At 40.3% G+C, this 144179-nt stretch overlaps 2 protein-coding genes and 1 pseudogene across 3 annotated transcripts in view; 2 read left to right on the top strand and 1 right to left on the bottom strand.

The window, feature by feature from the left end:
* Nucleotides 1–33093: 33093 nt before the first annotated feature.
* Nucleotides 33094–125314, top strand: GNPTAB (N-acetylglucosamine-1-phosphate transferase subunits alpha and beta). Of its 2 annotated transcripts, XM_069095245.1 has the most exons (21): nucleotides 33094–33314; nucleotides 55170–55255; nucleotides 68096–68215; nucleotides 69495–69536; nucleotides 70342–70547; nucleotides 74001–74065; nucleotides 74311–74445; nucleotides 82309–82470; nucleotides 82874–83053; nucleotides 83566–83736; nucleotides 87659–87782; nucleotides 88969–89172; nucleotides 90105–91195; nucleotides 92553–92752; nucleotides 93468–93687; nucleotides 94924–95037; nucleotides 111011–111096; nucleotides 111304–111402; nucleotides 117892–118059; nucleotides 121361–121451; nucleotides 122305–125314. In XM_069095245.1, exons 1-21 carry the CDS (start codon nucleotides 33198–33200, stop codon nucleotides 122380–122382), a joined length of 3759 nt encoding a protein of 1252 aa, XP_068951346.1. In that variant the 5' UTR covers nucleotides 33094–33197; the 3' UTR covers nucleotides 122383–125314. The 2 variants fall into 2 exon arrangements, with proteins under 2 accessions (XP_068951346.1, XP_068951347.1); XM_069095246.1 differs by lacking the exons at nucleotides 111011–111096; nucleotides 111304–111402; nucleotides 121361–121451; nucleotides 122305–125314 and having other exon boundaries at nucleotides 117892–118052.
* LOC138166743 (calcineurin B homologous protein 1 pseudogene) lies at nucleotides 65577–68075 on the bottom strand (annotated as a pseudogene).
* Nucleotides 125315–138731: 13417 nt separating the features above from the next.
* Nucleotides 138732–144179, top strand: part of SYCP3 (synaptonemal complex protein 3) — a 25000-nt gene continuing 19552 nt past the window's right edge. The window contains exon 1 of the mRNA XM_069095243.1: nucleotides 138732–138928. The gene's annotated coding sequence lies outside the window, so the exon portion shown is untranslated. The remainder of the gene's footprint in view (nucleotides 138929–144179) is intronic.

Genomic DNA, 144179 nt, shown 5'->3' with positions numbered 1-144179 from the left:
CCTTAGATTCAAAGATTTCAATCTTGCCTTCAAGGTGAATAAGTAATACAGATTGGAGGCTTGATATAGTCAACATTGTTCTGGCAATTTTGAGTCAACTATCATGGATTCACTGTATATGTGAAACTCCAGAATGTGATTACTATTAATTTATGAAAGAAGTGTTCTTATATTTGCTCATTTTTATGTAACTTAATATATTTTAATATTTATTTTTTCTAATTACATTTAAAAATAATTTTAACATTTTTTCAAAATTTTGAGGTCCAAATTCTCTCCTTCACTCCCTTCCCTCCACCCTCATTGAGAAGGCAAGCAATTTGGCATAGATAATACAGGTGCAGTCACACAAAACATATTTCTGTATTAGTCATGTTCTGAAAGAAAACATAGACCAAGCAAACAAATAACACAACCAAAGAAAAATAAAGTTAAAAAAGTATACTTTGATCTGCATTCAGACTCCATCAGTTCTTTCTCTGGAAATGCATAGCTTTTTTCATCCTAAATCCTTTGAAATTCCCTTGGATCATTGTATTACTGAGAAGAGCTAAGTCACTCACAGCTCAGATCATCTTATTATCTTGCTGTTACGGTGTGCAGTGTTCTCCTGGTTCTGCTCATATCACTTTGCATCAGTTCATGTAGGTTTTTCCAGGTTTTTCTGAGAGCATCCTGCTTGTCATTTCTTATAGTACACTAGTATTCCATCACAATCATATACTGCAACTTTTTTGATCATTCCCCAATTGATGGGCATCCCTCAACTTCTGATTCTTTGCTACCACAAAAAGAGCTGCTATAAATATTTTTGTACATGAAGGCGGTTCTTCTTTTAGTTTTTTAATTTCTTTGGCATATAGATCTATTGTGGTATTGCTAGATCAAAGAGTATGCTCAGTTTTATAGCACTTTTGGCACGGTTCCAAATTCTCCAGTATAGTTGAATCAGTTCACAACTCTGACAACAGTGTATTAGTGTCTCAACTTTCCCACGTTGCCTTCAACATTTGTCATTTTCCTTTTCTGACATATTAGCCAATCTGATAGGTATGAGGTGGTTCCTCAAAATTGTTTTAATTTGTATTTCTTTAATCAATAATGATTTAGAGCATTTTATATAACTATAGATAGTTTTTATTTCTTTATCTGAAAATTGCCTGTTCATATCATTTGACCATTTATCAATTGGGAAATGGCCATTATTTTTATAAATTTGACTCAGTTTTCTACATATTGAGATGTATATTTCTATATGTTGAGATGTATATATACATTGATAACTAAAAAAAGTGAAATAATCTTCCTATTTTCAAGTATCTGTCTGATCATTTTAAGGGACAGAAAGACTCATTTCCCAGGTTAAATATTTATGGATCCTTTTAAAATTATTCCTTAAGCCTGTTGATGGCAGTGTCCATATCAAGTACAGGGTTTAGGGAAGGGCAGAAAGAATATATGATATGTAAAAACTGAAATTCTCTAAGTTTTGGTGAATTATGGGTTCCTAATTTTAGGTTCTTCTTATAGCTCTGTTAATAGGATCAGAACCATAAGGTTTGAACTGGTTTTCACCACATGAAGTAGTTATTGGAAAACCAAATTGAGGAGACTGTACTAAATTACAATGAGGCTTGTTCCTGGCAGATTTTAGGAGAATTACATAGGAATCTCTGCAAATGATCAGAGAAGCAGATCTACTAGGAGGAGCCCTTTTCAGAGGTGCCCTGAAAATAAGACCTATTCTAGAATATCCAAGGAAAGATGTTTCCAGGGACCAGACTATTACCTGGGACATCTGGGACTCAAGATGAAATGTGATGACCAAATGGACATTGGGAAAGTGTTACCAGGTTATGAAGAGACTCAGTATTCTTTGATATTTATGATTGTTATTGTAATGCTTTGGCTTTTTGATTCATAGTATTTATGTTTACTGAGTTTTCTTGGTTACCTTGGTGACATGTAAATATTCCCTCTCAAATTAGTCCATGGTGAATCCTCAAAGCAGTTTGATCTGCAGCCTGACTTAGTTTACCTATAGAGTCTGTTTAACAAGGTTTGTTTCCTTAGGGGATGTATGACATTATGACTCTGCTTGTACCCTTTTTTCTTTTACCCAAGCCTTTTGATGCTTCTTAAGGTAGACTATTATTCCATCCAGAAATCCCTACTAAAGTTTTTAAATAAGTGATCCTGGGGGCTTAGAATCCCAGGATCAAAAGGGAGGAGGGGCTACATTAAAAAATAGCACAAGTAGAAACTTCACTGAGGGGGTGGAGTCAAGAAGTCGAAGTAGAAGCACAACCTCAGCTTCCACCTTCTCCAATCAATGTAAAAAGGGGACTCTGGACAAACTTTGGAACTGCAGAACCCACAAAATGACACAGAGAAGCTAACCTCCTACTGAGGACAGCCCAGCAGGCCAGCAGGAATCGGCCAGCACAGCTCTCTGGGAGCAGAGCCCAGGCCCAGTGAGCAGCAGAGGTTTTAGCCCCAGGGCAGGCCTGATCAGCCCCCAGCTGGAGGGACTCCAGATCAGCAACAGCTGTGGCCATTTTTCAGAATCATCAACACATAGATGCGAAGGACAAAGTGAGAGGTCAGTGCAGTCTGAACTTTGGGACCCAGTAAGTGGGAGTGTGTTGGCTTTTGCCCCTGGGGCAAGAAGCCACTGAGGGGCTGGCACAGCCACCCAGTGCCACGTGGCAGCTTCAGCTCCTGGCCTACAGAGTGTAAGGGGACCAAGAGACCAGTCTGAGGGATAATAGCTCTTGCTTTAACCTGCTTGGATCTGGACTGCAGTCTAGGGTGGAGGTCCTGGGGCATGTGTCCAGCTTGCCAGAGTGTGTGGAGGCCTCAGAGAGGGCACCCATCTAATACCTCTGGCAGCTAAGAAAATCCCAATGTTTGGGACAAAAGTTCCCCTGTCTGGTGGCAGAGTCCTACTGTGGCAAAAAGCCCAGGGGTCAAGTGACTGAGGGGTGACATGACCAGGCAAAGGAAACAAAGCAGACAGAAGATTCCAACATTAGACTCCCATTTTGGGGACAAAAAGGAGCAAAGCATGGAACAGGAGGAAGACAATGAAGTCAGAACTCCTGCACCAAAAGCTTCAAAGGAGAATACAAGCTGGTTACAGACCATAGAGGACCTTAAGAAGCAGATAAGAGAAGTGGAGGAAAAATTGGGAATAGAAATGAGAACGATGCAAGAAAATTGTGAAATAAGAGTCAACAGCCTGACTGAGGCAAATAACACCTTAAAAAATAGACTAACAAATGGCAAAAAAGGCTCAAAAGGGCAATGAGGAGAAGAATGCCTTAAAAAGCCAAATTTGCCAGATGGAAAAAGAATCTCAAAAGCTCACTGAGGAGAATCATTGCTTCAGAATTAGATTGGAGCAAATGGAAGCTAATGACTTTATGAGAAATCAAGATGCTGTTAAACAGATACAAACAAATGAAAGAATAGAAGGCAATGTGAAATATCTCATGGGAAAAACCACTGACTTGGAAAATAGATCCAGGAGAGGGAATTTTAAAATTACTGGACTACCTGAAAGCCATGATCAAAGTAAGAACCTAGAAATCATCCTCCAGGAAGTTCTAAAAGAAAACTGCCCTGATGTTTTAGAACCAGAGGGCAAAACAGAGGTTGAAAGAATCCACCGATCACCTCCTGAAAAAGATACCCAAAAGAAAACTCCTAGGAATATTATAGCCAGGTTCCAGAATTCCCAGATTAAGGAGAGAATATTACAAGCAGCCAGGAAGAAACAATTTGAATATTGTGGAAACACAATCAGAATAACCCAGGATCTGGCAGCTTCTACACTGAGGGATCAAAGGACTTGGAATATGATATTCTGGAGATCAAAGGAGCTGAGATTAAAACCAAGAATCACTTACCCAGCAAAACTGAGTATCATCTTTCAGGGGAAAATATGGTCATTCAGTGGAATAAAGGACTTTCAAGCATTCTTGCTGAAAAAACCAGAGTTGAATAGAAAATTTCAAGGTACAAGAAGCAAGAGAAGCATGAGAAGGTTAACAGGCAAAAGAAATCATAAGGAACTTATCAAAGTTGAACTATTAACATTCCTACATGGAAAAACAATAATTGTAACTGATGAAACTTTTCTCAGTATGAAAATAGTTGGAGGGAATAGAAATATATATATATGTATATATGTCTACATATGAGGGTATATGGGCATATGAATACATATGTGAATGTGTGTATATATGTTTACGGGTATACATAGATAGAGGGCACAGGACCAATTTAACAGGAAGGGATGATACTTAAAAGGTGAAATTAAGAGGTGAGAGAGGAATATAATGAGAGGATATATGGGGAGAGACAGAATGGGGTAAATTATGTCATGAAGAGGCAAGGGAAAATGGTTACAATGGAGAGGAAGAATAGGAAGGCAAAAGAGAATGGTTCAACCTTATTCTCATTGAATTTGGCTTGGGGAGGGAATGAAATACACACTAAATAGAGTATCTCACCCTACAGGAGAGTAAGGGGGGAGGGGATCAGAGAGGGGATGATGGAAGGGAGGGCAGATTGGGGGGGAGGGAAGTTGGAAGCATCCACTTTTGAAAAGGGACGGGATCAAAGTAGAGAATAGAACAAATGGGAAGCGGGATAGGAGGGAGGGAAATATAGTCAGTCTTTTACAATATATCTACTATGTTATTGTTTTGCATTAGCTACACATGTACAACCTATACTGAACTGCTTATCTTCCCAGTAAGGGTGGGTGACAAGGGAGGAAGGGAATGAATCTTTAATTCAAAGTTTTAAAATCAAATGTTTAAATATATACATATATATATATATATATATATTATTAGTGCTATTTTACATGTAATTGGGAAATAAAATATACAGGCACTGGGGCATAGAGATTCACTATGCTCTACTGGAAAAGTCGAATTTTGGGACTTTTGGGAGAAAATATGGGAGAGAGCAGATTGGAGGAGAGGATATCCTGTGGGACTGCTATTTTGGGGTGGTGGGTAGGGGAAAAACAGAGAGAAAATTTGTAACTCAAAATCTGGTAGAAATGAATGATGTAAATCAGAAGTTAATAATGCATTTGAAAAATGGAAAAAAAAATTTTAAATAGCACAAATAATTCCATTTTACCTTTATCCACCATTTTGTGAAGTTAAGTTCCAACTTCTTGTAAGCCACTTATTCATGAGAAAGTAACAAGACTACCCCCTCCCTTACCTCAGTGTTTCCCAATCTCCTCCAACAATAAGAAACCAGGTGTCTCAATACCTATAATCATATTTTCCCACTCTTTTCAATTATATAATAACTGTAGAAACCAATGTCCTGAGTCCCTTGTGCTACTGAGAACATGGGATTTGTTTCTGAAACTACATGTATTGCTAAAAAGAAATTGTGGCCTGAATGTGACTACTCCACATGTGTCTTGATTGCACTGTTGTATTGCTGGATATATAATCTGTGAGTTATCTGCATAAAGATGAAATCATCAAACCAATGGAACCTCATTAAGTCATTGAGAAGGAGTATAGAAAGAAAAGAGAAGAGGGCCTAGGACAGAGCCTCAGAGTACCACAGTTAGGGACCATTATGTGGATGATGGAAACAGAGGAGTGATCAGACATATGGGAGGAGAACCAAGAAAGAGTAGTGGCAAAAAACTAACCAACTAAACAAAAGCTGTAGGAGATAGTATGGTGGTCAATAGTGTCAGATACAATGGAGAAGTCAGGAAGGATGAAGACTGAGGAAAAGACCACCAGTTCCAGCAAATAACATATAAAGCCAGTTTGTCTATAAAATCATGGGATTTAACCAGCACAGTGCTTGGCATGAAGGAAACAATAAATGCATGTTGTGTTCAGATTATTGATTGAGAATATTTCTGGACTCTATGCTTATGGTGTTTTGTTTTTCTTACTTTCTTGATGTATGGGTTGGGTTGGAGGAGAGGAAGAGATGGGATGGAGAAAAGTCACTTAAAAATAAAATAACATAGAAATTTTAAAATAGAATATCTATGGAATGATTTGTTTTCTGCAGTATCTAAATTTAGAGTTGGAAGGGACCTTCCAGCCTCCTCTAATTTTAAAGATTAGCTATCAGGAGACAAAGAGAGGTCAGCCCAAGGTCACACAGGGATTAAGTAACAGGGCTAATATCTGAACTGAGGTTCTGTAATGCTGAATCTAATAATGTGTCTCTCCCATTACTAAATTGTAAAATATATAATAATTATGTATTTATAATTTATAGAGTTCCATTAATCTTACACCTAATAACAAACAATATAGGAATAGCTTGCTTTACACAGAAAATGCATTTCTGAAAATTGTGTTTGAATTCAATTTTTGTAAATGAAATTGGTTTTATTTACCATAAAATAACTCAGATTTTTCTATGTCTTTGGAACATAGTATAAGGAACAAAGTGTTTATTAAGCACTTACTATGAGCTAAGTTCTGGAAATGCAAAAATAAGAAAATTAAGACAGTTCCTAACTTATACTCTAAAAGGGGGGTTAGTAACACAAATCAAGGGGTGTTTTGGAGATAGCTTAGAAGTGTCTATGGAGGTCTGGTTCTGAGCAGGATAAGGTCAAAGCTCAGCAATTAGAACTCAAGATGACTCTATAGGCAGAACTCAAGGTTCTGGTGGGAGGAAGATGAGGAAGATGAAGAAAATTGTGGAAGTGCAGGAGGCAATGGCCAGAATTTTAATAAAGGTTTTTCCAATCATTTTCAATCCTATAGCATTTCAGGCTTACAAAGCAACTCTTTCCAATTCTGGGAAGTAGGTTTAATAAGTATTATCATCCCAATAATAGTATTATCTATCATTTGCATAACACTGTAAGGTTTGCAAAGTGCTTTATATATATTATCTCATTTGATCCTTGAAGTCAGGACTATTATTTTTTTCCCATTTTAGAGATGGAGAAAAGTGAGGGTCAGGGAAGTAGTAGAAAGGATAGAGAGCTGGCCATAGAACCAGGAAGACCTGAGTTCTACTTCTGACATATACTGGCTGTGTGACCTTAGGCAAGTCATGTATCTGGTCTAAGTAACCCTCTAAGTTTATAAATTGCAGAGACAGTGCTGACCTAGAAGGGTAGCAGCTATAGCAATGAACTCACAGGTCCCTATTTTAGAGTTGGAGGAAATTGAGGATCAGAAGAGAAGTTAAGCAATTTGTCTGGGGGTCACACAGCTAGTAAGAGCAAAGAGATGATTCTGAACCCTGAGGCTACTGACTCCAGACAGTCACCATGATGCCCTCATACACTACTTCTTAGGAAATCAATGGCTCTCCATTGGGTTTATTTCAGTTGGAATCCAGCCAAATTGAGCTACTTGCTGTTCCCTTGAACTTGGTGTTCTTTTTCACTCATGCCTGGAATATACAACTTCCTCATTCCACTTCTCCTCCTCCTTGGAATTCTTAGCTTCCTTAAAATCTCAGAAGTCTTTCCTGATCCCCCAAATTATTAACACTTCTTCCTCCTTCCAGTTTGTTCTTCATTCCTATCTTTGCATTCCCTATAAATATCATAGTACTCAGTACACAGTAGGTACTTAATACATGTTTATAGAATTGAATCCATGTTCTCATGGACATAGGTGCTCCTTTTAATAAAAAAATTCTTAACCTGGGGTCTGTGAACTTCTAAAAATTTTTTTTTAATAATTATATTTCAACTAATTGGTCTCCATTGTAATCCCATTAACTTTGTTCTACATACCTAAAAACCCAATTCTGAGAAGGGAGTCCTTAGGCTTCCCAAGACTTCTCAACATGATCCAAATGTTGAGACCCTCTTCATTCCTTCTCATCTGGTGCCACTATTTTTGTAAATCCTCCATTCATAGAGGATCTACTCAGTATACTGAAGGACTTCCTCTAACTCTCCTACTATACCTTGGGTACCACTGACCCATTCCCACTAACCATCATCCTATGATGTCACAACATTGCCAGGCTACCTACATTTCAAATTTCCTGGATGATAATTTTTACATCATTTCTTATGTAAATTATTCAACAACAAATCATTTCAGTGAGCATTTGTTAAACTCCTGCCATATTCTGGATATTTTGGATTCAAAGATAAAAAGGGGGAAAAAATGCCTGTCCTCAAGATACTTATATTCTAGAGGGAAGGATGGTACAACATTTTTACATATAAATAAATAAATAGCCCTAATAAATGGAGGTGGAAAGGAGTCATCAAAGGATTCCTAGGAAATGACTTGAACCTAGAAGGAAGCTAAGGATTCTGGGAGGGAGGGATAGGGAATTCAGTGGAAGCATTGGAGATGACCTGGGCAAAAACAAGGAGGTAAGGGAAGCAATATGGTATAGGAGCAAAGTGCTGGACTTGAATTAGGCAAACCTGGTTTGAAATTCTGCTTCAGAGATTTACTACCTGTGTGACCCTGGATAAGTCACTTAATTCTCTAAGGCTCAGTTTCCTCATCTGAAAAATGAGAGAATTGGATCCAATGAGATCTGTAGTTCCTTCTAGCTCTAAATTTATAATCCTGTGATTTGTTGCTGTTCAATTATGTCTGATTCTTCAAGACCCCATTTGGGGTTTTCTTGGCAAAAATACTGGAGCAGCTTGCCATTTCCTTCTCCAGTTCATTTTACAGATGAGGAAACTGAGGCCAACAGGGTTAAGTGACTTACTCAGAGTCACACAGCTAGTACCTGTCTGAGGCTGAATTTGAACACAGGAAGTTGAACCTTCTGACTGGTGCTGTATGCATTATGGCACCATCTAGCTGCAACACAATTAATAAGAGATTATTGAAATTTTGGAGAGAGGTTTCACTTGAATGATGAGGTCAGAAGCCAAATTGCAAAGTGCCGAACACTGAGGGAAGGAGGAATAGAAAGTAGAAGACATTTGGCCAAGAAAAAGAAGAGAGACACTGGAGGAGGGCTTGAGAATGTTCATTATTGGTAAGATAACCTATTTGTGCCAACCATGGCCTGTCTTGTGGGTCACAGGAGTCTTCAGAAATTGTGGCCTTCTATGATTCACAACTATATTGCATCACAGAAAAAATATTTCTAATATTTTGATGTATCTGTGATCTCACCAAAGTGGGAGCTCCCTCCCATAGTACAAATCATATCACAACCCATCCACATTATCTCATACTGTGCAGTTGTTGTCCATGTTTTCCTGTAAATTTTCCACGAGGAAAATGCACCCAATGTATTGGAGGCCTTAGACTGTAGGTCTAGAGATGGAAGGGACCTCAGTGACCTTATACTACAACCCTCTATTTTACAGATGAGGAAAGCAAAACCAAGAATTAGACCAAGGTCACACAGATAGCAAGTGGGAGATCTGAGATTAGAACTCAGGTCCTGGAATTAATTCCAAATTCACTGATCTTTCCACTCCACCAGGATGTCTTCTTTTAGACCCCTTGGTTTGCATGTATACCAGTGGACAGCCCTACAATTCCAACCATAGTGACCTTTCTTTTTCCAGTGCAGTTGACCCTTATCCTAGTTTTTCCATCACTCTTTCATGACAGACATACCTAACGTACTGTAGACCTTCTTGTATCCATAGAATTATCTGTAGCTTAGAGATAGAAGTGACCCCAGAGGTCTTGAGATACAACCTCCTCATTTATAGATGAGGAAACTGAGGTTGAGGGACATAAATTCATTTGCCCAAGGTTACACAGGTAATAGACATTAGAGGCAGGATTTGAACTCAGGTCCTTTGCCTCTGAAACCACCAGACCATGCCTTGCATTTTGTCTTTGAAGTCTAGATCAGTTTCACATTTTGCACAGTTCTATAGAGTTGACCTTTGTTAACTCTGTATGTCATGGATGACTTATCTTACATTCCTTCCTTGAGTCCCATTATACCTTGAGATACATTATTCAGGGGCAGCTAGGTGGTGCAGTGAGTAAGAGCGCCAGCCCTGGAGTCAGGAGGACCCGGGATTGGTTCTGGCCTCAGATACTTATCACCCACACAGAAAAACTGGCCATATAACCTTGGGCAAGTTACTTAACCCCAATTGCTTTAAAAAAAATTTTTTTTAAAGAGATGCATTATTCAAAAAAATTTTTAAACTGCTATTTTTTTGTTTAAATTGTAGGCAAACATTACTGGAGAAGAAGCATGGTAATGAATAATACAGGAAGTTAATAAGGTAATTAATAAGGTAGGGGAACATGTTATAGGGCAGAAATCCAGAGACATCTAAAAAATAGATTCAGAGGTCTAGGGTTAGATTGGGGAAGATCCTTGTGTTGTCGAATTCAAAGACCCAATCTCTCTGCCTCTTTCCTATAATTCAAGAACTTGTTAAACTGGAAGGACCTATAAGTAAATAAACGTCATCTGGACTAACCTTGACTGGCATGCTTACTCAAACCACATTATGCCTGACTATAGACAATAAAAAGTTTATAGATGAAGGAAAACTTTCCTTGCATTAGAGAGAAGGTAGAGATGACATTTGAACTCTTAAGTTCTGGCTTCCATGAGGGAGCTATAGGGGAAAATATCAACAGAAGATAGATTGGTTTTTTTTTCACCCTTGAAGACTGCTGTGTCAAGATGCCAAGAAAAGAACACTGATCTGGGTTCAAATACCATTTCTTCTACTTAAAACCTGTATGATCACTTCACTGCCCTGAGCCCCAGGTTTCCTCATCTGCAAAATGAGTTTTTGAACTAGATGACCCTGTGTGTTTCCTCTAGTTCTAAGTATGACCTAGGCAGAAGTGTCAAACTCCAGGTCCCTAGTGACTAGCAAAATGCCCCAGTGGTTCACAAACCAGATTAAAATGCAATTGAGAAGTGTTTAACAAAGTAAATAAAAATACAGTATAACACAGATGATGTTAATTTGTGATTTACCAAGTCAACATGCTGGGCAACAATGTATTGGATAGAATACTGACCCTGAAGTCAGGAAAACCTGAGTTCAAATCTGACCTCAGACACGTACTAACTGTGTGACCCTGGGCAAGTCACTTAACTTTGTTTGATTCAGTTTCCTTATCTGTAAAATGACCTAGAGAAGAAAATGGGAAACCACTCTAGTATCTTTGCTAAGAAAACCTTAAATGAGAGTCACAAAGAGTTTGAAACAACTGAACAACAACAAAAATCAATATGTGACCTTCAGGGGATCAGTTTCTATTTGTTTGACACCACTGATCTAGGGCTTTGGTTCTTAACCTTGAGTCCCTGAACTTTTTTAAAAAATATTTTTGAAACATTTCAATATATCTGGTTTTCTTTATTATGCTACATATTTTATTTTATGTTTTTAAATCATGATTTTGAGAAGTGTATGAGCTTTCCCAGCTTGCCATTGGGGTCCATGAAACATAAAAAAAGATTAGTTAAGAACCCCTGACCTAGGAGATCTAAAAGCTATAGAGAAATTAACTCTAAAGGCTAGAAAGAGGGGAAGAGGGGGAGAGAAATAGTATTATTAGACTAAGAGAGAAACCTTTTTTGATCGTGTAAATGGTACCAAAAAAACAAAATGGAATTCTAAAAGAGAAATAGTTAAGATATTTTGTTCAATTCAGTAAACATTTTTAAGCTCCTGTCATGTGCCAGACACTGTGCTAAGTGTTAGGGACACAGAAAGAGGCAAAAGACGGTCCCTGCTCTCAAGGGGCTTATGGTCTAACAGGAGAGACAACATGAAAACAAATATGTAGAAAGCAAGCTATGTACAGAGATAAGTAACTGATGGAAGGCACTGGAATTAAAGGGAGTTGGGAAAGGTTTCCTGTTGGAGGTGGGATTTTAGTTCAGACTTAAAGGAAGTCAGGAGGAAGGTCAGTAGTTGAAGTAGTAGAAGGGGAGCATTCCAGACAGGGGACACAGTCAGAGAGAATCCCCAGAGCTGAGAGATGGAGTGTATTGTTAGTGGAACATAAGAATCAATGGACTCTTTTCTCTTTTTAAGTTTAATGATCAATTTCAGTATTCTTTGGTTTATTATACAAACCATTGGTCTATATATTAGATGATGAGTGTATGGTAGGGAAGTAATTAGGAATCAAGGATAATATTTTTTGGTGTTGTTATTTATTTTAAATATTAATTCTTAAAAATTTTGAGCTGCAAATTCTCTCCTTCCCTCCAGTCCCTTTCACATCTATTGAGAAGATAAGTCATGTTATCAGTTATACATGTGAAGTCATGTAAAACATATTTTCATGTTAGCCATGTTATTAAAAAATGGCAAGGAATTTTTTTAAAAATATGTTTCAGTCTGCACTCAGAGTTCATCAGGAGGTGAATGGCATTTTTTATCACCAGTCTTTTAGGATTGTCTAATCAAGAATTATCTTCACAAATTACCTAGTATTTTCACAGAGTAGTCTGTTATACATTGAACATTCCTACACTCCATCTTTCTTTTTCCATTTTTTTCTCACACCTATTTGGCCCATCTTCATTTCTACAACTAAGAAAGAAACAATATTTAGGAAATCAGGGAATTTCCAATTGGGTCATATAATGACTAGTAAAAAGAAGAATTTAAGAATTATGTTGTGGATATGTTTTATTTTTTCCTTTCCTGTAGGCTTAGAATTGATGATTAGTCTAAAAACAAGCTTGAGAATAAATGAATTCCAAACAAACTGGTTGATCTTGGAAATGAGGTGCTCTGATTTGCATTAATTAGCATTATCTGTTACTTCATGCTCAAATGGATTCTTCTAAAAGCCACCCACACTTCATGCTTCAAATGCCATAACTTATGGGAAAAGTACTTCCATTTTCCCCAATGATATGGTCAAAGGATATGAGTAGCTTTTAGAAAAATGTAAATGAGCAATAACCATATGAAACTCCACATGACTAATATATTATAAGAGAAATTAAAACAATTCTGAGGCTTTATCTCAGATCTAGAAAATTGTTGTTTGTTATTGTTCAGTCCTTTTAGCTGTGTTCAATTCTTCTTGACCCCATTTCTTAGCAAAGATCCTAGAGTGGTTTGCCATTTCCTTCTCCAGCTCATTTTACAGATGAGGAAACTGAGGCAAGCAGGGTTAAGTGACTTGCCAAGGGTCACATGTCTGAGGTAAAATTTGAACTCAGATCTTTCTGACTCCTGACTTCCTGCCTGACTCCAGGCTGGGCACTCTATCCACTGGGGCACCTAACTGCTTCACTAGAAAATTGGCAAAAGATGAAAAAAAACCAGAAATAGCCAATGTGGGCGGAACTTTGAGAAGACAGGAATACAATACTTAATACATCTTTGGTAAAGTTGTGCCTTCATGCTAGTCTCTTTCTTCTGTTTATTTTCTCCAATTTATCCTGTATCTTTGTTGTTTGCTGTTGTTATTGTTTTTGTTTGTCCTTGCTTGACTGCCATTACATGCAAGTGAATTGGATTTAAGTGAGAGAGGGCAACATGCTTGCATGTTATCTTCCCCTATTAAGATGTGGGCTTCCTGAGAATAAGGTCTTATTTTTGGCTTTATATCTCTAGCTCTTACTACAGAGGCTGGAATATTTATTGTTATTATCATTCAGTCATTTTCAGTTGGGTCCAGTTCTTCATAGGTGCTTAATAAATGCTAGTTGGCCGACTGATTGATTGTACCTGGTCTAAATGTTCTGGAAAGCAATTTGGAATCACATGAGAAAAGTCACCCTATTGTTTATATTCTTTCACCTAGTGATCCCCGCCATGGGGCATATTGCCTATGGAGATTAGTGACAGAAAACTCTCAGTTATAACACAATATTCATACCAACATTCTTTGTGGCAACAAAAACAAACAGACCAAAAAGGAAGCAAAGACAGTGTCCATCAGTTGGGAAATGAGAGGATAAATTGTGGTATATGAATGCAATGGAATAGTCTTTCATCTTTGTTTTTTAACTGGATTTCTTATTTCATCCAAACCCTTCTTTCTTTTTTTTTCCCTTTTAATTTATTTACTTACTTTTAGTTTACAGCATTCAGTTCCATAATCCCTTGAATTCCAAATTTCCCCCCTCTCCTTCCCCTATGGTGGCATGCAGTCCAATATAGGTTCTACAAATACCTTCATTAAGTCAAGTTGTAAAGAAGAATTATAACCAATGGAATGAATGAGGAAGAAGGAACAAAACAAAACCAAGCCAAAAAGAAAGAGAGCAAGTAATTTGCTTCAGTCTGCATTCAGACTCTGTAGTTCTTTCTCTGGATATGGATAGCCCTTTCCATTATGAATCTTTTGGAGTTCAAACCCTTCTTTCTACCTTCCTAAGCCACCATCTTAGTTTAGACCCTCCTCACTTCTCACCTAAATTATTCACTTTCCTGCCTCAAATATCTTCCCACTACAATTCATACTTGACAAAGCTGACGATGGGATTTTCCTTAAGCATAGTTTTGATCACATCACCCTTTTACTTATTGCCAATGACTCCTTATTGACTCTAGAGTCAAATAAAAACTCCTCTGTTGGTTCTTGAAGTCTCTCACAACCTGCCTCAATTTTTCTTTCCATCCTCTTTGGACATTACTCTTCTCTATTCTGGGTTTCAGCTAATCTAGCTGTCTCTCTTTTCCTTACACATGACTCTCTATCCACTACCTTTGTACTGGTGTCCATTTTTACTACTTCTTCACTTTTTTCTTTACAATACTGTTCTATTATTATCAACAAGCTCTCTGAATACTCTGGGATATATTTTAAGATAACATATGTAACGTGCTTCAGAAACCTTAACTACATAAATCCTAGCTATTGTTTTTATGCCAGGACCTGAATTCATTGTCAGCTTACCCAGTAAGCCCTCTTACTCCTCATGCGACCTAATAACCTTTCTGAATTTTTTACTTCATTACAACCTTCTATATGAAGCCTTTCCTAATCCCTTAATTGCCAGTACCCTCCCATCCTGTAAGGATTTTGATCTAGAATCAATAGGGAGTCACTGAAGTTAATAGAGTAGGGGAATGTCATGGTCAAGAACCACACTTAAGGAAAATCATTTTAGCAGCTATATTGAGGATGACTTGGAGTGGGGAAAATCTTGAAGTAGGGAACCTAATCTAGGTGAGAGGTGATAAGGTGATGATTTATGAAGGTAGAGAGAAGGGTTTAGAAAATACCTCGTGTTTATATTTATTCTCTCTACGTATATTCTATATATACTTAAGTAGCAAAGTAAACTCTGAGGATCTCCAACTCCCACTACCTCTGGTGGGCTTCAGGGCCCGAAGCAAGGCTACATTTCCCCCTCAAGGTCCTAAGGATATTCCTGAGTAGTCTGGAACGATCCTCTACTGCCATTGGTTTGAGCCCCAACCGATGTGCTTCTACTCACGATTATCAGTTAAGAATCAATTTAGTCAGCTACCCTTAAGAATGTTTTTGAAAACGGCGTTTACTACAGTGGTTCAATAAGAATAGTTAGTACAAATTATCTGTTCAAATGTCTGCACACATTTTCCCATAAGAACATAGAGTCTGGGGGAGTATGAACTTTAACTTAAGAGAACATATGTGGCAAAGGAGTAACTCAGTTCCTGGTTGCTGGTGGTCATTTTCTCCCATTCCTAGGAAGCTTAGTAATTTCCTGTTAGGCAAAGAGTGGTTTTTGTGCTAAGCTCTCTGTAGTACCATGAGTCTATTCTGTCCTGGGTTCCCAAATTAGCCACTGACACCAGCTAGTGCTGTCCTAGGGGGAAGAAGTTAGGATGTTAATAGGAAGGTGGGAAGTCCAAAATCCTAGGGACCTTAGGAAACTCACAAAGCCCTTCTCTAGCCAAAGTTGGGTATCTATGGTTCCCAGGATTGTTGTGAGAATCAGATGAGATATTTGCAAAGTGCCTATGCATATATATATATATATATATATATATATATATATATATAAAACACATGGTAGCTATGATGATCTTGAGGATGAAGATGATGATGATGAATGAAGACCTCTCAAAAATAAAATTCTGATGACACAAATGCACATTTTTTTCAATGGGGCAAAGAAGATAGATACTTGTCTAACAATACCAGCGTGAATTGAGCAACTTAGATTTTTTTTAAAGACACGTATAGAAGATGAAAGTCCTGACCAGCAAACTGATAGTGAATCCTGAAGAGCAGCATAAACCTGAGTGTTCTGTTCAGCAATAAAGACCAAGAATAACAAAAGGACCTTTTTTCAGCTATCTAAGAGGAAAAAGGAAAATTGGATGGACAGGACCCCTGCCACATTGTTGAGGAAGATAACATAATAGAAGGCATCACTGCTCAATCTTGTTTCAATTTTCTGTGTCAAGGGGCTTAGGATCATAGATTTAGAGCTGGAAGTGACCTTATAGGTCATTCAGTCCAACCCCATCATTTTACAGATGAGAAAACAGACCCAAAGAGTGCATGTGACTTACTTAGGGTCACAGGGTCATAGATTTAGAACTGGTTATAGATCTAGAATTAGAGATCTGGTCCAACTTCCTCATTTTTATAGCTGAGGAAACTGAGGCCCAGAAAGGTTATTAGGTCACATGAGGAGTAAGAGAGTTAACTGGGTAAATTGACAACGAATTTGGGTCCTGGCACAAAAATAATAGCTAGGCTTTATATAGCTAAAGTTTCCAAAGCACATTACACATGTTATCTCAAAATATATCCCAGAGTATTCAGAGAGCTTGCTGATAGTAAAAGAACAGTATTGTAAAGAAAAACAACTTAGAAAAACTCAAGAAATCTTATCTAGACAAAGATCCATAATGATTTGATAAAGTAAATAGTCCCCAGCCTGGAATGCTCTCCCTCCACTGTGCCTGTGGGCTTCTGAGTCAGGCTTCCTTCTAGTCCCAGCTGAAAGGGGGATTTTCTCCCTTAATTCTATTGCCCTTCCTCTGTTAATTATTTCTAATTTATCATGTATATTGCTTGTTTGTGAATAGTTGTTTACATGCTTTCTCCTCCATTAGACTGGGAGATCCTTGTGAGAAAGGATGGTCTCCAGTGCTTAGTACAGTAGCTGGCATGTAATAGAAGCTTAATTGACTGGTTGACTGACTTCTAGACCAAGAAGTGACATATTCAAGGTGCAGAATGAAGCATACATTTTCAGACAAGGTCAGTGGGGTGGGGTGGGGGGGGCTGTTTTTATTCTACTATGTATTGTTGTTATTCAATTGTTTCTGTCATGTCTAACTCTCTGTGACTCCATTTGGGATTTTTTTGGCAGAGATACTGGAGTGGTTTGCCACTTCCTTCTCTAGCTCATTTTACAGATGAGGAAACTGAGGCAAACAAGGTTAAGTGACTTGCCCAGGGTCACATGGCTAGTAAGTGTCTAAGACCAGATTTGAACTCAGAAAGATGAATCTTCCTGATTCTAGCACCAGCACTCTATCCACGGTGCCACCTAGCAGCCTGTCATATCTCATAATAAAGGGATTGATTTTTCTTTCAGTTTTAGAAGGAGAAGTTTGGAAAGCTGGAAGGACACCTGTGGATAAAGTTACCAAAAGTGAAAAAAAAATTAAGAAAAGAATGCTATTGAAGCAGTTTGAAAAAGAAATAGAAGAGAATCAGGTGGAGGGTCAGGTTTGTTTTCATTTATTTATAGTGATCAAGATTTGGTTTATATTTTGCACTATTTGCTGCTAGTAAATATTTCAAGAATTTTTGTAAAAAAAAATTGCATATAACCAACTGTAGCAGCAAGTACCCCAGCATTCCCAGGGTGGCTGCCAACACAGGTTCTTAGATCTGCTTTTCTAAAGGAAAGCAACTCAAAATGGGTTAACAAGCTTACTTTAATCAATCAAACATATATCATTTACCTAGTTCAGGGGAAAAAGGTCAGCACCCCAAACTTCAGAATATACAGACAGAAGTTACAAGACAGAGAAACAGATCAAGCAGACAGGCTTCCAAACTGTCCAACCATTACATCTGTACCAAATCACAGTTACCAGAGAAGGAAGCATCAACATCTGGGTTTTCAAAGCTGGGGGACTCTCAGCGGCTGCCCAGAGTCTCATCTGGTCAAATCACACAACACTTCTCAAAGCAAGCCCCAAAGCAAAGCCTCCCATCAGGGCTTATGTAGCCTTTCTCCTGGCTCAGAGAATGTAACAACCCTCTTGATCCACTGCTCAATCACAAAGCACCAAGGTGTGGGTGTTCCTGAAAAACAAGCCTCCTACCACAGGCTCCAAGTTTACAACAACTTTGTGGCAGCTAGGTGGTATGTACATGATTACATGTGGGTCTTGGGATCAGAAAACCTAAATTCAGATCTGGCCTAATATACTTATTATTTGTGTGATCCTGGGCAAGTCATTTAACTTCCATATGCTTCAGTTTCCTCAGCTGCAAAATAGAAATAATGACAGCCCCTACTTTTCTGAGTAGGTTTGGATCAAATGAGGTAGTATTTGTAAAAATAAAAAAGCACAGTATTTGGCACATAGTAAGTACTATATAAATGTTTATTCCATTTCTCCTTCTTCCCTTCCCTACCTGACTTCCTGGGCCTCAGTTTCCTCATCTATAAAGTGAAGGGGTTGGACCAGATGGCCTCTGAGGTCCCTTCTTTCTCCAGAATTCAATGCATTTCACAAGCTTTGGAGCTGGAAAGTTCTCCCTGATGTCTAACCTAAATCTCTCCAGCTGCTGTTAATAGCCTATTACCTTTCCCTTAAAGAATATGGAAAACAGCTGTCTCACTGCAGTCACCAGCACCTCCCAATTCCAACTCCAAACTGCTTGTTACAAGAATTGTTGATTCAAAACACATGCTACCATTGGGGACCCCTCCCATCCTGGGGCTCTCAGCTCTCCTTGGGTTCTCTTTCCCCCTCATCATGGACACCACAAAAAGATCAGGTCATTCTGTGGATTGTCATTTGGCTGGAGGGAAGGGTCCCCTCCATCACCTCTGCTGAGCTGACCACAGATCAGCTGCTCAGCTTCTTACTGAGTTTTCTGGGAGAATTATTTTTCATGGTAGGAAAAGTACCCTTGTTTATTGACCAGCCTTTTGTAGAGGAAGGAGCACTTGACTTGGGATCAGGAGAACCAGGTCCAAATTCATTCTCTAGTATTTCCAGCTGTGTGACCACAGGCAAGTGACTTAACCACTTTGAGCCTTAGTTTTCTCATCTGTAAAATGGGAACAATAGCATTTTCCTTCCTTCCTTTCTGCCTTTCTTTCCTTCCTTTCCTCCTTCCTTCCTTTCTTTCTTCCTCTCTTCCCTCCCTCCTTGCTTCTTTCCTTCATCCTTTTATCCCTTCTTTCCTCTTCCTCAAATGAGATAAGTGGCTAGTACATAGTAGGCATTTACTAAATATCTACTGAGTGTTTTGCAAGCTTTAAAGTACTATATAAATGCTAGTTATCATTATTATAGCTTTGAAAATTCCACATTGAATTGGTTTTATATTTAAAAACTAAAGCAAGCTTTTCATTAAACAGATTTGCAACTTTTTTTTTCTGTTCTACTTCCCACATGATAACACTTCTTTTATTTGGTGTTATTTAACTTCTGATTTTTTTTAAGGGTAGGGAAAGAGCAAAAGACATTAGGGTCTTAGAGGCAGCTAACTGGTGAAGTGTGTATAGAGCTCTGGATCTGGAGTCAAGAAGACCTGAGTTCAAAATTGGTCTCAGATACTTAGTAACTGTAAGACCCTGGACAAGTCACAACCTCAATTTGCCTCAGTTCCTCATCTGTAAAATGGAAACAATAACAGCTGGGTTGTTGTGAGGATTATATGAGATAATATTTGTAAAATTCTTAGCACAATGCCTGGCACATATCCTTTGTAAATGTTTATTCCATTCCTCCCTTTCCCATTAGTGGATTCCAAATTCAACATGAGTCAATGGTATGACATGGTAGCCAAAGAAGGTGACATGTTCTTGGACCACATTAAGAGCAATATGGTGTCCAGGGCTGATTATCCTATTGTAATACACCTTGGTCAGGTAACATCTCTAGCTCTGTGTTCTGGGTTCCCCATTTAATGAAGGATAATCACAAACTGTAGTTCATCCAGTAGAAGGTGACCAGAAGATGAAGGAAGGAAGGAATTTAGGTAATTAGAAGATACATTTTTTTCTCCAGAAATATTGGATTGACATACATATCTATGATTTTTCTCCCATCTTGTTACTCTGTCCTTTAAACCTTTATACAAAATATGAGCCCCAACATGTAAAAGATAGCATTGCATATGGTGCCACCTAGTTGTGAAATGTATAATTGTGTTATAGGACAAACATCACTGTTCAAGTTGTAAGGAACTCTAGCCTGTACCTGAAGCATGAAATCTCTTTACAAAAATCTACATAAAGGAATAGTTATTGACCTCTCTTGAAGGTAAGAAATTTGCTTTTATCTGGGGGCAGTTTATTTATTGCTCACAGTCTAAGATTATAGAACTGAGATTCAAAAAGATATTGTGGGCAAAGAGAAGCCAATGGCATTCTAAGACACCAAGAAATAATAAAACAAAATCAAGAGAATGAAAAAATAGAAGAGAATGTAAAACATGTCATCAGAAAAACAACTGATCTGGGAGAACTGATCAAGGAGAAATGATATAAGAATAGTCAGTAACAATAAATTTTTTAAAAGAATCTTGATACATTGTTACAAGAAATTGTTTTTTTTTAATTGCCCTGAAGAAGGCAAAGCAGAACTAGATAGAGTTTCCAGATTAAGGAGAAAATATTGGAAGCAACAAGAAAAAAACAATTTAAATGTCATGGAGCAACAATAAGGATTACATAAGACCCAGCAGCTACTATGTTGAATGACTGTAGGTCTTGGAATTTTGTATTTCATAGTCCAAAAGAGCTGGGTTTACAATAGTTAACTTGTAATCCTGAATGGAAAAATAAAAGGATATTTAATGAACTTCCAGGCATTTGTGACAAAGATAGCAAAAATTAAGGGAAAATTCAACATATAATATTGTAGCAGCAAGCACCCCAAGCGTCCTCAGGGTTTGCAGCTACCACAGGTTCTTGGATCTGCTTTGTTAAAGGAAAGCAACTCAAAATGGGTTAACAAGCTTACTTTAATCAGTCAGACATATATCGTTTACCTTGTTCAGGAGAAAAGGTCAGCACCCTGACCTCAAAGTATACAGGCATAATTATCAAGACAGAAACATCAAGTAGACAGATTTCCAAACTGTCCAACCATTACATCCATACCCAGTCAACATCTGGGTTTCCACATTCTGGGTTTTTCAAAGCCGGGGGACTCTCAACAACGGCTTCCCAGAATTCAGATCAAATCACAGAACACTTCTCAAAGTGAGTCCCAAAACAAAGCTACACATCAGGGCTTATATAGCCTTCTCCTGGCTCAGAGAATGTAACAACCTTATTGACCCACTGGCCAATCAAAAAGTATCTACTGAAAAACAAGCCTCCCTCCCCAGGCTTCTGCTGCACTTTAGCCTAGGGGCAGGGAAGATCTTTAAAATTTACATTCGCATTACAAATATCCACGAGGAATATAAGGCAAACATCAAAAATTAATTATAAGGGATTCAATAAAGTCAAATTGTTTACTTCTCATACATGAAAATATTATCAGTACTCTTATGACTGTGATCAGTATTTGGATAGTTTGAAAGAAAGACTTGGGTTGAGCTGAGTGTAATGGGGTACTTCTAAAAAAATTGCATAGGGAGAGATAAAAAAGAGTAATTATATCATAAAAATAAGGCATAAAAGGAAAAATTGATACAGAGGAAGCTAGTGGGGAGAGGGTGGATAATGTTGGAACCTTGCTCTCACTGGAAATGGATTAAAGAGGGAATGTGTGCGTATATATGTACATATACACACACACACATATATATATACATACATATATACCTATATATAATATATATGCATGTATATGTATGCATATATATATGTGTGTGTGTATAGATATGTATAAAAGCCTTCTAAATTCAGAAAGAAATAAGAAGGCAAGAGGATGGGGGTAGGGAGAGGATAAGGGAGGGACTCTTGGAGGAGTGGGTAGGTTAAAGAATAGCAAGGCAGGGGGGGCCAGGTGGCTCAGTGAGTAAGAACACTGGTTCCAGAGTCAGGATAACCTAGGATCGAATCTGGGCTCTGATACTTAGCACCACACCCAGAAATAACTGGCCGTGTAACCTTGAGCAAGTTACTTAACACCAATTGCTTTAAAAAAAAAAAAAAGAATAGCAAGGCAAGGTAGCAGGTAGAAGTAAGGCAGAAGAGTGAAGAGGGATAGGAACAGGGTGAGAAGGATAGTGAGGAAAAATAGGAAAGAAGAAAATAACTTGGAATGATAATGGGATGAAATTTACCCATAAAACAGAGACTGATAGTACGTTATTTTTTTTTTTTGGAGGGCAGTTGAGGTTGAGTGACTTGCCCAAAGTCACATGGCTAGTATTTGTATTAAGCGTCTGAGGCTGGATTTGAACTCAGGTCCAGGGCCAGTGCTCTATTCATTGCACCACCTAGCCGCCCCAACTGATTGTACATTAAAAATTTGAATTCAACAATCTGTTGCTTTCAGGAAATGCTATAAAAATGAGAGATACACACAAAGATAAAATGAAGGGCTGGCGTATAATTTTTATGTAAAAAAAGCAGAGATAGTAATCATAATTTCAGACAGTTAAAGCTAAAATAGATTTAATCAAAAGAGAAAAATAAACTACACTGTGTCAGCAATATTATTCAATATTGTTTTAGACCATTTAAAATAACTAGACAGTATAAAATACCAGAGAGTATACCTGCCAAAACAGACACCAGAACTATATGAACATAAACATAAAACACTTTTTTTTTTAAGCAATCGGGGTTAAGTAACTTGCTCAAGGTTACATGGCCAGTTATTTCTGGGTGTGGGGCTAAGTATCTGAGCCCGGATTTGATCCCAGGTCATCCCGACACTGGAGCCTGTGCTCTTACTCGCTGTGCTACCTGGCTGCCCCCCATAAAACACTTTTTATACAAATAAAGTCAGATCTAAATAATAGAATATTTATTGTTCATGGATAGATAAGGCCAATGTAATTTTTAAAAAATAAGAATTTTACCTAATATATCTATTCAATGTCATCCCAATTAAATTACTAAAAAATTACCTTGCTGGGTTATAAAAAATAATGAGTTTTTCATTTGGAAGAACAAAAGGTCAGGAATTTCAAAGAAACCAGGTGAAAAAGATGTAAAGGAAGCAGATTCAACAGTATTAGACCTTAAACAATATTATAAGGTGAGAGCATTGTTAAAGTGGAAAGTAGATATTTTCTATTATTTTAAATTGAAATTTTCTGGTATAAATAAAACTTATGCAGCCAAAAGAAGGCTGGGGGTGAGTTCTTATATTGAGGAGATTCCTACAGATATTAAAGAAAGAAGCTTGAGTTTTATTAGTCCTGTTGTTTACATTTCAATTTTTCCAATGACTGGAGGAGAGAGTGAGGTTGATGACTTTGCCTAGCTCTGCCCCACTCAAATCCAATTCATAAGCAAGTTAAGACATTACCCTGATGATGTCATTGGTCCTCTGAGAGAATGAAAGACAAACAATTTTTCCAATGGAGTATAAAGTATATTTTGATTAGAGAAATTTATATTGCAGTAGTTCTCAGCCAATCAACTTATAAATCCATGTATTAAATCCTTACTAGGTGCCAGGAATTCTAGCTAGACTCTGGGAGAACCATGACAACAATTGAACAACATTCCTACTTTTGAGGGGTTTATGTATTAATGGGGTGGGAGAAGACCATATATAACTATATATAAGATATATAGAGTAAATACAAAGTAACCTTAGCTGTGCATACAGTTAATAAATTGCAAGCTTAATATAATTTGAGACATTCTGTACCATTGTCAGTATAACATTAGGGACACACCTAGTAAGAATTCAGAGCAAATCCTTTGAGAACCATTTTTTACTACTACTATTACTACCACTACTACCACCACCACCACCACCACCACTACCACCACTATTCCTACTACTCCTACCACTACCACCACCACCACCATTACCATTACCACCACCATCACCACCACCACCACCACCACCACCACTACTATTACTACCACCCAGGTTAGAGTTTTCATGCTTGTAATAAAAAAAAAAAAGAATGGAAAGAAGGTGACATGAAGGGAGATGCTAGTCTGCATAGAGAAAGAGGACTCTTGAGTTGAGTTACCTCCATCCCAATGGGAAGATCTCCTTTATTCTGTATTGCTTTGTATATATTTTCCTATGTAAACTTTTTCTGATTTCTCTTTTGCTTCCAGGTTGTATAAATGGGTTTCTTGGCTAAGTATATTGTATTCAATATAAGTATATTGAATGTGGAACTAGTATTTAGTGGGAAGAGAGTTGAACCTTGGATATAAAACTTGGGATCTTCTTCCCCCCAATATGAAGCAGTGACCAGATGTCAAATTAAACCTGAAAATCACATCTTCTAGCCTAACCAGGTTTGGGGGAGCAGGTAGATATAATTCTAACCTGGTTCTCCCTCTGTCTCTGAGTAGTGGCCGTTAGCCCCCAGCTTCCTGCTTCCCCTCCTAGCAGGAATTAAAATCTCCCTCGGAGAAATTGGGGAGAAGCTAGACATGTCTGTTCTGTCTGTTCTCCATTTGAGACACAAGGACACCCTCAAGCTACATGGGGGAGACAGCCCTCACCATAGCAGGATCATAGATTTAGAGCTAGAAGAGACCAAATCCAACTCTCTCATTTTACAAATAGGGAAAGTAAGACACAATTTAAATGACTTGCCCAGCTAGTGAGTGTTTAAGGCAGGATTAGAGTGCAAGTTATTCTGGGGGGCAGCTATTAGATAGAGCACCGACCTTGGAATCAAGAGGACCTGAGTTCAAATCCAGCCTCAGACACTTACTAGCTGTGTGACCTGGGCAAGTCACTTCACCTCGATTATCTCTGAAAATAAAAAACAAGTTTTCCTGACTCCAAGGAAGTCCATATTGTTTTTGTCTCTGTTGTGTCTGACTCTGAATTTGGGATTTTCTTGGCAAGGATACTCAAAAATTTCAGGATGGAAATTTTCCCTATACAGTGGAAGCTTTGAGAAGATAGAAAGAGGAAGGGGTGAAGGAGAGAGAGGGAGAGGGATAGGGCAACAGCCAGGGACGGGGATAGAGAGACCAACACAGACAGACTGGAAGAGGGGCAGGTGGGCGGGGGGGGGGGGGAAGACGTAGGTGCCTGGGTTTGGTACCCATATGTGGATCAATGCAATGTGCCTACAGCAGCTGGTGGTATTGTGATGGAATCTCAGTCTTGTTGTTCATTTGTTCAGTTGTGTCTAACTCTTTGTGACCCTGGTGGGTTTCTATCCTCCACCATTTCCCGGGGTTTGTCCAAGCTCATGTTCATTGCTTCTATGACACTATCTATCCATTACTAAATAGACAAGTAGAGAGATCTATGTGACTATAGAAATTTTTTTTGCTTAAATCCCTACCTCTGCCCTAGCACTTAAAAAAAAATAACCTGGGGCAGTAAGGTGTCACAATGAATAGAGTGCTGGCCCTGGAGTCAGGATGACCTAAGTTCAAATCTGGCCTCGGACACTTAATAGTTACTAGCTGTGTGACCTTGGGCAAGTCACTTAACCCCAATTGCCCTGTCTTACCCCCTCCAAAAAAAAAAAGAAAAAAGAACCCAATATAATGACCAAGAGTTACATGTACAAAATAAATACAAACTCTTTTTTTCTCTTTTGGAAGGGGGAAGGCTTTGGTATCTGAGGGGTTGAGGAAAGGCCTTGTGTAAGAAGTGGTTTTAAAGGTAAACTTTAAAGAAAACCAGGAATTCTAGTCCTTCTATGCCTTAATAAATATTTTTACTGAGGTTTGGGGTTTTTTTTTTTGGTTGAAAATTTCATTAACCTACTGATGATGAGCCTTTTTGACTTAGGCTAGTCCTCAAATAAACCCACTGTAACAGGGTCCATGATCAAAGCCTTTCTAGCTTGGCATACTGCCCCACCTCCTACTCCCAGCCTTCCAGCTCATGATCCTCTTTGAGCCAGGATAACTTTCAAACCCAATGAGATATTAGAGTAGAACTTCAATTAAGAACCAAGTATTCAAGGAGAATTTTTTTCTTGATTTTCTTTCCTGAAAACATGTGTGGGAGTGTTATTAAATTTTTAAAAATATTATAGTAAATATGATGGAATGATATCTCATTTGTCAATTATCCTTAGGAAATAAGTTCCCCTAGAGTGAATTTTCCAAGTTTTTCTTCTATAGACCCCAAAGTTTTTCTTATTTTCATTTATTCAGTTTTAATATAGAACTCTGATATATTGGAGAATAAGCTTGGATTCTAGAGACAGAGGACCTTGGTAAAAATCCTAGCCTCGGTTTTCTCATCTGTAAAATGGAGATGTTAGACTACTTATGTATACAAATGACTTAGGACTAGCAATGATTTTGATGTCTCATTTTGTGACTGCAGTGGTCCTACAGGTCTGCTTCTATTGACAGTAGCAAAAAAGATTCAGGATTTCTGACCTCAACCAGATGAAATTCCATTGAGCTGGTTTCTCTATCTTTAGCTAGTTGAGTGCTGGATTGCTATAAAGAAATGGGCAAAAGTTTTAACTCTTAATCAACACACTTCATTGACAGTTAGAGGTATTGTAGTATCTGCGGGCAAGGTGACATCAAACATTCTAAGGATCATTTAAACCAGTCATTTCAGTCTTGTGTAACTCTTTATGACTCCTTATGGGGTTTTCTCAGCAAAAATACTGGAGTGGTTTGCCATTTCCTTCTCCAGCTCATTTTACAGATGAGGAAACTGAGGCAAACAGGCTTAAGTGACTTGCCAAGGGTCACACAGCTAGTAAGTGCCAGAGGCCAAATGTGAACTCAGGAAGATTTGTTTTCCCAACTCCAACTCTGGCATTTCAGGCCCAGTGTGCCACCTGGCTGCCCCAATGAAAATGAGATTAGTTACACTGAAGTAAAAAGGAAAAACTGATAGAAAACAAAAGTAAAAACTAACAAGCAAGAATTGACAAATCACTGATAGAAAACAGCTTAATAAGTCCTCAGAAAAAGAGTCAGAGCCTTCAGATAAACCTGGCAGTGGAAAAAGCTGACACAATTTTTTGAAGTTGGAGGAACAAGAAGACAACCAGTAAAACAAACAAATTAAACCAGCTACTAACTGTTGATATGAAGAAAAACATTTTTGTTATGAACAAGGCAGTACAAATGCTAGGGTACTAGTCACTGGAGAAAGGTAATTTTTATTAATAAAATTCACTTTTCAATTCAAGACTTCGTCAAACCTTTGTCAAATGAACTCTAGGTGTGTGTGTAAGATCTTCATTGTAAAATATTCACCTCCCAAATGCTTGGGGAATTTCTTCCCTCCCAGTTGGCCTGAAAGTTGTTTTCAGTGAGGGAGCAATGACTGTCTGATAAATAGATTGATATACTAAGAAGCAGCATTGTTCCAGATTTATAAAAATCCCCCAATGGGGATGGAATATTCCAAAGTGATCTTGCATGCCACACATCACAAAAAATTAAAGAACTTATTCAAGAGATGGAATTATTCCTACTTTGGTGGCCTGGAGGTCATGACCACAGTTTAAGAAATGCTGAAGGTGTTACGAGTGAAAAAAGATTAAGAAGCCCTGGCCTAGAACTCACCTGATTTGTACCCTGTTGAAAACAAATGGTCCATAGGTGTGATGTGCCTGTAATCCCTATGACTAGGGAGGCTGAGGCTGGTGAATCATCCTAACTGGAGGGTTCTATGCTGCAGTAGGCCCAAAGCCAATCATATATCTACACCAAGTCTGGCCCATTTTGATGAATACCCATAGAACTGAGAGCCACTAAAATGACTAAGGATGATGTAAAAGGAGATTGAACTTTCCATGTGGATCAATGGTGGGAACTTCGGATGAATGAATGACCACTGCACCTCCACTCTAAGTCAGAGGAAAATATCTAGTTTCAAACAAAGAAAACCTATGATCTATTTTTCGAAAAATGGACGGTTCACCAAAGACATGTTTAATATTTAATGTGGTTTGTGATTTCATGATGAAGAATTTTTTTTTAAGCAATCAGGGTTAAATAACTTGCTCAAGGTTACACGGCCAGCTATTTCTGGGTGTGGTGCTAAGTATCTGAGCCCAGATTTGATCCCCAGGTCATCCCGACACTGGAGCTGGTGCTCTTACTTGCTGAGCCACCTGGCCGCCCCAATGACGAAGAATTTTAAAATAGGTGGTGCAGTGGATAGAGGCTCTGGGCCTGGAGTGAGGAAGACTCATCTTCCAGAGTTCAAATCCAGCCTTGGACACTTCTTAGCTGTGTGACCCTGGGTAAATCACTTAACCCTGTTTGCCTCAGTTTCCTCATCTGTAAAAGGAACTGGAGAAGGAAATGGTAAACCATTCCAGTATCTTTGCCAAGAAAACTCCAAATAGGTTTGACAAAGAGTTGGACACAACTGAAATGACTGAACAATAACAACAACAATCAAAATCTTGGGAACTAAATGCCAACTTATGTAAAATAATAACAGCAACAGGAAGACACATCAAAGCATCTACTTTTTAAAAATTAAATTTACTAATTTATTTATTTTTAGTTTTCAGCTTTACTTTTATAAGACTTTGAGTTCTAAATTTCCCCCCTCCTTCCCAATCCCCCTGTCTTCCCCTCCCCCCAAATGGCATGCAATCTGATAAAGGCTATACATATACAATCACATTAAACATACTTCTATATTAGTCATGTTGTGAAAGAAGAATCAGAACAAAAGGGGAAAACTGTGAGAAAGAAAAAAAGAGAAAATAGTATGCTTCGTTATGCATTCAGACTCCATACTTCTTTCTCTGGATGTGGATAGTATTTTACATCATGAGTCTTTTGGAATTGTCTTAGATCATTTCATTGCTAAGAAGAGGTAAATCTGTCAAAGTTGGTCTTTGCACAATGTTGCTGTTACTGTGTACAATGTTCTGGTTCTACGCACTGCATTCTGAATCAGTTCATGCAAGTCTTTCCAAGTAAAACATCTACTTCTGCTTCATTGACTACACTAAAGTCTTTGTGTGGGATCACCACAAAATGTGGCAAGTCCTCAAAGACATGAGAATACCAGATCATCTTACTTGTCTACTGAGAAACCTGTATATGGGCCAAAGGGCAACAGAATTGAACATGGAACAACTGATTGATTTAAGATTTAAAAAGGAGAATAACAAGACTGTATGTTATCACTTTGCTTTTATTTAACTTATATGCAGAGTACATCATGTGAAATGCCAGGCTGGATGAATCAAAAGCTGGAATGAAGGTTTCTGGGAGAAATATCAACAATCTCAATACCACTCTGATGGCAGAAAGTGAGGAAGAATTGAGGGTGAAAGAGGAGAGAGGGAAAACTGAATTGAAGGTTAACATAAAAAAAAATTAAGATTGTGGCAATTGGTTCCATCACTTCCTTGGCAAATAGAAGGAGAAGAAATGGAAGCAATATCAGATTTTATATTCTTGGGCTCAAAGATCACTGAGAATGGCAACTACAGCCTTGAAATTAGAACATGCTTGCTCCTTAGAAGGAAAACTATGACAAATCTGGACAGCATAACTAAAAAGCAGAGACATCACCTTCTGGCAAAAGTCAAAGCTATGGTTTTTCCAGTAGTAATATATGGCTGTGAGAATTGGAATATAAGGAAATCTGAGCACCTCAGATGCTTTTGAATTGTGGTGCTGGAAAAGACTTTTGAGAATCCATTGGACATCAAGGAAGTCAAATCAGTCAATCCTTTAAAAAAATTAATTCAGACTCTTCACTGCCAGGTCAAATACTGAAGCCGAAGCTGAAACACTTAGGCCACATAATGACAAGACAGGACTCCTTGGAAAAGTCCCTGATGTTGGGGAGGATTTAAGGTAAAAGAAGGGGATGGAAGAGGATGAGATAGATAGTGTCATGGAACCAACAAACATGAGCTTGCCTAGACTTTGAGAGATACTGCAAGATAGAAGGGTCTGGCATGCCATGGTCCATGGAATCACAGAGTTGGGACGCTACTGAAGGAGTGAACTCACAGCAAGAAGTGTGGTTTATAAAAAACACTTTCAAGGTTGCAAAACTCTTTAAATACATTGTCTCATCAAATGTAGGGCACCTGGCAGGGGCAGCAGCTGCTCCTGGGACTACCAATCCACAGCCTAGAAATTTAAAAAGCCCCTATCTGGACGACAGAGTGAACCCTGGCTGCTCCAATCCCCTCCTCTGACCCTGAAAACATAGTAATTATTGCCCTAGGACAAAACCTCAAATAGTAAAGGCTTGGGAACCCTAGAGGAAGGGCATGGCTAGGACCCTGCCTCAAAATGGACTGCAAAAACAAAGACTTTGGAGTCCTACTATAGTAAGAGGAGAGGAACCAAATTCAGAGGGAGACTGTTGACTTTACATCCACTGCTGAAGCCTCAACAGAGGACTGGTCTTAAGCACAGAAAGCATTCTTAGATGAGCTCAAAAGGAACATTGAAAACAAAATTATTAAGGGTTACAAAGGGACTGCAATGGAAGAAGAGGAAAGAATGAAGCGGAAAAGGGTAAATTATGCTACACAAAGAGGCATTAAAACAATATAGCAGAGGGGAAAAAAGGGAGGGAGATGAGCATTATATGAGCTTTTCCCTCATTGGTTCTGGTGCAAGGAGGGAATAACACAACCAGTTAAGCATAGGACCCTTTCAAGAAGAGACACAAAACGTATCATAATAGAGGGAAAGAGGGGAGGGAGAGGAGCTTTGCATGAGAACTTTTCCTGTCAAGCTTGGTTCGAAGAAGAAATAACATACTACATTAAGTATAAAAATCTATTTTATCCTACAGGCAGTAGGAAGGGGGAAGGGCTAAGAAAGGGGGGAGGGGTTAGAAGGGAGGGAAGAAGTAAGGGGGAAGGGGAGGAAAAGGGAGGGGAGCTGATAAGAAGGGAATATTGAGGGAGGTGGTAGTCAAAAGGAAAACTCTTAAGGAGGGGAAGGGAGAAGGGGAAAAAATAAAAGCATAAACAGGGGAGGGAATAGGATGGAGGGAAAGAGAGAGTAATCATAACTGTGAACATGAATGGGATGAACTCTCCCATAAAACAGAGGCAGATAGCAGAATGGATTAATTAGAGAGCATTATAAAATGCAAAATGGATAACTGATTATATGAAATTGAAAAGCTTCTGTACAAACAAAGCCAATGTAACCAGGATCATCAAGAGGGACGTGGGAAATTGGGAAAGAATTTTTACAACCAATGTCTCTGATAAAGGCCTCATTTCTAAAATATACAGAAAATTGAGTCAAATCTATGAGAATACAAGTCATTCCCCAATTGATAAATGGTCAAAGGATATGAACAGGCAGTTCTCAGAGGAAGAAATTAAAGCTATCTACAAGCATATGAAAAAAGGCTCTAAATCACTATTGATTAGAGAAACACAAATCAAAACAACTCTGAGTTACCACATCTCACCCATCAGATTGGCTAAGATGACAAAACAGGAAAATGATAAATGCTGGAGAGGATGTGGGAAAATTGGAACACTAATACATTGCTGGTGGAGTTGTGAACTCATTCAACCATTCTGGAGAGCAATCTGGAACTATGCCCAAAGGGCTATAAGTAATTTCATACCTTTGACCCAGCAATACCATTTCTAGGGTTATATGCCAAAGAGATCATAGAAGCGGGAGGAAGACCCATATGTACAAAAATATTTATAGCAGCTCTTTTTGTGGTGACAAAGAATTGGAAATTAAGGGGATGCCCATCAATTGGGGAATGGCTAAACAAGTTATGGTATATGAATGTAATGGAATACTATTGTGCCATAAGAAACAAAAAGCAGATGGACTCCATATTTACCTGGGGAGGCTTATAGCAACTGATGCTGAGAGAGAAGAGTAGAGTCAGGGGAAATTTGTACACAATTACAGACACAATGTATATGTGACGACCAACTTTGATAGACCAAAATCTTCTCAGAAATGCAGGGCTATAAGTAAACTCCAAAAGACTCATGATGGAGAGAGATGTCTACATTCAGAGAAAGAACTAGAAAGAACAGAGTTTGAATGCAGATTGAAGCACATTACCTGCTGTCTTTCTTTTTCCTGTTTGGTTTTATTTCCCCTTTCCCATTGTTCATTCCATCTGATACAATCCTTCTTTATAACCTGACCAATGTCTAATGTGAAAGTATCTGCAGATCCTATATCTATGCCACAATGGGGTAGGGTAGGGGAGGGGAGGTAAGGGAAGAAAATTTGAAACTCAAAGAACTGGGGAACTGAATCTTGTCAACTCAAATTAAACGAACAAATTAATAAAGACCAAAAAAAAAAAATACATTGTCTCATATATGTTCTAATAGGTGAACATTGCACTAAGACTTTTGGGACACCCTGTATCTATAGAGCACTTTTCAAGTTTTAATGGTCTAAAACCCATTGTTATCGCAAGGTCCCAGTGAAACAATGTCCATAAAGTGCTTTGCAAACTTTAAAACATAAACCCCACCTTTTTAAACGGTTCAAATGAAACTATGTTTAAAATACTCTGCAACCTCGAAAATGTTTTTATAAGCCGGGGGAGCGGAGGGAAAACTCGAATGAGACAATGTATTTAAAGGTCTCTGCAACTTTTAAAGTGTTTATATAACTGCACTCCTGGAGGAGCGGGATACTCAAATGGGATAGTGTATTCAAAGGGCTCCGCAAGCTTTAAAGCACTTACAGAGCACAGTTTTCTCTGGGAAGGCTCTCTAGGGTTCGATCCTCCCGCAGGTGGTGGGCGGGGCTTGCGGCGGCCCCATGCACCTCGGAGGGCACTGCGCCCCTCCGCGCACAAGGGGGCGCTGGCGGCCGAGGGTGGGAGCCCGGGCTGCGTTGGGAGCCGGTGCCTCCGTAGGCCCCACCCCCAGCCTCGCTCTGGCCACGGAGCGGGGTGGGGGCGGGGCCAGGCCGGCAGCCTCTCCCGGAAGCGGTGGCGGCGGCGGCGTCTGGCGCGGAGCTGAGCCCGGGTACGGCCGTGGCCAGGGCGGCCATGAGCGGCGGCGGGGGCGGCGGCGATGCTGCTCAAGCTTCTGCAGAGGCAGACCTACACCTGCCTGTCGCACAGGTACGGCCTCTACCTGTGCTTCGGGGGCGTCGTCCTCATGATCGTCTCCGCCTTCCAGTTCGGAGAGGTGAGTCCCGGGGAGCCGCCGGCTCCTGGGGGGCTGCATGGGGGAGGGGGACTGTACCACTCTTCACTCACCACCACGCGGGTGCAGCCTCTTCGGGGGTCCCCGCTGTCCTTCCCCCGACGCCCAAGTGCTGCCTCGCGGGGGGTGGAATCCCCGCTATCCCCCTCACGTGCTACTTCTGCAGGCCGCACCTTCTGCTGGGGCGGGGGGCCTTGCTTTCCCTTCAAATGCCGCCTCTGCAGAGGGTGGTCCCAGCTTCCATCCACCCTCAGGTGCTGACCTCTGTTGCTATTTTCCATAGGATCCCGCTGTCCACCTTCGTGTATTATCTCTAGAGGGGTGTCCGCCAACCCCCTTCCCTTGTGCTCTCTTTTTTTATGGGGGTCTTTGCTACCCTCTAGTGTTTTTAATTTTCGGGGGAAAATCTCACTAACCACCACTTAGCGCCCCTTTTGTTGTATGGGGGGGAGCTCTCTGCTAATGCCCCTTCCCCCCCCCCCCACCTGCTTATTCATTTCTTCTCTGCTTTCCAAGGTGGAGACCCGTACCACTCTCCCTTCCAGCGTCTTTGTTTCTCCATCTCACCCCATCCCAGGAGCCTCCAGCTTCACCGCCCCAGCCCTGATCCTTTGGGGGAAGGCCCTGCTGGAGCCCTTGGGTTTGTAAATTCTCCCACGGACTCCATTCCACCTCCTCTGCCCCCATTGTTACCTATCATTTTAGGGAGGTGAGTTTGGAAAGGTGTGGCCCTTTCCATCTCTCCCTACTTGTTTCCTGAATTTCTCTTCACATCCTGAAAGGTTTGTGATCTCTGTCATCTTTCTTCTACCTTCCCTCTCATACTCTTTTTAGGGGGAGGGAGAAGTCGAAGTTTTAGTTCTAAGTTGCTAACTTAGTCTTTCATTTATGACCCACCCCCCTCCCATTGCCTGCATCTTCACCTTCCCAAGGCATCCCGAGATACTCCAACCCCCACTGCCTACTGTGATTCTCTCCTCCAAAACAAAAATATCTTCTTTTTTTTTTTTTTGAGGTGAAAGAAATATTTGCTCAACCTTTCCCTTAGGAGAAAGGGAATCCCCCCTTCCCTCCTTTGGCCCATGTTTCCTAAATTTATGTCTCCCTAATATACCCTGAAAGGTATATGTAAATATAGCTTTAGCTCTGGGAAGACTAGAACAGTTTGAAATGAATCTGCATTGGGACAGCTAGGTGGTGAAGTGGATAGAGCCACAGCCTTTGAGTCAGGAGCAAATGAGTTCAAATGCAGTCTCAGACACTAACTGTGTGACCCTGGGCAAGTCACTTAACCCTAATTGCCTCCCTAAATAAGTAAATTTGTTGATTAATCTGCATTATTAACATTTCTGCCATCACTTAAACCTGGTTACTATCAACAAAACAGTAGATAGCATTTGTTGAGTTCCAGAAATTAACTGCGCACACAAAAATTTAATAATCACCTCCAAGTGGATACAAGTTGGCTCTAGCACACTCCTTTCCTGAAATTCAAAAGTCCCACCATTCCCATTATTTACTCCCCCCACACTGCCTTGGGGGGAGAGTCCTTATCTAAGCCTTCTAGTGTGGAGAGATGAACCCTTTGTTTCAGGTAGCACCTCCTCATGGTGCCCTAAGTCCTCTGCCTTTCTTTTTATTCTTTATCCCTCTATCCCCCATTCACTTTTTCTTTTGTTGGAGGGAGGATATCATTACTTAGTCTTTTTGAAGAAATGATCCTTCACCTTTTTCCCAAGTTTTCATCTTCCAGAGGTATTCCAAACCAGTTTAAAGCTTGTCCCTGTAACTAACCCTGTGTTTGGCGGGTCTTGGCCCAGCTTTCCAGTTTGGAGAGGGGAGTCCCTTCCTGGGGCACTAAGAGACTCCAAAACCCATTAATCTTAATCCCTGCCCCTATATACATATTCTCTTTCCTTGGTGGGTAGAGGAAGGTGTCTCAGTTCAGTTTGCAGAGGTGAGTTCTTGGCCCCAGTGCCCATAGCATCATGGATGGCCAGCTAAAAGGGGCCTTTGAGATCATAATGTCTAATCTCACTTTGTAAATGAGGCAGCTGAGGCCCAGAGAACTGAAGGTCACACAGTAGTAGGTGGAAGAGCTGGGATTTGAACCCAGGTTCTCTGACTCCAGAGGCAGCTAGGTAGCACCACAGTGCTGGGATTGGATTCAGGAAGACTCATCTTCCTGAGTTCAAATCTAGCCTCAGACATTTACTAACTGTATGACCCTGGACAAGTCACTTAACCCTGTTTGCCTCAGTTTATCTTTGCCAAGCAAACCTCAAAAAAGGGCAACAGTTGAAATGACCGAACACCACTTCCTCTGATTCTAAATCCAGCACTCCATATTTCCCAAATCTCTACCTCCCTAAGGTGTCCTGAGGCCCTTAAATGCCCCCCTTCTGTTACCTGCCTCCCTAGTCCTTTTGGGGGAGGGGGTAAGGTGTGCTCATTTCAGCTTTCCATCTTGGAGAAGATGAGATCAGCATCTCACCTGACCCTTGTCTCTACTTCTTCCACCTGACTTCCCCCAGGGTCCTTTCCCTGTTCACTGACTGTACAGTAAATACATGTGTCTCCTTTTCTGAGTTCTGGCTCTCTAGTCTTAGCCTTTCTCTGTTCCTCCTTTTTTCATCTCCTCTGACTCAAGACATCTTGAATCCTGTTCCCTCCCTAGCCCTTTCAGCATCCAGGGTATTCATCTCTTAACTGCTTTTAACACCAAGGTTTTCAAGTCTTTTATGGAAAGCCCCTGCTTACTTCTAAAAGACCTTGTCCTTATCTCTGCTTTATTGCTAGAGTTTCTGCCAGTTTTTCCACTTCTCTTGGCCAACCTTGTTCCTTTGCCCTGCTCTCCTGCCCCCTCTTCCCCTTATTTGTCCCTTCCTAATCTCCCTCTTACCTAACTCCCATGTCTGGAAACTGTTGACCTTTAGGCTTTTAGAAGGGTGTTTGTGCTTGAATTTTGAGGGTTTCAACCCGCCTGATGGGTTAAATGATCCAGGGGACTTGGTACTTTCAAATCCCTTACCATCATTGGCAGGTTTTAGATTTTTATACATTTGTTTCAAACAGATTCCTCAGTGTGGGGCATCAGCTGGTCTATCTGTAGTTTTCCTTTTAGATTTGTATATCATCTCATGATCACAAGACCAGCTCAGGCTCTAGGACACATGACTTTATGAGAGTAGCTGCTTTGGACTTACAGCACAGGCAATCAAAGAGAAAATAAAGAAATATTCTAGATTAAACATGGAGATCAGTCGTCTAAAATTCCTTAGAGTCAGTATATGGCTAATACTGCCTTTAGTTGAATTAGAAATTGTTAAGAGGGTATGTTTGAGTAACAGTTGGGGCTGCCCTTAATGGTAGCTTGTAGCCTATTTAAAATGTCTTTGAGTTAAGAAATACATTAGTTGAGGCACTTTCTTGTAGTTTCACTTAAAACTGAGTCAGTATTTTTTTCCGCATGATTTTTATTGAGGTAATAAAGAATTGAATTACTAAGAGAATGTGTGTGTATCATATTTTTGAGGGGTTCATATCTAACTATGTGGTTGTAACATTTTTTAAGTACTTGTCAGGAATAAACCTTAAAGTGTAAGTTATTAATGAGCACATGGTGTAGATGGTACATTGGACCCTCTTTTCTGTATACCATTTTGTACATTTGGCCCTTAGAATCTATGTTTTGACCCATCTAAGGTGTTTTAAGTTGTAAAAACCCATTAAGTTTTAAGTTGATTACATCTAGGTTCATTAATAAATGTGCCTGACACATAGGCACTTAATAAATACCTGTTGACTGTGATTGACATGTGGGCTTTCTCCACTGATGCCAGTCTTACTGGTATAGTCCCTTTATGACTTGCATGGTTTCACAAGTTATTTGGGTCAGAAATGTCATCCCTGGAGGCTACCTTCAAAGATAAGCCTCTATGCATTTAGCTGTGCTGGCTTTAGTGACAGTCCATTGGGTATAGGACCAGAGAGAGGTTACATGGGACTGCTTACTGTCCATCTTGATGCCCACCTTTAAGGCCCACCTCCTCCCTAAAGCCTGCCTTAAGTATAGATAGAAGCTGCTGCTAAACTTAACTGGTTCACACTTACATGGTGAGTGTGTATCAGCAAGCACCCCAGTGTCCTCAGGGTGGCTGCCAACACAGGTTCTTAGATCTGCTTTGTTAAAGGAAAGCAACTCAAAATGGGTTAACAAGCTTACTTTAATCAGTCAAATATGTATCGTTTACCTAGTTCAGGGGAAAAAGGTCAGCACCCCGAACTTCAGAGTATACAGACAGAATTATCAAGACAAAACTGGGCATGTAACCTTGGGCAAGAACAGATCAAGTAGACAGGTTTCCAAACTGTCCAACCATTACATCCATACCAAATCAACATCTGGGTTTTTCAAAGGGGGGGGGGGGCCTCTCAACAACGGCTTTCCAGAGTCTCATCTGATCAAATCACAGAACACTTCTCAAAGTGAGCCCCAAAACAAAGCCTCAAATCAGGGTTTATATAGCCTTCTCCTGGCTCAGAGAATGTAACAACCTTCTGGACCCACTGACCAATCAAAAAGTATCTACTGAAAAACAAGCCTCCCACCCCAGGCTCCAGGTGCACTTTAGCCTAGGGACAGGGAAGATCTTAAAAATTTACATTCCCATTACAGAGTGCTTTAAGATTTGCTGTGTATTTTCCCAAGCATCAGTTGACCCTCACAGTAATCCTGTGAGGTAGGTGTTATCATTGTCCTTATTTTGCTGTCCAGGAAGCTCAGATCTGATGGCATGCCCAGGCTCATATGGCTAGTGTCCGAGGCGGCCTTCCAGTCCAAGTCCAGCCTCAGTCCAGCGCTCTCTCCCTGCTACTTCACAGGGCCTCCCTGGAGTAAACAGTAAACCAGTGGAAAAGGGGAGGTTCACTATACTATAAACAAGTCATACCTTGAGCTACTGGAGTTGGCCATTCTTGTTACACTACTTAAGTGTAGTTGAGAGAAACCCTGGTGATGATTCAAGACTATTAATGTATGCACTATGATCTGGAATCCTTGTTAACAAAAAGCAGGGGAGCGGCTAGGTGGTACAGTGAGTAGAGCACCGGCCCTGGAGTCAGCGATCTGAACCTGAGTTCAGATATGGCCTAAGACACTTAACAGAAAAACTAGCTGTATGACCTGGGCAAGTCACTTAACCTCAATTGCCCTCCAAAAAAGCCAAAAAAAAAATTATGGGGTAGCTAGGTGGCGCAGTGAGTAAGAGCCCGGGCCCTGGAATCCGGAGGACCCCAGGATCGGTTGGGGCCTCAGATACTTAACACCCACACAAAAAAACTGGGCATGTAACCTTGGGCAAGTTACTTAATCCCAATTGCTTTTTTAAAACGAGCATCTTACAGAACTGAGAAACAATGGAACCTAAACCATTATTCTCAGCCACTTCTGATTGCTGTTCTGTTCAGTCGTCTTCTCTTAGCCATCGTTCACCTCCTCTGTTGCATCAGCTCTACTTGGATAAATGGAGGGTGACTAATGCATCACTTTACCAACTTAACTAAAATTAAGATTGTTTTTTTCCTCTATTCTCTTTGCCTTCAAATGCTACTTTTTCTTTATTCCTCCATACTTCATTCCTCTTCACTTATTTCCTAGTGCCCCAGTGTAGGTCATCATCCCTTCATTTCACTTCTCAGAATTTGCTAAGATGCTCTTTTTTTCTTTAAAGTTTTTTTTTCTGATTTTGAAAAATGCCAACAAACATGAACATTTCCATTTACAAAGAACAGAAAAAAAGATTGCATATGAAACCACAAAATTTTTTAAATAGTATTTTATTTTTTCCAATTATATGTAAACACAATTTTAACTTTTTTTTTCTTTTTGGAGGGCAGTTGGAGTTAAGTAACTTGCCCAAGGTCACATGGCTAGTTTTTGTGTGTGTGTTAAAGTGTCTGAGGCCGGATCCTATCTCAGGTCCTCCTGACTCCAGGGCTGGCTCTCTACTCACTGAGCCACCTAGCCGCCCCTAGCATTCATTTTTAAATAGAATTTTGAGTTCCAGATTTTCTCCCTTCTTCCCCTCCTTCCTCCCTAAGACAGTAAGCAATTTGATATAGGTTATGTAAAACAGCAAATTTTTTATATACAGCTTGTATTTTTTTTTATTTTGGGGGGCAGTCAGGGTTAAGTGACTTGCCCAGGGTCATACAGCTATTAAGTGTCTGAGGTCAAATTTGAACTCGGGTCCTCCAGATTCCAGGGCTTGTGCTCTATCCACCGTGCCACCTAGCTGCCTGGTGTGTATTTTTTAGAAGCATATAATACTTTTGTTGTGATTTGAACTTAGGGAGATGAGTCTTCCTGAATCCAGGCCTGGCACTCTATGCACTGTAGCACCGTGTAGTTCCCTCATAATATGTTAGTTTCAAAACTGTCCTTGTGTCTGAGGCTCCCTCTGAACTTCTTCCTATCCTCTTCTGTTCATTTTTAAAAAGTGCTTCAAAGACATTCCCTTCTTTGTCTTTGTTTGTAGGGGTCACTGTATCATGACTCTCCTTCTATACCATTAGCCCACATTCCTCCCCAAAGCAAAGTAAAACCAAAAAGCCCAGTCCCTTATAATAATCATAGTGAAGTATAACCAATCTACATGTTGGCTGTGTTCAAGAATGTGTGCTTCGTTTAGCACTGAGTCCATCATCTCTCTGGCAGGAGGTGGCTAGCTAAATATTTACTTGAATGTAAATTATTTTTATTACCAAAACCTCATTCTCTCTTATCTTCAATTTATTTAGAAAGTAAGTGACTGAACCAGGATACCTAGAATAAAGACTATGCATTTTTCATTTGCAAATTAAGATTACGCAATCAGCCCAACCGCTGAATGTAGCAAAATTTGCTGTCTGTTGGTACATGTGTTGCTACATATATACATTTGCTGTCTGCCAGATGCCCTGCACACACACACACAACTGGAACGCTAACAGGAACCTTGGGAAGGCTTTCATTATGTTCATTGCCCCATGTGGTCTGCAGTTTTAAAAGTACTATAATCTGAACCCTGCACCTTAGTCAGGGTCAGCTGCTGAACCTGGATACCCTCGGGAAGTTGGTTTGAATCCATTTTTTCATTTTGAGACAGTTTTTAATATTATCCTTGGTATATGTTCCTCTTTCACATGAGCACATGTGTTTGCCAGCTTCCTTATTTCCAGTGCCTCTCCCTTATCTCACTCCCTACCCCAATTCAAGGTCTCTAGTCTTTTTGAAAGCTTTATCTAAAAGCATACCACTGCCCAGTTCCTCTTCTTCTTGCCCCCTCTCCCCCAGACTGCCTTGATTTACCTCACATTATCCTGATCTTAGGTACTGTATTTTAATTTGCTCTTATATGTTACATTGTAAGAGGCCTGGAGTAATACCATTTCTGTAAATTCTTTGCTTCTTACAGGAATGGGCAGAATTGTGAACCTCTTTGAGTCTCAGTTTCCTTATTCATAAAACAAATATAATGGGATAAGGAATCTCCAAGACCTTTCCAAACCCTATGATCTTGAAAACAAGTTGTCTTGGGTTTTTTTTTTTTTAGAGGAAGCCTTTTGCTGTTTCCTGTGGGAGGCATGTAAAACTATATAAGATACTTGTGGAAAATTCAAAATCTAGTTGTAGTTGTCATAACCTACAAGAGAGTTTTTCCTCCCATAGTGGAAAAAGTGGATAAAAGACTAGCCATTGACATTGACCATTGCCATTTCCTACGAATTGTAAATCAGTGTAAACTGAGGCCCACAAGAAGACCAAAACAACCTAGAAATTAGTTTAGACAGCAGACATTTGCCTCCTTCCCAAGTAGAGAAAGATAGCAACCATAGGCAATATCGATTTAGAATATAAACCGCTTTGTAAAGTTTATTGAATTGTAGAAGACTCTGAGTAGTATATCCTCATAAAATTATTTATTTTTAAAATGGAGAGATCAAATTTTCAGAAAGCTCACAAATAGACCCAGTTATGTCTGAACACTCCAAGAACATTTAGAATGACATTGTAAAGAATTTAAAGGAGCAGCCAAAAAAAAAAAAGATGGCAAAGATGTGCCTAGATACTGCTTCCAACTTTCCTCTGCCACTTTTATAGTCTAACTTGCCAGTCCATAGTGTGCTGCATGAAGGAGATTTGGAGCTAATGAAAACAAAGATGGAAATAAAGGGATGTGAAATAATTAGATAGATGCTCCAGATATCTGCAAGTGACCAAAATACTAAAAACATAGCAAAAACAGAGACCCTATTTAAAAAAAGTGATCTAGAGAAGAATAGCCATAACCACTTGTAGCAGCAAGCACCCCAAGCGTCCTCAGGGTTTGCAGCTGCCACAGGTTCTTGGATCTGCTTTGTTAAAGGAAAGCAACTCAAAATGGGTTAACAAGCTTACTTTAATCAGTCAGACATATATCTTTTACCTTGTTCAGGAGAAAAGGTCAGCACCCTGAACCTCAAAGTATACAGGCATAATTATCAATACAGAAACATCAAGTAGACAGATTTCCAAACTGTCCAACCATTACATCCATACCCAGTCAACATCTGGGTTTCCACATTCTGGGTTTTTCAAAGCCGGGGGACTCTCAACAACGGCTTCCCAGAATTCAGATCAAATCACAGAACACTTCTCAAAGTGAGTCCCAAAACAAAGCTACACATCAGGGCTTATATAGCCTTCTCCTGGCTCAGAGAATGTAACAACCTTATTGACCCACTGGCCAATCAAAAAGTATCTACTGAAAAACAAGCCTCCCACCCCAGACTCCAGGTGCACTTTAGCCTAGGGGCAGGGAAGATCTTTAAAATTTACATTCTTATTACACCACTGACCTCTGTGCCTGTTTCCCCATCTGTCCTTTGATGGAGGTATGAGAAGGGCACAGGGACTCTCCAGTGGAGCACATATTTGTAGTCGCATAGTCTACTGAAAGTCTGAGGGAATCCAGTGACCTTTGGGGCTTGTTGCTTTGGGAGAGTAAATGTCTTTTTATAGGCTCTCCTCCCTCCAGTAAAGTATCTCCCAAGTGTATCAAGAGCATAGAAGAATTCTTTAAAGTAGTAACCACACACAGAATTTTGTTTAACTCTCTGATGATTACCAGTATTTAGTGCAGAATAAAACAAGGAGACATGCTTGCCGGAGGCATTTGCCACTGTCCTGGAGGATGCTCAGGGTAGAACCCAAGAAAGCGGCTTCCTTCCAGGTGGTGAGGATCCAAAGGGTACTTCTGCCTCTGGGGACATTATGCAGATTGTAACTAGCCTAATGACACTGCAGAACCTCCAAAATGAGATCTGTAATTATTTGAGAGTTTGGCCTGATCATCCATGTAGGAAAAACCAAGTGGCCTGTTGTCCAGATTGAAGGATGCCAATAGATGGACAGCCTGTGCAGCTGGTTCATCTGTATTCATCTCTTAGACAACATAGATGAATAATGAGCAGGGAATCAGGAGGAGGGAAGTGGGGTCATTTTCTTCGGGGGACTTGCTCAGTGTTTTTAATGACCCTAAGCTTCTACTCACTTTTAGAAACTTTTCCCAGTGATATTGTTTGGCTGGGACTCATGGCATATCACTGCATCTGAACAATTCAAATTGTAGGTTGCCTTAAGGTCAAAGGAGGAGCTCATTTTATCAAGAAAGACAGAGTAAGTTTCATCCCTGTTAAATGATTTGAAGTAGAGCCTGCTTAGAAGGAAAAAGGGGCTAAATGGTGTTTTATAGTGGTATAATAGTGTTCCAGGAAAATAATTTCTTCTTTTCATAGCTTTTCTAATTTCTTTTTTCAGTTTTCTTTTCCTAGAAACTTGTCAAAAATTATCTTCATCAGCAATTGTAATGTTAATGGGATTTAAGATCTTTCCTGCCCATTAATAGGCCTCATGTGGAGCCCATTAAGGGAAACTTGCTTAGGGGAGGCTTGCTTGTAGGAAGGCTTTCACACCTTTTACTAATTCTTAATTAGGCACTGAGAAGTGTATATATACTCTTAGTTGGTATTTTGCTTTGGGGGCTCACTTATGGGAAGGATGTTGTGATTCCCTGGTTGGGATTCTGAATGACTTTATGTTCAGAGCTCCCCCACTGCTCAGATGTAAAGGCTCTCTCCATCCAGGGTTGTGTGTAAAGTGTGTTGTTGATTCAGGCAGTCAGAACCCTGTCTGTTGGTCTTTATTTCTCTGCTTATATTTTCTCTGAAGTTCAGACTTTTCCCCTGAACTAGTGAATGTAATTAAAAAGATTGTTGAGCCCTTAAACAACTATTTTTCCTAGTAAAGCAGCTGTAAGAATCTGTGCTAGCAGCCATCCTGGGTATGCCAGTGTGGTAACTGCTATACCATATTATTTATTACTGCACCTTTTGCTTAGGCCTTCACATGATCCCATGTTGGCTTTGAAGACTGTTGAACAGACATGCTTCCTACCTTCACAATTAAGAACAAAGTTCATTGTCAAAAATTCTTAAGCATATATGTACAACCTATACTTTCAGAGCAAACAAATTCAATAGTTTATGAGACTTGGGCTCACATGAAAGTAGAGAAGATTTACAATATAAGAGAATCTTAGAACTGGAAGAGATCCCTTGGGCATCTAATAACCAGTATCTGAATAGGAGTCTCCCCTCCAGACTGTCTTCACCCCAATAGTTAGTCATTCATCATGTTCTTTATTTCTTACGATAGTGCATTACAATCACAGGCCACATTCAGACATTTCCTAAGTGACTGGTGCCTATTTTGTTCCCAGTTTGTTGTCATCACAAAAAGCACTGTTCTAAATGTTTTCATATATGTGGGACTTTTTTTGCTTGGTTGGGTTTTTTTTTTTTTTTTGCTTTCAACAAATAGCTCAGTTTTCCTTTAAAGAGTGGGGAGCCTACCTCAGATGAAAATAGGGGTTCAAGTGCCCACTTGTGATATGTACTGTCTCTGTGACCCCGGACAAGTGACTTAAACTCTTGGTGCTTCTATTACTATTGTAGTATATTGCAGAGTAGATAGAATGAGTGTCTTCACTGAGAGTTCTGCATGCCAGTGAGATCATGGGTGGAGTCCAAAAAAAAGAAAGAAAAGAAACCTTTGTTTCTATTTCCCAATAATCCTGAGTAGTTGCATGATTCTCTCCACCTTTACTCAGCAACTTGTGTGTAGGGGTGAAGGTGGTAAAAGGTGGGATCTATCCAAGTCTGAGGCTTGGCTGAGCATAAGCAGCGATATGATAAGGGGGATTGGACTTCAGGAGAAGAGGACAGTGGGGAGTTGAATTGATTCACCAAGGGATCAGGGTGAGGAGATGAGGAGGTACAACTAGTACAGGGGAGGTGGTCTGGGAGAGAACTGAGGGATCAAGCCACCCTAGAAGGCAGCTTTCTGCAGAAATCACAAAATTTCTGAGTTGGAGGGTACTTCAGTGGGAATGTTGACCAGCCCCATATGCAAAATAGAATGCCCTCTACAATCTACCTGAAGTGGCCATCCAGCTTCTGCTTGGGGATGTCTAGGGAGAGGCAACCCCTTCTTCTTTTGCATAGCTCCACTGATGAGAAGGGGGGCAGCTAGGTGGCACTGCAGTGGATAGACTCTAGGCCTGGAGTCAGGAAGACTCATCTTCCTGAGTTCAAATGTAGTCTCAGACACTTATTAACTGTGTCACCCTGGGCAAGTCACTTAACCGCTGTTTGCTCCTCAACTGTAAAATGAGGATAATAACAGCACCTATTTCCAAGAGTTGTTGCTGAAGGCTCTAACAAACTTCCCAGATGTTCCTCTGAACATAGAGGTATGGTTATGTATAAGGGTAGGGTTATGTAAAGGAAGGCACAGAGAGGGGTAAAAAGCTTCGAGGTTCTGGTGAGATAAGGGGATTTCACAATTCTCTAACACAGAGATGGTACTTATGAGTCATGGCAAGATCAATGATATAATTGGCTTTGTGTGTATCTGAGGTAGGGTGGGGGAGTAACTCAAGAGAATAAGTTGAGGAACCAAGTAGTTAAGGGATTTGAAATAGAATCATTGTGAGTGTTGAATTCCCCTGGTATGGGGAGGAGAGAAGAATTCTAATCCTTCCAGAGAGTAACTCTTGGAACACTTGAAGACTCTTCTTATGCCCCTTCTAAGAAGTCTTCTCTTTCCCAGTTAAACATTCCCAGATCCTTTAACTGATTCTCATCTTCCCCCCTTTCCGGAGTTATAGACACTCTCTTTTGGAACAGTGTGAGACTCAAAGCTGAGCACATGCCTGTGCTTGTGGTCTGACCACAAGATTGCTCTAAAGGCAATTTGAAATCACCTTAGCTCTTTTAGTTGCATTGTTGACTCAGAAGTTGTATTTCACTGATACCACAAGGTCTTTGTCTCCTGAGCTAATGTCTAGCCAAACCTTCCCTATCATGTACTTCATACTAATATGCTTGGACTTCTTAAAAAATGTATTTAACCTAAGTGTAGGACTTGACATTTCTTTCTCTTACATTCCATCATATTAGATTAAGGGCATCATCTTCACCTGTTGAAATCAAGGAATAAGCATTTATTGAGCACTTAACTATGTTCTGTTATGGGGGAGGGGAAAGAAAAGAAGGGCAGGGTAGGAGGTGCTAAGAATGAAACAAAGCCTACTCACAAGAAGCTTATTTAGGGTCTATTTTTTTTTGGATCCTGACTTTTCATACATTATTTTACTTATCCCTTCCAGGTTTGTGTCATTTGCAAATTTGATTACCACATTTTCTTCATCTTAGTTCTTGATAGAAATGTGAAATAGCACTCTAAGGACAGATTCTTGGGCAACTGGCCCACTAGAGTTCTGTTTCCAAGTTGACATTGATTTTTTTTTTTTAAAGCAATTGGGGTTAAGTAACTTGCTCAAGGTTACACGGCCAGTTATTATCTTTGGGTGTGGTGCTGAGTATCTGAGCCCAGATTTGATCCAGGTCATCCCGACACTGGAGCCGGTGCTCTTACTCACTGAGCCACCTGGCTGCCCCTAAGCAATTGGGGTTAAGTAATTTGCTCAAGGTTACACGGCCAGGTGTTACTGGGTGGGTGCTAAGTGTCTGAGCCCGGGATTCGATCTCCAGGTGTTCTCAACACTGGAGCCGGTGCTCTTACTCGCTGTGCTACCTGGCCGCCCCGACATTGATTCTTAAAGGACTTTATTTTGGGCTGTGATCATTCCTCCATCTTAGAATCCACCTGTCTTGTTTACACCAATCTAGTCATCTTGCCCACAAAAATTGGGTAAGAAAGTTTGTCCAGTGCTTTGATGAAATCAAAGTTTGTCAGGACTGGAACATTCTCCTTATCTCATAGCTTGTAACTTAAAAAAAAAAAAGTGGGGGAAGTGAGGGTGAGAAATGAGGTTAGTCTGAAAGTGAAGCAGCTTTGGGTAGGGTAGGGGAAAGAGTGTTAGACATGGAGTCTGGAGACCTGAGTTAGAATCCAACCTCATACAGGGAAGTGGCCCTGGGAAAGGTATTTAACCTCATCTGTAAAAGGGAGGAGATTACGGAGTTATGAGAAAAGCATTTTGGCGGTCTTGAAATGCTCTAGAAAGGTGAGTTGTGGTTATTGTTATTTTGACTTGTTATTGATGATGCTTTTTAGTGATCACTGCTTTCTTCTCTAAATAGTCACAGACCATCCCTGGATCTTTTAAGTCCCAACTAAAATTCCACCTTCAACCTAACTCTTCTAAATCCCAAAGTTTTCCTTTCTTCAGTTATTCCCTCTTTGTCCTGTGTATTGCTTTTTATCTCTCTTTTTGCATGTTGTCTCCATGCAGATTGTGAGCTCCTTGAGCTCAGGAACTGTCATTTGCCTCTTTTTATATCCCCAGCATTTAGTGTGGTGCCTGGTATGTAGGAGGTGTCCAGTAAACCTTGACTGATTGATTATTTAATCATACGCTTCAGAATTTTTCCAGCTGTGAAAATCGGGCCCAGAGAGAAGGAGCACATTTTACCTCTGCTAGTCTTGAAGTATCTCCAGTTACCCTGATTGTTCATTCCAGTCGATCAGGAGTTCCATCTAACTGTTGTCTTAGTGCCCTTGGATCTAGTTCATCTGACCTTGGTGCAGCTCTGCTGTCTCACTGTCTATTTATTTTGGTTTTCAGTTCCTTGTTAATTACTTTGGTTCTTTACTTTTTTGCCCCCAAATCTTTCTCAGCAAAGAAAACAGAAGTAAGATTAAAGACTGGAAGTTCTGCCTTCTCCTCTCCAGTCATTTTTTCTTATCTTCTTCCTGGGCAGTTCTTCCACCTTTCCTTTGATTCTCTTTCCACTTAAGTAACTAAAAAAAGCTTTTTGTTGTCTCTAGTATTCCTTGCCAGCCTAACTTTTATGCTGTTGACAGTGTCTTTCATGGGACTGCCCCCTGGAAAGGTGTACAGTGTGTATAAGGAGACATGAGACATGCTATATAGCATAATATTAGAACAAAGCCATTAAGTCTAGTTGTATGAACATATTTTTGTTGTGTAAGTTCTAAGTCTGGCCCTGGGGTTGGCAATCCTTTGTATTCTCTAAAATGGAAAGGGAAAAAATGATGTTGGGTGAAAATCATTGCCTCATCAATTTAGAGGTGGAAGGCTGTACAGGCAGTAATGAAGATGCCCAAATTTGTGCCCACATCCTGTGACCCCAAGTATTTCTGTAATTTAGTAGTTATAAAAAACTAAGGCATGAAACAGAGAGATATGTGCTCATCAAAGTATGTTAAATGTTCTGGGGAATGTTCTGTACAAAATTTTAAAAGTGAAGGAATGAAATGCAGGTCTTTAGCAGGCCTGACCCCGTATCCACTGTGCTGCCTTTAATATGCTCTGGTCACTTGGAAGAGACATCAACCTATGAAACACAGAATGGATGGAAGAATTCATATTGTACAAGTTACGATGTGAAGTTGGATAGGCAAGCTAGCCCATCAGTGTGTATACCTTGGGACATGCACAACAGCAGTGAGCTGGGGACCCAAATCATCTAGAATAGCCCTGAAGGGGTCTCAAGTGGAAAAACTTTAAGAAACCCTGAGAAGATTGGAAAACATCTTATTTGGAACATTGTAGTCTCTTCAGGTACCTTGTGTCTTTTCCTACTGCTGAAGGTCATCTTTTTTAATACCAATAATTCAGGACCCTATCATATCAGAAAAATGTTAACTGCAGGTATTCTGAAGGCCCCTGGAAAGGTGTATGTAAGTAGACAGTCCTGAATGACCAGTGGTGATTTATCTGTAAGAATTGGCTTAAAAGGCAGAAAGCAAGGGGTAACAGATAGATACCCCGAGAATGAAATTGATAGCCACAAAAAATAGTACAAGAAGCAGAAGAAGGAGTAAAGAATTTATGGAGGGCAGTAATCACTAGGTATGGATGTATGTATGCTGGGTAGCAGTCAGCAATGGTAAGGGAATAGCCACACTTCTGTGTCCAGAGGTCCAGAGAAGGTTATGCTGCATAAAAGGTGCTATACTGCATTTTTAGGATGTGTTTGCCAAGAATGGTAAGGTTTGGTCTCAGCCTTCAAATAGCTTCTGATACAGGTGAGCAGATAGGGAGCTCCACAGCGAAAGGATGCAAGTCAGCACCATCTTTAGAAATAGTGTTATGGAGTTGTTTAGAGAGCATTGAGTTTTAGTGACTTGCTCAAGGTCCTACAGCCAAGTGTGAGTCAGAAGCAGAGCTTGGACCCAGGGCTTCCTGGGTTTAAGATCGAGTCTTTTGTTCACTGGGACAAAATTTCCTTTCTGGGAAGACAGATAAGATACAAAAATGTGAAAATAACAGCCAAATCATAAGATATAAAGGGTAGAACAGTATAGGAAATGTCACAAGGAGTCATTGAGTGAAACAGACAAGAGACCACGAGTTGAATTCAGGTGGGAATCCTTTGTGGACTAACATCATTGGAGAGGCTTCCTGCCCGGCAACTTCAGCTCCGAACATTTGGCTGTTTTGTTTTTTCCTTTTTTTCCCTCACCCCTTTTAACTGTATCTCATTTGTTGCTTTTAAAGATAGAAAACACTTCCATAGAGCTATGTTAATTGGGTGAGGCAGTATTGAAGTTTTTGTGGTTTGCTTCAACCCCAAAGTCCATTAGAATCAGCAATCTCTCTGCATAAGCAGTGGGACAATTTTGTTACAAAATTCCTCTCTGTTCTCAAGCTTTTATAATGAGATTTTTCTTTTAAGAAATTACTTCTGAAATGCTCTTTTTGTTATAAACTCATTGAGTGGCTTTTGATTCTTAGGGCCTTAATTTGTTATGAAAAAGGAAGGTAAAAGCATATAGCATGTTTCTCTAAGAACTGAAGGTTAGAAAGCTGGCCAGCAAAACTAAGGCTGACAAAGAGGAAGGGCTTGTGTTAGGTAAAAAGGGAGCCTCTAAGAGGGGATTAATTACTACCAGCCATAGAAAGACCCTGTAGCAGCTCCATCCTTTTTTTCTAAATTATTTATTTACTTAGTTTTAGTTTTTAACATTTACTTTTATAAGATTTTGAGTCCTAAAATTTCCCCCCTCCCCAAGATGGCGTGCATTGTGATATATAGGCTATAAATGTACAATCATGTTAAACATATTTCCACATTAGTCATGTTGTGAAAGAAGAATCAGAATGAAATGGAAAAACCATGAGAAAGAAAAAAAGAGAAAGAGAAAATAGTATGCTCTGTTCTGCATTCAGATTCCATAGTTCTTTCTCTGGATGTGTATAGCATTTTCCATCATGAGTCTTTTGGAATTGTCTTAGATCATTGTATTGCTGGGAAGAGCTGAGTCTATTAAAGTTGGTCATTGTACAATGTTGATGCTACTGTGTACAGTGTTCTCCTGCTCAAGCAACTCCATTCTTAATAGTGTTTGTTTTCTTTGCCAAGTAGAATGGATTTGGGACCAAAAGGACAAACCAAAAATGTCTAAGAAGGGAGTTATATAGCCTAGAAAACTAAGGTCACTCCTGACTTCTTTACATCAGTTCAAGATGTTGGACCCAGATAAGCTGCTTCTTAGGGTACTGGAAGGAAAGGCAGTTGTGATTTCTTAGTCACTTGTAGCTCTGACTATTGTGGAGAACAGGAGACATACTACAGAAGTAGAAAATGGCAAAGGTCCTGATGATTTTCCAAAAGGGAGCCTTCCAATTAAAGGTGGTCATGGTGAACATCCAGAAGAGGATATGGTGGGTCACCATGGGCTGGTGTGACTTTGTCAAGAACAGGCCTTTCTAGGCATATGACAAAGAAGAACTTTTACAGTGGAGAGGAAAATGAGGAGGGGCACACTACTTGAACCTCACTCTCATCAGAATTGTTTTAAAGAGGGAAGAATACATATACACATTCAGTTGTGCATAGAAATCTCTCTTACCCAGGAGGGAAATAGGAGGGGAAGGGAAAAGTGAAGTAGGAGAGTGGGAAATGATAAAAGGAAGGCCAAATTAAGGGAGACAGTGGTTAGAAGTAAAAGGCTTTTGAGGAGGACAGAATTAAAAGAGAGAAAAGGATAAAGAAGGCTATGGGGTTGAGGAAAATACCACAGTAATCATAACTGTGAATAGCACGAGCTTATTCACACAACCAAAATGGACAGCAGAACGGATTAGAAACCAGAATCCAACACCGTGTTGTTTACAAGAGACACTTGAAACAGAAACACGCACAGAATTAAAATAAAAGGCTGGAGCAGAATCTAATATGTTTCATCGAAGTAAAATAGTCAGGGGTAGCGATCATAATTACAGACAAAGAAAAAAGCAAAAATAGAACTAATTAAAAGAGATAATCTGGGAAATTACATTTTGCTAAAAGGTACCAAGGACAGTAAATAAAAAAATTTTATAGCAAGTTTCTCTGATAAAGGCCTTGTCTCTCAGATATATAGAGAATTGAGTCAAATTTATAAAAATAAGTGCCATTTCTGGAGGCACCTAGGTGGTGCGGTGAATAGAGCACTGGCCCTGGAGTCAGGAGTACCTGAGTTCAAATCCAGCTTCAGAAACTTAACACAAAAACTAGCCATGTGACCTTGGGCAAGTCACTTAACTCCAATTGCCCTATCTTCCCCCCTTCAAAAAAAAAAAAGAGCCATTCCCCAATTGATAAATGGTCCAAAGATATAAATAGGTAGGTTTCAGAAGAAAAAAGTAAAGCTAACTAGTCATATTAAAAAATGCTCTAAATCACCATTAATTAGAGAAAGACAAATTTAAACAACTCTGAGGTACCACCTCACACCTATTCAAAATGACAAATGCTGGAGAGGATAAGGGAAAATAGGTACACTAATGAACTATTAGTGGACAAGTAAACTGGTCCAACTGGAGACAATTTGGAACTAGGCCCAAAGGACTATAACTGTGCAAACCCTTTGATCCAGCAATACCATTACTAGGTCTGTATCTCGAGATAAAAAACCAAAAAGGAAAAGCACCTCTCTCTGTACACATATATTTACAGCAGCTCTTTTTGTGGAGGCAAAGAATTGGAAATTAAGGGGATGCCCATTAGTTGGGGAATGGCTAAATAAGTTGCAGTATATGATTGTGACAGAGCAATATTTTGCTATAAGAAATGACAAGGGGGTAGTTTCAGAAAAAACATGACAAGATCTGTATGAACTGATGCAAAATGAAGTGGAAGAATTGGGAGATCATTGTGCACAGTAACAGCAATGTTGGGAAGAACTGTGAAAGACTTGGCTGCTCTGATCAATATAGTGATCCAAGACAATTCCATAAGACTCATGATTAAAAAAAAAAATGCTGTCCACCTCCGGAGAGACAACTGATGAATTCTGAGTGCAGATTGAAGTATCATTTTCTCTCTTTTTTTTTTTTGCCTTATTCATTCATTTATTTTTGCAATATGGCTATTATGGAAATATGTTTTGTATGATTTCACATGTATAATTGACATCACTATATTGCTTGCTTTCTCAGTGGCTGAGAGAGGGGGTGGGAGGGAGGGAGAGAATTTGGAACTAAAAAAAAATAAAAATAATAATTTAAAAAAAGAACTGGACTAACTTTTTTGCTGGACTAACTTTATATCTGTTTTTGACAGTTTCTAGACTGAGGAGAGGATTCTTGGCTGGGGTGAGACAACTTGTCTCTGAGGTCTCTGTGCTCAGAGTCTGTGATTCATTCCATTAGATACTGTGTTACGTGGTTATGTAGTCTGGAGCTGGATGAATCCTGGGTCCCAGCTCACCATGGCAGTCTCATCATGGATGCCTAATATTTATCTTCCCTTAAAGGACTGGACAAGTGACTGGGGATGGAGCTGCAGATGGATGGTAGCATGTGTGTTAAGGAAAGCAGTTTGGTGAAGATCAGGCCCTTTGGTCCAGGAAATACTGCTAATACTGCTTCATGTGCTTAGCTCTGTGTTTTTGAGGGTTTGCAAAGGAGTTTTCCTTCTAGAGCTTTCTGCAAACCGTCGGTGAATTAAATTTGGGTTGCACCTTGATAGTGGGAACTAAACCCTGATCATCACAGACTGCCCTTTCCACCAGCCCCTTTATTTAAACCGAAGACTTTTCATCATGTGCCTATGTGCTTTTGACTTGTTTCTAGATCCAAAACAAATTTGATGAGCCCAACTTTAGTCTGTTTACAAAAACTAGCTGTGGTGTCCTGAGACTTAGGGGCTAAGCAGAGGGGCTGAAGAGAAGCTGCAGCATGCAGGAAAGAAGAAAGCAGCCCTGCTGTGAGATGGTGCCCTGCTGTCCCAAAGAGATTCTTGGGACTTGGTGTTTCACAGTCTCCAGATATTTGTGAATGTGCTGAAAAAGACCAACTTCTCCTTTGCTGGTTTTGTTCATGTATATGATAGAAGCAATTTGAAGACCTTGGGATGAATTTATCTGATGAAAGAAATGATTAAGGGTGTTTGCACATGTGTCCTTGAGGGCAGTTTGGTCTTATGATTGACATTGCCTCCTGTACTGTAACTGCTTAATAAATTAATTTAAAACATAGTGCCAGATGTAGAAAAATGTGGGTGTATGTGTGTGGGGGGGCCTGGATCTGCGAATTAATTGATGTGGGGAAGTCCCAGTAAACTCCCTCTACCAAAGCAGATCTGTACCTTCTCTGCAATTTCTAGTCTTAGAGAGTTGGTTGGGGTACTGAGAAATTCAGTGACTTGCCCGGGATCACCCAGGAAATGTGTCAGCAATGGGCTCAGAAGCAGAATTGGAGCCCAGATTTCTGCCTTCTTCTGCCAGGTTGCCTCTCCATATGTGTGGTATGTGTGTCTTGGTGTCTGTGTGTAAAAAAGTCAAGCGTAAGGTAGGCCAGTATCCACTGATCTGCTAGGTAAGAGACTAAAGCTGTTTTTTCTTCAGGAACATACAGTTGTAGGGATAGCTCAGGCTTCCACACACTGGAAAACAAGACAGAGGCACCAACAGAAAAACATTCATTAAGCACCTGTTGAATGTACACAGGACGAGTAAATGGTTTAGGTCTAGGGTAGTGAACCTGTGGCCTCAAAGTCACATGTGACCCTCTAGGCCTTTTGACTGAGTCCAAGTTTCACAGAACGAATCTTTTTATGAAAGGGATTTGTTCTGTGAGGTTTGGATTCAGTCAGTAGAATGCACTTGAGGACTTAGAGGGCCACACGTGGCCTGGGGGCTACAGGTTCCCCACCCCTGGGTTAGGGAATGCATGGCCTCTACCCTGCACAGGTGTAGAGTCTATTAAGATTGTTAGCCATGCTCTCTCTGTATTTAATCTTCTCTCTATTCAGCACATTCACAAACCCCTGCTGGGGTCCACACCTCTACACTGGACGTCCCATGAGGAGGGAGCCCTCCACCTTCACCTGGAGAGTTCCCCTCGTCTTTTAAGAACCAGCTCAAGCATGAAGTTCAGTGTTGAGCCGATCTTCCCAGCTGTTCCTCCATGCCAGAGTACCTTATGTTTGTGTAGATTTGTGCTTATTCTGTGTTTTTAACTGTACTTGTCTTCTCTGTTAGAAGGCAAGCTTCTTGGGAAGAGGGGTTACCTCGTTCTTTGTATTTGTACCCCAGGCCCTAGCACAGGGCATGGCCCTCTGCTGTTTTTCCTAACTGGCCCAGACTATACTCTCCTGTGGTCTTAGAGACGCTAGTCCCAGTGGCCCACAGGGGAGGGGTTATTTTTAGGGTTATTATTAGAAATAATACTTTTTTAAAGCTAGCATATATGTAAGGCTTTAACATTTGCAAATTGCTTTACAAAGGAGGTGTTAGAAAGAGATTGAACTACAGTTTATATGTTCTGTTGCAAAGGCTCCAACTCAGGATTTGGGCTCTGTAATTGGAGCGTTGTCATACTTAGGGGCATTGTCATACTTCTGAACAATGGCTACAGTTTTTATAGAAGACGCAGTGTAAGTACGTTCATTTTTTTAAATTTCATATCTTGAAAATAGTTGCTGTGCCACAAAGGAAGCAGCTCTTAAGCTCTGTAACCCACCTCTTCAGTCTGTTCATCGATAAGCATTCATTAAGTGCCTCTAGTATACCAGGCAGCGTGCAAAGTGCTGGAGATACCAAGAAAGGCAAAAGATAGCCCCTAATAGATCCAGGTTATTTTAGGGACAGTCACATTGAACAGACCTATGAAGGTATTTTTAGAAGCATTGCCTCGCCCCCTCCATCCCCACCACCTTCGGGTCCCCAGGCACCCTTGGGAGTAGGGGAGAAGGGGAAGAGGTAACAATTACTCTGTTATCCTTTAATGCCAAGAAAATGTACCATGATGTAATTGTGGCATTTTTCTTTTTTAGGTTGTGCTGGAATGGAGTCGGGACCAATATCATGTTCTGTTTGATTCGTATAGAGATAACATTGCCGGAAAGTCCTTTCAGAGTCGGTAAGATTTCTTTTGAAGATGATAATTGGACTTGTTCAATGCTTTCCACCATGCAACTTTCACTGCAAGTAAGATACCTCGAGGTTCTTTGGGCTACACAGACGACGAATTCTAGACGTGTCTGTAGAGAGTGTGTAACTGGTTACTTTCAGTCCACTGAATTTTAGTGTTTAATTGAGCTTCTAGACATCACCCATGTATTGGGTCCAATCTGGATGTAGGTTGGGGAACCAAGAGTTCCCTTGGAATCTCTTTCTATGATGTAGATAGGTAAGGTAGGAGCTTTGCTGGAGTAGTTACCTTCATGTGTTTCCCCTACTTACTGTTCATTGTATATAGACATACTATAATTTGTTAGCTGCCTCTGGTTGCCCTGTATAATTTCAAAATATAAGTTGGAGGCAGCATGGAAGAGTGGCTAGTGCTGTGGACTCAGTGTGAGAAGGTGTGGATTCAGACCCTTCCTCAGACATGTATTGGCTGTGTGACTCTTAAGTTTTTAACCTCAGTTTCCTTGTCTGTAAAATGAAGACAGGGAAGGTGAACTCTCTGACCTGTGAGGTCCTTTCCAGCTCCAAATTTATTATCCCCTGATTTTTTTGCAAAGAAACCAGATGTTCAGAAAATTGGATATTAAGACAGTCTTTATGTGTTTCTACTGTGTGTATGTCTGTATTTCTCCTAATTTTAGATAGCATCAAACATCATTTGTTTTTATAACGTGTTTCAAATTATTAAATCTTGCTAGCAAAAACTACAAGTGGATTATGATATGCAGATATTTTAGTAAACTTTAAAAAAATATTTTTCTGTGGACATTTTCAGCTTTAATAGACAATACTTAAACTTGTATGCATTTTCTCCTAATTTGAATTGCTTTGAAAAATGGTTCTAATTTTTTATATTTACAAGAATTTAATACTTAATGTCATTCTTTTCATTTTTCAACCTCTAATTGGAAATTCTGAAATCTGGCTATCTTGCTAACACTCAGTCTTAGTGTGACCAAAACTTTTATCGTCTTCTTCACCAAACCTTCCACCTTGCTGATTTCTGTTGATGGCCTTGCCTGCTTCCCAGTTCCTCTCCTCTTCCCCCATTGCTCAGCTAGATTCTTTTCGAAGGTTTCTAGACCTGGAAGCCTGAGGTAACACAGAGCTCTTTTGGGTGATCTTGAATCTGCTCATCTGTAGCTACTTCCTGTTGTCCCTCATTCTGTTCTCTGAGACCAAGCAGGACAGTTCTGACCCCGCCTCCATGACAGCTTATCTCGTGCTTGAAGGCAGCTGACATGTGGCTCCCCCCCCCCCCATCTCTGCCCAAGTCTTCTTTGTAACCCTCTCTCTTCATGTGGCATAATTTCCAGTTCTCTTCCCAGTACTGGTCAAGCTCCTGGATATCCTTGTTCATAGATTAGCTTACCCTTCCCCAACTGTGATGATGTCTAGAACTAAACTGTCTGTAATTTAGAGTGCTGCTCCCTCCTAAATGGGCTTCCTTGATATGAGAGCAGTCTTTGCCCTCCTTGAATATTACATCTTTCACTCAGTCTCTTCTTCCTCTCTCTCCTTTTCCTCTTTCTCTTTCGCGTTCTCTCTCTCTCTCTCTCTCTCACACACACTCACACACGCACACACGCACCCTCATGTTCTACTCACTTATGGGTTTCTATGCTATGTAAACCTGAGCTAGTATTAGGAGAGGGTGGGTGGCCTAGTGGAGACAAACATCCTGGGCTTGAGTTCATTTGCAGGCTCTGACGCTGTCACCATGGCCTTGCTCACTGTGCTGCTGGGGTCTTCATACAGTGATATCACCACTTAATCTGAACCTCAGTTTCCCTAGCTGAAATGTAGGGGTAATGATAATACGTGTCGCATAGTTTTGAGGAAAGTATTTCATAAAGTTTTCAGTGTTGTATAATTGTAAATTATAATTTATGTGCACATCTGCTCTCCACCCACTAGACTGCGCTCCTGGAGGTCAGGGATCATGTCATTTTTCATCCATCAGTTAAGCCTTAATATTTCTCTGGACCAGGCCCTGGGCGGGTGCTGGAGATGAAGAAACAGAGGAAATATCCCTATTCAAGACACACATTCTATTGGTTGAGACAACGAGGACCTATTTGAATATATCAGAATAAATGCAAATATGGACCTAGTTGTTAAATACCAGGTAGGGTTTTTTTGGAGTGCGGGGCACCAGCAATCAGGGGTAGGGAAAGAGGAAAAGTTTCGTGACAGAGGTTTTGCTTGAGCTGTGGCATGAAGAGAGAGGGACTCTCAGAAGTGGAAGCCAGGAGGACATGTGCTCCAGGCAAGAAGGACGGAGATAGAGGGATATGTGTCAGAAACAGAGGAGGCCAGTTTGGGCAGCTTACAGATTGTGGGGGCATGGAGGAAGAAGTAATATCCAGTGAGACTTGAAAGATGAATAGGGGCCATGTTGTAAATGACTCTAAAATCTGAACCAAGCAGTTTATATCTAACCCTAGAGGCCATAGGGGGCTGTTGACATAGGGAGGTCAGGTGGTCAGATCTGTGCTATGGAAACCCTTAGCATTGGGCAGCATTCTGTAGGGTACTGGGGAGAGGGAGGATCTTGAAGTAAGAAGACCAGTTAGGAGGAACTTGAAGTCACCTGGGTGACAAGTGCCTGAGCTAAGATGGTAATAATATAACTGGAATGAAGGGACGAGATGGGAACGATATGGCAGAAAGGGAGAAAATCACAGCTAATGCTGGTGATATGAACCCAGGGAATAGGATAGTGGTTACCTTGAAAGAAATAGGGATGTTGGGAAGAGAGGAGGGGAGTTCTGTTTTGGATGTGTTGAATTTGAGATGTCTCTGGGGCATCTAGTTTGAAATTTCCAGTAGTCAGTTGATGATGTGGAAGGCCAGGAGAGAGACAGGATATACTTAACCTGTGAGACATTTGCTTTCTGAGGATAGTTAAATGTATGGGCATATCTTGGGTGATTATTGAGCAAGAGTGTAGAGGGAGAAGAGAAGAGGATGTAGCACAGAAGCTTGACCTGTATCCAGAGTTAGGGGTATATGATGGAGGATAAGCCAGCATGGAGTCTGAGGATTAGTCAGAGAACCCAGAGAGAAGAGAGCATCCTAGAGTAGAGGGTTGTCCTTGAGTAGGGTGAGAACTGAGAAAAACCATTAGATTTGTCAGTTAAAAGATCATTGGTAACTGGAGAGAGCAGTTCCTTTGTGGGATGATGAGGTTGGAAGCCAGATTGCAAAGAATTATGGAGTGAAGGAGAGAAGGCCTTCACATAGATTCTGATTGTTGAATTCGAATGTGGCACTAATAACCCAGTGACCTTGGCAAAGTCACCAAGTTTGTATAATTTTTTTGTATAATGGAAGCTTGTGATTTAAGTTCTCCAGTATTCTGTCTTGCAAGTTTTCTAAGATCTTTGTGAAAAATCTTTCAGTTTTACAAAAAAAAAAAATTTTATTACCATCTGACGTTGAATAATAATCAAACCTGAGTCATAGAAGCTGTAAATGTCAGCTCTGAGACATGCTTGTTTCTAATACTTTACCTATTTGGAAACTGAGATGGTGGTTTAGTGGTTGGAACAAAGCCTCAAATAGAAAAGCTGTAGTCTAATCTTAGAGAAACTGCCAACTGACTCACTGACCTTGAGGAAGTAATGTGATCGAAGCATGTGTGAGAAAATTGTACGGATGTTCTTTATCTGCACTAGAAGAGCTAGTGTTTGGTAGAGTCTCCTTAGCAGGCAAATTGTGATTTCAGTTTGTAAGCTAGTATATCAAAGTAACTTTTCACATGATTTGGTTTTCACATCAGGCTTGTGTTTGTTTTTTTTACTATTTAATTTATCATCTTAGCATTCTTTTTAGGCTAATGTTAAAGTTAATCTGGTTCTGCCAACAACTATTTAGGTGACCTCAGTCAAGCATTTTGCTTTGGGCTCTGGTTTCAAAAATAGTTTTCCATGTTCTTGGGTAAAATCAGGGCGTTGGCACCTTTGATTTCATGGCTCAGGGGTGAGTGGAGAGCTGAGGATTAAGACTGGCCGTCCCAGATCACGAAACCACATGAAGACAATTGATAGGATTTGATGGATACTCTACCAGTAATTGTCATATATAAATATTTTATTTGTAGAATAAATATATGGGGATACTGACTTTTTTTAGTTTTTGTCAAGCACAAGTTGAGAGCTTTGTGAAGGACCTTTTCCCTATAGCCTTGAGGATTTCTATGAGGTGAAGATAAGGAGCTCATTTCAAAACTTGAAGAAGAAAAAGTTGAATGAGATTAGATAACTCCATATGTAAAGTATGCAGTTGAAGTTTCCAGGAAGGTTAAAATTTGCATTAGGAAGTATTTCACCAATAATCAAGTATTTATGGGATTAGACAATATTGGGCAGTTCATGGTGTTAGATTTAGGGACCCTTCCAAAACACATAAAGTTTTAAGCACAACTGTTCGGGAGTGATTGCTATCCTTATCTGTTTGGGAGTGTTACTATGATCTCTTTCCTCCCAATGCTGCACTGGGCTCAGGCTCATGGTAGGCATTAGAAGGCCATTCATTGTAGCTTCTTTGGCAGGGGAATGAAATATAATCTTGAAAAATGGACGTCATGGTTTGTTTACCAGCCTCTCCCTGAAGCATGAATCCTTCCTTGCAATGTCCCCAAATTATTATCTAGCCTCTGCTTGATAGATTTCTAGTGGTGGGGAATTCGCTACCTAACCCATCAGTGTACTTTTTAACATCCCAATTATGTTGAGCATCAGTGACTGATATGGAAGAAAGTTGGTTTCAGTCAGAAAGACCTGAGTTCATGTCCTGTCTCTGACATGTATTGGCTGTGATGTTGGTTGAGAGACTTATTTCATCTCTGTGGGCCAGGCAACTCTCTACTACCCCAGCTTTGAGCTTTGGTACAGGGAATCTCCTCCCTGGGAGTTTCCATCCCTGTGGAGTCACAGGGCTGATCCATTGTTAGGGAATTTTTTCCACCCCTACAGTTCCTACCTGATGTTCCTGGTTCTATCTTTTAAACCTAAGCAGTGACAGGCCTTTGGGTACTTGAAGGCCTCCATGTAGAGTGTCTCTTTCCCCAGCCCTTCACAAGGCTAAGTGTCAGCAGAGCCATTCTCTATAGGAATGGCAATGTGACCTCCAGGCCTTTCACCTTCTGAGTCACCTGCCCCATGACCAGCTTTGTTTGTCCATGTTCTTTTTAAAATGGAGGGCTCAGTGCTGAATCTAGAACTCTTAAGATCATCTGAGCAGGGGAGATGGGTACAGAACTGACCCCTTCCTCCTGCATTCTGAATGTGTGTAATGTTAATGGGATTTAAGATCTTCCCCACCCATTAATAAGCCTCACATGGAGCCCATTAAGGGAGGCTTGCTTGCTTTTGGTACTAAGTTGATTAGGCATGAGAGTTGTGATGCCTTCTGACTCTGAGAAGTATATATATACTCTGAGTTGGTATTTTGCTTTGGGATTTGGCTTATGAGAAGGATTTTGTGATTTCCTGGACAAGATTCTGAATGACTATGTTCAGAGCTCCCCAGATGCTCAGATGTAAAGTCTCTCCTGATCCAGGAATGCATGTAAAGTGTATAGCAATATTGCTTTGATTCAGGCAGTCAGAGCCCTGTCTGTTGGTCTTTATTTCTCTGCTTGTATTTTCTCTGAAGTTCAGGGTGCTGACTTTTCCCCTGAACTAGTGAATGTAATTTAAAAAAACATTGTTGACCCCTTAAACAGCTACCTTTCCTAGTAAAGCAGATCTAAAAACCTGTGCTAGCAGCCATCCTGGGTATGCCAGTGTGGTTGCCACTACAGCAAGCTACCATTCTTCCACTGTAGCCCAAGATCATACAATATTTCCTCCTTCTCTCCCCCCCCCCTTTGTTCTCATTGACTCATTTTGAGTTTACCGTCCACTGGATCCTTCAGATAATTTTCACATGAAATGTGGTCTGATCATGCTTTCCCCATCCTGTACTGAGAACCACAGTGTTAGCAGATGATCTCAAGAAATTGTAATAGGAAATTTAATAATACTATTTGTACTCATTAAAAGAGCTGGTATTTGTGTTTTCAAGAAATAATCTGCAAGAGCAAATACATAAAAATATCTTTTTATACCTCACTTTCACATCAACTTGTGATTTTTTAAAATCAGATTTTTTAAAGGCTAATATTAAAATGAATGTGAACTTCACCAAAACATTTAATTTCTTTGAGCTTTGATTTCTTCAAGTCAACAGACATTTTATTAAGTGTCTGCTGTGTGCCAAGCACGGTGCTAAGCATTGGGCATACACAAAAACATGAGAAAATAGTCCCTGCACTCAAGGAATTTAGAGCCATGAGCTGAGAGAAGTCTGGGACACCGTAGACCGTCCTCCAGCTGACAGTCTAGTAATGACCAGTTTTTGGTTCCAGTCATTAAACCAGTTCAAATATACATAACTGTTCTGTCTTCTCCAGCCCATGTCTTTTAATCTTGTATACAAGGGTAGCATGAGACACCAACAGTAAGTTGTTTGCCTAAATTGAATTAGAAGGTGTTTAGCCTTTCTCTGATTGGCCAGCCTAGCAGTCCTCTTATACAAGTTATTTGTGGTTAAATTAGTGTGACCTGTTCATGAAGAAGTTATGCATTGTGTTTACAGCCTCCCATAATGACTTCTTCCCAACCATTCCTTTAATATTATGGTGTAGAACTCTGCCAGAAATTGAAGGTAAGTTCACTGCCCTCTAACATTTGAAGGCTGCACCCTTTTTTCCATTTAAAAAAGGTCAGGGCAATATTTCTGCATCTCCCAGCTTGATTCCAACATGCCTGCTAACTTGAGAACTCTTGTGGGGAAGCAGCATGCATGCAGAAGATTAAATACAAAATATTCAAGATTTTCTCACATGCTTTTCTGAGAAATAGGTATACTGTCCTAAAGACTTTCCCCTGATGTACCACTGGACCCTGAACAAAGAAGAATGATGTCTGTCTGGCACAACCTCTCTCAATTAACCCGTGGTGACCCAGAGTGTCTTCTGACCATTTCATTATCCATTTGATGTGGAAAGCTCTTGAACTAGAAATTGAGAAATCTGAGTTCTAGTCTTGATACTTTCTGTTAAATTTTCCTACATGGAATATTTAACACCAGTATTCTTCCAGTAATGTTAAGTGATTATGAATCATAGAATGCCCCAGTATTTGAAGATGTGAGACTGTTAGAAACTCAGAAGGCAATGGAGAGACACCTGCTGAATGTATGCAGAATACAGCTTATTTCAAAGATGATTTACTTGCAAGAAGTGACATAAATGATATCCAGGAAATATGGGTGCAGAAAAGGAGGCAGATTGGTTATATAGCAAGAGCAAAGCTTAACAGCTGGGTAGTCTGAGTGAAGGTGGTGCTGGCACCAAGGGGTAGCAAAAAAGAAAAAGCATACCTCAAAGAAAGCCTCCAAGCAAAGGGAAGGATTCTCTGTGGAAATTTTATATGAGGGCAAGGGCAAAAATCCCCTAGCTTGAGAAGTCATGGAGGAGAAAGGATATCTGCATCTCATTGGAGAGCCCAGGTCCATTGGTCCATTTAAGTATTGAGTTACTGCCACCCTTTTGTGCCTTTTGCACTTGTCCTTTTTATAAAGGAGGTAGTGAGAGCTCCCTTTGTAGCCACAGCTTGCTGTTTAATTGTTACCTTCATTTTCTTCCCTATCAGGATCGTTCCTATTTATATTGTTGAAATTTAATTCTTGAGGACCTCTCATCTCTTTTCATGTGACCTCCTTGGAAAAGTAATTTTACTTCCTTGGACCTGAGTTCCCTTATCTGTAAAAATGAGGGGGGCGGGGATCAGGGGAGGACCACTATTAAATACAAACACATATTGAGTGCTTTCTGTGAGTTTGATACTCTGTTACAACCTGGGAATACCAAAAGGCTTCAAAATAAAATGCCTTAAGCTCATCATTATTACCATTCTAGGGGGAACTTTACATTTAAAGTGATTTCTTATTTTATTCAATCTAATCTTGAGTACAACAGCTTAGATAGTCTTTTAACAAGACTGCTGGAGACTAAACTCAAAGATGTATCCTTTCTTTTTGTTTTGTTATTTGTTTTAACCACAAGTATTTATTGATGGATTGAAGAATGCAATTTTAGTGGGGCAGTAAATTACATCCATGTATTAAAACAGTTTGCTATACAGCCAAAGGGCTAAAATGCATCTTTTTCCCCTTAAGATTGTGATAATGCAAATCGTGAAGCCAGTAAAGTACCTCTCTAATGGATCACATTGGACATTTCTTCCCCCCACAACTTAATAGTATTTTATTTTATTTTTTCTAATTACATGTAAAAATAGTTTTCAGTGTTCAGTTTTATAAGATTTTGAGTTCCAAATTTTTTTCTCTCTCCCCCCTTCCCAAGATGGCAAGCAATCATATATAGGCTATACATGTACAATCATATTAAACATTTCCAGATTAGTCATGTTGTGAAAGAAGAATCATAACGAAAGGGAAAAACCACGAGAAAGAAAAAGAGAGAGAAAATAGTCTGCTTCACTCTGCATTCAGACTCCATAGTTCTTTCTTTGGATGTGGATGGCATTTTTTGTCATGAGTCTTTTAGATCATTGAGAGGAGCCAAGTCTGTCAAAGTTGATCATTGCACAAGATTGCTGTTACTGTGTACAATGTTCTCTTGGTTCTGCTCACTTCAGTCAGCACCAGGGCATGTAAGTTTTTCCAGGTTTTTCTGAACTTTGCCCATTCATCATTTCTTATAGCACAATGGTATTCTATTACATTTATATACCACAATTTATTCAGCCATTCCCCAATTGATGGGCATTCAATTCTTTCCTTTTATACAATTCCCGTGTTATATCATCTGAGCAGTTATCTAGGTTCATTCCCTTGTGAGAAAGTCGTTGGCAATTTGTATCTACACTGCCCCACCTGATCACCTCCTTCCCCCACCCTACTTTTCCAGCTGGCATTTTGATTCAGGATAGATCAGCAAGGTACCTTCCCAAAGAATTCCATGTATACCTTAATCAGTCTTCTGATGCAAATAAGCAAGCAAAGAACCAGAAAAAAGCCTGTCCAGGGCAGATACAGAAATTAATCACTTCATATACAGTTAACATGTCATAGCCTGATTCAGGGAAGTCTCAATTAAGCTGATGTTGGCAGGGAAGTTGCTCTGGTTTTTTTCAAGGGCCTACAAACCCACCTGAGGATGTGTAATCAGTGCCAGACCCCTTGTTTCTGAAGAATCGGCTGCAGTAGATATGAGGAGCTAGGAAGCTAGTTAACCAAAAGGCTAATTTTGCAGTACATTCATCTCTTTGGACCTGTAATACGAGCTGGCTGTGAATTCCAGCATAATCATTTGCAAATGTCAGTTTTAAAGAGAATCTATATGTAGAACTTCTAGATACTGAGGAAAATCTTAAAATCTCTTGATCTGGGATAAGTTAGGCACTTCTTTAACACTAGTTTTTATTTTTTATTTTTTACTATTTTTTTTAAATGCTTTATTAACTTCTGATTTACATCATTCGTTTCCACCAGATTTTGAGTTACAAATTTTCTCCCCATTTTTACCCCACCCATCCACCCAAAACAGCAGTCCCACAGGATATAACACTAGTTTTTCTAATATTTAGACACTAAGAGTGTAAGACACTTCCGTGTAGTAATATTGAAGTCTAAACCATGCTGTGGATGTCAGAACCAAGGAGCTCAGAGGACACTAAACCCTTTCCAAGGAGCCATGTGAAATCTCACATACATATCGCCACAGGTGCCATCCCATTAATACCTGCCCAGAAATCAATTGTGCCTCCAGGTAGATGGCCAGTTCCTGAACTGTGCTGACAAGAGTAATCATGCAGGTCAGGGATGAGAGGTGAGGTGACCTAAGCCAGTACACACAGAGGGCTTGACCCCTGCCTCTCACCTTGGCCACTTACTTTCAGGAAGGATGTCTCCGTCCTTCAGTCTTTCAGCTAAAACATAGAAAGTAAGGAGCCCAAGGATGTTCCTGTTCTTCAAGGAAAAGCTCCCAGGGTGGCAGTGTCCTAGAGTTCCAGTTAAAAGTGGAAAGTGGTTAAAAACCAGCAAGCTGCCTCATGAACCTTCTAAGTCCTGACAAATCAGAGATGTAAGAGTGTGATAGGCATAGCTTGGGGGAAGGAAAAGCAAGGGAGGGTGAGGCTCAGTAAAAAAAGAACTTTGAAACTGAAGGATTGACTGTGCTATTGCATACATGCAGGTAGAGAAATTAAAGGAAGTCGAGGAGGTACACTAACACCTGACTAGAACAGTCTCCATCCAAGAAGGGGCTGATAGCAGCTGTTGGTAAATGGAGAACCATGGAGGGAGAAATGGAAGAGCAGGTGAGCCCATGTACAGTTCATTCCTCAGTGCCCTGCTTGTAACACCAAGGCTGGCAGGTGTGTGCTGACACAAACAGGGCAGGGCTTGTCATGCAACAGCAGCAGCAGTTGAGGAAATAAGGGGCTCTGAAGAGAGGGAGAAAAACTCAAGTTCTGCTTCTTAAATACAAGACAGGAACATTTTGATCCCAGTCTATTAGCGAAGAAACCGGATGCTCATCTTCTGCTCTACATCCACCTTGTCCAAAACCTTGACAAACTCTGAAAAGGATATGGCACTGTCCCCATCCCGGTCAGCTTCTTGGATCGTCCTATCAGCGATGTTTCCCAGTTGCTCGTCAGAAATATTAACTCCAACCATCATGCGTAGTACCTGTAACAGTTCATCTCGGGAAATCTTGTCATCTTTATCCAAGTCATATAATTGAAAAGCAAAGCGTAGTTTATTGCTCCGGCTGTTGAGTGGTTCTGGTCCATTCACGTCTTTGCCTTTCTCATCATCTTTGATTGGTCGGAAGTGAGCCAGAATTCTCATGAATCCACGGAAGTTTACCTGGTCCTCTCCCTCAGGGAAGAAGGCATTGATGATCCGATCCCCCAGGGGGTTGATGGCCAGCTCTGGAATCTGCTGGAAGTCTTCCCGACTGAGAGTACCATTTTCTCCTTTGTCCAGGCTGGTAAACCGGCTGTAGAGACGGGTGATTTGACTGTGGGAAAAGCCAGTTTCCCTTTTTATCTCCCTGAGTTCTTCATCTCGCAATAACGTGGAGGCCCGAGAACCCATCGCTGAGATGGACGAGCTCCTCCCGAGGCAGAGGTAGCGGCGGGCAGCAAGAAATGAGGGAAAGACAAGGAAAGAAGGGAAAGGCCCTCTCTCTCTCTCATATCAGAGAATGAGTACTTTGCACTACAGTGTTTCCTTTTTATGCCTTGGTTGCCAGGAAATTGGTCATCTCTTAGGACACTGCAATAGTAATTACCTATTCACTGCAAAACTCTTACGTGATCTTTGTTCCATTTTACCTATACTTTAACAGCTGTAGGTAGATTATAAAACAGCCCCACCTTCTCCTATGTGCAGAGTAAGCACTTAACAAAATTCTTGTTCATTGATTCATTCTGCAGCTCTCTTGTCTAGGTCCTTCCATAAATCCTCTATGGGAGTGTGCCCACTGGGTGAGAGACCTTCCTCTAGACCTGAGGTTCTTAACCTAGTATCCACAGGACTCCCAAGGGATATTTCTGGAGGTCCATGAACTTGGATGGGAAAAAGCAATTACATCTTGATTTTAATATAATTGTTTTCCTATGTATTCTATTTTATGCATTTAAAAACATGATTCTAAGTAAGGGTCTCTCCAAAGGCTTCACCCAATGGATTGCCCAAGGGGTTTCTGACCCAGGGGAGGTGAGGAAACCCCAGCTCTAGATTCTAATTCAGTATTTTAATGTGACAGAAATAAGCACCATAAATATATGAATTGTATTTTTATAATTATTCAGAAGCAGGCCAGAGAACCTGCTAATTTGGCATTTATGATCATTTAGAAAAAAAAGATTTATGAAATAGCATACATAGAATTTTAAATGGAGCAAATTCAACTTAAAAAAAATTTTTTTTAAAGCAGTTGGGGTTAAGTAACTTGCTCAAGGTTACACGGCCAGTTATTTCTGGGTGTGGTGCTAAGTATCTGAGCCTGGATTCGATCCCCAGGTCATCTTGACACTGGGGCCAGTGCTCTTACTCGCTGAGCCACCTGGCTGCCCCTACTTTAAAAATTTTTAAGGGCTTTAGAAGAGCCGATATACATTCAAATAATTATTTTGGCTAATTTCTGTTTTTCTCTCTTCATTAATGTTGGCCTCAAAGGCTTGCATACTTTCTTAGCCAAGGGTCTGTGTCTTGCTTGAGGTACTTTAAATCAGTTGATCATAAATTGAATAATTCTAAATACATTGGACAGCTTACTATTTAAATTAACTATATTATGATTTTTTTTTTATAAAAGTAAAGTTATCCTCTCCCATTTAGCTTTTCTGTGTAAATGATTGGCTTTGGAAATTTTATTTACTGTATGTAAAAGCAAAAACCAAATCTTAAGTCTCTTCCAGCTCTAAATTGATGGCCCCAGGATACTAACCCTGTTGGTTAAAAACTTCAGCTTTTTGCTACTTCAAATAGATCTTTCCCCAGATTGACTTAGAGGTTTCACTGTTTTTGAAAATGTGTGTATTTGGTACTTTGCAAATGGAATTCTTTACTTCCCAGCAGATGCTTAAAGAAACATGGTCATGAGACTTATATAACTTGTTTCAAACTGGTTTTTTTTGAAGTTTTTGTTGTAATTCGTGTAGAAAATTTGATTTCCAATGTTGTCCGGGCCTTTCTCCCTCAGGCTCTGTTTGCCCATGCCCATCGATGTGGTCTACACCTGGGTGAATGGTACTGATGTTGAACTGCTTAAAGAACTGCGGCAGGTGAGAGAGCAGATGGAGGAAGAGCAGAAAGCAATGAGGTAAGAGTGGAGCCCCTTCCCCAAAAGCCTCTTGGCCTCTGAGAGAGAGGGCTTTAGCTTTAGGAGGGCTGGCACAAAATCATCAAGACGATGATGTCAACACATCCATTCTCCACTCAGTTGTTGTGTTTAAAGAAGTAATCACTGTTTGTTACTAGGATGTAGATTTTAGTTCTCTTCAGTTAAAAAATGGCTGATTTTTCTGCAGTTGAAAGCAGTCAATTTTGAGCTACTTCAATTTTGCCAGATCTAATCTCTGGCCTCTCCAGGAAGCTGTCTCCCTTTGGGATGGGGGTTCATGTATTTTAAATACCATGTAGTTATAGCAGTATTATCTTGGTCATGAAAAAAAATTTTATAAGATATTACTACTCAAGTTTTTCAGGTTTTATCTGAAAATTCTCACCTTTGCAAAATCTGAAGAGGAGAGCATTCATTTTCCATGACTCCTCATCCTTGACACCTCCTTCATGCTTCCTCCTCCTGTCCAGTCCAATGCCAAGTCTTATTGTTTCTTCCTTCAAAACATCTCCTCTATCTCTCCTTTCAAATCCCATGGCCAGACTATAGTTCAGACCCTCATCACCTCTTGCCTAGGCGGCTGCATTGGCTTCTGACTGGCTTCCTTGCTTCACATCTGTTCCCACACCAGTCCATTTTCCACTCAGGTGCCAGAGTGACATTTCTTAAGCACAGGACTGACTGTTGTTCCCTTCCTAGTCAGTAATTCCACTGGTTCCTTATCACCTCTGGATCAAACACAGGCTCCTTAGGGATTTCCAGCTCTTCACAATGTGGCCCTTCCCCTCTTCATCTCCATCTCCATTCCTGGCCTGGGGCGCTCTGCTCCCTAACCTGTCTCTTAGTTTCACTGACTTCATTTGAGACTTAGCTCAAGTTCCACCTTCTACAGGAGATAGGCCTGGTCCCTGCCATCTGCTAATGCTGTTCCCTTTCAGATTATTTTCACATACCCTATTATATCTTGTGTGCTTCTAGACATATTATTATGTATTATTTCCCCAGGAGACTTTGCTCTTGCTGAGAACAGGGACTGTGCCTTTTTGCTGTTATCTAGTATTTGGCACAAAGTAAGTGCTTAATAAAAGATTGCTGACTGACTGATATAAGGGATGGTAGAATCCCTTTTGTCATCATTAACTGCTCATAACTGGCTCACCAAACATTCTGTTTCTGTCCTTATACCTCCTGACACCAGCTGAACTTCCTCATCCATTTGTACCTATGTTTTGGTGATCTTAATCTTATTTTTGTTTAGAGAAATCCTTGGAAAGAACTCCACAGAGCCCACAAAGAAAAGGTAAACTTTCTAGTCTTCTCAGAATAAGAGTTGGAAAATGAGATTTTATTACATATTAATTTATGACTTGTGTGCATTGGTCAGTATGTATTAGAGCGCACAAAGGTTTCAGGCCTTGAAATTTCCTGCCGTTTATGAAGCTGACACCTCTGGATTTGGTTATGTTGTGGTCCATTGACTTATTCTGGACTCACATCGAGGTTAAAACCATTGTTTGGGGAGGGAAGGACAGTTAGGAGTTGGGATGAGTAAGTGAATATTCTAGAGAGGCCAAGGAAACATTTTGGGAAATGGGCCTTGCCATGATGATAAAGATGCAGCTTCTTTACTTACTCTTATATTGTGACTGTGGGCAAGGGATCCGTCTTTCTTAGCCTCAGACTCCACATCGGCAAAATGGGGCTAGCTTGCACACAGTTGTTGATAGTGATGTTGCATACACTGTTGTTGTCTTGTTGTTGGAGTTTTTTTTGTACTTTACAAGCCTTAGATGCTGTAAGGGTGTGAATTTACTTTCTTCAACAATTTAGAGTGAATAAATACACAAGAATTATTTTTAAAATGTTAATTCATATAGGTAACTACTTTCATTATTTTGGGGAAAATGAGAGGAAGTTCTAACCTTAAAGTTGTCTTTATTTCCTTGAATCTCTATGTTCTTGATAAAAATGCTTGTCTGTTAAAACATCCTGAGTTTTCAAAGAATACAAATAAAAAACAGCAACGTTTGACAGCATTACTCTGATTTTCATTATCAGATTGGTTTTTCAAGGCTCTTAATGGTCATGTTGGCCTTTCTTTCCAGTGAAAAGCAATTAGAATGTTTGCTAACGCACTGCATTAAAGTGCCCATGCTCATCCTGGACCCCGCCCTGCCCACCAATGTCAGTCTGAAGGAGCTGCCGTCCATTTATCCTTCTCTACAGTCTGCTAGTGACATGTTCTTTGTGGCAAAACCCAAAAACCCATCAACTAATGTTTCTGTGGTCGTTTTTGACAGTCACAAGGAAGGTAAGCTCCATTTTATTGGTATGAAAAAAGTCTAACAGTCATTTGTTTGATATTTGCATCAAAATTCTTTATATATTGAGTCAATTGTAATTGAATTAATGCTGTAAGAACAGCAAAAAGAGACTAGTAAACAGGAAATTGAGAGAGTGATTGAAACAACAACACAGTGCTTTCAGTCCTCTCTTAGGGAGAGATAATTTAGTTGACTTTATATGGGGATGGACCTTGACCTGGACATGTGATTTCACTGCTGTGGGGAACCCCACAGGTGCTTAATAACTGCTTGTTTCCTTCCCCATATAAGGAAACTTCCTTTACTAATGAAGGTCATGGCCTTCCCTTTAACTGAAGGGTTTTAGAGGCTGATCTAGAACAGAGGTGTCAGCGTTTATGACTTATTTAGGATCCCATGGCCTGCATGTGTCAAAGCTGGTACCTGAGCCCAGTTCTTCTCACTCCTCAGTCAATCTTCTTTCCAAGAAGCAATGTTGTACTTCATATGATGCAGTATTACCTAAAACAGGGTGGTACAACATATGGGCCAAGGGCCGCTTGCAGCCCAACAAAGGATTTTGGGTGGCTGGAGGAAAAAGTAGGGTTGCCACTGTGCACACTCCAGTAATGGACCCAGGGGGTAGTGGGGTACACTTTAACATTAAGCAGGTAGGAATGGAGAAAATGAGGGATTACTTAGGGTTGAGGCTTAACTGAGTGATGGATGGGGGAAAGAGACAAAGGATTCAGGGTGGAGAATAGAAGAATACTGGTTCGGTGCTAATAGGGTCGGAACTGTAAAACGTGGAACAAGGTCCAGTGAGGGATAGTGAGCATCTGGATGCGCAGAGGGAAGAATTTTGACCTCAGGGGAATTTCAGAGTTCTAAATCAGGGGTCTGGGGCAGCTAAGTGGCACAGTGAATAGAGCATTGTCCCTGGAGTCAGGAGCACCTGAGTTCAAATCTGGCCTCAGACATTTAACACTTACTAGCCGTGTGACCTCAGGCAAGTCACTTAACCCCTACTCCCTTACCCCCCCCCCCCCGGTAAAAAAAAAAAATAAATCATAGGGGTCCAAAGACAGCTGTCAGGTCCTGATTTGTAGCTCTTCTACAGTAGATCTTTCCCCAGTTTACCCAATCAAATTCATCTTTAATCATTCTGGGTGGAACAAAGTTTGTCAAATCAAATCCTATTTTAAGTTCATCTGAGGAATTACGCTTGAAAGAAATCTTATGTTTTTTTTATCAATTCCAGTTTTTAAATTTAGAGTTTGCTTTAAATGAAATCACCTATTTAAGTTTTATTGGGAAATAAGGACAATTCATGGTTAAGTTGGGATTTATTGGTTTTGTGAAGCAAACCCTGTTCTCTATCAATTTGGGGGGCACAGCTGACATTGAAAGACCTTGAGCTTGTGAAGAGATAGAAGTAACTCTGCTTTTGTGATTGGGTTGAAGTATCCATATGATGACATCCAAGTGGGAAATGATTTTAATGAAATGTTGATTCAACATTCTGAACTATTGACTGTTGGAGCTCAAAGAGAATTTAGACACAATTGTCTGAATTTAGTACTTTTAGTTAAACTCGCGGTTGCAAATTCTCAGATCGACCCACTCAGTCTGTCCTTTGATTCTAGCTGTTCTTTCCTTTAAATGGCCTGCATGTGTCTTCCTTACTCTCCATTCCCACTGCTTCCCTAAGTGTCTATACCCTTGACTGAATTATTCCTATAATCATCCCGCACGGAATTTTCAGATTTTTTGGGGGGCCTGAGCTTTCTTGGTCTTAGGGATCTCAGTGAGGAAGTCACCTCTGCCAAAGCAGATGGACTTCTGCCTGTGGCACTGAAATCAAATAAATGCTGGCAGTGCAGCCAGTGATTAGGAGAGGTGGAATCTGAATCCCAACACTGAGGCCAGCTATATCCACCGGACCACACCACTGCTCATTTGTGACTCATCTTCCCTAAGCTTCACTTCCTTTATTTCACTCTCTTGCCCCAGAATATATGAGTCTAGAAAAGAGAAGCAGCTTGGAGAAATAGGAAGTCTACTGACTTTACTCTTAGAGGAACTGGATTCAAATCCCATCTCTGCCATTTGCTACCTGTGTTACTACCGAGGACAAGTCACTTCATCTGAGGGCTAGAGGTTAGCCTCTGAAGTTCCTCCAGGTGATTTACCTGTGATTCCTCCCTGGGCCTCAGTTTCCAAATCTGTAAAATTAAGGCGAGTGGACTAGATGGCATTGAGTATGCCTCCCAGCTCTAAATCTATGATTTTTTTGTTTTTATCGCTATTGTCAGTTTATCATCTCAAGTCTAAACTGCTTTGTTTGGCTTCCAGAATGCTTCATCGTCTTCTAGTCCCATCTGAATTACCCAGTCTCCAGTCTCCTACTTTTTTCATCATTATTCTCCACTTTAGAGAGTATGTGAGGATCCTTTAACCCCTCCTGCCTGTGTGACCTTGGGCCAGTCATTCCCTGGACTTCTCGGTGCCCTAGCGACCTCTCCAAGATTGATAGAGAGAGTTTCATCACCTTGGAGTTCTCTGTAATAATGAAACTACAGCTCTGGTCCCCTGGCCTCCTGGCCTACCCCCTAATTCTCCACAAAATGCTCACTAATTTCTCACTGTTCTAACTTTGCTGTTGTCCCTGCCTCTGTTTTGAAAGCCCTTCCCACATCCTGCTTCTCCTTTATAAGCCTTGCTTGACATCTTCCTCCAGGCTTTCCTGAACTGTTCTGGCCCCAGCAGATGCCTCCAGAGTCTGAACTCCTTACTCAGTCTGTTTTGTATTGTCCCAAAATGATTTTCTGTCTCTCTTATTAACTGTCAAATAAGTTTTATTGGTACTAGCTTTATTCTCGTATTTGATGTTACAAATTTTGGGATCTTTTAGACATGCAGTAGCTGGCATAAATCTCTTTAATCTGAGCCTGCTTAATAGCCTTTGTAATCTCTTTCTGGGTCTTTTTTCCCTCTCATAAGCCTATTATGTCTCTTCCATAAAAGTGTCCAATGAATGGAGAAACAAACCGGGACAAAAGCTATACATTCTTGTAATCTACAGATTTGCCACACGAGAGACATATTTCATGTGACTCCTTGTAGGACTTTTCCACTGGAACTGGCAGGTTTCCATTGCCGGCCACCTGTTTATACTGGGAACAACTTCCCCAAAGAACTGTCGAAATCTAAACCCCCAGCTAGCTGGGCCAATGCATGCACTTCCCAAACCATGATTAACTTCTCCTTCCCAAGTGCAAGACAGTCTACCAGGACTACTGTGGCAGGCCTTCTCTCATTCCCAAAGATTTTATATCTTAATTTTGTCTCCCCACTTTGCTTATCAGCCTTCTGAAACCAAAGATTGTTGTGTCTTACACTTGTTTTGTATGTTCATCCCAGAGTAGATTCTCAGTATATATCATAATTGTATTTTGTAGTTGAAGAAGCCCAGGCTGGAATATTCAAAGATGTCGGCAAACAGTCCGTGTGGAGGGGCTACCTGGTAGGTTACCTATGTTACTTACATGCAACAGCATCAGTGCTAACAGCCCTGAGACTTTGAGGAGCTCTTATCATTAATGTTCTCATCTCTCTGGTTGGCTAATATTAACCCAAATTATTTCTGGTATTGTGACTTTGAGGCTTGTACCAAGTTACATCTTTCTTCATTTTCTCATGGGTCACAAATGCAGCTCTGAGTTGTAAAAAGCCAGAGAATTGGGTTGTAGGTATTTTGTCTTCTTTCAGACCACAGACAAAGAAGTCCCTGGCCTAGTGCTCATGCGTGACTTGGCTTTCCTGAGTGGATTTCCACCGACATTCAAGGAAACCGATCAGCTGAGAGCAAAGCTCCCTGAGAACCTGGCCTCCAAAATAACACTGGTAAGGATTCGGAGGAGAGAGCAGTTGAATACAAGAGGAACCTGAGCCTCATTCTGAAATTAAAGAGCATAGATTGGCCCTGTGCCCTTGGTGGATGAAATGTGGGTCCGGGTAAAGAAAGCAGGGATTCTCCAGCCTTGGTCCCTTGGTCCTTGTGGTCACGACAGCTCTCCAAAACAGGGTTCAGAACCAAGAAAGACACCAACTAAAGGTCTGGGAGCAGCCAGTGTGCTGTGCTCATGTATGTGCCTGTGTGTGTACACGTGAGGGGTGGGGGCTTGGGGATTGTCACCAGGGCCTGCTCTGCTTCAGTCTTTCTTTATAATTGGTTCTAAAAAATAGCAGATTGGGGAGGAGAAGAGGGCACACTTTTAGAGGCAGGGATTCTGAAATTGGGGCAGACCCCCTGGACCATCCCTCCCCCCACTCCCCCCCCCCACCACACACACACAGAAATTGGCAGGATCAGTACTCCCTCTCAGCAGCTGGTTGTGTTACCTCAGTAACAAAAAATTCTTTCTTTGTTGAGCACCTGCTATGAACAGAACCCTGGGCTCAGGACTGGAGGAGATTCCGAGTTCAAATGAGAGCTTACAGTTTCATAATTTAGTGTTTACCTTTACAGAAGGTGCATTAAAGAGAGTTGGAAAGCCATGCTAAAAATCATCTGAAGGGAAGGGTTGTGAAATACCTGCTTCAGGTCATGGAAGGCTTCAGGGAGGAGGTGATAGAGGGATGACTGGGGGAGCATTTCAAGGACAGAGAGCATCCTAGGCAGGAGAATGCTGAACATAGCTGGGGGGAAGGGGCAGGCAACAGGCATAGAAGGCAGCATGGTCTATACCTGTCTTCACTTTGTTGGCAGCCATGGTTTACTGCTGGCTTTTCTAGAATCTGGAGTTGAGTAAAACCTCCATCTACCTCTTTTTTTTCTCTCATGACCTCTAAGCCAAGCCTTCCCCATTCTATACTTGTAGGGTTGGTATTCTGAACCTGTCAGAGCCAAAGCTCAGAAACCAGGGATGGGCAGTCTGAGAATTGCTGGAACCAGAGACTAGACAGACCTGCCAAGGTGGGGTAGGCGTGTCTGTCCTCTGAGAGTAATGGGCAGTCTAGACAGGTGGGTGGAGCGACTGGTGAGCTTGGCAGGGGTCAAGCAGCAGCTGGCCAGGCAAGGGCTCAGTGTGTCCTGGTGTGTGGATTGAGGCATTGCCACACAAGATTTGTAGTGAGCAATGCAGGGGTCAGGGGCAGCACACAGAGACCCAGTGATCATGCTTGGGTTAAATGGGCCCCCACCATGAAGGGGAGCTGGAGAGGGAGAGAACAGTCAGGGCTTGTCTGTGGAGCGGGTCCTCCTGGGGTCTTCACTTCTTTTGCATTGATTGGGCTGAGAGCTTGGAGCAGCACAAGCTGGGAGGGCTGCTGGATCAAGGAAGGAAGCTCCCAGTCCTTTGTGACTTGTCAGGACGAAGCACCTGAGCCTCCTGTGTAAGTTGGCTTAGTGTGAACATCACAGCTCCAGCTGAGTGACAGCCATGCACATACGGACCTGGACCAGTGTAAGGGCCAATGCCCAGCTTGTCAGTAGCATTTCCCAGTGTTGTTTCACCTGCTGGTGGGATGACGGGTCCAGGATCTGCATCCTCCTCCAGCTGAGTGATAAGGACACAGCGAGTGTGAGCTGACAGACCATTGGAGCCTTCATGGCTGTGCCTTCTTCATCTTGTGGCCAAGAATTATCAGCAGAATCAGTTCACAACTTTAAATAACCCCATCAAAAAGACGCTGAAGTTAGTTCTTTGTGAAGTTGCATTTGCTGCTTTTCCTTTATTTAGAGTGTTCACATCCCACCAGTTTAGTAACTAGAAGTTTTCTCTAGAATGAATCACATGTCAAGCTCACCAGGCTATTGTTTATGGGTTTCATATCTATCCCCTTTTCTATATGGACATAAGAACTGCCAGTTTGCAGGTGCTTGTAACAGCCCCTGCTCTTTGTGAATGCTTCAAAGATGAGAGATCGCAGCTCCCCATGACAGCCCCCCTTTCTCTCTGATTATGATTCACTTGGGCCTAGAGATCTCCTTTCAGTTCATTTAAAGTGTCTGCCTGCCTTCTTATCTCCCTCCTTACCTTGGGCTCTGAATTCTCTTTCAGCATATTCTATCCTTCTCAATTTTCAGGTTGTTCTCTTTCAGAGAAAAGTCAGGCTCAGAGTCCAAATTCATCAGGCTTATTACTTCCTTGTGTCCATCAGCATGGCACTATCTCCCTCAAGCACTGCATTTGTCTTCTTTCCTCCCCGTTTTGGTCAGGGCATAGCTGAGTCAGCCCTTTGCCTTGTCTTCCACATTTTTGGTAAACCATGGCTTGCTTCCAACACCTTTTATAAAAGCTCGTGCCCCTCTCTCTATCACATCTAGGTTATTTATGCTTCCCCCGCCTCCTTTAAAAAAACATGCTGCCCCCTAAAGATAGAGCCCATCCATTCTGACACCCGGCTTAGAGGCAGAGACTCCAGACTGTGGGGACTGGCCTTGCTCTGCCTCTTCCTTGTCATATTGCTTTGGCCAAATAGCCAGCCACCTGTGTGAGGTTGTGTTTCTTCCTGCTGTGAAATAATAGCCTTGAATTAGATATCGGTTCTTTTCATACCTGAAATAGGATGATTCTGGGATATATTTCACTTGGCAGCCACATTGGTTCCTTTCAATATGCCTTCCTTTTGGGATCATTGGGGATTGTATAAAATTCACAGTGTCCAGGATTATGCTGTGCTGCTCAGTGAAGAGAGGAAGCCAAAGTGTCCCAGTTCTGATCTGCAAGGATTTATTTTTGAGTAACCAGGAAATGTGGATATTTGTTTAAGCACATGATGGTGCCATTAACCCTGATCATAGAATTTCATACCTAAACAGACCCTAGCCATCCCCTTGTCCTGCCCTCTTATTTTACATGTGAGAGATTTTCTGCATTCATATTTAGAGATGTTCCTAGCAAGTTCCCACAGTGGAGCTAAACCGTCTCTTGTAGGCAGGGGGATTCTGGGACCATTTCACCTGATCCTTTTTTGTAAGAAATACCAGTAGATGTTTTTTCAAATGTGTCTTGATGTTATGCTGGTGGTATCTCATATAGAAGCCTCTTGCTAAGTTCAGGGGATCAGTCATCAAAGTTCTGGGGCCCTGTAATGGAAATGCAAATTTAAAGATCTTCCCTGCCCCTAGGCTAAAGTGCACCTGGAGCCTGGGGTGGGAGGCTTGTTTTTCAGTAGATACTTCTTGATTGGCCAGTGAGTCAATAAGGTTGTTACATTCTCTGAGCCAGGAGGCTATATAAGCCCTGATGTGTGGCTTTGTTTTGGGCCTCACTTGGAGAAGTGTTCTGTGGTTTGATATGGATTCTGGGAAGCCGTTGTCAAGAACCCCCCCCCCCCCCCCCCCACGGCTTTGAAAAACCCAGATGTTGATTTGATCCAAGAACCAGTGTGAGCAGCCACCCTGGGGACGCTGGGGTGCTTGCTGCTACAGGCCCTGTGCCTGAACACTGGAGGTACAGAAAGTCAGGAGAGAAGAGAAGCGGCCCCTTCTCCTGGAGGAGCCATGTGCGCGTGTGTGGGTGTATGTGCAGGGAACGGGGACTGTACCTCTTATTTCTTCCCTTTGAGGCACTTCCTCTCCCTGTGTAGGGTCCCAGGCACCTTCTCTGTCCCTGTCAGTCTGAGATCCTTGCCAAGAGCACCAAGAGGCACACCTGACTTTCCACAGTTTGGGTCAGAGGGGAGACTTGAACCCAGGCTTTTGGCTCTCAGGCTGATACTCTATATGCTTCCCCCCCAGTAACTTGGTGTTTTTGCAGATTTAAATGAATTCTAAAAAGATCAGGGGTTAGGTGTCCACTATGTACAGAGTTATACTTGGTGCTGGGGGTGAAACAGAGGTTAGTTCTCAGGAAGCTTAGAGACTAGTGGGGAATGTGAAGGCTCACCTGCTGTAATCTAGACTGAGACAAGAGAAGGTAAGTCCTGCTGAGGGCCAAGGAGAGGAGGCCGCTGCGGCAGCAGCAGTGGAGATCAGAGCTGCAGTGGCATTTCAGTTTAGGCTAATTTGAAGCAGAGGTGAGAATTGAGTGTGGGGGCCTGGGGCTAGGAGGTGGGACTCAGGCATGGGGGATAGTATGGACAAAGGCAGGGAGGTAGGAAAGGTAGTGAGAAGTGACCTCGTTTGGTTGACATGTCAGCAGCAGAGGAGAGTGATGAAAAAAAACTTTTGAGGACTTGGGCACTGAAGCAGAGAAGAGAGGGAACATTGTTGGATGGGCCTGAGATTCAGGGGAAGGCTTTGTGATAAGATGTGGAAGGCCCTGAGCATGCTGCAGGCCTGTGAGGCAAGCAGGCGGGAAAGTGGAAAGGGATGAGTGCTAGAGCCCAGGGTCACAGGAGGGAGGAGCAGTGCAGGGCTTGAAGGTCAGGTAAAGATCTTCCTCTGATACAGGGAGACCTTGGGCAGGTGAGGATGCCGAGGAGGGAAGCAGAGGACGCCCACACTGGCCCCCCCTCCCAAGTAGTAGGCTGTGCTGTGTCATCTGTAAGACTGGCTGAAGGAGAGGGGGCATGGAGTAGCAAAGGAGGGAGGCGGTAACAGTGGGGCACAAGGGCTGCCCCAGGCAGTGAGGGCTTGGCTGCCAAGGTCATACTGCACACTAACTGAGTCACTGCCATCTAATTAATCAGATCTCCTCTTCTTTTAGTTAACGTTTCACTTAATTTTTTTTCTTCCTAATCTGGAATTTTGTTGATTTAGGAGACTCTTAGTCAGGAAGCCCCTTGGAATATGCCAGAGCGGCTCCCACCCCGCAGCTCTGGTCTGGGCACACAGCTTCCTTCCCACTCTGCCACCCTGCTCTCTGACCTTTTTGTCCCAAAGGCTGGCACGTGGTCCTTGTGATTCCCTGAATGCTTTTTTTGGGAGTCACCACCTTCAGTGTCACTTTCTGCTGAACTTTCCATCACTCCACCTTAGCACCTAACTTGGGGTTCCTTAGAACACAGTCCCTAGTAAGAGTCCTTCCTGCCTTGCTTTTTCTTTGTCCTTCAACTTAGATTAAGTCTTTTTCCTTTTTTTTTCTTTTTGAGATAGTCAGGGTTCTCATATGTCACATAGCCATTAAGTGTCTGAGGCCAGACTTCAGCTCAGGTCCAACAGACTCAAGGGCCATGCTCATTCCACAGAGCTGCCTTGCTGCCCCCAAGAGATGAAATCTTAAGCCGGAGAAGTCAAGAACTTATCAGACTCTCTGTTCATCATATTCATGGTCCAAACCTATCCCCTCCACTTGTATGGACGATTACATATGACTACCATAGGGCATAAGATTTATAGTTAGAAGGAACCTTAGATCATTTAATTTATCCTCTCCCCAGCATTCCCATTGTATAGTTATGGAAATGGAGGCCAAGTGATGTTATGGGCCATAGCACCAATGCAGTACTTACAACGCCCATGATCACGATAGAGACCATGGCTAGAACTATCACATGGTGTTCGATTGCAAAATATGTCAAACTCTCCAGATAGAGGATAAAGTTGAAGGATTTAGACACCAGAAAACCAAATCCCAAAACCAGTAAGCCAAAGTACCAAAGATATTCAGAGGCCATAATGATGCTGAGAGCCACAGCATCCTTTAGCCTTCCCAAAACCAATATGTGATCAATATTTACTCACAAAACTGTCTAACTCTTTAATGAGTTCCTCTGTCTCCAACTGTCAGATTTGCTGTCTACCAGCTTCCCTGTGGGCTCTGCTTTTCAGCAAACTCCTTCCACCACAGGCTCCATGTGACTGTATTCAGCCTATCAGGGGGCAGAATTTGTCTTCACAGCAAGGGAGGTCTTCAAACTCCCCCCTAGGTCTAGTAAGGGGCAGGGAAGATCTTCAAATTCCCATTCCCATTACATTTGGCCCCAAGATCTTTCAAGTCCCTTACATAGCAAAAATACCTTAACAATAAATGAGAGTTTAGGGATAACTGGTGGAAAAATTGGTGTCAACAGAACTTGCAACAATATAACAGGGATAATAGAAAAACTTTGCACATAAAACAGTAGCTTAGGACGGGGGCTTGGGCATAGATTACCAAGCATACTCTTCTGACAGTCCCATTTAGGGTTTTGGGGAAATGAGATGCATCCCCATATTCCAGTTAGCAATGTGCCTGGGGCTGGAGGGAAGGAGGAGCCATGAACTGGACCTGTGATTCCATTGGCATAGGGCAGGGGGGTCAGACACATGATCTGGGCTGTGTGCAGTCCACAGCCCTCCTCAGCATGGCCTGAACCTGATTAAGACGGAATTAAGAAATATTTAACAAAGTAAATGAGCTCATAGGAGGACACAGATAATATTTTTAAATCGTCTGTTTCTTTTCAAGTTTGACTCCACTGGGGTTGGGAATGCTTGAGGAGAAAACTCCCATTAGCAATCCAGATGTTCTGTGCCCTGTGTCTTATATCGAGAAGTTAAATCCCTTGCCCAGGGACCTGCAGCCAGCAGGAGTAAGTGACTGTCCTCGAACCCAGGTATTCCTGGCTTTAGGCCAGAATGTTCTCTGCCATGTCCTGCTGCCCTTCAGGAGATAAGGTCACATTTAGCTCCTTTTCTGTTGCTTCACGTTTCCTTTTTTACTTATTTTATGTGACTTGACATTTTGTGGTTATGCACACAGGGCCTTCCAAAAATCTTGGAGTACCTTTGGGTAGTTTTGTTCTTGGCTCTGTTTACTCTCATTTTCTTGTAAAAATTAAGGATCTCCATAATAGCTGCTTTTTTACAGTTTTATGCGGCATTTTGTTCCCTCCTTAAATTCCCAGTTAGCCCCTGTGAGATCGGGTTGGCAGTGCTCTTGCAAACAGACCTAGCCTGCCTGGGTCTCCTGTAACATCTTTGATTTCCTTGTCTTATGTAAAGAGCTAATGGACCAGAAGATTGCATCGGACTGTGTTAGGTCTTTGCTAGGTGATGTGAGTGGGGAAGAAGTGACCGGCTTATCCTTCACGTCTCACATTTGTTTTCTGACTTGGTATCCACAGTGCCTGATTGATCCATTGATTGGTGACCTCTTCCTCCTTCCCATAATTTCCACCACTCGTAGCTCATCTTTTATTTCTCTTCCAACTTCTGTTTATTAATTCAGGAAAATCTTTTCATTTCATTTGTGAATCCCAAAAATGACCTAATAATGGCTGATAAGAAAAGTAGGAATGCTGTCAATATACCCCTGTAAGAGAAAAGAAAAGCTGTGAATTTTGGGGCGTGGGAGTGTTGGAGAAGTAGCTATACTAAGCCTCTATCGTTCTCAGTTTCTTCCATCTGTGCCTGGTTTATCCTGTGGGGTGTGATTTGGAATTTGTCCTCTTCTGGAGACCCTTACTTATACCCACATGTCCACCTTCCATCCTTGGTATCTTTTGTGTTATTCATTTTGGCTGTGCCCTTGAATACTATGAGTCTTTGATTGAACCACATCATGCAGGTCACGTGGGGAGCCCTCCATGGAGCAGTCTGGCAGTGCCTTGGCCTTGCCTGTAGGCAGCCATGTGTCACTTTGGTTTGTCATTCAGAAACCTGTTACTGTCTTCATTCGGAACGATTCCCCAGAATTCCGTGTGGGAAGAGGGAAGGTCTGTGGCCAGTGGCCTGATGGCATTCCAGCATTGGAATCTTGGAGGATTGTTCCCCCACAATTTACTGTATTGAGGAAATACACCGAAAACGTGACTTTGGAAAGTCTGAAGTGACTCTTCATCTGCCTGGAAACTTTCTTATAATGTCATTCTGTTCCTTATAATGTCATTCTGTAGCTGCAGTTGTATTCAGAAGCCAGCGTGGCCCTTCTGAAATTGAATAACCCCAAAGGTTTCCAGGAATTAAACAAGCAAGCTAAGAAGAACATGACCATTGAGGGAAAAGAGCTGACCCTTAGTCCTGCCTATTTGTTATGGGATCTCAGCGCCATCAGTCAGGTAAGCAACGGAAGGAGATTGTTAAAAGTTAGCAGTAACTAGAATCAAGGACTTAAAAAGAAAAATGAAGACTCCCCAGACTGTGGCATGTGATGCCCACTGCAGTCGACTGACAAATGATTGGCTGTTTCTGCTTCTCCAGGCTCCTGTACTGCTCCAGCCTCTAATCCCAGCTTCAGTGGGGGACAGTAGAGTCAACCATGACTGGGGAAGAGCCCTGAGGGCAGGATGGGGAGAAGGGAAGGGGCTTCTGGGGAGAGAGTTCCTCTGCCCTGTGCAGACCCTGCTGTGTGCACTGAGGCAGAGCATCACACCCAGGCTGCTGTTTGTGGAAAGTTTCCTTTCTCAGCTGTGCAATGGAAGAGTCTTTGAGCTCATCTGACAGGTGGAATGGTTCTTGCAGTCTAAACAGGATGAGGATATTTCTGCCAGCCGTTTTGAAGATAACGAAGAACTGAGATATTCTTTGAGGTCCATAGAGAAGCATGCTCCCTGGGTGAGAAATATTTTCATCGTAACCAATGGGCAGATTCCTTCCTGGCTGAATCTTGATAACCCTCGGATAACTATAGTAACTCATCAGGTAAATGTCCTTCCATCAGGTGGTCAGTCACCAAGCATTTATTAACCGCCTGTTGCATGCTAGGCATTGTCCTCAGAATACAAAGACAGAGCAAAACTACCCCCACTCACAGGAGCCCACCTCTGTGCCATTTCCTTTTCATATCTTACATTGTGCCACAAGGATTGTCTTGGTCACCTCAAATTACTGTGCAGAGTAGCCAGGCTTTACATTTAGATTCTACTGTGAAATTTATCTCCCGTTTTTTGATTGGTACTCAGGCATGAGGTCACCAGAATGAGGAAAGACAGTCGGGAGGTGAGGGGGGAAGCCTGGAGATGCCACTGCTCTGCAGGGAAGGAGTTTAAGGGAATCCCTCCCTCAGAGGCAGAATGGTCTCCTGTAAGTCAAGGAAAATTGGTCCTTGAGTAGGGGAATTGCTAGGGGAACTGTCAGGAGTATTGTTGATATCGAAAGAGTGTTTTAATAAAATAGCAACAACAGTCAGTGCTTTCTCTTCTTTGTCTTCATAGGAGGTGTTTCGGAACCTGAGTCACTTGCCTACCTTTAGCTCCCCTGCTATTGAAAGTCACATTCATCGGATTGAAGGGCTGTCACAGAAGTTTATTTACTTAAATGATGATGTGATGTTTGGGAAGGATGTCTGGCCAGATGATTTTTACAGTCACTCCAAAGGTCAGAAGGTGAGTCGAGCTTGGAGTGGAGTTTCTACCTAGACTCGAAGTCAGGCCTTTATCGGGTCACTTCCACACTGTGCTAGACACTCATGGCCTCAGTGCTGGGCGGGAGCTAATAACTTTTTGCTACAATAATATGGAACCTGCTGTTAATGGAGGGGTCAGACCCGCCATTAGTAGCAGAGTCTTTGAGGTGTTCCATCCTCAGCAGCTCAGAAAATCAAAGAGAAAAAAAGACAGAAGACTGAAAATGTGCCTCTCCCAAATAGTTTGTGTTTTTTCCATCCATTCTTGTCCTGATTCTCCAAGTTCCTTCTGTCCAAAGAGAGAGCTGCCGTTCCATTTAGAGCAGTGACTTTTTTTTCCCACCAAAGTGAGATTGCTTTATATTCTATTTCCTAATACTGTTATGCAATTGCGTGTTTATTAAAAAAAATACAAGCTCAGTATAGGGTCTCTCATAAATCCTGACCAGCAACTGGCTTCTGTGATAAAAACCAATCAAACCAGTTGAACAATCCTACAAGTCCCATACTTTTATTGTATTTATTTTTTAATTTAGTATTTATTTTTCTCAGTTACATGTGGAAACAATTTTTAACTTTTGTTTTTAAAACTTTGAGTTTCACATTTGCTCCGTCTCTCTCCACCTTCCACTCCCCTATTGAAAAGGTAAGCAGTTTGATATAGGTTATACATGTATAGTTATGCGAAACATTTCCATAATAGACACGTTGTGAAAGAAAACCTAGACCAAAAAAAACCTCAAGAAAAATAAAGTTTAAAAAGTATGCTTCAGTATGTATTCAGACACCATCAGTTCTTTCTCTGGAGATGGATAGCATTTTTCATAAGTCTTCAGACTTATCTTGGATCGTTGTGTTGCTGAGAATAGCTAAGGCCTTCACAGCTGATCATCTTACAATATTGCTGTTATTTTGTACACAGTACATTTTACTTTGTATCAGATCATGTAAGTCTTTCCAGGTTTTTCTGAGAGCATCCTGCACATCATTTCTTATAGCACAATAATATTCCATTGTAAACACATGCCACAGTTTGTTAGGCATTTCCCAATTGATGGATATCTCCTTAATTTCCAGTTCTTTGCCCCCAGAAAAGAGCTGCTATAAATATTTTTGTACATATAGGTCCTTTTCTTTTTTTGTTTTCTATCTCTTTTGGGATACAGACCTAGTAGGGGTATTGCTAGGTCAAAGGGTATGCAGGGTTTTATGGCCCTTTGGGCATAGTTCCAAATTGCTTTAAAGAATGGTTGAATCATTTCACAACTCCACCAACAGTGCATTAATGTCCCATTTTTCCCACATCCCCTCCACCATTTAAAATTTTCCTTTTCTGTCCTAGTAGCCAATCTAATAGGTATGAGGTCCTGCCTCAGAATTGTTTTAATTTGCATTTTTCCAATGACTAGTAAATTAGAGCATTTTTTCATATGACTGTAGATAGCTTTGATTACCCTACATGAAAACTGTTCACATCTTTTGATCATTTATCAATTGGGTAATGGTTCTTATTTTTATAAATCTGATTCAGTTCCCTACATGTTTGAGAAATGAGGCTTTATCAGAGGCCTTTATCAAACTTGCTTCAAAATTTTTTTTCACAGTTACTATTACTAACTATATTTCCCTCCATCTTATTTCCTTACCTGTTTATTCCATTCTCTCTCTCCTTTCACCCTGTCCCTCCTCAAAAAATGTTTTGCTTCTGACTACCCCCTTTTCCAATCTGCCCTCCCTTCTATCATACCCCCTCCCCCCGCCTTCTCTTATCCCCTTCCTCCCCTACTTTCTTATAGGGTTAGAGATTTCTATACCCAATTGAATGTGGATGTTATTCTCTTTTGAGCCAATTCTGATAAGAGAAGATTCACTCACTCCCCCTTACCTCCCCCCCTCTTCCCCTCCATGGTAAAAGCTTTTTTCTTGTCTCTTTTTATGTGAGATAATTTACCCCATTCTACCTCTCCTTTTCCCTTTCTCCCTGTACATTCCTCTTCCACCCTAAAGCAATGGCTTTCAATTCTATAGGTTTCTGGGGTTTTTTGGTTTTGTTTTGTTGGGTTTTTTTTTTTTTTTTTGGCTTTTTGGAGGGGGGAGAGTAAGGCAATTGGGGTTAAGTGACTTGCCCAAGGTCACATGGCGCGCACGTGCGTGCGTGCGTGTATGTGTGTGTGTGTGTGAAGTGTCTGAGGCCAGATCCGAACCCAGGCCCTCCTGAGTCCAAGGCTGGTGCTCTACTCACTGCACCACCTAGCCGCCCCTAGGTTTTTATTTTTTAACATATATTCATATCTTCCAATTATTCTAATAACTGTCATGTATACAAGCAAGTTTATTGTTATTAAAAAATAGCTCAGTACCACATAGGACTTTTAAAACTAGAAAAATATCACAATTCCCTAGCAATTTAAGAATTTCTACTCAGATTTCTGATAGAATCTTAAGGTTGAAAGGGTCGATATTGAGCTTTCATCTAAGTGTTTACCCAGCATGAGAGAGGATTGTACATACAGACTTTCTAGAATAGTCTCAATTTCAAGGAAAAAAGGTATAATTTTTAATGCGGCTTGCTCTGTAGGGCATTTAAAAGGAATTGAATGGAATTAGATTATTACTTGTACTCATTCTTGGTTGAGATGCAATCCCACTGGTCCAGAGTGAATACCTTGACCTGAGGCCATCTTGTCACGTGGTTGACCTCTTGTAGTGCAAGTGTGATCTTTAGGCACTTTATGGAACTTTAGCCTGCATTGGCTGTTGGGTGTTAGGCATTCATATGTCCATAGAATGTCAGAGCTAGTGGTCCTTAGAAACACAGACCCATGCCAGTGCTTTTATAAATGAGGACATCTGAGCCCAGAGAGTCAGTACTTAACCAAGATCTGTTACACCATTTGGAAGGAAACCTTTGAAGTTTGTAAAACAGAAATGAGAGACAAGCAAAGGCTACAAATTTCCTTTGGGTCCAGGGACTCACAAAAATTAGTTATGATCTGGGATTTAAGACCTGAACCCCCAGACCCTATGTCCTGGGGTGAGCCAGGGAAGTCATGGTGACTGTCTTGGCTCTGAAGGGTTGTCCTGTGGAAGAGGATGATCTAGTCTTACTCTGTAGGCCCCTAGAGGGTGCCAGTGAGGTGCAGTTACAGGGAAACAGACTGAGTTTTAGTGTGAGCAAACTAGAGCTATCACAGGTGGAATGAGGTCTGGATGAGCCTGGGCATGGCTGCCCTGGGGTCAGGGAGACCCTGAATGAGCCCAGGCAGGGATACCCTGGGGCCCAGGAGACCCTGGATGAGCCCTGATGCTGTAGGGCCAGAGAGAACCTAAATGAGCCCTGGGCAGGGATGCTTGGGGCCAGGGCAGATAGCAGGCTCCTTTGCAGCAGGTAGGATTCTGCACTTGAGGAGGAGCTAGTAGTCAGTCTGTTTCCCTTACAAGGACACTTCACTTGTAGGAGATAACTCCTTTCTGAATGATACAAAGCCCAGGCAGAAACAGAGCTAACCTCAGTTTTTCTAGACTCAGGGATGGTTATTCGATGTTTAGATTTCAAGAAGCTGTTCTCCTGAGGTGCTGGCTACAGGCAGAGTAATTAAATAGGGTAAGGGAGGAGGGGGAAGGGGCATCACAGGAATAGAGAGAGAGATGGAAGAAGGAGAGGGGGAGAGAAAGAAGGGAAGGAGGGAAGGTGATCAGCAGAACAAGGAGCTAAATCATATTCTCTAGTTGCTGTTAATGAATTTGGAAGCAAAATTTGTCAGCTGTTCAGACTTTGGGTAGTTGAAATTCGACAGCATCTAACACTTGACTCTTTCCAAGTGTCTAGTAGATAGTTTTTTGGAGCCTTGACCTGTTGGTAGAGATACTAGAAGTTAAAAACTTTTCTTATTTTCCTGTAGGTTTATTTGACCTGGCCTGTTCCCAACTGTGCTGAGGGCTGCCCTGGCTCCTGGATTAAAGATGGGTACTGTGATAAGGCCTGTAACAATTCAGCATGTGACTGGGATGGAGGAGATTGCATCGGTAAGGATGGGCACAGATACAGCAAGGTGCTCCTGTTACAGTTACTGTAAAGCAGACAGCGTTAGAGCTTGGACAGTTATTCTGAGCACCTCTCTGGGCTTCAGTCTCATCTTTTACTGAGAAGGCATTTTCTCAGTGTTAGCTTGGAGTCTGAGAAACCTTTTTGTTTATTTAGAGAGAGTAAATCTGGAAGGCCTCAGCTGCTGAACCTGAGTTGCTGCTGTTGATTTCTTAAAAAATGTAATGCTGAGTTGCTATTGATTTCTTTAAAAATGTAATGGCTTTAAGGTCTCCAAAGCACAGCTGGCTGGCGCAGTGGTTGGAGTGCCTGACTTGGACTCAGGAAGACTCATCATCCTAAGTTCAAATTTGGCCTCAAACACTTCCTAGCTGTGTGACCCTGGCCAAGTCACTTGAACCTGTTTGCTTCAGTTTTGTCATCTGTAAAATGAGCTGGAGAAGGAAATGGCAAACCACTCCAGATCTTTGACCCCAGATGGGGTCGTGACTGAAAAGACTAAACAACCAAAAGATGCTCAGTCCTGAACAATCACCACAAAGCACATTGCTCACAACAGCCTGGTGAGATGAGGGACTGTGGGAGTTAAAGTTACACCCTCTTTACAGAGGAGATACCTGAGCCTACAGAGGGATCTGCCTATAGTCACACCCCTAAGACCCACCTGAGTCTGCGCTAGAGGCTGTCTCTAGGGGGTATGTGTATACTCATGGCCCTGTCTGCACTTATTAAGGACCCACTGTGTCCTAGACCTTGTGCTGGGTTAGGCCTGGGGACACAAGGTCAAAGAATGAAACAGTGCCTGCTTTCAGGGATCTTTCATTCTGTTGAAAGAGACAAAAGAAGTACAGCTAATAAGTGAATGTGAAATGAATTTAAAAGGAGTAAATACAGGCCAGCTAGAGAGAGGGAGCTCTAGAGATGTGGCATATAGGGAAAGGCTTTGTAGAAGGTGGGGTTTAAGTTAGATCTGCAAGGAAAAGAGGGATTCTGTGAGGTAGAGGTAAGCAGAGAGGGCATTCTAGGCATGGGGACCAGCAAGTGCAAAGACACAGAGGTGGGAGATGAGTATCAGGTATTCAAACAGAGGAAGTCACTTTCGGGAACAGAAATAAGTTCATTACATTTTCAAAACAGTGTGTTCAGAATCGGTCTCATCTCTTTCAGGTAATAGTGGCAGCAATCGATACGTTGCTCCTGGAGGTGGCCACAGTGGCGGGGCAGTTGGGCCACCCTGGCATTTCGGTGGTGGAATAAGCGGTGTTTCCTACTGTAACCAGGGATGTGCCAATTCTTGGCTTGCTGATAAGTTCTGTGATCAGGCGTGCAATGTGTTATCTTGTGGGTTTGACGCTGGCGACTGTGGGCAAGGTACGTGACCTGCTGATGGAAGGGATGAACATGTCAAAAAGCATTGAGTTCTTTTTATAAAGGGGCTCTTCTCTGTAAAATTACATTTTGGCTCAGAACCAAACCATGGTACATTTTTAAGTTGGGACTGAGAGGACGTGGTTCTTTGAATAATGTAGAAACTGAACAGTTTCTTTTCTTGCTTTTACTGGCATGTGGTTACTTTAGTGTACCTTAGTTTTCCAAAATATTGAAAACAAGATAGACACTTATACAGAAACAATGATAAAGTTTCAGGATGGGGTCACACTGATAGCTCTATAATTTGGCTTGAATGTATTGCATTAGAAATAGACATATGAAATTGGTCATTGGAATATACTGGTATAGTGTCTTGTCTCCTTGGGTTCTGTGTAATGCCTGATGTTCATGAAGCACCTACTGTGTTCAAGGCATTGGTTACTGGAGTATAGAAGTGGAAACTGGTACTTTACCTATCTCCAGGGAGCTTAGACTTTCATGGTAAATAATATGCACACGCACGCGCACACACACACACACACACACAACGACAAATCAGAATGTTCTGAGTACATCAGAGGGAACCATCACAAAAAAAAAAGGCACAAAGAATTCTTGAGAGGGATTGGAAAGGAATCACTTCTAGTTGGGGGTAGATGACGATTAGAGTCTTGAGGGCTGAGGCACAAAGGAAGGATTGCAGGTGGTACTGTTGAAGGTGGCAGAGTCAGTCTCAAGTGTGCATGCACATGGGCCAGTGTTTGAAACTTGCCATGGGCTAGCAGTGAGAAGTAAAGAGAAAAGAAGACAAAGATCTACCCCTGCTCCCTTTTTCAATACCAGGTCTGTGATTTCTTTGGTGTGGGGAACTCCCAGGGCTGAACTTCCTTCTCCTAGTGCAAAACATTCAAGTGCCGTGGTATTTTTTCTAGATCATTTTGATGAATTATACAAGGTGACTCTCATCCTGAACCAGACGCACTATGTTATCCCCAAAGGAGAATGTCTCCCCTATTTCAGCTTTGCGGAGATTGCCAAAAGAGGAATTGAGGGCGCCTATAGCGACAGTCCAGTCATCCGCCATGCATCTGTTGCCAACAAGTGGCAGACAATCCACCTCATACTTCACAGTGGCATGAATGCCACCGTCATACATTTCAACCTCACATTTCAAAATAAAAACAACCAAGAGTTTAAAATTCAGATCACAGTAGAGGTGGACACTAGGAAGGAGCCAAAATCTAATGTCACCACCCAGAAGCCTCATTCCAGTTCGGCTAGCCCCACCACACTTCTGCCAGAGGCTGAAATCCTATTTGAAGATGTCCCAGAAGAAAAACGTTTCCCAAAGTACCAGAAACATGCAGACGGCTTTCAGGAAACTATAAAAATACCCCTTGTAAATGTCTCCAAACTTCCAAAAGAAGTCCAACTGAGTCTGAAGAAGCTGGACGTGAAGCTGGAGGGGGGCGACATCACTCTGAAGGGATACAACTTGTCCAAGTCTGCCTTGCTGAGACCATTTCTGAAAGGTGCACCAGTCATCGAAATAAAAGCTAATCAGATTGTAAAAAGGGAAAAAGACAACAGTCTGCAAGACCCTGTGAAAAGCGAGCGTCACACCGACCTCCCCAAAGAAAACCCAGGAGATGCTGACGGCGCGAAGAGAGTGGACTTCCCAGCTGAAGGTGCTGGCAAGACAGTCAAGGTGGATGAAAGGCATCAGGATCACTCTTTACCTCAGGACTGGACAAAAGCTGCTTCTGCAACTCAGAAAATTGGAGATGGCATTGACTTCAGAGGAACGACCACTGTCCCAACCCAAGACCAAATGGCCCAGGGAAAAGTACTGTTAGAGAAAGCCAAGGAACAGAGAGGAACAAGGCTAATTGACGGGCATGCCGCCGACCCTGACCTTGGCAATGGAGGAGTAAGACCTGGAAGAAAACTTCAAGAATATGCTGGGAGTTATCCAGGCTTCTTGCCTTGGGAAAAAAGGAAGTATTTCCAAGATCTTCTTGAGGTAAGGTCACATTCAGCATCACCCTGTCTTGTTTACCAGGAAAAAAAAGATCATTTTACACATACTGCCCAGGGTTATTCATCATGGGGTGCTTCATGTAGAAGATGGAGCTTGAGCTGTCTCCCAGAGGAAGGGAGGGGGCTACAGAGGAGGAGGAAGTGCAGGAAAAGACGTAGTAGGACAGAAAATGAAGACTTATTAGTGGATGGACTCAGCCAGGTGATGTTTCTTTTGTTGTTGGGACTTAGAATCTCCTTGTAGGTGACTCCCAGGGAGGAAACTCCCCCCCTAGGGGATGTCAGGGACTGCTCTTAGCTTAGTAGTCCCAGTGCATGTTGCTTGGTGCATTGAGAGGCTGAGTGAATTGCTCAGGATCGTGGAGCCCGTATACAGTAGCGGCAGGTTGTGAGCCCAGATCATCTTGATTCCAAAAGTACTTCTCTACTCATTGCCCCACCCCCACTACCTGCCTGCTTTCCTCTCATGAAAAATTGGGGAGGGACACAGCAGTGTCAGAGGAAGACAGGATTGGGGTGATGGTTCTATTGAGCGACAAAAGGGGGGACACTGCAGTGCAGTGGGTGGAGAACTTGACAGAGCATCGGAGGACCTGAGTCCTGGGATGTCCCTGACCCGCTCTGTGCCCCTAAACAAGTCACTTCATCTTGGTAGGCCTTAGTTTCTTCTGCTGAATTAGGGTTGCAGACTAAATGATCTCTAATAAGCCACTAATATGGCGGGATTCTATGGTGTCTCCCAGTTGGGCAGCAAGAACACTGGGGTTCTTACAGCACTCCTTGTCATACATTTCAAACTTGGGCTCTTTTAATTGTCCTAATTGCTGATTTATTCAAATGAAGTGAGATTATGGTCCCCATGTCTTCTGCCATATTTGTGGATAGTTTAGACCATCCCATTTTGTATTTGCCAAGGTAACAAACCTTGATGTTGAAGTCTTCTTTCTCTGCATTTAAGCTCCTAGGAACCATCCTTTTTTACAGCTATACAATTCTTAACTTGTCCATATTGACTTCTGATTTTGTGTGTTCTTCAGAGCACGGACAGACTCAGCTTTCAATATCAGTAGAAAAACAAAATATGTACCAGTCCATAATAACGTTGGAAAATGTGATTGCTTCAGGAACAGCCCCTTCAAAGCACTTTCTAAAACTAGACTCTACAGTTGCTGCTGCCCAGGCAGCCTTAGACAATTCAAAGCCATTTTATCTGAAACTTAGAATGCTGGGTTTTTCCTTCACCCATCATCATTACTTCTTTTCATAAAAGATTACCCAGTTCTCTCTTTTTCGGTCATTTTCATTTTATAATCTTCTCTATTTTTTATGGATTTCTTTAGGAAGAAGAATCATTAAAGAAGCAATTGTCGTATTTCACGGAGAGCAAGTATGTTGGAAGACACCTCAAAGATACGTTTGCGGATTCTCTCCGATACGTCAATAAAATTCTAAATAGCAAGTTTGGATTTACATCTCGGAAAGTCCCCGCCCATATGCCTCATATGATTGACCGCATCGTTATGCAAGAACTGCAGGATATGTGAGTAAAAGTGCCTGTTTCTAGACTTAAATGTCCACTATGGGATTTATAGCAGCAGGATTTGATGATGTGTTAAACTAGTCATTTAAACCAAAGCAAAAGTCATCTCTGCTTGGATTTTGTTTGTTTTTTTTCACTTTTTAAAAAATGGACACATAATTTTTACATCAATTCTAGACGTATCCTTCTCTTCCACCCTCCTCCACACATCCTACCCAGTGAGCTATCTTATATAATATTTTAAAGTATTTTTTTCTTTCCCCCCAATTACATGTAAAAACAATTTTTAACAATTTAAAAGTTTTGAGTTCCAAATTCTGTCCTTCCCTCCCTCCACTCACCCCTCCCTGAGACAGTAAACAATCTGATATAGGTTATACATGTGCAGTCATGTAAACCATAATATAATAAATATTTTAAAAGAGAGATGGAGGAAAAGCCACTGAGCAAAACAAACCAACCAACATGTCACCTGTGTCTGACAGTATGTGCATTATTTCATAGCCATAGTCCCCTAATGAAAGGAGTGAGTTGGTTTTCTCAGCTATAATCCAGGCCCACCGCGCTCTTCAGAATCATGTAGGAGGCAGTTTGTTCCTCCCTTTATGTTATTGTAGCCATGCATATGCTTTACTAGCCTGTGCCTCTCTGTTTTAAGGCACACTGATATTCTGGATGTAGCCGGCTCTGACTCTCCTGTATTATATTGGACTAGGTTTCCTGAAGAATTTGACAAGACTTCTGTACACAAAGTGCGCCATTCTGAAGACATGCAGTTTGCCTTTTCATACTTCTACTATCTCATGAGTGCATTACAGCCGCTGAACATCGCTCAGGTTTTCGATGAAGTTGATACTGACCGGTCCGGCATCTTGTCAGACAGGGAGATTCGGACACTAGCTACTAGGATTCATGACCTGCCTTTAAGCTTGCAGGTACTTACTAGAGATGTCACTATTGGGGGTGGTTGTGTTCTTCGGAGGGTTGCTAGGAAGGGAAGAACATGGACCTTTGTGTCCTACTTTAAAACAGTTATGGGCAATGTTTTTAAAAAATCCATTTAATATTTTATACAGTGAGATTTATACAGTGAGACCTAGGAGGAATTGATTGTAGTGGTTACTCTGCAAAATTACACCTTGGATTTTTAAGATTTTGCTTTTGTTCCCTCAATAGATTAAAATTTCATTGTGACCCAAACAAAAAGTAATGTAGATTTGTTAGAAAAAAGTACTTGCCATTGTCTTTTTTTTTTTTAACCCAAATTTGAATATAGCCTGAGTTAAGACTAGCTCTTATATAAAGTTTGTATTTTTCTGTTTGCTTCTTTAGCAGGGCAGATTTTTTGAGTCACAGCACCTGGAAAAGACCATGCTAAAAATGCAATTAAAATAGTTTTCCATTTCCCTTTTCATGAGGGGAAGGCCTTTGGGCTCTGTGGCTTGCCTCATTCAAGCTTTGGACTGTTCCAGGCAGGGCTAGATCCATAGATCAAAGCTGGATGTGACTTATGAGGCCATCTAGTCCAGCCTCTTTTTATACATGAATAAATTAAGGCTCAAGAAGATGAAAGGACTTGCCCTAAGTCACACAGTGCCCGATTTGAGCCCCATCCTTTGCAGAGTCAGTGTTCTTTCCTCTGTCTCCTTCCTAGAATGGAGAGGAATGGAAGGTGAATTGAGTTGAAGAGCTGTGGGAGATCTAACCACAAGAAATGAAAGAGAAAGGCCATGCCCCCCAAAGCCATGAAGGGCATGCCTCTTCTTTCACCTTTACAATCACGTTTGAAATCCCATCCATTTGGAAGAATGCTTGGAGATTTATATGAAATATTTGCTTTGCTTTAGTCTACTTTGGCCTTGGGAGAAGGGGGATCAGAGAACAAACCTTTGATTTCCCTGGGATAAGGAACTTCTTCCAGGAGAGATGTCTTCAACCAGTGCACATTAGCAATTGTTTTGCACCAGCTCTGTGTACTCCACAAGATGCCTTTTCTATTTTTAATTGATTTCTTAATGTTTTTCTTTTTGCAAGATCAACCTTAAATATATTCTTTTAGCTATTTTTGGCTACTTCACTCTATTGCTGAATAGCATTTTTAAAAAAAAGCAAATGCCACTAGTCCCTGAAATGCTTATAACTTGTTTATTCTTCTTATTTTCTTATGTTAGGATTTGACAGGTCTGGAGCACATGTTAATAAATTGTTCTAAAATGCTCCCTACTAACGTCACTCAGATAAACAACATCCCTCCAACCCAGGAAGCATACTACGACCCTAACCTGGTAAGAGAATTTCCTAGAACAGCATTTCTCACAACTGTAATTTAAACCCAGAAAATAGTGGTTTCTTTGGCTAGAGTTCTTGTAATCATTTCTGTAGTGTACAGCCCTGGCCACACGTGATGGCTTGCAATGCCATGCCATATGTGGTCCAAAATCAGTTCTTTCTGACTCTGGTTTGCCTTGTGTTTCTGTTTTCCCATGATGTTACATCCCACATTAACTTTGTTTTGGTTAATATTTCAGTTGCTTTGCTTATGCTTCTTCATTTCATAGAAGTAACAGGGGGGAAGATGGCCAAAACAATATCCAAAAGTAAGGAAAAAACATGACCAGAAGTAAACATATGTCATCCTCCAAGTTTATCAGTAATGTGACAGTTCACCCATGCAGAGATGATCGTTGACTGTGCATTGGAACATCTTAGAGAAGTGAAATAAAATTAAGACTTGCTAAGTGTGTAAAGTTATTTATTTTGGATAAAAATGGATATCTGTATGGATGAAATATCACTTGCCAAGAGCCCAATATCCAAACATTTAAATGTCAAAATGGATCTTTTGGGGGCAAGGGGAACTGAGGGAGAGGGCAATTATTTGTGTTACAGAGGGATTCACAGCAGAATTACTTTAAATAATGAAATGCCTTTCGTATATCTGATTATCTTTTATTCATCCAGTCACTGATTATTTTTGGTTTCTACTATCATAAAACAACAAAGGCTACTTTTAGACCAGTAGGTGTTTTTATTTTATTAATGTCTCCAGGATGCAGTCCCAACAATGGCATTACCAAAGCACAAGTTAGATCGTGTTTGGGATCCGTGTTGTCGCCTGTCTCTCTCTGCCTCTTGGCTTACTGTATGACACAGAACACATTGCTTCACCTGTCTCTCATAGCCTTACGTACTTCTTCCATCCATGGGAAAGAATGACAGCCCATGCTTTGTAAATGACATGTGTGCTAGAAAAATGAAAGGTTACACCGAATGGCTGTGTGTGAGGGTGGTGTTTGATCAGCAGGAGTTGTTGGGGAGCTGTCAAGTCTGTACCTGGGATTTCAACCATGTAGGGAATGCCTGTTGTGGAAACTGCTTGGCATTACAAATCAGCAGCCCCTCTATAACTGAGCACCAAACTGATGCACCAAAAGCATAAGGGATTTGACCACGGTCTCATAGCTGGTATTTGTTAGAGGCTACACTTGAGCTCAAGTGTTCCTTCCTCCAAAACCAGCCCTAAATCTACTCCTTCATCCTATGCTTCGTGTCTGGATCACGAGTTTGCCAAATTGTTCTCCATAAAGCCCCAGTCAATTAAAGAACAGTGTAATTATCTATTTTCCTGCAGCCTCATTAATACGAATTTTTACTTATTTTTGCCCTTTTGGGAACAAAGGTGCTAACTTAAAAAACATTTCAAAATAATTTTTCTTAATTTGAGATTTTGAGCAATTTTTCAGATAGTCCTTAAAAATCTGTATTTTCTCCTTCAGAGATTGTCAGTTATGACCCTTGACTATCTTACTGTTGGATAATTAATGATTGTGACTTTCAGAAATATGTACCATTATATTATAGATTCTGAATGTCAAATTTTGATCGGATGTATTTACTACAGATGTTTTCTCCTAATCTTTTCTTTTCTGGGAAGACATAGGTTTTTGTCATACATATTCCTTTTATCTTTATAGAAATCTAATCTGTTGATTTTGTCACCATTAGTTGATTCCATTTGTATAATAAACAATTTTTCCTCCACAAATAAGATGAATATACTTCCATTTTAGAAATTTAAAAAAAATTTAAATTTCACTTATTTTAGAAATAACTTTAAAATCTCCTAGTTTACTGATCCAAGTAGAGTTGAGAGTAGCATATGGTAGGAACTATAGATTTTTCCCCATATAGTTCAAATACATACAAGTTTTTATTTTTTTTTTCTAGGTTTGTTGTTTTAATCTTTGATAAATCCAATGTTAATTTCTATATACATTTGATTCTGTTTTTGGATTCTCTGTTCTCTTCCACTGATTTACTTTTATTTTTTAAAATTTTTTTTAAATTTTTAAAGGTTTTAAAAAATCTGCTGTCAGATAATTTTAGTAATCTCAGCTCTATGTTAAGCTTAGTTGTTCCATTTGTATAATAAACATTTCTTCATTCCTTCCATCAGATCTTTTTCCTAGAGCTTCTTCTCTTGATATCTCTCCTTGTTCTTCCCTGTGAATTTTGTTAGGGTTTTACCTGATTTTGAACCAGTGATACTTGAGTATCACATTAAGTCAGCATGTTAATTTGGGAAATACTGATATTTTTACTTTATTTGCTTCACATGGCCATATGCATGGGAGAAAGAGCAGTAATACTGTTTGGGACCTTGGTTGCTTATTTGCATAACTGAAGGGGGCACAGATTCCTTTTTTTGGTCTATGATCTATGCTTGTTCAGTTCTCTTTGCATATTACCACAAAATCTGTAGTTGTTGTGATCATGTATTTTTTTTAGCTCCCACCTGCACCCTGAAAGGAACATGCAGTCCTTTTAACAAATAAGCAGAGTCAAACAAAACAAGTCTATATGTTTACTATGCCCCAAAATATTTTCCACATTGGGTCTACTGCTACCCTGTTAAAATATGGGGAGCAGACTTCATCATCAAGCCTAGAATCCTATTGGTCAGTGTCCAAATTCTAAACCTTTTTTCTTTATAGTGTTGTTTATTGTACAAATTGTTCTTCTGACTCAGTTCCCCTTACTGTTTGTCCTTCAAAAAAGTGTTCCCAGAATTTCCTTTTGTCGTTTCATCACTCATATTCCATTCCTTTTCTAGACTAGCTACGTAGCTATTCCTCAGTTGATGGGCATCCTCTTTGTTCCCAGTTCTTTGCTGCAACAAAAAAAAATGGTGCTATAAGAAATTTCTTTTTTTCTCTTTTTTTCAATTATCTTTGGGGTGTAGGCTTAGCGGTGTTTTCTTTTTACAGCTGAGTGATTCTGGGGACTTTGTCATCTTTGTCCAATCTGATGGATATTGAAGTGGAAACTCAGAGTTGTTTTGATTTTCATATCTCTAGTTATTTAGTGATTTGGAGCTTCTTTTTTTTTTTCCCATATGTCCATTGATAGCTTGGATTTCTCTGATCAGTTCCTTTGATTACTTATCTTGGGAGAATGGCTGTCATTCTTAGATATTCGAATTAATTCCTCATTTATCTTGGATAGAGCAGTGGGCCTGGAGTCAGGAAGACCTGAATTCAGTTTTACCCTAGTTCAGTTTTACCTTCAGAAACTTAGCTGTGACCCTGAGCAAATGATTTGCCAGTTTCCTCAACTGTAAAATAGACATGATAATAATAACATCTACTTCACAGAGTTATTGTAAGGATAAAATGAGATGCTATATTTGTAAAATACTTAAGCACGGTTTCTGGCATGTAGCAGGTGCTTAATAAATTGCTTGCTGAAATGAATGATGTCCTAAGTACTTTACTCTTTCCCTTTTAATTTTAGCTGCATTGCTTTTGTTTGTGCAAAAAAGTTTTCACTTTCATGTTATCAAAATAATCATTGTCTGGTCACAAACTTTTTCTTTTTTCAGAGTTGTCAGAAAGGTACTTTCTTCCTTGATCCTCTAATTTGTTTGTAATGTGGCCTTTCATATATGTGGTGATGTATTCTTTTGGAATTCATTATGGTATAAAATGTGAGGTGCTATTCCAAATCTAATTTTCTCCCAGATTACCTTTTGGATTTCCAAGCATTTTTTTGGTTGAGTAGGATCCTTCCATTATAGTTGTAGCCTGTGGCTTTATTAAGCATCATTACTATGTTCATTTGCTTCTCTATTATGTAACTAATCTGTTGCATTTATCAACTTTTCTAATTTTTGGCCAGTACCAAATAGTTTTGAAATCTGGTTCTGATAGACCTTCTTCCTTTCTCCTTTTGTTTTTCCCCCCCATTATTTCTCTTGAGAATCTTAACCTTAAATTCTTTTAAAAACAAGTTTTATTATTGTTGGTTTTTTTCCTACCTTTCTAATGTACTTTAAAAATTTCGATTAGTATAGCATTAAATAAATTAATATAGGTATAATACTATCTGTCTTAGTTTCTGTAAAGAATGTTTTGTAGTTGTATTCATTTGGCAGGTATTGCATAAATTTGTTTTATACATCTTTTAGTTGTTGTGAATGGAATTTTTTTTTTTATCTCTTCATGCTTGGTTTTGTTGGTAGTACAAGAAAGGCTGGATTTGTGTGTGGGGGGGTATTTTGTATCTTGCTACTTTGCTGAAGTTACCAATAGTTTTAATTAATTTTTTAGTTGGCTATGGAATTCTTTGTGTAGACCATCTCATCATTTGCAAAATTGCTAATTTTGTTTACTTTTTGTCTATGCTTGTTGTTCCCTCAATTCCTTTTTCTTGTCTTATTGCTATAACCAGCATCTCTAGTAGTAATGTTTAAAGAATAAGGTGATAAAAGGCATCCTGACTTTACTTCTGATCTTACTTGAGAGACCTCTAGTTTATTTCCATTATATATAAAGCTAGCCTGGTCTTGGTTTTAGATAGATAACTACTTGTCATAATATGGAAAGTTCCATTTATTCTTGTGCTATTTAGTGTTTTTATCAGAAATAGGTGTTGTATTTTATCAAGCTTTTTCTGCATCTATTCATATGTAATTTTGTTATTTAATATGGTCTATTAAGTTCATAGTTTTCCTAATATTGAACCAACTTTGCATTCCTGGTATATAAATCTTACATGGTCATAATGTATAATCTTTTTGATTTGTTGATGTAGCTGCTTTTAAAATATTTGTGCTAATTTTCATTAGCCATCGGTCTTTAGTTTTCTTTCTCTGATTTTTCTCTTTTTGGTTTAGGTATCAAGAACATATTTGTATCATAGAAGGAATTTGGTAGGATCCCTTCTTTTCCTATTTTTGCATACAGATGCTATAATATTGGAATTTATTGTTCTTTGAACATTTGATCAAATTTAGTTTTAAATCCATCTGGTTCTAGATTTTATTTTGGTTTTTTTCCTCCTTTAGGACCTCATTTATGACTTGTTTAGTTTATTTTTCTGAACTTGGGTCATGTAAGTTCTCTATTTTTCTTCTTTTAACCTGGGCATTTAATATTTTTGTAGACACTAATCCATTTCATTTAAATTGTCAATATTTGGAGCAAAATAATTTCTAAAAATTTCCTCTATTTCTTCATCTTTTGTAGTTTCTCCTTTTTCATTTTTAACATTTGTTATTTGGTTTTCCTCTTTTTTCTTTGACTACCTAATATTTTATCTTTTTTTCTCTGACTAGCTAATATTTTATCAGTTTTATTGGTTTTGGGTTTTTTTGCTCTCATTTTTAGCATTTCTGTTTTGGTGTTTTAATTGGGTTTTAAATTGGGGGAGTGGATTTTTTTAGTTGCATGCAAAATTCATTGACCTTTTCTTTCTCTTTTGTTGGTTAAAGTGTTTAGAGATATAAATTTTCTCCCTCAGGACTTCTTTGGCTGCGTTTCAAAAGTTTTGGTATGTTTATCTTTTCTCATTTTTTTAAATGAAATGTTCTAATTTTTTTTCTATATGCCATTGACTATATTAAGGAAAAGGTTCCATGCTTTCTAATATTTCTAGCAGAAACGATATGGTGTTTTGTGGAAATCTTATCCTATATCTATTGATCTAATCATAAGTTCAGTACAATATAATAAAGTTTTATATCTCCAGTTAATTTTTATGCTTTCTTCAAATACCCTTTATTAAGTATAATTTTTATTACATTGTGGTTGGTAAAGGATGCAGTTAATTTTTCTTATTCTCTTGCATTTGTTTGTGAGGTGTTTATGCTCTAATACACAATCATTTTTGTAAAGGATTTGTGCTTAGCTGTGAAATATATAAATTCCTTTCTCTTCCCATTTAGTGATCACTAATTGTTAATTTGTTGTCATTGGTGCCTTTTATGCATAACATAATTTCTCTGTTTATCTCTTTTAATCATGTCTTTTTTACTGTTGCCTTGTCTGAGATTATGATTGCCATTTCTGCTGTTTTGAATTCACCTGAGGCATAATGAATTCTGTTCCAGCCTCTAATCTGAAGTGTTTCTTGTAAACAACATATTGATGGATTCTGCTTTCTAGACCCATTCTGCTAACTTTTTTCATTTTATAAGTGAATTCATCTCATTCATGATTATGGTGATTGTTTATTATATATTCTCCTCTATTCTTTCTTTTTAGACTCTTCCTTTCTTTTCCTTTACTCCCTCCTTTAGGAAGAAGGTAGTGAGACAGAGACGGTGTTCAGCCTTAGTGAGTGATCTTCCATTCTACTGCTCCCCTAGTCTTTACCTTAATCAGACCCACATCACAGGTTTTTGCCCTTTCTTTCCCTTTGCCTCCCTTTGGCAGCCCACTCTCCAATATTGGAGTTTATTTTTATTATGACTAATTCCCTGTGTCCACTTCTTCTTTAGCCCTCTCTGTTCTTTCTCTATTCTCACATGTTTGTCTGTTGAATTTGATGTTTTTGTCCACCACCATGTATATGTGTTCAATTTTCCTTTGTCTTTTTCTTTTGTACCCTTGACTGTGACAAATAGTAAGTTCCTCCTTCTTTCTCCTTTACTGTATTCTTTTCTATCTCTTTTTTCTTTACTTTATATCATTAAAACTGAACTGAACTACCCCATTTGGCCTCCATTTGTCTTATTTCACTCCCTCTGTGACCCTTGAAGTCATTAGGGTTCTGAGGGGACACTTGTTTCTTCTTCCACTATTAGATTATAAAAACTTATTGTATAGGCCTTTCCAGTTGTTGGATTTACCTTCTGGGTTCTCTTGATTGTTGTGTTTCAAAGGTTGTATTCAGCTCTCATCTTATCATCAGATTAGGTTTCTTTCATTAAGAGTACATTTTTCTGCTTACACTTTTTTTTTTCTTTTTGGAGGGCAATTGGGGTTAAGTGACTTGCCCAAAGTCACACAGCTAGTAAGTGTGTCAAGCGTCTGAGGCCAGATTTGATCTCAGGTCCTCCTGACTACAGGGTCAGTGCTCTATTCACTGCGCCACCTAGTCGCCCTGTCCTCTTACACATTTATACTCAGTTTTACTAAATAAATTATAATCGATTAAATGCTTTTCTATCATGTCTTTTGTAAGAGCATATTTCAGGCTCTCCCATCCCATAAAATTATAGCTGCCAAGTCTTGTTTAATCCTGATTGTAATCCACGGGTACTCATACTCTCACAATATGGCTGCTTTATATTTTTTATTTCATTTAGAAACTTTGAATTTTGTCTATGCCATTCCTGGGAATTTTAATTTTAAGATTTCTTTAAGGAAGTGACTAGTGTATTCTTTTTTCTGGCTGTGGATAATATTTTCCATCATGAGTCTTTTGGAATTGTCTTAGGTCATTTCATTGCTCAGAAGAGGTAAGTCTAACCAAGTTGGTCATTGCACAGTGTTGCTGTTACTGTGTATGTACATTGTCCTCCTGGTTCTGCTCCCTTCATTCAGCATCAGTTCATATAAGTCTTTCCAAGTTGTTCTGAAATTTGCGTGCTCAGTATTTCTTATGGAACAAAAGTATTCCATTACGTTCATATACTGCAACTTGTTCAGCCATTCCAAATTGATGGACATCCCCTCTATTTCCAGTTCTTGGCTATCACAGAAAGAACTGCTATAAATGTTTTTGTACATGCATGTGGGTTATTTTCCCTTTTTTATATCCTCAATGGGGAATACAGACTAGTAGTGGTATTGATGGATCAAAGGGTATGCACAGTTTTGCAGCCCTTTGGGCATAGTTCCAAAATGCTCTCCAGAATGGTTGGATCAGACAGCACATTCCCCTAAGCTCTCCCTTTCTCAAAGGAAATGCCCTGGGCTAGTTCTCAGATCTTCATGTAGCCTGATTACAATCCTTCCTCATCCTGTTCCTCTTACTGTGAATGCTGTCTTGCTGGTCATGGGCTTCTGAGAGCTTAGCGCCATGCTGCCGAGGGCAAGGAGATGGTTGCCTTTCTACTTCTAGATGCTCTGCCTCTTCTAAGAGCCTCTTGGGTTCTTCTCCTCTGTGGTATTCTTGGTTCATGTTGAGCTTGAAGCCCACCAGAATTCCCAGGCCTTTTTCAGATGAATTACCTTTCCCAATTTGGACTTGTGAATTTCTTTTTTTTTTTTTGAATGTTTGTAAACTTCCATTGAATTTGTCCTCATTAGATTTAAACCAATAGTCTAGCCTCTTGATATCTTTTTTCCCCTTGCTTTGTCTTCTAGCATGTTAGCCCTCCCTCCCAGCTTTGGTCACCTGCCAGTTTGGTCAACATGCCATTTATCCCCTTAACCAAGCTATTAATAGCGTGGGGCCCATGACAGCTGTGTAAGGCACTCCATACATGACCCACTAACGGCTTCTTCTTGGGTCCCATCCTTCACCCAGTTTGAGTCTAAGGCATCCATTATATTGACATCTGGCCCACATCCCTCGTCTCTTTCACAAGGATACATAGACGTGTTATCTATTGGAAGATGCTCAGGTCTGTAACCTCATCTGTTTGAATGCTCTCTCCAGAATGCAGACTATAACTCATTTATTCCTGCCCATTCAGTGTTTCCCTTGTCCCCATCTTAGGATCATAGATTTAGAGCTGGAAGGGACCAGCCTCTTCATTTTACAGTCGAGGAAACAGACCCAGAGAAGTTACTTGACTTGCTCAAGGTCACACATGAAATAAGTAGAAGAGCGAGAGTTTGAACCCCGGTCCTCTGAGTTCAGATACAGCGCTCTTTCCATCACACCCTGGTACCCTCCTGCAAGTGCTGGGGCCGTTTCTCCCTGTCTCTGGGTGCCATGAGATTGTCAGGAGAACCGAACTCGACTCCTTGCCTAGGCTTCCCTTGTTCTTAACACGTGGCTAGCCCATTGTTTTTGCTCAGTTCCCTTGGGAAGATGCTCACGTTATATCCTCATGCCCACGTGCACCTTGGCACCATCTTCTTGAATGTGATATTCTTTTAATGTTATTATATTATTATAATATTATTTGTTATTATAATATTATTTAATGTGATATTCTTTTTATTGATATCTTTTGTTTTTATGTCATCTATGTTTTCCATGCTATGCTCCCCTCACTCTGACCCTCTTTCAATTCTTCAATCAAGAATCTTGGCATTAAAAGTCTGGACCTTTTGTTTCTAGGAGAAATTTTAAGTTATTAAAGAAGCTTTGAAATTTCAGAAATTTTCAGTTAGCCTACTCTAATGTTTAATTCTGGGCCTAACTCATTTTCCTTTTGTTGTGTGTGTGTGTGTGTGTGTGTGTGTGTGTGTGTGTGTGTGTGAGAAACACACTTATGAAACACATTTATGCTTCTGTCCAAGTGGTTTAAAAAAATGGTAAATATCACAGAGCCAATGTCAGATGCCTAAAAAGGAAACACACACACACACACACACACACACACACACACACACACACACATACACACACATAGCAATAGACAAGTTCTCTGTTGATAGTTCATCTAACTGCATGTCATAACCTCAACAGCAAATATTCTTTGATTTAATCTCGGTTGAATTTAGGTGTCAAGGAATGTTACATGCTCCCTGACTTTTTCTCCCCTTTTTCTGTTTGTACATCTTCCCTTCCTCCCTTAGGATGAGTGACAAGGGCAGAGGCAATAGGGCTGCTTGGCTTTTGGCTTTCAGAACTGATTTAAAGCCTAGGGTTGCTAGTATGTTCTTCAGAAGCAAGTTAGAAATAGATGTTAACACCCCCTAAAACTTGAGTTGGAGGTTAATGCCAAATGCCTCATGAATGGGTTAGGGAGCTAACTTTATGGGACAACCTGGGTGCAAAGGAACAGATTCAGCAACCCTGGAATCAGTGTGACATAATGAGGCTGAACCTTCTTTGCCCCCCTAAAAGGGGAAAACAAAGCTTCCAGCAGTTCATTCCTCTCTGGGTTTGTTTTTTTTCTTTTCATGGATTATAGTTAAGACTTCTAGCAACTGGAAAATCTTTCCCAGTAGTTTTCTTCTTTTCCTTTCAGAAAAACTGCAAACATTTTTAAGTAAGAATTCATAGTAGTCAGTGGATGGGCTTGAGGAAGATCAGGAAGTGTCGAAAGAATTAGAGGGATCCACTAGGGGCCTTGGGGCAGTAAAAAGCTCCCCAAGTCTGTAGTGCGTCCAGATCCTGCCTCTGATGCTCATAACCTGGGTGACCTTTGGAAAGTCCAGCCAACTTGCCAGATCCCTTGCTCTTCCCATTCGAATGACGAAGGACTGGGCCAGATGTCTTCCAACTCTAGCTCTGTATTTTTATGATTTCCTCATCTCATAAGGTTAATTTCTACTCCAGATCCTAAAATCTTATGCAAAGCTGACAGGCCGATTGATGGCTAAGGAAAGCAGAAAAGCTACTTTTCCCCTCTTTTGCCATCTTTGGTAATTTGCCGCAGAGTGAAACTTCAGGCTTAGTTTGATTTGCAATTCCCTTAGTAGTTGCCATCTAGAGTACTCTTTCATATGGATGTTAACAGTGTGCAATTGTTCTTTTGACCATTTATCTGTTGGGATATGGCATTTAGTCTTAGGTCTGTCCATGTTTGCCTTTATCAGACCTTTATCAGAAGTATTTGATGCTGAAAATTCCTCCCCCTCTCCCAATTAACTGCTTCAAAAGGAAGCTTCTTAAACCATATTTACGATCTGAATGTTGTGTTCAGAATGCTTAGCTCTGTAAAGGGGAGACCTAAAGTTTGATTAAAACTGTTCTTGCTTTTTTTTTTTTTTGATGGAAGGGTATGAAGTGAAACCAGATCCATAAGTGCCCCAGGGCTACATACAGTGTTACTTCTGGGAGGCTTGAGGAGATGGACATATTCCCAGAGGAAGCTACATTGGAACTGAGCTTTAAAAGGATGGTGGAGGATTCCATTGGGAGAGATTGGGCAGGGAAATGGATAATTCTAACTATACAAGTGGGGCGGTATGGTGCATATGTGGAGGGGGTGGTCATTTTTGCAGGAGGGTAGATCATATAGGGGAGAGGAATACAAGATAGGCAGGAAGACCATAGTGGACCTCAAATATCCATCAGAAAAGGACTAATAAGCTCGATATTTTGTCTTTGTGCTCCAGCACCTAGCACTGTTTCACACACAGGCAATTAACAAGTATTGGTTGAATTAAAGAATAATTAGGAAATTCAAATAATACTTTCATTTATTAATAGCAAAGGTACAAAGCATCTGCTTTGGGAATAATTAGAAACATTTATCTTTGTTCTTTCCTACTACAAACATTAACTTTGGTCCTTAGTTGTACTATGTAGCTAATACTTCAGTTTAGGCAGCTAAGAAAGAGTGGGTAGAATTGGAACAGGAGTCAGGAAGACCTGAGTTCAACGCCAAACTCAAGACACTTAATAGCTGTGCGACCGTGGGCAAGTCACTCTTCCTGCCTCAGTTTCCTAATTTGTAAAATGAGGATAATAAACCCCTACCTCCCAGGGTTGTTGTGAGGATCAAATGAAATAATATTTGCAAAGCACTTTGGAAACCTTAAAATGCTATATAAATGTTGTTTTATTATATGTTCAGACATGTTTATACCTTCACATGGATCCTGGAAGCTCTCCATAACACCATTCATTGTATTGCATTTAGTACAAGGCAGCTTAATTTCAGGCCCCAATAAAAGCAGAAAGTGTCGCTAAAAGACCATTGGTCACTTCTGCCACCATTATCCAAAAAAAATGTAGTCCTTGGGAATATAACTCTACCCCTGGTGCAATTCAGTGAGCCACTAGACTTTTCCTAGAATGTTAATGAAATCCTGAGCTGTAGGCAAAGAACAGGTACACAGATTACTTAGAGTGGTTTTGTCTGGCTGAATGCTTTATCTAATTGAGGCTTCTGTTTTTCATCATTTTCCCACCCTCTTTCACTCTAAAAGTCATCTAGATTACAGGTTATTCAGTATCTCCTGGCTCCAGAATTAGGATCAATGATGGGTGGAAATTAGGAGGGAGCAGATTTGACTCAGGATGGAATCTTGACTGACTTGATCCTTGCCCCTAGCAATCTTAAAGAGGGCTGGAGTACCACTTGTCAGGAGTATTTTGCCAGATGGGAGTTAAATCAGCTCAACCCCTCAGAACCTTTTCTTTGCCAAGACGAAATGGACTCTCAGCCCAGCTCACTGAGAAAACAAGACTCTTTCTGGCAGGTCATCAAGACCTTTTCTGGCAGGTCATCTTGACCGTGGATCCAGGCCCAGCAGACTTCCCAAGAGCCTGCCCAAATGTGCTGCATCCTCCCTAGATTCTCTGGCCACAGATCCCTTTAATTAATATCTTTCCCCTGCTCATCAAGCCCAATTTAACATCAACTGTGCCTTTTTTTTTTACCCTTGAATAATCTATATATTTCCTTCTTTGTTCTTCCTCGCATGGAATTTTATAGGTCATCTAGTCTAGCTCACCAAAAAGCGTAATGCCTTTTAAAAATTACATCACATTAATTTCTAAACATATCCCTTCATCTCCCTTTTCTCTGCCTAGCACATCACCTTTTCTAACAAAGATTAAAGAAGGAAAGGGAGAAAAAAAGGAAGTTTAGCAAAACCAATTAAAAATGTGAACTCTGACAGTATTTGCAGTATTCCTTACCTGTAGTGTCTTACCCCTACAAAGAAGAGAGCTTTCTCATCTCTTTTTCAAAACCCAGCCCTGTCATTTAAATTAAACAGAATTCATATTTGTTTTCTAATTCTTTCCATTTATGTACATGTAGTGATTGCATATGGCATTTCCTGGTTCTGCTTACTGAATTCATTTTGTAATCAGTGCAAATCACTCTCGTTGAGTTTCTGAATTCTTCATAGTCATCATTTCTTATGGCACAGTAGCATCACATTATATTCATGTATTGTGTAGCCAATCCCCAGTCTATGGACTCCTACATTGTCACTAATTCTTTGCTACCACAAAGAAGTGCTGTTCGGTATATTTTAAAATTGATCAGGCCTTTCTTTTTTATCATCTACCCTTTGGGGGCCTGTGCCCGCCAGTGGATCAAAGGGCATGGACGAGTTAGTCACTTTCTTAGCATGACTCTATATTGATTCCCTCGATGGATGGAAGTCACAAGTCAATCAGCAGTGCCTCAGTATGTCTGTCTTTCCTCTGCCTTTTCAACAATGACTTCCCTCATCTGTCACCTTTCTCAGTTTGCTATACTAGCTGCATTGATTTTGTTCATGCCAAAGATTTTCATCCTCATGTAATCACAATCATGTGCTTTAATGTTTTGTTTTGTTTTTTTGGTTAAAAATGAATGCTCCATCTAGACAGAGTTACCTGCTCCTAATTCTATTCTCCTAAATTGTTTATGTGCAGGTAACATGCTTATATGTATATGGATATATTGGACTAAATCTAATCTCTTTTAGGTTTTTTCCCCCAAGTAAGTTATATTCTTAGGTTTTTCCTGCTCTAGGTTATTGGATTGTTTTTGATTCTCAGGTTTCTTTTTTTGTACTTGAATCTTTAACACTCAGCATTAACACAGTGATTGGCCCACTGGCATTTAATATATGTTGGATTAGGATACTCTTGTTCTGTCGATCTCCTTTTCTATTTTTCAACCAGTACTAAAGAGTTTTAATGGTTATCGGTTCATAATTTGAAGTCTGAAAGTAATATTCTGCCTTGATTTCCTTTTTTGTCATTATTTTCCTTGGTATACTAGACTTTGTTCCCCCAAATGAAACTTTAAATTATTTTATCTGGTTACAAAACCCTCTTATTGGTTATGCATGTAAATACATCAGTATTTATTTACAAATTTATAAATTATTTTAGATAGTGTCATTATTTTAATTACACTGACAGAACCCAACCATGAGCAGTGAATGCTCAATTTTTGTCATTTGTTATTTCTGTAAACAGTATCTTATAATTGTATCTAGTTTAATTTTGAGTCTGTCTTGGTAGATTGCTTATTCAGACGGTTTTTGCATTTCTTTGTAGTTCTTTTGAATGCAATTTTAATCTTTTATGATTTCCTCTTGCATTTCATTATTGCTATATAGAAATGCTCATGATTTTTGACAGTTTCTTTTGTTTGCTGCCATTTTACTGAAACCATTTCATAGTTTCTTTTCTGATACTCTGATAAACCCTTATTTCATCCATATTCAACCCCCTTCATTTTTTTTCAACCAAAATTTATTTTCTCTCCTTAAACTTCTCCACCTTCATGGGGGGAAAAAAACGAAAAAATAAAACCTCGCAACAAATGTGCATTGTAAAACAGATCAAGTTTCTATACTGCCTAGGTACAAAAAGTTTGTTCTGTTACTCATATTGACTCCCTTATCTCTCTGTCCGTGGGAGGATAGGACACTTCCCCTGAGGGGGAAGGAGGAGTAAAAGTAATGAAGTCTAATAAATGATGGTCGTTGAGATCTTTTTTTTTTTTTACAATGTGTAGAAGAGATGAGAGGGAGGCACAGACAAGCAGAGCAGTTTTGAAAGTGGGTAGGATTTATGTATTTTTTAAGAAAGCACATGCTATGAAATGGCATCTTATGCTCTGTAGCAGCAAGCACCCCAAGCGTCCTCAGGGTTTGCAGCTACCACAGGTTCTTGGATCTGCTTTGTTAAAGGAAAGCAACTCAAAATGGGTTAACAAGCTTACTTTAATCAGTCAGACATATATCGTTTACCTTGTTCAGGAGAAAAGGTCAGCACCCTGAACCTCAAAGTATACAGGCATAATTATCAATACAGAAACATCAAGTAGACAGATTTCCAAACCGTCCAACCATTACATCCATACCCAGTCAACATCTGGGTTTCCACATTCTGGGTTTTTCAAAGCCGGGGGACTCTCAACAACGGCTTCCCAGAATTCAGATCAAATCACAGAACACTTCTCAAAGTGAGTCCCAAAACAAAGCTACACATCAGGGCTTATATAGCCTTCTCCTGGCTCAGAGAATGTAACAACCTTATTGACCCACTGGCCAATCAAAAAGTATCTACTGAAAAACAAGGCTCCCTCCCCAGGCTTCTGGTGCACTTTAGCCTAGGGGCAGGGAAGATCTTTAAAATTTACATTCGCATTACATGCTCTCACATAAAATCCTTTTTATTCCTCTGTGCATAGCAGTGACACTTGAGGTTGTTAAAGTTCAGGATAAGAATATATTTTTAAAGAATAGAAGCTCCTTGTGCATGGCAGTTGTTTCATTTGATGCACTTGTATCCCCAGTGTCTGGCAGTGCTTATTGGTTATCTTGGAGTAGAGAACTCCATTCTGCCAATATAGATCAGCAACTGTTCTACAGTTCATGTAGCTTACTGTCTGTGGCACTGAGAAGTTACCTGACTTGTTGAGGGTTACACAGCCAGCATGTGAGACATAGGACCTAAATTCAGGTCTTCCTGACTTAGAGGCCAGCTCCTATCGACTATACCATGTTCCTTTTCCTTGGACAATCATGGCCTTCAAAATTTCCATAATAACGTTTACATTGAATTATATAATCCATCAGAGATGAGATTTCAATACAGTTCTGCTGTAATCCAAATTTGAAATATAAAGTTTATTTTAAAAACATCTGTTTGGTTCATGAGGAACAGGTTTATTTGTTATTAGCATAAATAGATTTTCCTCTAGAAATGTCAGGAAGACTGCACCTATTATAATTGTTTGTAGTTAGAGTTGAGGTGCAGAAAATATTTATAAACAGGGATTAGAAGTTAAGTAATGTTTATAAATTCCCTTGATTGCATCAAGAACCAAAGCCAGTTTTGCTTTGTGATAGAACAGGATACTCTTTCCATTGATTGCACCCATTAAGAGGAGAAGGTTTTACAATGTGTGTGTGTTTAACGTCTGATATATCTTATATTTTCTCGCAGCCACCTGTGACTAAAAGTCTAGTAACCAACTGTAAACCAGTAACCGATAAAATCCATAAAGCATATAAAGACAAAAACAAATATAGGTATGTAATTTGTGTGGTGGTGGTGTTGAGCTAAAGCATGATGGGGCCAATCATTTTTCATTCTTTTTAAAGTATCCTTTTGTTGACTAGGTATTTTTATTTAACCAAAAAAAATTTTAAGACTGTGTACTTATTATTTTAACTACATAACTATATTTATATTATATCTGTGTTTTCTCCCTTTCATTATCTCTTGGTAATAATTAGGTTTGAAATCATGGGAGAAGAGGAAATTGCTTTCAAAATGATTCGCACCAATGTTTCTCATGTGGTTGGTCAATTAGATGACATAAGAAAAAATCCCAGGTACTCATTTCTTAATTTGCACATTAAAATTTAAATGGTCTTTTCTTTTATTAGCAAAAAATAGTTGAGAATAAACTTAGTAACTACTAATTAGCAAAAGGAAACCTTCAAATAAAATTTAAAATGATCATTCAACTAGAAGGTATCTAGGTTATTTGTAATTGGTTGTAAAACATGTATACTAATATTACATTATTTCATATATCATCTTTGTTTGGCCTCTCCCTCAGTCATGATTGTACAATGTATGGCTTATTTCTAGGGGATATTTCTTTTTTTTGCTGTTACATCTAAAATGGTTGTGAATGGTTTTGTACAGATTGAAATTAACTTCCCTAATTTGTACTTGAGATTGGTCTTGACTTTCATTTTAAAATGTGTTGTAACTTATTATTTTCTAAATGTTCAATCCACGATTGAGAGGAAAGTATAAGCTATAATGTAGCCCTTACATCAGATCCACAACTTCTTTACAGCATTTTCAGTGAATTATATTAGACACAGCATTCATGTGGAGATTCAGCAAGTAGTTTAAGGTGCAACCCCAGACTTCTATGATGAGGTCCCAGCTAGAGACTTTAGGAGGCCCAGAAGGGATAGTTCCTTCCATGGTGGTAAACAAGAGGGATGAGGGAGGGGGAAGAGAAGATGTGGAGAAAGGGGGTGAGGGAAGAGAACAAAACTTGGAGAGACACATTAGGTCTCAGGAAGAAGAAAAAGAGCTGTTTAGCAGGTATGCAGTACTTCTCACAGAGAGAAAGAGACAAGTCATGACACAATGCCTTGTATGTGTCCATGACTTGATGTGGACAGTTCAGAATCTTCCTGCCATATGTATGAGAGTGTCCTGAGAATTGTCCAAGCAGATATCTCTCCACTATGCACTTCTTTTATTTTTTTCTCCCCGTGGAGAGAATTAGGATTAAATGACTTACCCAGGGTCACATAGCTAAGTGTCTCAGACCAGATTTGAACTCAGGTCATCCTGACTCCAGGGCCATTGCTCTATCCACTGTATCACCTAGCTGTGTCCATTACCTGCTTCTTATGATTTATGTGGAGACAGATGATAACATCAGGAGGAAACCTATAAAATGTTGTTTAGGGATTATGGAGGGTTAGATGAAAAACTGGACTTTTGGTGCAGAATCTACATAGCTATGAATCACTACTAACTTGAAGGTAGGAGCTTCAAAAAAGAAAGACAGACATATGAGAAATACACAGAAGATTAGGGAGGTAAAAATCAAAGAGAAGAGTATTTAGATTTCTGGTTCAGATACTGGAGTCAATCAAACATTTATTACATGCATACTTCATGGCAGACACAGTGGTTGGTACTGGAGAGACCATGAATGGAACAGCCTCTCCTCACCAAGAGCTTGCTTATAACGGGGACTTGGGGTTGGGAGGTCAAGGATTCACATACATATTAAGTGAATGAATACGTGGTCATCAGGGAGAGAGGGCACTACTGGTTACTGGTTTAGGGGATTGGGAAGGCTTCATGTAAAAGTTGGTGCTTGGGTTTCATCCGAGAGAAAGTAAAGATTCTGTGAAATAGAGTTAAGCCAGAAATACATTGTAGGCATCTGGACCTTCCATGCAAAAACATGGAAATGGGGGCAAACAGAGAATGCCAGTTTGACTGGATTGCGGACTATTTAGAGTCATCTCTATTGAGCCCAGAAAAATAGGTTGTGGCTGGGTTGTAAATGTCTCATTCCTTTGTTCCACAAGCAGTCCTGGCCCCTAGTTAAGTCGTTTAACAGTAACATAAATTATATGCAGTACTGATTAACAATTTACGTCAGAATAAAGTAGTCATAGGCAGCACACACCAAAATAAATAAAACCAAACATAAAATAAACCTCAAGAGTGCCTGGCATTAATAAGTGTGTCCTCAGAACTGAACCCATTGGGTATTGTTGGGACTCCCAGGTCAGAAAATTCTCGTTGAAGAAACATTGAGAAGAAAAGAGCAAACCCCAACTCACCCCATGACTCTTTTAGACCCTTGAGCAATTGAAATACCTGAGAAGTGAGACACATTTCAGAATATATTTTCTTGTCCTGAGTCAGCCAGTCCCGTGTTCAGAAATTGTTGTGTAAGTCCTGGAGAAAAGTATTGTCCTCAAATTTTAAAGCACTTGTTTCAGTCTATGGTGAGTTACCATGGTTATGGCTAGAATCCATTATGCCTTGTTTTGTTTGCCTGTTTCTTCTCCTTCCCTCAGATTCTGAATTCAAATTAAGTTGGCAAACAGGAACTGCTTACTTTTGCTTAAGATAAGTAGTAGTTTAAAATGACTAGTCAGACTACTGTAGATACAACCCATAAAAGGGTAGTGATGAGCCCTTGACCTTGTCTAATAATGACTGAGACATATGTTTGCTTAGTTCTTTAACCATAACTCGTTTTGAGTAATTTAAAAAGTTTTCAGCAGTCAAGCATTAAAACGCAGTTTGGGGAGAGAGGAAGAAGCAATAGAGAAGGCCAGTCTATCATACAAATATCAGGAAGAGGATGGTAATAATCCTCTTGGCCTCAGATAAATATACTCAAATGTACAGAATGTGAGTAGTAAATCAAATGAACCAGAGATCTTCCTACAGAGCAGATGCATCATAGGTATCACTGTGACTTGGGAAGATGGAATTCTTGATTAGAATATGAACCAGGAAGAATATACTTGTTATTGATGGAAGGGCCAGTGTCATTACTGTGTTCTTATAGATAGAAGAGATGTCACCTGTGTGAAAATGCAAGAGCAAAGATGGTGGTGGGGACCATGCTCAGGAATATTCAGGCTAGGACCAATAGAAAGAGGACCAGACTATGTGGGAGCATATTAAAGACAACTGGCCAAAAGAAGAAAAATGGATGCTAAGTTTGGAAAACTTCACAAATCTGGCACAGAGGTGTGATAGCAGTCAGCCAATTTATTAAGTGTTTGATGGAGTATTTTGTTTAAGCAACAGCAAGAGGGCCGGTGTTGCTGGATCAGGGAGTAAGGCAGGGCAGGATATAAGGTGTAAGAAGACTAAAAAGGTAAGGGAGTGGGGCAGGTTAGGAAGACCTTTGAATTCCAGAGCATTTTTCTATTTGATTCTGGGAGTTCTAGGAAACTAGGGAAGTTTGGGGGGGAGGGGAGGTGACATAGGGTAGCAAATCCTTACCCAGGTGTGTCTTTGAGTGTTACGTCTGCTAAAAAGAGAACAGCTGATAAATTCTCCACTTGCCTTATTGATCATTTTATTCATCAAAAGAGGGGAAGAGATCATTAGAACTCTTAATCCGAACCTGATTCTGACTAATAAGGAGATTACCAGGTCAAAACATTGAGAACCTTGGGAGAAAATCACCCCTTCCTCTTAAAGTTCATGCTAGGTACAGGGATGAATAGGCTTAAACTGATATCTACTCTGTACTTAGAGAGAATGGATTTCAAAGAGTTTGAGCAAAGGACAAATATAATCCCTGACTGAAAATTCTTCAGGAGAAATTAGGGAGGGGATGTGACAATGCTTACATTTCCATTGATTAACAAAAAGAAGAGCTGATTAAAATATAATGATGTAGATGTACCTTTAACACATCAATTAATATAGATTTAAAAAAATACAGGAAATGGAAGCAAGGTTAAGTAATTGATGGATATAACATGGTAACACAGCCCTCTGGAAAGAGCGTCAGCATCGTCCAAAGTTCCAAGCCTCCTGAAACTGGTGAGCACCACTAAGGACAGCCAGAATCTTTTTTAGCTATTTTGAGAGAAAAAAATGAATGGAATGATTAGAACACTTAGGTGAGGGAAAGGCAGAACTACTCAAATCATTTTTTGCTTCTTGCATTTTAATTATATTTTAATTTTACATCTTCCTGTTGTGCCAAGCAGGCTGTATTCTTAGAAAAAGCATCATGTCTGTCGTGTAGCAATGTAGTAATGTATAAGGTTCTGGTGACTGCTAAGTCATATTGCAAAAACATAGTTCAATGTTATTAACTTTATCAGTGTGTAATTTATATGTCTAGTTGTTGAATTCTCAAAGACAATTTGTTTTCATTTTCCCTATGCTGGTAATCTAGCTTTTCTAAAACTCTTTGTAAGAGCCAGGGAATTCTTTCCCTATCAAGCTCCTTAATCATCCATCAGGCTAATGCTGTGGGGTCAGTAAGGGACATCTCCTTTTCCCACTGAGAGGATACTCTTTATTTGCCTAAAATTGTTGCAGCCTCAAGATATCAGACTCTTTTCTCCATATGGCCCCCACTTTAACCACAAATTTATTCTGATGCGGGCCAGCTAACTTATGCCAAGTGTTCTGGACCAGGCCAAATTCAGGTCAAGTCCAGTTATTCAGGCTTGGGATTAAATCCAATTAAATGCTCAGGGCCCATAAAATGAAATAAAAATCGGTTTTACTTGTAGCAAAAGAAGTAAAGGGAATATAATTACTGAAAAAAAGATACTGCTGTCTTCTACCTCCACATTTATAGGGCAACAGTGCTAGATCAAATTGTCCTGTGGGACAGTGGGAAGGAGTGCTACTATTGCTCCCTTAGGTGGGCTTCTTATATTGCTGTTCCCCTAGTTGGCATCCTTAAAGGGAAACCCTCCTAAGTTTTTTTTTTTTAAGCAGTCAGGTAACTTGCTCAGGGTTACACGGCCAGGTGTTTCTGGGTGGGTGCTAAGTGTCTGATCCCGGATTCGATCCCCAGGTCATCCCGACATTGGAGCTGATGCTCTTACTCACTGTGCTATCTGGCCACCCCGAAAACCATCCTAACTTAAATAAAATAAATACTATTCTTTCTGCATTACCCCTACCAAATTGTAAAAGATTAAGATATGTTCTGGTTGATAAAACTGTCTGTGTTCTGAGAGTTGTCTTCATTATATTTGGGAAGGTTTATCACTGGGTTGGATACAACTATTCTTAAAGACCATCTATTAAGTTCTAGACAGGATGGGAACATTGCTTGTTGATGACATTATTTATCTGTAACATCTCTCTTAAAAGATTTTAAGAAATTTTAAGCTTGGATCTCTTGCTCTATTTTAAGAAATACTATTGTCTGTTCAAGAAGACACAAGTCATTTTTTAAAATTTTATTTTATTTTTAAAAAATTGAGTTTTAGTTTACAGCATTCAGTTCCACAATCCCTTGACTTCCAAATTTTCTCCCCCTTCCTCTCCTCCGCCATCCCAGCCATGGCGGCATGTAATCCGATATAGGTTCTACAAATACCTTCATATTAAACGTTAGTCAAGTTGTAAAGAGGAATTATAACCAATGGAGTGAACAGTGAGAAAGAAGGAACGAAGTAAAACAAAACACAAACGAGAGCGAGCAGTTTGCTTCCATCTGCATTCAGACTCTGCTGCCCTTTCTCTGGATGCGGATATCCCTTTCCATCATGAGTGTTTTGGAGTTGTCTTATGACCTTACATTGCTGAGAGGAGCCCAGTCTATCCAAGTTCATTGTCGCACATACTATGTGTCTGTAGTTGTGTACAAAGTTCTCTTGGTTCTGCTTCTCTCACTCAGCATCAGTTTATATAAGTTTCTCCATGTTATTATGAAGTCCATCTGCTCCTCATTTCCTATACCACAATAGAATTCCATTACATTTATATACCACAACTTGTTTAGATATTCCCTAATTGATGGACATCCCCTTGATTTCCAATTCTTTGCCACCACAAAAAGAGCTTCTATAAATGTTTTTGTACATATGGGTCCTCCTCCCACTTGTATGATATGATCTCTTTGGGATACAGCCCTAGAAGTGGTATTGCTGGGTCAAAGGGGGTGTACTTTTTTGTTGTTGTTGTTTGTTTGTTTTACTTTTTGGAGGGGGGAAGGTAGGGCAATTGGGGTTAAGTGACTTGCCCAAGGTCACAAGGCTAGTTTTTGTGCTAAGTGTCTGAGGTCGGATTTGAACTCGGGTCCTCCTGACTCCGGGGCTGGTGCTCTATTCACTGTGCCACCTAACCACCCCAGGTGTGTACTTTTTTATAGCCCTTTGGGCATAGTTCCAAATGGCTCTGTAGAATGGTTGGATCAGTTCACAACTCCACCAGCAATACATTAGTGTTCCATTGTTTCCACATCTTCTCCAGCATTTGTCATTTTCCTGTTTTGTCATCTTAGCCAATCTGACTGGTGAGATGTGGTACCTCAGAGTTGTTTTGATTTGCATTTCTCTAATCAATAGTGATTTAGAGCATTTTTTCATATGCTTATAGATATCTTTAATTTCTTCCTCTAAAAACTGCCTGTTTGACTGTTTATCAATTGGGGAATGGACACAAGTCATTTTTTTACATGGATTATTTCTTGAGAAGAGATTCATCAATGGCTAATTTGATTCCTTTGCACTGATTCTCATTAGTTTCCACTTCAAAATGTGATAGATTGAGTTTTTTCTTCAAATTTGAAGATATAACCTATAAATGACAGCAGATGCTTGTTCTTTCAGAAAATTTGTTTGCCTGAATGACAACATTGATCACAATCATAAGGATGCGCAGACAGTGAAAGCAGTGCTCAGAGATTTTTATGAGTCCATGTTTCCCCAGCCATCCCAGTTTGAGCTGCCACGAGAATATCGGAACCGTTTCCTTCATATGCATGAACTCCAGGAATGGTAAGTTCTTAGGTCATATAGTGATCATACAGTTAGTCAGCAATGATCAAATCATCATTGCTTTTCTTTCTTAGAATATTCATTTATGCTAAAAAAAAAAAAAAAGCCATACCTCTACGAAATAAAGACATCTTAATATCATAAAAAGCAAAGAATTTCAGAAAAGAAAGACCAGTATAGATTACAAATATACAAAAGATTAAGAAGATTAATGTTAAAGAGAAGAGTATTTAACTTTCTGTATCTGGGGATACAGAAAGAGAATACACTAGAAATTTCCCAGTTATCTTAGAAGCAGTGATACCCATGCTCTCTGATAGTATTTGATACAATTCTAGAAATGCTAGCAATGGAACTGAGATAAAAGAAAGAATTGCAAGGTATAGAGATAGGCAAAGAAGAGATAAAACTATCCCTTTTTAAAGCAGCTATTAGAGAAGAATCTTTCTACCAAAACATACTTAGATAAATTCAGTTATAGAGTATTCCTTAAAGAAATACAAAACAAAATAAAAAAGATACGCATTAATTTAACCTTGGAATAAATATTTATAGAACACCTATCATATGCCTAGCATTCCAGGTGCCACGCAGGATCCAAAGAAGTAGAGGTTGTGCCATCAAGGGTTGTATGTTGTAGGAGTGGGAATCAGTCCTAAAAGGGCAGGGGCAACATGGCATAGCATTAGTGTCTTCACAGGCTAATGGCCAGAGCTCTTGTATCAGCAATGCCATATTCACAATGCCTATGGAAATTACAGATATGCTGATATAATTATCCATCACAAAATACATCAGGCTTGCCATATGGGGGAATAAGCTAGAAAATTTATTAAAATACCAAAAGACTGAGTCCCAAAACCAGAAAGTAAAAGCCATCAGAGTAGTTATGAAATTGGCATGGGTAGATAAAGTAGAAAGCACTCACATTCTCAAGCCTTTAAAACAGAACAGGCTACCTCAGGCAAAGGTCCTCCTCTCCCCACTCACAGCAACCACCCAGCGTCCAGGAAGCGTGCTCCCAGCAGCTCCGGCCCCTGGCAGTCCTTAGCAGAAATTCTGGCTGACTCAAAAAGGGCTTCGCGCTGCCGCCGTTGCTGCCACTGCTAGCCACCGCAGGAACTCTAGTTTGGCTTCCACTTCCTCTTGCTCCGCCCCTTCCTGCTACGTCAGCAAGTCCAATGGGGCATGGAAGATCTTTAAATCCCGTAACCCTTACAGCTCTGGACTAGTTTCTTTAGCCAGCTGACCCTGCCCTTGGGAGAAGCTCCAGCCTCTTGGGCTCAGTCTCCTCATCTGTAAAATGAAAGGAGTGGACCAATAGATTTCCAAGTTCCTTTCTAGCATTTGAGAGCTGTTTGAGCTCAAAAGGGGGGTAGGGAGCCATATCAGTAAGGATGTTGAGATGGAAATAAGGAAAGTTTTTCAGGAATAGTAAGAGAGAGAGAGAAAGTGTGTGTTTGTATGCATGGTGTGCATGATAGATAGGATGGATGGATGGATGGATAGATGGCCAGATTTGAGCCATTGAATAATAGTGGAAGAGAAGGTTAAAAAAAGTAAGTTGGGGCCCAGTTGTGGAGGACTTGGAGTGCTAGCCTAAAGAATTTAGACTTTTTCCCATTTACAAATGAAATACTATATGTAAAGAAAGCACAGTGTTATTTTAGGAAGATTAATCTAGTCAGTGACTCTCAGCAAGACAGATTAAAGGGAAGAGGAGAGAGACAGAAAGTTAGTGAAATAATCCAAATGGAAGATGATTAAGACTTAGGCTAGAACTGGCATTGGGCATAGAAAGGGGGAGGGTGGATGATGGAGAAGAGAATTGATGGGTCTTTTTGACTGACCATATTTGGTACTCAAAAAAAAAGGAAAGGTAAAGGATAACAGATTTCAAGTCTGAGTGACAGAAATCAGGAATGTTGAGTATGGGAAGGGAGCCCAGATATGAAAAGAATTTATTGGATTTATTATGGATTTTTTAAAAATACATGCAGTATGAAATTGAGAGTGACAGTTTCATGTTTGGTCTTCCTTGTATGTGGAAATGCTCAGTGTGTGTGTGTGTGTGTGTGTGTGAAGTTCATAATAAGAAGAGAAATGATGAAAGCAGCTGGGAAGCAAATTTGGGAGGGAAAATGTTGAATTTGACTTTAGGTTAGTGCTGTGGACAGAGTCATCTGCACAGAGATAGCAGGGGAAGCTGAGAGCATCAGTCAGTGAGTTGTGAGAAGGCCAAAGGCAGTGACCTTGGTCCAGGAGAGGAGGAAACGGAACTAGCAAAACACAGACTTTGCTTAGAGCATCTGGGCACTGAGGAGGGAGATTAAGGGGACTGGCGAGTTGGTTCCCACATCTCCCCCATTCCAGCTTTTTCACTTGTCTTGTCAGTGACATTCTAAAAGACCAGCTGCTGTGTTGTCCACATCCAAATATTTTCCTTCTTAATAGGAAAGGAAGCTGTCTGTGGGTCATGGTACTTCTTCCCCCACACTCCCTCCATTCTTCCTTCCTGAAATTTAAAGAATTGGCTTAAGAGCATTTTTACTTCCCCTCCATCCAGGGAAGGGGGAACCATGAGATGCCTTCCAGCCTTCCTCTCCAACAAAGTGTTGCTAACTGTTGATAGGCCTTTTCATTTTGGTATTTCCATTCAGGAAAAATATGATTAAATCATGATGGGAGACAAGGCTAGCTGGTATATTGGTAAAAATGAAACAAGTTTTGTAGAAAATCTTATTGAGGCCAGACTTGAGAGCCTCAAATACTTAAAAGTTTTTCTCTTGAGTGATTCTTTTCACATAAGGAAAATAAAAGTATGTGACACTGAAAAAAAAAAAAAACCCTTAATATTTGCTTTGTGAGATTGTCTTTAAGTTTTGAAAAAGATCTTTGAAAGAAGATGGTATAAATAATGCTTTTGATTTTGAAGTTATTATGGATTTAATGGCGGTAGGATTGCAGTAAATAGCATGCTGGCTGGACTTAGCATCAAGAAAATCTAAGATCACGTCATAGCTCTGATGCTCTGTGCCCCTAAACAAGTTTCTTACCTTCTGTGCACCTCAGGCTACTTACTCCCAAGACTATTCAAAGGAGTCAGTGACAGCGCTGTCTACATTGGCTTTTGCACACTACAAGTTCCCCACACTAGTGAAACCACACTAGTGAAACCACAATATCCTTCTCATACTCATTTACTCTATGTAAAAAATGATAACTATTTGACCACCACCTAAATATTGGCAAGGATAAGCATATGTAAAGTGCCTGTTTGTTTTCTTCTTTCTCTTTGCAGGAGGGCATATAGAGATAAATTAAAATTTTGGACCCATTGTGTACTTGTAACATTGATCATGTTTACCGTATTCTCATTTTTTGCTGAGCAGGTAAGTTTTGTGAGCTTTAGCTAAATACCAGGCCCATTTATTGGTACATTGACATCTGATAATTCTAAAAAAATTATATAAATTTATAATTTATCATATCTTAAAACTTTGACAGCATTTGAGATCTGTGATATCCAAATATCACCAAACAGTGTACCACTTTGACTTAGTTAGCCTCAGACCTTATTGCCTGTAATCTTTTTGAGCTTTTGTGACTCAGGCTATATCCCTATAAACATTCTCCAATGGGAAGACTGCTGGAACCTTCCTTATTCTGATGCCACATCTGTGCATTCCTTAGAGATACTTGATCATTTTTTCTTCACTGTTTCAAAAGACTTATGTGTATGCAATGCAGTATTTTTGTAGAGTCTTTAGGTGTGTGCATGTGTCTGTCTAAATTAATGATTATTCCTTTGCTATAGATAATAAAAGTGCTCCAGAACTTTTAAGCAGGTATTTTTAGATGTAGAAATACAGTACATTTATTGTGTGAATATGACTATCATCTTCTTTAAAAAGAGTGTGCCTCCTAACACAGGGGCTCTAGGTCCTTGAAGAAATTATGCTTCATCAGTCAATTTGTATTAATTTAGAATACCCGTCCAGAGCCCCCATGTTGCACTTCTTTAAATTTCTCAGTGCAGGGCAGATATGGGGCAGGCTTCTGGAAATTCTACACACTGATGAATATTTTCTCAGGGTTGGCAGGCTTAAAAATATAAATAGAGAGTTGGCTTGCTGAGTTTGATGGGCAGTCGATGCTGCCATGTCTCTTGTCACTTGGTGTATTTTAATCTCTTTTATGGACAATTAAGAGCCATATTCTTCCTTCCTTCTTCCCACTGTTTAGCTAATTGCACTCAAACGGAAGATTTTTCCCAGAAGGAGGATCCATAAGGAAGTTGGTACTGAACGGATTGGGGTGTAGGAAGTGGAAAGAGCCTGCCTCGGTGTTCACTTGATGACAACAGCGTCTTTGTAATGTGATGCCTCAAGATCCAGGCCTGAAGAGATAAAGAGAAATATCCCCAAAGATGACAAGTTGCGGGCACAAAGTGTAGCCCCCAGACCAGCCAAGCTGTTTAACAGACACACTGAAAAGTTATAAGTGTGTTGGGCAGTCCTTGGCTGGAATTGTACTTTGGAAGCATTAGCTCATGGACATGTTATCCTTTTTATAAAAAGGGTTACTGAAAGAGAGACGGCTGCCTTTATTGCAGTGGACATTGCCAAGTAAATTTAATACCTGAATCCTACACCAGTGTGGGAGCAGTGACTGAGAGGCCTCACTCAGCCTTTGCATTCCAGAGCATTCTGCCATTCTCTTGCTGGGATGTTTTTTTTAATTTTCCGTTTTTAAAATAAGTAATAACTAAGTTAACTCTTTTAGATGTCCTTGTGTCTAAACTGTGATGCCAAAACAAAGTGGTGAATGTATGATTTCAATACAGCCTCATATTGGGAGGGTCAGAAAATTTTGGATTTGAAGAAAGTTAGTGGGATTTGGCTATGGAAGATCTCAGGAACTGATGTCTGAAATACTTTGATTTGGGTTAACTTGACCCCCTAGGAACAAAGGGAGTATGTTTGGAGGCCTTCCCACAAAGGGCTGCTGATCAAGTGTATTTGTGTTTTGGAAACATTGTAAAATACAAACAGAAGTGCCTTGTTGTAGAAATTAGCGTTACTGTCCCTGCCCCACCATCACATTGATGGTTCCTTTGATACAATAGCAGGTGGTACCAAGGGCTGCATATCGAGAGAATCTTTTTAAGTTTGGGCAGTGTAACTGCATCATACTGTGTTAGGACATTAATTGAGCTACAGAAGACTTGAGGAAGAAAAGAAGTCCTTTCAAGTTGACATTTCTGACATGTATTTAAATCAGAGTCACAGCAGTGTTCTTTCAAACATCACTAATCATTTTGTAATAATTGTAAAATTTGGAATGTACAGAATGTTTTTGTGCGATCTCTGTGTGTTTAAAAAGGCTCACTGAAAAAACTCACTTGTCTGATGCTTTTCTCCCCCCTTACATTTTTAACAAAACTTCATGAAGTTTTTCTAGAATAGTTCATTGTTTGCCACTGAATATTCATTAATCTTTAAACATGTATCATAAGACCAACAGGTGCTAGTCGGGATGGGAGAGATGATGATTCTATTTTGGAAGAGAAATGTTCTCCAAGATTTCTGGAGAGAGAATAGTTTTCATTTCCATGCTTTCACATATTTACTTTCGGGCTTGCTGTCAAGTAGTGCATACACATGTGCATTTTATGTATATGTATTGTATACATATTACACCCACCCACATACATAAATATGTTTATATTTTAGGTTCTAGCTTTTATTTTTTACATTCATTGTTTCATTCTCCCTCCTTCCAGTCTCCCATTGAGAAAGCAGGCAATGTGATACCCTTTATATGTGTGAAATCACACAATGTGTCAAATCAGCCATGTCAGCAAGTATATTTTTTTAATGCATTCAATTATTTATTTTTAGTTTTCACCATTCCCTTTTATAAGATTTGGAGTTCTAAATTTCTCTCCTTCCCAAGAAGGTATACAGTCATATAGCTGTATATATACAGTCATATTAAATGTATTTCCACATTAGTTGTGTGGTAAAAGAAGAAACCGAACAAAAGGGAAAAACCATAAGAAAGAAAAAAAAGAGAAGACATAGTCTGCTTCAATCTGCATTCAGACTCTAGTTCTTTCTCTGGGGGTGTGTATCAGCAAACACCCCAGCGTCCCCAGGGTGACTGCCAACACAGGTTCTTAGATCTGCTTTGTTAAAGGAAAGCAACTCAAAATGGGTTAACTAGCTTACTTTAATCAGTCAAATATGTATTGTTTATCTAGTTCAGGGGAAAAAAGTCATCACCCTGAACTTCAGAGTATACAGACAGAATTATCAAGAGAGAGAAACAGATCAAGTAGACAAGTTTCCAAACTGTCCAACCATTACATACATACCAAATCATCATCTAGGTTTTTCAAAGCCAGGGGGCTCTCAACAATGGCTTCCCAGAGTCTCATCTGATCAAATCACAGAACACTTCTCAAAGTGAGCCCCAAACCAAAGTCATATCAGGGATTATATAGCCTTCTCCTGGGTCAGAGAATGTAACCACCCTCTTGACCCACTGCCCAATCACACAGCATCAAGGTGTGGGCATTCCTGAAAACCAAGCCTCCTGCCACAGGCTCTATGTGACCACATTCAGCCTATTAGGAGGCAGAGTATATTTTCAAATTTAGGAAGGTTCTAAGAGTCTCTTAAGCCTATCAAAGGGTCTAGGGGCAGGGAAGATCTTTAAATTTGCATTTCCATTACAGTGTGGATAGCATTTTCCATCATCAGCAAGTATATCTTAAGTGTACCTCTTGATCTCCAGATACTGTGCTAGATTATGGAAATACAAGGAGAAAAATGAAGCATCCCTCTTGGTAAGGTGTTTGTTAATATTCTAAATAAGTAACTTAGCAAAAACATTAACAACCCCCCCACCCCCCTGTTACAGATCTGGACCCTTAGCTTTGAAGTGTCTTGTCTTACACATCTGGTAAGTGGAAGAACTAGTACTTGAACTCCAGTTTCTTTAATTCAGTGCTCTTTCTACTATAGGAGACCTTTCTAATCTATGTATAAGTAGGGATTTAGTATATACTTGGTATAATGATAATAAATTATAATAATTTGGTGTTGGAGAATGCTATGGGAGGAGGGGGCTGACTCAGGGATGGGTGTCTGAACTAGAAGTTGTCAGCATTTTCTTTCTTTTTTTATCCCCTTAATAGTATTTTATTTTTTTTCCCCAATTACATGTAAAGATAGTTTTCAACTTAAAATTTTGAGTTACAAATTTTTCTCCTTCCTTCCCCCCTCCCCAAGAAAGCAAGCAACCTGATATGTATTGTACATGTACACTCATGTTAAACATATTTCCACATTAGTCATGTTGTGAAAGAAGAATCAGAACAAAAGGGTGAAAATAGTATGCTTCAATCTGCCTTGATTCCATAGTTCTTTCTCGGGATGAAGTTAGCATTTTCCATCACAAGTCTTTTAGAATTGTCTTAGAATTGTATTGCTGAAAAGAGCTAAGTCTATTATAATTAATCATTGTACAATGTTGCTGTTACTGTGTACAATATTCTCCTGGTCCTGTTCATTTTACTCAGCATCAGTTCATGTAAGTCTTTTCAAATTTTCCCGAAGTCCACCTGCTCATCATTTCTTATAGCACAATAGTATTATATTACATTCATATACCACGACTTGTTCAGTCATTCCCCAATTAATGGGCATTCCCTCAATTTCCAATTATTGGCCACCACAAAAAGAGCTGCTATATTTATTTTTGTACCTGTGGGTCCTTTTCCCATTTTTATGATCACTTTGGTATATGGACCTAGTAGTGATATTTCAGCATTTTCCTTCACTTTTGCAGAGGGAAAGGGGTGAGGGGAAGGTGATTTGGTTTGGTTTTCCACCACACCACTCCCAGTATCCCTCTTAGTCTCTTAGGCTTTTGAGCATGCTTAGGGTTTTAGAATTGGAAGCTCTTCTTGTAGATACACTTCCTTGACTCTTTGAAGTCTGTCTACTGAATTAGGACATTTGCATGTCAAGATACATATTTTCAGAATTCATATTAATTGAACAAGGACTGAACTGGTTTTACTTTGTACCCAATTGTATTTGAAGAGAAGCTTAACTAAACCAATTACTGTTGGAGCAAGATTATAAGGAAAATAAATGCCTACATCAAAGCACTTTGTAAACACTGATTCCCAAGACCAAGAAGTATTACCCAATAGCTCTTGGCTAGTTAAGTTATAATTATAAATGTTCAAATGGCATTTCTTTTAGCCTTTATTGTTTAAACATTCCACTAATTCATATGGCCCCCAGTAACTCCAAATTATCAAAGAAATTTTACTTCACATACATACACAAAACCACTATGTAGATCATGTCTTTTGTGTTTGAAAACAATGCTTCTGACTTCAGATGTGTCCCTAAAAGACAGATCATTTGGTCCTTATCTTCATCGGGGACTTGCCTTACTCTGCCACACCCTTTCTACATTAAAGGCTGATTGACCCTTATTAAAATAGAGCCATTCCATGTATTTCAATTCCTCTGTGCCAGATGGAGGCATAATCTGGGGCAATTCCCCATTTGTCAGTATTGCTGACCAATGCCATTATCTCTCTCATCTCATGTCATGATTCATTACACTGCCCTTGGATACTCGTGGCATCTTGCCCAGGCATCCAGCCTGTTGCAAAAAGCATTATTTCTGTGCTTCTCTCCTGGCTGCCCTGTGAAGCCATCTGTGACACTCTGGCCTGGTCATAAATGCCAGTCCTAGGATCATAAATAAAGCGGCACTGCCAGCTACTCTGCAGGCTTTTATTTGTGTGTTTGCTCTACAGTTGATGCTACCGTGCTTGATAGCTTTCAGGAAGACAGAATGAGCAAGGTTTTTACAATTTTATTCTCTATCAGTAAACAGCTTTATTGGGGTATCTGTTTCCCATAGGCAGCTGGTAGCATGTGGATAGAGTGCCAGACCTGTAGTTAGACTCCACTTCAAATCCTGCCTCTAGCTAAGTTGGGTGATCCTGGGTAAATTGATTTACCTCTCTGCCTCAGGTTCCATATTTGTAAATGGGGATAATAATAGCCCCTCTTCCCAGGGTTCTTGAGGAAAAAATGAAATAGTTTTTCTAAAGTGCTTTGCATACTGTAAAGTATTCTATAAATGGTAGCTACCAGTATTATGAGTACTTGGGGGAGCTGGATCTCAGCAGAATAGTGGATTATTTAACTGTTATCTCCAAGCACTTTTAACTTGGAGGAGTAAAGCTCTACCCAAGGATAGTCCCATGAATTTGGAGGTGTTTGGGGAGAAGAGGGAAGACTGAACCAAGTTCTAAATCCTTCAAAGGTGGGAGAATCTCATGACAAATAAGGATTCAACTCCTGGGCTACTGATTGGTAAGAGTTCTCCTTATCTAGCCCGACCCAAACCCAGTCTATAAAGATTCATATGCCAAATATCTCCCTGCTGCACTCTTTACTCTTTTTTTTTTTTTTTGCCTTTTGGAGGGCAATTGGGGTTAAATAACTTGCCCAAAGTTACACGGCTAGTTTGTGTGTGTGTGTGTGTGTGTGTGTGTGTGTGTGTGTGTGTGTGTGTCTGGGTGGGTGTTAAGTGTCTGAGGCCGGAGCGGAACTGAAATTCGAACTCGGGTTCTCCTGACTCTGGGGCCAGTGCTTTACTCACTGCGCCACCTAGCTGCCCCCCTGCTCTACTCTTGACCTCTGAGGGAGCATATACTTTCCCCACCTCTTCTAGCTAGAAAAGATGTGTTGATCACCTGATGGCTCTACACAGTGTCTCTGACTTCTCTGTTGGTGGTTCCTGGAATGTGGAGGGTATCTTGCTTCTTGGATTTATATCCCCAATGCATATGTCTGTCACATAGAAATCCATGCTATGTCCCACTTGGTTCATTCATTCATCTGGCCAGAGTGGTTGAGCTAGATGTTATGAATGTGAAAGGAGAGGCCTCTGAGTGACAACTGCAGAAGGAGCTTCTACAAAGAAACATGGAGTAGGCCCATCCCTTCTAGCCTAGATATAGACTGGGATCAGGAGTGATGGAGAAGTGATAGAGAGTACAGGTGGACCAGAGGTACAGTACCTTCCAAAGAGAGGCATATTTTTCTTCAATGCAAAAATTTTGAAAAAAAAAATCAAGAGCAAAGGAGAGTTTATTAATGACAGAGGGGAGATGCCAAAGGCACACTGAAAAGGGAGGGCAGAAGGAAGGGGAAAGAGTCTCAGAAGAGATTGTACCGGGGTGGCCAGGTAGCACAGCGAGTAAGAGCACTGGCTTCAGTGTCAGGATGACCCAGAGATCGAATCCTGGGCTCAGACACTCAGCACCACACCCAGAAATAACTGGCTGTGTAACCTTGAGCAAGTTACTTAACCCTGATTGCTTTAAAAAAAAAAAAAAGAGAGATATCCAGGAAGGACATTTTCATTGGGGCACCTGGCAACCAAATCAAAGGGATTCGGCCCCTAATACATTTGATAGAGCCTTTGGAGGGTTTATGGGAGAGCATGGGTGAGAATTATAAAAGATGAGAAGACAGTTGGGTTGTAGTCTGTAACAGTGGAGAGATCGGGACCAATCAGATTACAAATCTTATCAAAGGGTCCAGGTAAGCAGAATACTTTTAAGTTCTTCATTCATTTCACAATTGTTCCCCCAAGACTGTGCCAGGTTTAATCTGATAGTCGGTTTTAGTGAGCTCACAGGAATCGAGCATTTATTGAGTACCTGCTAGTATCTGGTATCCCAATGCATCTTCAGTTATCACAAAACTTTGAGATGAATTATAAAAAATTGAATCAATAAGGTGAATTTAAGTGTAGCGCTGAAATATCTGTAGTCCATGGGTCCCACCTATAATAAACCTCCTTGGATTTGGATTCATATTATTGGAATTTTTAATGAGAATTCTCCTAATCTGATTCATTTGGTCTCCATTTAGTTTGGAATTGAGAACTGTTGAAACCAATTCAGATCTAAAACCTTCAGATTCTCATCTTACTGTCAGATCCAGGCCAAAAAAATAAATAGCACTGAAAAAATAAAATGAACAAATAAAAAAGTATTTTTAAATGCTAAGCTCAGCACTGAAGTTAGAAAAAGCAAGATGGTCATTACCCTCAAGGAGTTTACATATTTTTTTTGGAGGGTGGAAGGCAGGGCAATTGGGACTAATTGACTTGCCCAAGGTCACCTGGCTACTAAATGTTAAGTGGCTGAGGCTGGATTTGAACTCATGTTCTCCTGACTCTAGCTCTGGTGCTTTATTCACTGTGCCACCTAGCCACCCCCGTTTGGGGTTTTCTTGACAAAGATACTGGAGAGGTTTGCCATTTCCTTCTCTAGCTCATTTTACAGATGAGAAAACTGAGGCAAACAGGGTTAAGTGACTTGCCCAGGGTCACATAGCTAGTGTCTGAGGCTCTGCACTATGGCACCACCTACCTGCTCTTCGTGTTTTCTATGTGATGTCATTTGATTCTGACACACCCTTCCAGGAATGGTAGTGTGGATTGAAATCCAAAAATAAGTAAGAGAAAAATATCCACACATGTTTCTAAATGGGTAGAACCTCAGTCTTTCCCCACTTTCTGCCTCCCTCCCCCTATCCTCCAGTACTTTTGGAAGTAAGCTTCTCCAGTACGCATATCTCTAGCAAGATGCAGGCAAAGCCTCAGTGACTTTCCTGTGTTCCTGGCTGGGTCTGGGTTTGGTCTGACTTGAATGGAGAGCTAAGTCTTGTCTAAGTGCTTCTGTCGCTGCCATTCTGATGAACTCAAGAGTGTGCAGTTGCAGTTGGCCAATTTTTCAAGAGTCAGGCTGTTTCCTTGCTTCATCTCAACCCCAAATAAGATTAAAAAAACAAAAAAAAAAAAAACTGCTGCCACCATTTATTTTCAGAAGGCGCTAATGGCCGCATCTAGCTATGACCTCTGTCTTCTCCATTCCTTCATGTTTCTCACCTCCCAGTCACATGACAGGTACATACACTTCATAGATTTGGAAAGGATCCTTTCTATCACCTGAGTTTTGGCTCTTCCATTGTTTCCCCAGGGAAGGATAGGATTGTAAAACCAGAAGGAGTCTTCAAAGCCACGTTCAGTCCAAATCCCTATTTTTTTTTTTGACATATGCAGAAATGGGGGCCTCCAGAGGTTATGATTTGCCTAGTCAACACAAGTAGTAATCAGACGTGGGATTCAAATCTAGATCCCCTGACTCTAGGTCAGAGGTCCTTAACTTTTTTGTGTCTAGGCAGCCACCCCTTCTCAGAATCATGTTTCTCAATGCATAAATTAAATAGGATTGCAAAGGAAAACAATTATGTTGAAATACCATTATCAAAGTATTTTCTAGGTTCACAGATCCCTTATTAAAAAGCCTTAACTGCCCTAGAGCCTGTGGGTTTTTTTTTCCCTTCTAGCAAACAACTTCCCACACTGTTTCCCAGTTTAGAAAGAAAAATTGCAATCCTTATAAATTACGTTAGGTACATGCATATGTTCGGACTGTGAGTATGTGTCATTTAATCTCTCAAGTTTTATATAGGATTGTTATAGACAGATTATCCCCGATATATAAGTCTCATTTAAGTAAATCCGTAATAAAGTTGCAGAGAAGGAGGGAAAGAAGGAGAAAGATTGCATTTATTAAGTACTTGTTATATGTTAGGCAACTGTGATAAGGATACAAAATGACAAAAAAACAAGACAATCCCTACTCTCAAGGAGTAGGGATTCTGATCATTCTAATACTGAAGGGGTCATATGCAAGCATATAGTGTGTAAACTATATACTCTACCATTGGGCATTGGCTGGTTCCACACATAAACTTCCTCGTCCACTAACCCTGAAACATCCTGAGTTAGTCTGGCTACTGGCTGCTGTTAATTCTTAATCCCTAGCCTCCACACTCCTTTTCACTGGGCCAGTCTCCTTTCGGCCCATCTTTGTGTGCATGAGTGGTGCTCTCTCTAGTTCCCAGTGAGTCAGGTTCTATATGTGGCTTCAGTTCCCCTGGGCCCCAGACAACTGGAGTCTCGGAAAAGGAAAGAGCTCACCCTCAGCCTTGAGTAGTATTAGGCTTCTCCAACAGCCAGGGGAGCACCAGCATACATCTTAGTCTTTATCTGTATTTTCCCCGTCATAAGCCATCATTCAGTATCAACAATCCATCTCTAATGGTATCCAGGGCCTTCATAAAATCCTTTCTCTGAAGTAGCCCTTATTTTGTGTCGACTCCAACTACAAATGCTGCCACTTTTACTGCTATTACTCATTCCTGGATCTGTCCCTTGTTTCTTCCTCATGGTCATGCAAGCCACATGGGACCTTTACTTTTTTCATCTCCTTTCATGCCTTTCACCCTTGATGTCACAGGCACATGTTTCATGGGGATCATCATGCTCTGTGCCCAGGTGCTTGGGGAAATGGCCTTTCATTCTTTTCTCCATCCCTCTTCCAGGTCAATTTCAGAACACTAAACAGAAGTTTCCCCAACTTGATACTGCTGAAATTAAACGTACTACATCATCATACAAGAATGACAAGTGGCAATTTGTATATTATAATGTCTCTTTAAAAAAATGAAAATTCACCTTGATGATTCTCTCTTGTAGAATTAAGAAATGTTAAGAGTAGAAAGGGGGCTTGGAGATTATTCAAGCCAATGCTTCCTTTTACAGATATAATTTTTGTCAATATATAATCTGTTATATATAATATAACATATAATCTGTTAAAACCTAGGTGTCCTTGTGCCCAGCCTGGAGCTTTCTAGCCTCAGTCTCTTTTTACTTCTAATATTTACTCTTTACCAAGGACATTTAAATTCACTTATATTGTATGAACATCAGTGTGATTTCATCTTGTTTAATTTCTACCCTACAGCCAACCAGTGCCAGCTAGAGGTCTTTTCACAAATAATACAAATGATGACATTTCTCACTATATGTCAGCATTTAAATAATAATTTAATATTATGTGAAATAATTATTTCAGCTCTTCCCTCTCTTAGGAATGTATTTCTGGACAAGGAGAAGGACTTGCTTTATCTCAGGGTGGCCTTTATTAGCCATGGGGACAGTTGGAGAGGCTTTGGAGTTCGACTGATAAGGGAGATGTCTGTTCTACTAGATATCTCTGTTAGACTTTGATAGCTAATGATAGCTGACATTTAGACTGCAGTTTCAGGTTTACAAATTGCTTTATGTTAGGTCTCTCCTATGATCGATTCTCACAGTTCTGTAAGGCAGATGCTGTTTTAGGCAGTGAAGTGGTACCTGAGTTCAAATCTGACCTCAGACACTTAATTGTGACTCTGGGCACTTCACCTCTTTGCCTCAGTTTCCTCTGTTAAACAGAGATAATAACAGCCCCACCCCCCAGGGTCGTTGTGAGGATCAAATGGTATAACATTTGTCTGGCATGTAGTAAGTGCTATATAAATATTAGCTATTGTTATTTAGTATTTTAAAGAGTGAGAAATGGAGGTTAAGAGACATTAAGGGGTTTGCCCAGGGTTGCATGGTGAGTGCTTGAAGTGGTATTTGAATTTGAGCCTTCTTGACCCCACGTCGGTCAACAAGCATTTATTAAGTGCCTACTGAGTACCAAAGTACTTACTGTGGTAAGAAGATCTCAAGGAGCTGATGGTCTAAGTCCAACACTATATGTTATATAAATGTACTCTATATTACATAATATATAGAATATATTTATAGTTGTAAGTACATACTTACTGTCATTTCTTTACTAGCTTTTTATAAGTCTGGGCCCCCACGTGGCTCACCAACATTCATTTATTCCTTCAAGCATGTACTCAACAACATTCAGCAAATTATTTTTTGTCTGAGTTTGCTAGATTTATGCTCTTTTATGGAGAACAGCTTTTAAAGTTGTGATATGTTCCACCAAATGTAATATTTTTTGTTAGCAATAAGCCCAGTGTGACCTAGTATTATCAGTGCCTTTCAACCATATAAAGGGTTATGGATTGGGTATGGACTCTTGTTTGCAAAAGCCTGCCTGGGTTTTTCTGTTACATTGATCACAAATATCAAGGGGTGTGTGTGTGTGTGTGTGTGTGTGTGTGTGTGTAGATTATTCTCATTAAAAAATGTGTAGAGGTGGGAAGGGGAGAGAATAAGCATTTAGATAGCACCTACTATATACCAGGTATGATGCTAAGTACTTTTTACAAATATTATTCCATTTGATGGGACAATATATCTTTTTTTAAATTATTGATATTTTCTTGGTCACTTTTTTTTTTGTCACTAAGAGTAAGGTCCAAGATTATTTTTTCCCCACATTTCTGGTATCTTTTTCCCTTTCAAACACCCTGAAAAATGATCCCTCAATCTTTTCCCAATTGTGTTGCCTCTCTCGTGGGCCTCCTTCCTCCCTGTTTACTTAGTTTAACATAGCTGCTCTTTCCATGTTTTTTTTTTTTTGAAGCAAAATTTCTGCTTCCTCATAGAGCACATTCTGGGACCTCGATGTTAGAGTCTAAATGTGGAGACTCCACAGTCCTTGATGGCAAAATGAATTTCTTATAAAGGTCTCTGTAGATCTTTTCCATTTTGTTGTCATTCTTTCCCTACTTAGTCTCACTCTTAATTGATTCAAGACTGCTTATTTGGGTCTCTTGCTAAACTTTCCTTAATATGGTTTTCCCTCCATAGTTTCTTGTTTATGATGATACTGCTGATGGTTTTCCATCATCCTCTGTAGAATTTTACATATTTCTAGTTCTTTATATTTGTTATATGTAAAATACATGTGTACATACATATACACATATGTATATATGTGTTATATATGTATACGTGTGTATGCCCACATGTGCATGCACGAGCGCACACACATATAATCCCAATCTTGCCCTTAGTTGCTGTAGTTCTCTCCTTAGCAAAAGAGATCAGTGCTCCTAGGCTGAAGTGGTTTCTAGACTTCTGCAGTGGCATCTAGGTTGGCACAGGAGCCCTTTTTTGTGCTCCTTGTGATCGCAATTGAGTTACATAGAGTTAAACTTTATTAGGAAATGGTTACAGTCCGTAGTGATGCCCATTCTTCCATCTCTTTTACTCTTTTAGATATAAATGACTTGTTTAAACAGGTCAGGTTGGAGTTGTTTTAATTCCATACCATATATTTTTTTCATTGTTATTATTGCTTCTGGTTGTGTGTGAGTTCTGATTTTTACTCTAAGAAGTTAGTGGTCTGATTATACACAGCTGATTTGGAAATGATTTCCACATTAGTAATGAGTGTTTGCATTTTTGTCAATATATAATCAGCTGGGCAGCTAGGTTGTGCAGTGGATGGAGCTCCGGGTCTTGAATCAGGAAGACCTCTCCTGAGCCCAAATTCAGCCTCAGACACTAAATGTGTGACTCTGGACAAATCACTAAACCATGTTTGTCTCAGTTTCTTCATCTGGAAGATGAGTTGGAGAAGAAAATGGTAAACCTTTTACTTGGCCGCATTGTCTTTTTGTCTTCTGGCTTCATTTACATGAAGAATGTCAACTTGGTTATTAATCACCACTCTTCCCCAGAAACCAAGTCATCTGGAAGCTCACATCCTTGAATTCACACATTGGGAGTCTCCCCATCCCACTCTGATCAGATGACTCCTTCCTGATTCTCCATTTAAGGAGGTTGTTCATGTCTCATTCCTCTCCTCCCACAAACTGGACTTTAGCATGTGCTCTCCCATCCCACACATGGGATATCTTTGTTTTCCCCTCTCCCATTAGAATAAGTAAGCCCCTTGAGGTCAAGGATTTTTGTTAGTATTTGTATTCCCAGCACTTACCACATAGCAAACAATAAATGTTGGTTAACCAACTGTGGCTTCTAGTTTTGAGTGAGAAGATGAACCCATAAAGTCAACCCCACTCGAGGTTGCTGAGAAGACTCTAGGAAGGAGCCAGTCTCAAGGAGCAGGCAGCCTTCAGCATGTCTCCATGCCCAGCTTGCTGCCCTAGAGATTTGAGGGAGTTTCTCCTTGGGTGAGAGATCCAGGATTCTCTTGGTGGAGTTATCTCACTCCCTATGGGAAAGCTCTTTCCCTCTGTGTAGTCTGGTATATATTCTCCTATGCATACTTTCTCTGATTTCTGTTTTGCTATGATTTGGACAAATGGATTTCTTAGCTAAAAAACAAAAACAACCCTGACTGTATTCATAGACATATAAAGGCAGCTCTTTGTCTTAGTGGATAGAAGGCTGGGCCTAGAAACAGAAAGACCTTAGTTCAAATCCAGGCTCTAACACTTAGTAGCTGGGTGATCTTAGGTAAGCCATTTAATGACTGGCTACTTCAGTTTTTCATCTGAAAATGGGACTATAGATAGCATCTCTCTCCCAAGGTGGTTGTGAAGATCCATGAGATAATATTTATAAACCACTCTGTAAACCTTAAAGCTCTATGTAAATGCTAGCTATAACTTTTATCAGCTTTTACTAGTCAATTCTTCTTTGTTGCATGTTCACTTTCTGGGTTCTGGAAAAGGACTTTCTACTAAGCATATTGGTAATAATAGCTTACATTTATATATGATTTAAAGTTTTCAAATGGTTTTACCAATATTATTATTTGATCCTTACAAAAATTCTAGTAGGGAGGGCCTATTACTTAATAAAATCACAGATCCAGATAATTCACTTTTCATCTGAGCTAATTATATCACTACTTTGCTGCCTCATTTCATTTAAAAAAAAAAAAAAAATATATATATATATATATATATATATATATATATATATTTTAGAATAGTCCAGAATACCTAGGTATAGTTCTATCAGAACACCAGATGGCAACATTGAGCCATCCTAATGAAAACACTGATGCTCACCATCATTTTTTTTATTACCAAAAAAAAAAAATGGTAAAAAGAAATAGGCTGTTTTATTAAATACTTACTATATGTCAGTCCTTGTATTAAGCCCTAAGGGTACAAAGACAATAATGAAACAAGAAACAAAGAAGTAAAACTTGAAGCAAAGTCCGAGTAGTAGCACTCCTGCTGATAAATATTTTTGAGAATATTTTAAAATGTGTAGTTTAAATTGATGGTTAATTTCTAAATTAATATTTGCTCTGAAACATTAATGCCATGTGTCTGTATATACGTATAAGAAAGAAGGGGAGAAAAAGGGGGAGGAAGGGAGAGAGAGGAAAAGAGGGGGAAAGAAGAGGTAGAGAGGAAGAGGAAGGGAGGAGAGTAAGAGAAAGGAAGGGAGAGGGAGGGAAGGGAGATAGGGAAAGAGAAAAGACAGAGGAAAAGAGAGGGAGGGAAGGGACAGGGTTTGGGAGAGGGAGGGGAGAAAGAGAGAGAAAAAGAAAGAAGAGAGGGAAAGAGAGAGAACACTTTACAATTTTTTAAGCTTTTGAAACATATTTGGTACTTTTGTTTCATTTTGTATTGTCTTTTAGTTGTTTTCCTGAATCTCCCACCAGAGGAGGTAAGTGGTTGAGTGAAAAGAACAAAAGACTTTCTAATGATAGTACTTTGGTTCAAATGTTTCCTCTTCCCCCAGGCCTTGGTGATCATGAGTTAGTCACTTTCCCTCCCTGGGCCTCAGTTTCCTCATCTGTAAAATGAGGAAGGGGTACTTCTGAGGTCTCTTAAAGCTCTACATTTTAAAAAGAACTTGGTTATTAGAAATATCTATTTTAATGAATATGCAAGATGAAATTTTACTTATTTATGTTTCCTAGCTTTAATGGAGGCCCTTTATTTCTCTCTCCCTGCACCCATTCTCATCCCTCCTTCCCTTTCCCCTTCTCATCCCTTTCATCTTTTTCTTCTCTTCTTCCCCTCCCATTCTTCCATCTTTTTCCCTTTCCCTTCTTTTTCTCCCCTTCTTTTCTTATCTCTCCCTCCCTTCCTTTCTCTTTCCTCTTCCTCTCCTCATCCTTCTTCCTCTCTCCTATCCTCTTTTCACTTTCTCTGTCTCTTTTCTTATCTAGCTCTTCCTCTTCTTCCTTCTTCCCCTCTTTCCTATGCTTCTCATCTCTCCCTTCCACTCTTCCTCCCTTCCCTTTATCTTCTCTTCTTTCCCTTTTTTCTTTCTTCCTATTCCTCTCTCCCTTTCTCATTTTCCTCCTTTCCTTTCTCTTCCTCCCTTTCCCTTTTTGTACTCCCCCTTTCCTCATCCTTTTCTCTTTTCCCTTCCTCCTTCCCCTTTTCCAGCCTCTCTTTTTTCCTCTTGTTATGGAAGAAATATTCATTCATTCACTCATATGTTCATTTATTCAATAAATATTTACAAAGCACCTCCTATGTGCCAGGCATTATGCTAAATGCTAGGGATACAAAAAGAAGCCCTCAAGGAGCTCAGAGTCTGACAGAGAAACAATCATTCAATCTACATTCATTAAGTGCCTGCTTCGTTAGCCAGGCATCCTGCTAATCAGATGGGGAAAGGAAAAGAGGCAGGCAGGGAGAGAGAGTGTGCAGGGAGGTGCAGGATTAACAGGAAGCAATGCGCAGAGGGACAGCCCTGGGACAGAGGGTCGGGAAGGCTTCCTGCCGGAGGCAGCAGTGTAGCTGGGGCTTAGAGGAAGCCAGGGAAACATTGTGGTAAGTGGTTACTGCCAGAAGTGATGTGCCACAAGGCAGAGCAGACAGGTGAAAAATTGGTTTTCTTGTGCTTGAGCACAGGGTCAGGGGGTGGGAAATTAACCCCCAAGCCTTAATTGAGTTTCTGAAAAGCTTTCTAAAGACAAAATTACATTGGGGTGATGGAGAAATCAATCTTCACGTTACAATCTCCTCCATTCCTTTAGGTTATAAAAATTAGAAAAGACAGATTCATAATCTGTCATAAATGTTGAACAAAATTAAACAGAATCATAGCCTCATACACCACCTGAGCAAACCTAGTGAAAGGTAAACCAAGTCAGGTTACAGTTAAACTGCATTTAGTGGGTTCTCAACTGGATGATGGAGAGACGGGATATGCCTACAGTCTTAAATTATCTGGGAAGCCTGGACTCCTTTTGGGGCTTCTTATCTGCAGGGTGTTTGCCAGTTTTCACATCCCAAGGGGACAGGCTTCATTCAGGTCAGTGACCTTCCCAGGGGAACTTCCCTGACAAGTAAAATTTTGTCATTCAGTTGTGCCTGGACTCCCTGTGACCCCATCTGGGGTTTTCTTGGCAGAGATGCTGGTGAGGTTTGCCATTTCCTTCTCCAGCTCATTTTACAGATGAAAAGCTTACAGATGAAACTGAGGCAAGCAAGTGACTTGCCCAGGGTCACACAGCTAGTAAATATCTGAGGCTGGATTTGAACTCAGGAAGACAGTCTTCCTGACTCCACTTAGTTGCCCCTAAATAAAAATTAATAAAAGAAAATCAAGAATGAACAATTCCCATCACACTTTGCTCTTTCCCCCGTCCCTCTCTTTTTTCCTCCCAATTCGTCTTTCCCTTCTCTTTTTCCTTTTGTTTCTCATCCCTTTCTCCCTTCTTTCCCCCTTCCCCTCTTCTTTTCTCCCTCCTTCCCTTCTCACCCTCCCCCTTCCACCGCCCCTCCCCCTCCACCGCCCCTCCCCCTCCACCGCCCCTCCCCCTCCCCTTCCACCGCCCCTCCCCCGCTCTCTACGACTGCGCAGTAGGGCGGGAAAGCCCGTGAGCGCGTGCTTGCCTTCCCGCCTCGCGCCTCGCACAGCCGCAGTCTTGGGCTCGGCTCGCCGCTTCTCTCTTTCAAGGCGGTCCTTCTACCAGCGTCTGAAGGCCGAGGCCCATCTTGGAGTACCGGGTGAGAGGCCGCTGCCCTGAAGGAGGTTCCGCCCGCCACCCCCTTCGACTGAGGTAAGTAATGCCCCCCCCCTTTCCTCCCAGGGCGTTTGAGGGTGAGGAGGTCTCTGGTCCCAGGGGACAGATGGGGAAGCTGAGGCCCAGGAAGGGGCAGGACCCCGCCTTGGACAGATGGGGAAATTGAGTCCCAGAGGGCCCTTGGCTTGACGGGATATGGCCGCGCCAGAGGGGGAGATACGAGTTAAAACTTGTTTTTGGTGCTCCATGAAGGTGAATCATTGTTATAAATTTAGATGGGGGGGGCCCCTCAAAATTCGGGTCCGATAGTTGAAGCAAAATTGGGCATTTTTTTGGTATCTTATTTTGCACAGTTGAAAATATTTTCCTGAAAAGGGGTTCCAGCAGGCTTCACCAGGCTGCCAAAGTAAGGGCGGGGGGCGTCAAAATTAAAAAAAAAAAAAAAAAGGGCCAAACCCCGGGGGGGGGGGGGGGAGGGGCGCCGCGAGCCGGGGTGTGTCCGGGAGTCAATCTGCGTTTGTCACGTGCTCGCTCTGGGCTTCGGGAGGGGGAGGGGACCCTCTGCCGGGAAGCACGTGCCCGTGGACAGGGAGGGGCGGGAGAACCCGGACCCGGCGCGCCTAGTTTGGTTCTGTTACCCTGGGCAAGTCACTTCACCAGGCAGCGTGTTAGTTAAGTATATGGATTTGGAGCTGCCTTTGAATGACTTAAAAAAAGAAGCAGCAGCCTGTAACTTTACCCCAACCTTTTCTTAAAAACAAAGCAAAACAAAAGACTTAAAAACACATTTCAGCAAAAGGAGGGATAAAAGGATTGTATATGAAATTGTAAATGTATGCTGCCTACAATTTTTTAAATTCTCTGTAATGTACCATAGTGTTGACAAAATTGCCAGTTTTTTATTCCCTTCTGGACTTCTTATTTCTCCTTTGTGTTCTAATAATGTTTTATTTAGGTACCTAATTAAACAAAAATCTCTTATCGTTATCCATTAAATCCCCCCCTCCACAAAATGGAAGCTTCCCCTTATAACAAATAAATATTCAGAAAAATAAAAGAAAAATTGACGCAAAAAATGTTCACACTTAATTTTCTCAATCTACTAATATTGATTTTTTTTAAATTACTTTTTTTCCAGTTAGGAAAAATCCACTTTCTTTCTACCTCTTTTTGCCCCCCATTGAGAATGAAAGCAGTACAAAACCCATGTTTGTGGACATGTCTAAGTGGAGCAAAATGAATTTTCGTTTGGCATTGGCTGTGTGGCATAACCGAGTAGGTCTCATTCTGCACTCTGAGTCTTTCATCACTCTGTCTGGAGGAGGGTAGAATGGTTTCAGCATTAATCCTCTGGAATACTAGGTAGTCATTAAGATAGTCCCTCATTTTTCCAAGTTGTTTGTCTTTAATGCCTTGTTATCCTTGTATTCATTGTTCTGATACTATTCACCTAACCCTGCATCAGTTCACACAAGTCGTCCTAGGTTTTTCTGAAACCATCCCCTTCATCTCTTAAACACTACAGTTTTCTTTCTTAACGTTAATATATAACTTATTCAACCATTTCCTCATGATCCCATTCTTTGCCACCTCACAAAGAGCTGTATTTTTGTACATCCATTTAGTTTTGCTTAGAATTAATCCCTCCCTTAATCTATTCTCCTTCTAATTCCCCCTACCCTCTTATTTCCCTTTTTAGTGAAATGTAGTTTTGTACTCAACTCTGAATGTGTCTACATATACTCCATCTTTTGACCAGTTCAGTAGGAATGAGGTTCACCTGTCATTCATGTCTCTGCCCTTGTTTGAATGTACATCTCCTCTTAGGCACTCTGTTTGTATGACAGTTTTTCCTCACCTTCATCCCCTTCCCCCCCAGTCTATTCCTTTCCCCCTACTTTTTCTATTATCAATACATAACAGATTCACTCCCAGGCCTTCTGATTAAATTATTCTCTTTATGATCTTTGATGAAGATAGGGTTCCAAGGGTTTTATGTATCTTCTCCCCATGTTTGAATGTAAGCAATTTATCCCTGTTTAATCCATTATAATTCTTCATTTGTGTTTACCCTTTTATGTTTCTCTTAACACCGGTATTTGAATTTCACTGTGTGTGTGTATGTGTATATCTGGATCTGGTCTTTCATCTCATATTCAGAAATACTTCAAAGTCTTCTTATTTCATTAGATGTACATTTCCCCCCTTTATAGACATGCTTAGTTTTGTTGGTTTATTCTTGACTATAAGCCTGTATCCTTTGTTTTCCAGATAGCTTATTCTAAGCTCTCTGATCCTTTATGGCTGATAATTCTTGTGTGTTCCTTGGTACTTGACTGTGGCATCTTGGTATGAGAATTCTTTCTTTCTGCTTATAGATCTGAGCAGTTTTCATTTAAGATTTCTTGAAATATGTTATCCAGGCTCTTTTATGCCTCCAGACTTTTCCATTAATTTCCATTAATTTTTTTCTCCTGCATCGGTTTTTCAGTTCACTTGTTTTTGGTATGCTTTACTTTTTTCTAATTTTTCATTCTTTTGATTTTGTTTTGATATTTTTTAAAAATATTGCTTCTGTTTGGTCCATTCTGATTTCCAAGGCATTTGTTGCTTGACTTTGTACCTTTTGTGTCAGGCTACTAACTCTTTCCAATCCTCTCTTCCATAGTTCTTATTTCTGCCTTTTTTTCCCTTTAGTTATCTCATGTATAAAAAAACAAAACCCTTTTACTCTTTTTTTAAAGCTCTTCCTTTTTCTCTTTCATGAATTCTAGTTGTATTTGTATCCAAGCTGAGTTTTTCTTGGAAACTTTGCTTGTAAATATTTTGGAGCCGTTCTCTGTTTCTGAGTTTGTGTTTTGAGTGTCCCTGTCAACACAATAGCTGGTGGGATTTATTTTTGTTTGGTCATTCTTTCAGCCTTTTTTCTACTGTCAGATGTTATGTTAGCATGCAACTGCTTGCTCCTAAATTTGCTTCTCTCAGTGCACTTCCCAGAAGCATCAAGATCCTTCCTACCCTAGAGTTTTGTCTCTGGGCATAGATCCTCTTGTCATTCAGCCTTGGATCTGTGACCTGTAACTAACTGAGTAGTGGGAAACATGGCTGCCATTTGGTAGTGGTTCCTGCATTGTGTCCCAGTGTGGGCTTCCTCTTGCCCAGGTACACTACCACTCTCTGGGCTGTAGGATTCTACTACAGACCCCATCCCTAGTAGCCACAGGCCTCTTTGTCAGACTTGTGCCAACCTGGACTGGAGAAATTGGACATTTTGAATTTTCCCACCAGGATTTTGCCTGCTGTGTTTTCTAGCTCAGTTTGGTAGTGTTTTGAGGGGGCAAAGGGGGAGCTTACTGTTTTTCCTGCTACTCTGCCATTTGGTTCTACTTGCATTAATTTTGCTTGCATAAAAGTTTTTTTTTGTCAAATAAGAAGTCCTTAGCCCTATAATAGCTGATGTCCTTGGGTTTGTCAGCTAACAAGTTTTTATTTAGTCCATTGACCCGCTCTTCTTTTTTATTTTTTTTTAACCAGTACCAAAGAGCTTTGATGATAGCTGCTTCATAGTATAATTTGAAATTTGGTAGGATTGCAAGTCTCTTCTGCCCTTTTTAAAAATGTGTTTTCCCTTGAGATTTTTGCTCTTTGCCTCCAGACTAATAAAATTAGTCCAGTTCTATAATAATCTTGTCCAGTTCTATAAAGTAACCCATTAGTGGTTTATTGTTAATTTAGGTAATATTTTTATTATGTGGGCATGATCTAGTCACAAACAGAAACAGTTAATATCTCTCCAATAATTTGTCTTTTATTTTTGTAAAGCATGTTTTATAGTTATATTCGTATAAATCCTGAGTGTGACTTTGTAGGTTGATTCCTAGATATTTTGTGCATTTTGTAGTTTGAATGGAACTTCTTCTTTCTCCTCTTGCTGGGTTTTGTTAGTAATATTTAGAATGACTGATGTTCTTGTTGGTTTGTTTTACATTCTGCTTCTTTGGTGAAGTTGTTTCAAGTTAATTTTTAGTTGAATTAATAGCACTCTAACTGAACCAGATCATTTGCAAATATCTTTTTTTCTTGTACCCCTGTGCTTTTCCCTTCGTTTTCTTTATCTTGTCAAAGACTTTCCATTGTTTTGATGTTCTGGCATTATCTTCTTAGCCCAGGGCCACTTTATACTACAGTGAAGCTTTGGAGTAGGACTTTAGTGAAGGAATCATACTTAGTGGGAAAAAAAATGTATTTAAGGATCTTCTTATGTACCAGGCACTGGGCTAAGTTCTGAGGATACAAAGAAAGGCAAACGACGGCCTCTGCCCTTGAGGAGCCTATAGTTTAGTGGAGGAGTCAGCAATGAGACGTTGCCAAGAACCTGTACACAGGATAGACAGGAAATCATCAGCAGAGGGAAGGTTTTCTGTAAAAGGCAGGCTTTGATCTGAGATTTGAAGAAGGCCAGGAGGTGGAAATGAGGAGGGACAGCATAAGAAGTGGGGACAGTAAGTGAAAAGGGTAACAGATGGAATGCCTTGTGTGAGTCCAGGCTCACTGGATTGCAGAGTATGAGGGCGATGAGGTGTAAGGTGTAAAAAGACTGGAAAGGTAGGGAAGGGCTAGGTTATAATGGGCTTTGAATGCCAAACAGAGGACATGGTGTTGATACAGAACCCTCTGGCATACTCATGGTTGGAGTCATAACCTGGATGAATATTCAGCAAAGCAACAAGAGGAGAGGTCTGATAGGTAAGAGGAGAACTAGGGGAGAAGAGTGTTCCAAAACACCAGGGACAATTGAGTATCAAGGAGAAGGTGATCAGTGGTGTCATAGGCTACAGAGAGGCCTTTTTATAGACCAATATTTTCTTACTGAAGTTGTTAGGAGTTATTTTTTAATATTTGGTTTGTAATGTTTATTTAACTCTTTTTTTCAGCTTTTCCTCTGTTGATTCACCCAACAACCATATTAAATATTTAAGAGAGGTGCTATTATTTCCTGTTTTACAGATGGGAAAGTTGAGGCAGCATGAGAATAAGTAATTTGGCAAAGCTTACATATTGTTACTGGCACAAGCAGGACTACAATCCATGTGCTTCAATTCCTTGTCAGGATTCTTTATGCTGGAATTCTAAACATGTTAAACTGAACAAACAGTCCAGAGAGTGAGTTGAGCCGAGATTAAAGTGAATAGCATTGCTGAGGCTTCTCGAAAAATGATAATATCACTAATGTATTGTTACTGGAGATGTAAACTAGAACAATTTAGAACTACACAAAAAGAGTTAT

This window comes from Petaurus breviceps, unplaced genomic scaffold (assembly GCF_028583685.1).
Source record: "Petaurus breviceps papuanus isolate PSGF00001 unplaced genomic scaffold, PetGlider_PUasm1.0 225, whole genome shotgun sequence".
Lineage (NCBI taxonomy): Eukaryota > Metazoa > Chordata > Mammalia > Diprotodontia > Petauridae > Petaurus > Petaurus breviceps.
The sequence above is the reverse complement of the archived record's forward strand: the minus strand, read 5'-3'. Positions and strand labels throughout refer to the sequence as shown.

What these genes read in the sequence shown, in the direction of transcription:
- GNPTAB (XM_069095245.1), top strand. Translation starts at nt 33,198, where the DNA reads ATGCTGCTCAAGCTTCTGCAGAGGCAGACCTACACCTGCCTGTCGCAC. An exon ending in ACCTGCCTTTAAGCTTGCAG is followed by an intron (nt 93,688 to 94,923) that starts GTACTTACTAGA and finishes TTCTTATGTTAG; the next exon opens with GATTTGACAGGTCTGGAGCA. An exon ending in ATGCATGAACTCCAGGAATG is followed by an intron (nt 118,060 to 121,360) that starts GTAAGTTCTTAG and finishes TTCTCTTTGCAG; the next exon opens with GAGGGCATATAGAGATAAAT.